At 44.7% G+C, this 144179-nt stretch overlaps 1 protein-coding gene across 1 annotated transcript; it reads left to right on the plus strand.

Annotated features, from left to right (window-relative positions):
* The first annotated feature begins 64753 nt into the window (after positions 1-64753).
* SEC24B (SEC24 homolog B, COPII coat complex component) lies at positions 64754-119962 on the plus strand. The gene is made up of 24 exons (XM_049786849.1): positions 64754-64826; positions 74278-74979; positions 77064-77213; positions 84516-84620; positions 91181-91261; positions 94754-94974; positions 95079-95263; positions 95768-95870; positions 96723-96849; positions 98131-98240; positions 102214-102326; positions 104595-104713; positions 105444-105499; positions 106181-106387; positions 108375-108498; positions 110067-110225; positions 111140-111313; positions 112284-112394; positions 112755-112930; positions 113727-113864; positions 115527-115631; positions 116905-116997; positions 118026-118129; positions 119041-119962. Exons 1-24 carry the CDS (start codon positions 64754-64756, stop codon positions 119153-119155), a joined length of 3651 nt encoding a protein of 1216 aa, XP_049642806.1. The 3' UTR covers positions 119156-119962.
* The last annotated feature ends 24217 nt before the right edge of the window (positions 119963-144179 follow it).

Below are 144179 nucleotides of genomic sequence, written 5' to 3' on the forward strand. Positions count from 1 at the left end.
TTGGCTGCCCTACCCATCATTTCTTTGTACTTGCTTTTGTTTGTTTCTACAGTAATAAGGATCAAACCCAGGCCCTATTTACATGATTTCTAACATGGAGCCAGATCTCAGCTCCTTAAGGCAGGTTTTAAAATAAGAAACACGAAGTCTTAGCCTTATGAAAAATAATGAATGATATATACGTTGAGTTAAGACCTTCTGTTTACTTCTATTTGTGTATTGAGGCCACTCCTGGCAGGACTCAGAGGGACTGTATTGGGTTCTGGGGATTAAACCCAGGTCAGTCACATGCAAGGTAAGAGCCCTACTCTCTGTACTATCTCAGGGCTATGGAAAAGACTTCAGGGTAAGGAAAACAAGGGCTGTGGCATTGGAGACCACAGGTACCTGGCATTGCCACTCTTACCCCCCTGATACTCACCAAATGCACCAAGTATGATATCCAGACTGTTACAGCCAGTAATAATAAAAATAATAAATACAAATAATAAAAATAAATAATAAAATGGAAAAGACAGAGAACCAAATAATGGTAGGGCTAGAGAGACAGTACAGCAGCCTTGCCTGCAGCCAACATGGGTTCAATCTCCAGTGCTCTATATAGTTTTCTGATCTCTAACAGGAGTAATCCCTGAGCACAGGGCCAAGAGTAAGCCCTAGGCATCACCAGGTGTGACCCCAAAATTTAAAAAAGAGGTGATGCTCAGATCATATATTCTAGGATCTTACTAGAGTATTAGATTGAAGGACTGTCTTTGATATCAGTAAAAAACAATTCCCCAGATCATTATATTTTAGGGCAATTCTAATTCTCACAGGACTATTGGTTGAGAATCTGACATGGGAGGAAAATAGTTGAGACAAGCTGTATAACAAGACTATTAAGTTAAATTAAAAAAATAAAATGAAGGGGCTAGAGAGATAGAATAACAGGTAGAGTGTTTGTTTGCCTTGCACACAGCCAATGTGGGTTCAATTCCCTGCATCCCCTGAGCAGTGGAAGGACTGATTTCTGAGTTCAGAGCCAGGAATAACCCCTGAGCATTGCTGAACCCAAATATTTGTGACCCAAATATTTTTAATAATTTAATTTAAAAAAAAACAGCCTAGGAGCAACTCATCAGTGGAGCATTGGCCTTGCATTTGTGAGTTCCTGGGCTTAATACCTGGCACCAAGAAAGCAAAACAAAAAATGCTGAGTCAACAGGGTATTGGAATAATCAAACCCACAGACCTAGAAATTACATATACACAGAAATCTGAAAGAAGTGAAAAGAGCATGAGTTGAGGCCAGAGCAACAGTACAGAGGGCATTTTCTCTGTACACGGCCAACCCAGGTTTGATCTCCAGCAATCCCATATGGTCCCCTGAGCCCACCAGGAATGATCTCTGAGTGCAGAGCCAGAAGTAACCCCTGAACATACCAAGTGTGACTCAAAACCAACAAAGAAAAGAGGATGAGTAACCTGAGGCTGCCAGCTACATTTTTCAGTACAAAAGATAGGCTTTGGGATGAGCCATGATGGGACTATTAGAAATGAGGCAATATGGCAGAAAATTTAACTTACTGAAAGGAAGTTCTAATTTTTAGGAAAAAATAATATAAAAATAAATAAAATAAATATAAAAATAATATAATATAAATATAAATATGTCATGTAAAACTTGTTGTCTACCAGCACAAGAGTGAAATTATACCTATAAGTAAACTTGGATTCCAAATAATCAAAATGGGGCCAGAGAAATAGCATGGAGGTAAGGTGTTTGCCTTGCATACAGCAGGTTGGTGGTTCAAATCCCGGCATCCCATATTGTCCCTCAGCCTGCCAGGAGCAGTTTCTGAGCATAGAGCCAGGAGTAACCCTTGAGCATTGCAAGGGTGTAACCCAAAAACAAAAACAAAACAAAAAAAGTAATCAAAGACTCGTCTATAATAATCTTTAGAAGAAACATCATAAATCTTTATGATCTTAGTTGGGGTAATACTAGCTCTTCTAATATCTATAAACTATTATTAAAAGCTACAGTGGGCATTGCTAAAAATGGAGAGCATTTTTCCTGGAGCAGAGTGGCCTCACATAGAATATCTGAGCTCTCACTGTTTACCATGTGACGTAATTCACAGGAGACTGAACTCATGGATAGCATGATGAGCACATTCTTAACTCTTATCACTAATGTGACTGTATTGAAGACACATGAGTAAGAAAATTCCTGAAGTTAGCACTAAAAGGAAATCTGGGGGCATTACATGGGATCTGGCTGGCTGCAGTTGACTGTAGGGCAGAGATCCAGGCGGACTATCTATTTTAGTCACTTCATTTACTACATTTTCCAGGCCACACATTATAAAGGCATCTGTTCTGCGTCTCACACCTGAATAGGAACTTTCTCTGACTTGGGAATTCAAGTCTTACAACAAGCATGATGGCGAGTCCAATTTTGTCAACACAGGTTGGTTACCCTTGTGTGATCATAGCAGAAAGTCCTATTGAGGAGACTGACACGCCCCATTTCAATCCAGTTCACTACAGCTACTAAGGTTTGAAGTTTTTTTTTTTAAAAAAAACTTGCTTTGAGGCCTCTGAGAGACTGGGAGCCAGGGGGAGACATATCTCACAGATATTTTCTCTCTCTCTCTCTTTTTCTCCCTCTGTCTTTCTCTCGCTCGCTCTCTCCTTTCTCTCTCTCAAAAGAATCAATTCTCTCTCTTTCTCCTTCTAAAACCCACAGCAAGGCCAGTCAGGAGCGTGTTTGGTTTGCATGCAACCAACCTGATTTTGATCCCTGGCTCCCCACTGGTTCCTCCAAGCCCATCAGGAGTCAGCTCTGAGCATAAAGCCAGGAGTTAACCCCTGAGTACCACCAAAAACTAATTCATTCATTCATTCATTAAATTCAACCCACATCATAGCTCAGCAGTTATGGTGAGCACACATTTAACTCTGCCCAGCAAAAGAGAAGGGACAGCTCAGCCAGCTTCCACTCCTTTGACAGGAAATCAGTTTCCTGGTTTGTAATTTCTTGCACACTTACTTTTCTCTCCAAGCAATGCCTCATTCTTTACTGTGGTCTTTGATGCTCCTATAAAACATTGGCCATTTATTTCACCCACATGTTTTTAGTTGTTTTTCAAGGATGAGCTGAATGTTATCTAGTTAACTATTACTGGGAGTGAGAATCCCCAGAATGCCTTTTCTGATATGTTTTAATCAACTTGCCCTTTGGTGAACAGGCCTCAAATAGATTTTCAAAGTTTCTTTGACAAGCTTTGAAAACACTTCCTTTAACCAGCCCCGGTTTAGGGTACTGGGAGAGTGGGAGAGTACTTGGCTTGCACATAGCCACTCAGATTTAATCTCTGACATCTCATATGATTCCAACACTGCCAGAAGTAATTCCTGAGCACAGATCCAGGAGTAAGCTCTGAGGACTGCTGGGCATTCCCTCCCTTAAAAGTAAAATACTCAACCGTGATTAGGCCACATTTAGGAATATTGTGTTATCTAATACACCACAGAACCCTACTGAAAAAGATGCAAGTGTTGATACCCAAGAATATATCCTCCCAGAGGAAAGCAACCAAGTGTGAAGCATAGCAAATAAGTGGGAGTTTGCAAGTAACAAACCTGGAGCTTACTTATAAATCGGAACAGAAATGTCATGTTTTGGAAGGACTATAAATCAAAGGTCTCAATATGGTAGGCCACAGACTGAATTCAGCCCACAAACGTGTTTGCGTTGGCCCACACCATGCTTTAAAATAAGAGATTTCCCATTTGTTAAAAATCTGGATTTCCATCCTCTACAAAGTCCAATCGGACTATTGTCCTCATGGCCAACTGGCAACCATCAGCTGGAGAAAACTAGCGGGAGCCTCCCTGGGTAAAACTGAGCCCCTCAGCCTTCTAGGGGCTGCCCCCAGAAGCTACCTCGTTCTTTGCACACCATTTCTTCTCCAGATCAAATGTAATACAGAAATGGAGAACTGAAATCTGATAACTAATTTAATTTTTGAAAATAATTTCTTTATTTAAGCACTGTGGTTACAAAAATTGTTTGTAGTTGAGTTTCTTTTTTTTTTTTTTTTTTGGTTTTTGGGCCTTCACCCGTTTGATGCTCAGGGGATACTCCTGGCTATGAGCTCAGAAATCGCCCCTGGCTTGGGGGGACCATATGGGATGCCGGGGGATCGAACCGCGGTCGGGTCCGTCCTACGCTAGCGCTTGCAAGGCAGACACCTTACCTCTAGCGCCACCTTCCCGGCCCCTGTAGTTGAGTTTCAAGCATCAAATTAACACCACCCTTCACCAGTATAATTTTTTCCACCACCAATGTTCCCCATTTTCTTCCTCCCCCACTTCATGCCTGTCTTCGGGACAGGTATTTTATATCTCTCTCACTATCATTGTCACAGTAGTTGCTGGTACAGTTATTTCTCTAACTGAACCTACCTCTCTGTGGTAAGCTTCATATCATGAACTAATCTTTCCAGCCCTCATCTATATTGTCTCTTAAATACCAGATGAGTGAGACTATTCTCTGTCTATCTGTCTCCATCTGAATCACTTCACTCAGCATAATAGTTTTCATGTCCATCCATGTATAGGCAAATTTTATAACTTCATTATACTAATAGTTGCATAGTATTCCATTGTTTATATGTACCACAGTTTCTTTAGCCACTCTTCTGTTGTCGGGCATCTGGGTTGTTTCAAGATCCTGGCTATTGTAAATAGGACTGCAATAAACACGGGCATGCAAATGGCATTTTTGTATTGTGCTTTTGTGTTCTTAAGGTATATTTCTAGGAGTAGTATTGTTGGATAATATGGGAGCTCAATGTCCAGTTTTTTGAGGAATATCCATATTGTTTTCCAGAAAGGTTGGTCTAGATGGCATTCCCACCAACAAGGAATTAGAGTCCCTTTCTCCCTACATCCACACCAGCACTGGTTGTTCTTGTCCTTCATGATGTGTGCCAATCTCTATGATGTGAGATGATAGATATCTCATTGTTGTAGAGGATTTTTTCATGTGCCTTTTGGCCATCTGTATTTCTTCTTTGAGGAAATATCTGTTGATTTCTTCTCCCCATTTATTGATGGGGTTAAATGGTTTTTTCTTGTTAAGTTCTGTCAGTACCTTGTATATCTCAGATGTTAGCCCCTTATCTGATGGATAAGTTTCATGGGTGACCTTTGTACCCTAGTCACTGTTTCCTTTGAAGTACAGAAGCTTCTCAGTTTAATGTAGTCCCATTTGTTTGTTCTACTTATTTGGACAGTGATGTTTCCTCCTTGAAGATGCCTTTGGTTTCAATGTCATGGAGTATTTTTCCTGTGTTTTCTTTTACGTATTTTATAGTTTGAGGTCTGATATCAAGATCTTTAATACACTTTAATTTGACCTTTGCAAATGGCGTTAGAGGTTTGAGTTCACTTTTTTGCAGGTGGCTGACCAGTTGTCCCAACACCATTCTTAAAGAGGTTCTTCTTACTTCATTTGCATTTCTTGCCCCTTTCTCAAAGTTTAATTGGTTGTATGTCTGGCGGACATTCTCTAAATACTCAACTCTGTTTCATTGATCTGTGGGTCTGTCTTTATTCCAATACCATATCTGTTCTAATTACTATTGCTTTGTAGTTCAATTTAAGTTGGGGAAAGTGAGGCCTCACATCTTTTTTTCCTAAGGATTGTTTTAGCTATTCATGGGCGTTTATTGTTCCAAATGAATTTCAGGAGTGTTTGATCCACTTCTTTGAAGAATGTCATGGGTATTCTTGGAGGACTGCATTAAATCTGTACAGTGCTTTGGGGAGTATTGCCATTTTAATCCTCCCAGTCCATGAGCAAGGTATACGTCTCTATTTCCTTGTGTCCTCTTTTATTTCTTGAAGCAGGGTTTTGTAATTTTTTTTGTATATGTTCTTCACTTTAGTTGACTCCAAGATATTTAAGTTTGTGTGACACTAATGTGAATAGGATTGTTTTTATAATGTCCATTTCTTCTCTATCATTATTGGTGTATCAGAAGGTCATTGATTTTTTTCATGTTAATTTTGTAGCCTGCCATTTTGCTATATGAATCTATTGTGGGTTTTGGGGGGGGCTTGTTTTTGTTTTTGTTTTGTTTTGGGGACACATCCAGTGACACTCAAGGGTTACTCCTGGCTATGCACTCAGAAATAATTCCTGGATTGGAGGACCATATGGGACATCAGGAGATCAAACCTCAGTTCATCCCAGGTTAGCCACATGCAAGGCAAATGCCTTACCACTGAGCCACCGCTTTGGCCCCTATATGAATCTATTGTTTCTTGGAGCTTTTTGGTAGAATCTTTAAGATTTTCTAAATATAGTATCATGTCATCTGCAACAGTGAGAGCTTGAATTCTTCCTTTCCTATCGAGATGCCCTTGATATCTTTTTATTGCCTAATTACTATGGCAGGTACATCCAGTACTATGTTGAATAGGAGTGACAAGAGGGAGCAGTTTTGTGTTGTGCCAGGTCTTAGAGAAAAGGATTTCAGTTTTTCTCCACTGAGTATAATATTTTTATGGGCTTGAAGTAAATGGCCTTGAGTATATTGAGAAAACTCTTTCCATTCCCAACTTGTTGAGAGTTTTTATCAGGAATAGGTGTTGGGCCTTTTCAAATACTTTATGCATCTAAATATATGAACATGTGGTTTTTATTTTTTCTTTTGTTAGTATGCTGTATTACGTTGACTGACTTGTGTCTGTTATACCATCCTTGTATCACCAGAATGAATCCAACCTGGTCATGGTACATGTTCTGTTGAAGAGGATGGATCCTATTGGATCCTATTTGGATCCATTGGATTCTATTTGCTATTTTTGTTCAGGATCTTCACTTCTGTATTCATTGGGATATATTGGTCTGTGGTTATCTTTTTTTTTTTTTTTTTTTTTTTTTTTGTGGCATCTCTGTCTGCTTTTGGTATCTTGGTGATGTTAGATCCATAAAACTATTTGGGAGTGTTTCTGTTTCTTCAATTTCCTGAAAGAGCCTGAAAAGGATTGGCAGTTGATTCTCTTGAAATGTTTGAAAGGATTTGTTAGTGAATCCATCTAGGCCTGGGCTTTTATTTTGGGGAAGACTTTTGATTACCATTTTAATTTTCTTTTTTTGTGTGTATGTGGTTTTTTTGGGTCACACCCAGTAGTGCTCAGGGGTTACTCCTGGCTCCATGCTCAGAAATTGCTCCTGGCAAGCACGGGGGGGGGGGGGGGGGGGGACCATATGGGATGCCAGGACTCGAACTAATAACCTTCTGCATGAAAGGCAAATGCCTTACCTCCATGCTATCTCTCCAGCCCCCATTTTAATTTTCTTAATAGTGATGGGTCTGTTCAGATATGCTAGATCATCTTGGTTCAACTTTGGGAAGTTATGAGTCCAAGAATCTATTCGTTTCTTCCAGGTTTTCTTGCTTTGTGACATAGAGTTTCTCAAAGTAGTCTCTGATTACCCTTTGAATTTCTTTTCTTTTTAATAAATTTTATTGTGATCAAAGTATAATTACAAGTCTTTTATAGTAATATTTAAGGTACATAGTGACAAAGAATTAGGGCATTTCTCACCACCAGTTTTGTCCTCCCTCCACCCCTGTTCTTAGCATGCAATCCATAACTCCACTCTTTGCCCCTTGGACTGCTATTGTGAGAGGTCTCCTTTGTGTATAGCTTGCTGTAGATTGGGTATCAATTCTGGTGTCATTGACTTTAGGTTAAGTCTTAAGTTAAGTCTTAAGTCTGTTCTTTATTTTTTTTTATTTCCACTCAATGTCATACCCTTTGAATTCCTGTAATATCTATAGTAATCTCTCCCTTTTAATTTCTAATTGGGTATACTAAGTTTCTCTTCTTTCCTTTCTTTGTGACTTTCACAAGTGGTTTATCAATCTTGATAATTCTTTTCAAAGAACCAACTTTTTTTTATATTTTTATTAAAACACCTTAATTATAGACATGATTGTAGTTGTGTATCAGTCATATAAAGAACATCCCCTTTCACCAGTGCAACAAACCCACCACTAATGCTCACCATTTTCATCCTCCCCTTTCCCAGCCTATATTTGAGACAGGCTTTCTCCATTTCTTTCTCATTGACATTGTTATGATAGGTGTCAGTGTAGTTATTTCTCTAACTACACTCACCGCTCTTTGTGGTGAGCTTCATATCATGAGCCAGTCCTACCAGCCCTCATTTCTATTGTTCTTGGGCATTATTACAATAATGTCTTTTATTTTTCTTAAAATCCATACTATTCCGTGTCTTTCTCTCTCCCTCTGATTTACTTCACTCAGCATAATAGATTCTATACATCCATGTATAGAAAAATTTCATGACTTCATCTCTTCTGACAGGTGAATAATATCCCATTATGTAAATGTAACACAGTTCCTTTAGCCATTCATCTGTTGAAGGGCATCTTGGTTGTTTCCAGAGTCTAGCTATTATAAATGGTGCTGCAATGAATATAAATGTGAGGAAGGCATTTTTGTATTGTGTTTTTGTTGTTCCTAGGGTATATCCCTAGGAGTGGTACAGCTGGATCATATGGGAACTCAATTTCCAGTTGTTGTTTTTTTCAGCCTACAGCACCCGGTATTCCCAGGCAGTCTCCCATCCAAGTACTAACTAGGCCCAACCCTGCTTAGCTTCTGAGAAATTGCCAGTTTTTTGAGGAATTTCCATATTGTTTTCCAGAAAGACTGGACTAGCCACCAGCAGTTAATGAGAGTTCCTTTCTCTCCACATCCCTGACAGCACTGATTGTTTTGTTGTTGTTATGTTTTTGATTTTTCATTTCACAATTCTGTACATTTATTTAGGCTTGACTGAATTTTAGTATATTTTGAGATACATACAAATAAAACCACAAAGAAGCAAAGATTTGGCATATTGGTGGCCTAAAGGTTTTTATTTATAAATAAAGGTTATTGTTTATTATAAACAAATTTTCTTTCCTTCTCATAAACTTATTGCTACACAATACAATTATTCAGCTACACCCACTTCACACAGGAAAACAAATAACAGGATGTCATTTTTTTTTTAAATTGGCCTAAAGATTTTTAAAGATTTTGGTCAGAACAATAACACAGCAAGTAGGATATTTGCCTTGCATGTGACTGACTGGGGTTTAATCCCCAGCATCCCACATGCTGGGGCTGGCAGAGGCTGCCAGGAGTGATCTCTGAGTGCAGAGCCAGGAATAACACACCACTGGGTGTGGCTCAAAAGCAAATAAGCAAAATTTTAGTTATAGTTTAGGTCACACATATACAATTGTGGACACTGATTGTTCTTGTTTTTTGTGATGTGTGCTAGTCTCTTTGGTATAAGATGGTACCTCATTGTTGTTTTGACTTGCATCTCCCTGATGATTAATGATGTGGAGCATTTTTTCATGTGCCTTTTGGTCATTTGTATTTCTTCTTTGTGAAATTGTCTGTTCATATCTTCTCCCAATTTTTTGATGGCGTTAGATTTTTTTTCTTGTAAGTTCTGTCAGTGTCTTGTATATTTTGGATATTAGCCCCTTATCTAATGGCTCTTGGGTGAATAGATTCTCCCATTCTGTGGGTGGCTCTTGTATCCTAGTAACTACTTTCTTTGAGGTACAGAAGCTTCTCAGTTTGATATAGTCCCATCTGTTTATCTCTGCTTCTACTTTTTTGAAGAGTGATGTTTCCTCCTTGAAGAATGCCTTTAGTCTCATGGTCTTGGAGTGCTTTACCTATGTGTGGTTTTATATACCTTGGGGTTTCAAGCCTGATATCAAGGTCTTTAATCCATTTGCATTTGACTTTTGTGCATGGTGTTAGATGGAGATCTGAGTTCACTTTTTTGCATGTGATTGACCAGTTATCCCAACACCACTTGTTGAATAGGCTTTTCTTGATTCACTTTGCATTTCTTGCTCCTTTATCAAATATCAATTGATTGTATGTCTGAGAAACATTCTCTGAATACTCGAGTCCATTCCACTAATCTGAGTGTCTGTCTTTATTCCAATACCATGCTGTTTTAATGACTATTGCTTTGTAATACAATTTAAAGCTGGGGAAAGTGATGCTTCCCATATTCCTTTTCCCAAGGGTTGCTCTAGCTATTCATAGGTGTTTATTGTTCCAAATAAATTTCAGGAGTGTTTGATCCATTTCTTTAAAGAGTGTCATGGGTATCCTTAGAAGAATTGCATTACATCTGTACAAAGACTTTGAAGTATTGCCATTTTAATGATATTATTCCTCCCAATATGAGCAAGGTATGTGTCTCTATTTTCATGTGTCTTCTTTTATTTCTTGAAGCAGAGCTTTGTAGTTTTCTTTGTATAAAAAGAACCAACTTCTGCTTTCATTGTTGTCCTAAATTGTTATTTGGGTGTCAAATTCATTAATCTCTGCTCTAAGCTTTATTATTTTTTCTGCCTGTTTATTTTTTGGTTCATTTTGTTGATCACTTTCCAATTTTATAAGCTATGCCATTAAGTTTTTTTATGTAGGCCCCTTATTCCTTCCTGATGAGTGCTTGCAAAGCTATAAATTTTCATTTTAGTACTACTTTTGCTTTGTCCCACAAATTCTGATAATGTGTGTCTCTGTTCTCCTTTATTTCCAGGAATCTTTTGATTTTGTCTCTGACTCACTGATTGTTCAGTAGTGAGCTGTTTAATTTCCAGGTATTAAATTTTTTGTCTGTGCCTGCTTGTTATTCATTTCAAATTTCTCTGCATTATGAGCTCAGAAATTAGTTTGTACAATTTCTATCCTCTTGATTTTATGGAGGTATGTTTTATGGCCCAGCATGTGATCTATCCTGGAGAATGACCCATGTGCAATGGAGAAGAATATTTATCCAATTTTCTGGGGTTGGAGAGCCCTATATATATCTACTGGGCCAATTTCTTCCATGTCTTCTTTCTGTGCTAATATATTTCTGTTAGGTTACAGCCTGGATGACCCTATGAAGTGGTGACAAGGTACTGTTGAAGTCTCCCACTATTATTTTGTTTCTATTAATGTTATTAATGTTGCTATTAAAGAAGCTTCAAATTTGTCAGCAGTTGTTTTAAATATTTTGCCAGCCCATCATTGAGTACATATATGTTTAGTAGTGTTGTTCTTCCTTTTGTATATATCCCTTGATTATTAAGAAATGTCCATCTTTTCCTTATAACTTTTTTGAAGTCTCAAGTCTGTGTCATCTGATATTAGTATGGCCATTCCAGCCTTTTTAAGGAAGTTGTTTGCCTGAATGATTGTCCTCCAACCTTTTTTTTTTTTTTTTTTGGTTTTTGGGTCACACCCGGCGGTGCTCAGGGGTTACTCTTGGCTGTCTGCTCAGAAATAGCTCCTGGCAGGCACAGGGGACCATATGGGACACCGGGATTCGAATCAACCACCTTTGGTCCTGGATTGGCTGCTTGCAAGGCAAACACCTCTGTGCTATATCTCTCCGGGCCCCGTCCTCCAACCTTTGACTTTGAGTCTATATTTGTTCTGACTCTTCAGATGTGTTTCTTGCTGGCGGCAAATTTTTGGATTCAGCTTTTTGATCCACTTCACCACTCTGTGTTTCTTAACTGATACATTTAGTTCACTGATGTTAAGAGAGATAATTATCATGGGATTTAGTGTTATCTTTTTTTTTTTTTTTTTTTAGTTTGGTGTGTCTGTTGATCTGTTTTGTCTTAAAGTTAACCTTGGAGTTTGTCCTTTAAGGCTAGTTTTGAGTCTGTAAAACTGCTAAATGAAGGACACTACATCTTGTAAGAGTAAGTTTTGAGCATCACTGAGTATGGCTTTCCAAAACCAAATAAACTTAGTTAAGAATTTCTCATGGTATCTGTGCTCTGAGATCACTCTTTTTTTGTTTGTTTGTTTTTTGTTTGTTTTTGGGTCACACCCACCAGCTCAGGGATTGCTCCTGGAGCTATGCTCAGAAATCACTCCTGGCAGGCTGGGGGACCACATGGGATGCGGGGATTTGAACCTCCGTCCTTATGCATGCAAGGCAAACACTTTACCTCCACGCTATCTCTCCAGCCCCTGAGATCACTCTTGATGAGATTTAGGGAGCCATACAAGATGTTGGAGATCAAACCCAGGTTGGCTCTGTGCAAGGTCAAAACCTGCTGTACTATCATCACTCTGGCCCCAACTAGGATTTCTTTAACTATTGTTTCTTCATCAAATTTGCCTTCGTGATCTGTTGATTCTTTATCTTTTTTTAACTTTACTTATTTTATTGGTTGACTGATTGATTGGTTTTGGGGTCACACCCAGCAGCGCTCAGGGATTACTCCTGGAACTGCACTAAAAATCACCGCTGGCAGGCTGGGGAACTATACAGGATGCCAGGAATTTAACTGGGTCCCTCCTGGGTCAGCTGCATGCAAGCAAATATCTTACCACTGCGCTATCTCTCCAGCCTGTTGATTCTTATATCTTGAGCTCATCTTGCACATGCTGTTCATTTCTTTTTAGATTTTTTCCATTTTCCATTGTTCTGTAGAGATTTCCTCCAGCAAACGATGTAGCTTCTCCCTCAGCTGCTATCATTCTGCTTGCTCTGAACATCTGAGGACATTTTTTATAATTCCACAGGTATTTTTCTCATTACAGCTCTCATGGTTTCTTGTGCTTTGCTGACTATCTGTGTCATTATTTCTGTGCCAATGATTTTAGTGATATTGTCCTCAACACGGTGTCACTGAAATAATTCTTTTTAGGATTTACAGAGTTAGTTGATGTTGGTGGTGGTTTTCAAGTTCATTCATTGAACCTAATGAGCTTTTGTAAGTTTTCCATTGGTTTTCTAATGTTCCTACTGTGTTGTGTGTGGGGGTAAGCTTTGTAGTTAGACCCGGAAAGATACTGAGGGATTAATCTGGGAGTTGCTCTTTTCCATCTGCTTAGCTGTACGGATGAACTTATAGCTAGCAGAGGTCCAGGAGCTTCAGGTGTGGGCCTGTTAATATGGCTGCAGCCAGGTCTGAAGACTGCTGGGTTTTAGACAGAGGGAGGGGCTATGCCTTTGGTTTCGAGCAGGATCTGTGATCTGAGCAGAGATTAATGTCACCTGAAGGAACAGAGCAGCAAACAGAGGTTCCACAAATATGTTTTTTAAAACCTTAAAAATGTATTAAAAAAACACAGTGAGGGTGAAGGGTAGAACAATATTCCAGAGTTAGTATTTTACAGCAATAAGTATGACTTCAGGACCTTAATATTGGAGAAAACACAGAGTGAAGGATTAAAGCTTAATTAAAGTACATGATATCAAGTCCCTCAAGATCTGCTTCTTATTAAATATACCCTAAAGAGAATTCATTCACATTCTTCTCCTAAATGTAGTTCCTTCTACTAGAAAAGAGACCACATAAATTCTGTGGTATTCAATTTCTTTTAAAAGCATTTTTCAATGCTAAGTTCAACTTTTTTCAAAAGCAGAGGACAAATAAAATATTTTGAAGAAAACAGTTTAGATAACTTTTTTTTCCAAATGCACTTTATGTTTCTATATTCTTCTTAAATACTTGTGCATCTATTAAATACACAGAATTTTTTCAGGGTAAAGTAGAGACTTAGAGCATGCCTGGTTGTAGCTAATATATATTTTATTTTAAAAAAAGGTAATCAGTGCTGGAGAGATAGTACAGAAGACAGCGTGCATGCTTGCCTTGCATGTGGTCAACCCCAGCTTGATTCACAGCACCCTATATAATCCCCAGAACCCTACTGGGAATGATGAAAACAGGGCCAGATGTAAGCCTTGAGTACCAAAGAGCATAGTACCAAAAACAAGAAAAAAGTTAAGTGGCACAAAATAAAACCAAAAAAAAAAAAATGTTTAATTAAAATAGGTAATAGTACTCCTAAAGAAAACTTTCATTTGTAAGCTCCAACTTTTCTCTTTAAACAAAAACATTCTATAGATAGTACAGCAAGTAGGACACTTGCTTTTCACACAGCCAGAATCCCTTCTGGTCCCTTGAGCACCACCAAGAGTAATTCCTGAGTTTAGAGCCAGGAGCATCACCAGGTGTGGCCTAAAAACCAAAATAGAAAAACATTCATAGTTTTCTGTCTCGTCTACATAAAGAACTTTATTGTTTTACTTCAACTACAGCAAGAAAATCTCAAATTAGTCTTCCAGAAACAATGCCTTCCTTGATCAAGAAATTTGCCTCGGGCCGGGCGGTGGCGCTGGAGGTAAGGTGCCTGCCTTGCCTGCGCTAGCCTAGGACGGACTGCGGTTCGATCCCCCGGTGTCCCATATGGTCCCCCAAGAAGCCAGGAGCAACTTCTGAGCGCATAGCCAGGAGTAACCCCTGAGCGGCACAGGGTGTGGCCCAAAAACCAAAAAAAAAAAAAAAAAAAAAAAAAAGAAATTTGCCTCTATAGTCTGTGTGCCATTACACATTATTTTAAATCTAGTTTGATTATGCTGTCTTTTATTGGTAAAGACCTATATTGTTTCTATGTAAATGAGTTTCTCTCCTCTATTTCACACTCTAGTTCTCTCTCACTTTCTCTCACTGTAAAAACTAGGAAAAATGGGCAGTGGACTTGAATTCCTTTTTATAACTCAATTTTCCAATTTGAATGCAAATTATAAATCTTTCACAAGGGGTCAGTTTTAACCATCTGGAATGCAAGTACATAGGCCTTCACTTCACATATGATTTTGACAGCTAAATTTCAGTTTATTTCCCCTTTGCTGTTTCTATAAGGTTTGTCTTAAGCAAAAGAAAAATACCATTGTCAAAAAATTAAATGCCTCACTTGCATATATCTGAAAGTCTATTTAGACTCCTAAATGACCATTTGTGGTTTTTTAATTGACTTTTTCTTGACTTCATTAAAGCACCTAAACACACAAGTTAGTCCATTCTCCCCTTGAGCCAGGCATTTAGGCCCTATTAACACTAATGGAATTTATATGTGTGCTTGCTGAGGGAGAATAAGCCCCTTAAACACCTTTTTAATGGAACAGTTTTGTTTCTTTCCGTTACTCTTCACACTTCTCTGTTTGGACATTTTCATACCAGTCTGTGCTTCCAAATGTCCTCTGATTTCTTTTTCAGCTTTTTTTCTGTATACTTGATTGAATTCCAGGGCTTAAAGTAGGACCTAACTTCCCTTCTTTTATTGATCATTCCTGGAAAAAGCAACATAACTCAAGCATTACTACTATGTTAGATTTTCTGGTCTCAGAGTGAAATTCAGATGTTGCTTTCATTCCAGCCCTGTAGTTCCCAGCAAACAGAATCAACCTACAGTCTATTTTCATTCTCCTGAAGACTTGACCAGCCAGAAGTCAATTAAGATAGTAAATATTTACCCAGGAGGCTAAAGATTTTTCCACCTTAACATGTTTTGATTTGTATTTATCCAGATAATTCTTGTTTGCTTGTCTTTTCATTTTCAAGTACCTATGACATAGGGTTTTTGTTGTTTTGTTTTTATTTTGTTTTGTTTTTATAAGAGACAGGGTCTCGCTATGTTGCCTAGGCTGGAGTGCAGTGGCTATTCACAGGCGCGATCCCACTACTGATCAGCACAGGAGCTTTGACCTGCTCCGTTTCCGACCTGGGCCGGTTTGCCCCTCCTTAGGCAACCTGGTGGTCCCCCGCTCCCTGGGGTTCACCATATTGATGCCGAACTTACTGCGGACAACCGATCAGCATAGCGCACTGCAGCCCAGAACTCCTGGACTCAAGCGATCCTCCGGCCTCAGCATCCTGAGTAGCTGGGACTACAGGCGCGCGCCATCACGCCCAGCGACATAGGGTTTTAACATGTTCAGATTTATACTAAGAAAAATAAATCTATGTAGACGCTAAATCTTTAGAAATTAAAAACTATACCTTTAATATATATTATATATATTAATTTTTTGTTTAACTCTTAGAAATGCATCACTTTTTATTGTTGTTAGAATCGCTTCATCTATGAGCATTGTGGGTGGCTTTGTTTGCTTTTTCATCTGTATTCAGAAAGCATGGAGAAGACATCGTTTTGATGAAGTTCCTAGGAGAGTTCCAGACACACCGTATTCATTTGAATCATATGAAATTGCCATCTTGAGCTATCAAAAACATTGGGGTAAGTGTTGAAAACATTGAAAACATCTGTTAAGAAATGAATGACTCAGTGAATTAATGAATAAAAGAAGTCAAGTCTAGAACTAGATTTTTCATGACTTTTTTAAGAAAAAAGAGTAATTAGTCTAAGGTAATAACAACATACAGTAAGTAATAGACTTTTCCATCACTTGATAAAATGAAATTCTCAGGGCCATCTCTGTTGCTTTTTCTTCCATAAAGCATCTAACACATCAAACCTGGTGTTTATTTATTGCCACTTGGATGGTAAACTTAAACTTAAAATTATGAAGAGATAATCATCTCCCAGAGTCGAGCATTTGGAAAATGAAAGTTTCATATGACAGATCTAATAGTTCATGTGGAAAGAATTGAAGATAAACATGAGTAAGTAAAAATTCATTTAAAAAAACATTATGCAAGAAAGTAACCCAAGTCATGATTCAATGAATGTTATTCTGACATCACAGTCTAACTCCCTTGATTTAGTCCCAAATATGAATGTCAGTACCAGCAGGAACTACTCAAAATGTTGTAGGAGATTATATCTGAGCAAAGGAACTAGGGTTCAATAGCGTGAGAGGAACTGTTGCCTTTAACAGTGAATTCTAGACATGTAAACAACACCCTTGATGACACACCATCGCATGAATTCCAATATAATGGAATAAATTGGCTATTGGGCCTGAGAGTGTCAACTGTGGAGCCATTTTTAATGGAGCCAGGACAGACATAGAAGAGTTAATTCATTTGGATGTGGCCAAGCTGCCAGCATTGCAAGATGTTAGAAAAAAACAAAAATGTCCTTATTTGAAAGACAGACAAAAGCAAAGTTTCATCTCCTTCTACCTAACCTTGTGACCTTTGACCTCTTCCACATAACCATTCTCTCATTCATCTGTCTTTTCCTATCTACACCTGACTCGTGTTCTTCCAAATAACATTTTTAATTTTCTGCTTAAATCTGTATAGCCCTCAAAAGAAAGAAAAATAAATAAATAAATAAAAAAAAAAATCTGTATAGCCCTCATTGTGATTCTTTACTTTCTCTCAAAGAAACCCATTTTGGCTTGCCTGCCAACCTTGCCATTCTCTCATTGAAGGTTATCTGCTCTCATGATCTGAGCTTAGGAGGCACCTAAATTGCACCGATACTGCAACCCCAAGTTAGAGTCAACTGATAGTCTGCTATGTGAATAGCATCTGTATATGCTATTCATATACATAAATATACACATAAACATTATCACATGTCTTTATAATATACATGTTAACTATGGACATATACCCATTTAGGAAAATATTTATATTGAACCTATTCAAATTTTACTCTTTTAAGAAATCAACTTCAAGTTGGAAGGTAAAAAGTTATAGACAAGAGGAGAAATTTGTCCCCTCCTATAGGTGTATTCAGAATTTGCCTTCTAAATTACTTTTCCTCTTTGATTGCTCAATATTTCCAGCCATCTTCTCACAACTAGGCAGCCTAATGTGGTAGACCATTGTAGGAGGTATGGATGGAATTACCGGAATAAAAATAAAAAATAAAAATAAAAATAAAACATACCGGGGCTGGAGAAATAGCACAACGATGTTTGCCTTGCAAGCAGCCGATCCAGGACCTAAGGTGGTTGGTTCAAATCCTGGTGTCCCATTTGGTCCTCCGTGCCTGCCAGGAGCTATTTCTGAGCAGATAGTCAGGAGTACTGAGCACCTCAAGGTGTGGCCCAAAAAACAAAAAACAAACAAACAAAAAAAGCCATACAAATTCCTAGGGCTCCTATTAAGAAGCCCCTTAGCAAACTCATTTTTCTGACATTAAATTTATGTTAATGTAATAAAATAAACTCTCCTTATTTTGTAGTGGAACAAAAAGTTTGAAAGGGTAATGGCATTCATAAAAAACTAAGACAGTGGGGGGCAGAGCCATAGTAGAGCAGTAGGGCATTTGCCTTGCACTCGACTGACCCAAGACAGACCCGAATTCAATTTCCAGCATCCTATAAGTCCCTAGAGCCAGCCAGGGGTGTTTCTGAGCAGAGTCAGGAGTAACCTCTGAGTACCACTGGTTGTGGCCCAACCCTCTCTCCCCCAAAAAAAACCTGTTAGTAAGTCCTGACTTTCAAGGATATATATATTTTTGGTTTTTGGGCCACACCCGGTGACGCTTAGGGGTTACTCCTGGCTATGAGCTCAGAAATCGCACCTGGGTTGGGGGACCATACAGGATGCCGGGGGATCGAACCTAGTTCCGTCCTAGGCTAGCGCAGGCAAGGCAGGCACCTTACCTCTAGCGCCACCACACCGGCCCCAAGGATATACATTTTTTTTATCTTTTATTTAAACCATTGTGTTTTACAAAGTTCATAGCTGGGTTTTATACATACAATTTTCCAGAATCAATCCCACCACCAGTGTCACCGGTGTCATGCTCTCTCAACCAAGTTCCCAAAATTTATCTCATGCCACCACCACCCACCCCAGCCTGCCAGCATAACAGGCACTTTTTTAAGTTTGGGTTTTATGATTTCATTGCTGTTAACTCTATGGCTTGAATAGTTAGTTCTGTCCTTTCTTAACATCACCTACGCATCTATCACCAATGCACCTAAGACCATCCATCATTTTATATTTGTCTTTTTCTTCCTCCATTCAATTTCTTTCCTTCTCACCATACTCTGGGGCCGAGTGTTCTTGAAGATCCTCATTTAAGCATTGCATATTTTCATGCAGTTATTTTCAATATCACATATTGTTAGCTCCAAATTAACGTTAGCTCCAAATTTGAGATCCATCTCGCAAAGACCACCAAGCAGAAGAACAGCACTGCAGGGGCTGGAGCGGTGGCATAAATGGTAGGGTGTTTGCCTTGTATAAGCTAACCTAGGACAGACTGCGGTTTGATCCCCCAGCATCGCATATGCTCCCCCAAGCCAGGAGCGATTTCTGAGCGTCACCAGGTGTGGCCCAAAAAAGAAAAAAAAGAAAAAAAAAAAAAAAGAGCAGCACTGCAATAATAAGTCATGGGAGTTTATTTACCAGCATGCTGGGTTCGCCCCTCATTAGGCAACAATCCCTTACTGAGTTCTCAAGCCCATTTTAATAGGGTTACAGAGGCTTTAAACCATCACAGTTAACCTTTAAGTTGATTGGCTATTATCAAAGGTGTTTCCTTTTATGGCTAGATATCAAGAGTGGAATAGGGCTTTTTTTAGGGCTTTGTGTTCTGCATCAGACGAAGTTGTAGAGGTGGAGGCTCAGGAGCCCACTGGGCACCCATAACCTTGTCTGCTCACAGACCTCCAGGTGTTGCTAGTTTATCTAACTGTTTTGGTACATGCCCTAGAAGTTCCTGAAATTGGCTGTTCTGGCCTAGTCCTTTCTGCCACATATCTAACAATATAAGTAACATCATCCTATATTTAAGACATCAAATTTTGAGTTGAGAATAAAAGATCTGTATAGTATCACATTAGTGCATTCTACATTATGTCTAATTTATGTAAAAGACTTAATTAGAATAATTATTCAGATTTTGTTAGGCCTCATTTGGCATAGTACTGTTGGGAGTCTGGCCATTGAAGAGGTGCATTATTTCATTGTTACAGTACTTGGTACTTTTTCCATAGAAAGACTTTTACATTTTGTCTGGGAGTTGAACTGACATTATGTCAGTTCTGAGCTTCACTCTGAGCCTAGAGTGCTCAGTCCTGGGGCACTGGCCCTTGATATTCTTCTATGAGCCAAATGCTGCTTCCAGAGAACATTTTTTTGATTGATTGATTGATTGATTAGTTGATTGGTTGAGCGGTGCTTGGGGTTACTTCTAGCTCTGCCCTCAGAAATCGTCCCTGGCAGGCTGGGGGGCCATATGAGATGCCAGGAATCGAACTGGGTCCCTCCCAGGTCAGCCGCATGCAAGGCAAAACCCCTATTGCTATGCTATCTCTACAGCCCCTCCAGAGCACATTCTGACTGCTGAATCTAATCCCTTTTCTAGGTGCCTTCTCAGGAGGGAATGTGGTACACATTCTGAGTGGCAAGCAAGAGTTCAGACTCCGGGTTCCTTTCTGCTTCACTAATCAACTCAGGAAATGCTTATGCCTCCTGGTGCTCCCCACCACCCCTGTTCTTTGCACAGAATGTAGAAAAAGATGATAAAGTGAAGCATTATAAACCCACCCCATATTCTCCTTGGCCTAAGCCTTTCATCTTTACTTGGTCTCTGCTGGAAATAGGGTGCATGGGAGTGGGGTGTGGAGGGGGAATGGCAGAAAACAGTTGCACAAAAGATGATGAGCCACTCTTACTTATGGGAGTGGAGTGTGACCTTGGCCCATTATCTCCCCATCTAGTTCTCAGCATCCTCATCTGTGGGGACAAGAGTACCTGCCCTTGGGAGAAGATGGGCTTTGAGTTCCTATCCCACATGATCCCCTGCAGGGCAGGACAGGCCTCAGCCCAGCACCCCTGAATCATCTTTTAATCCCTTACATCTGGAGGTAACATAAAAAAAACTAAGGGCTGGAGCAATAGCACACGGGGAATGTGTTTGCCTTGCATGTGGCAGGCCCAGGTTTGATCCCTGACATACCATATGGTCACCCAAGCTTGCCTGAGAGGAGTGATCCCTGAGTGCAGAGCCAAGTAACCCTTGAGCACTGCTGGGTGTGGCCCAAAAACTAAAAAAGGAAAAGAATATCTTAGCTTAGCTGACTCAGTCAAAAGGATTAGAAAACTGTATTCTTACTGTTTGGAGGGAGGCATCCTACACAGACTCAGGAGTTCTGAGCAGCCTCAGCAACTCTCTGCTAACAGCTCAGCAGTTAGGTGTATCCAAAGGCACAGTATACGAGTAACCTGCAGGTCGGGATTACCTGGCCACCTCATAAGTGCTCCGAGGTCTGGCCATGCACTGGGACCCTGTGGTACTAGGGATGCAAATCAGGGTCAGCCACCTACAAAGCAGGAGGTGCCTTATGAACTGCTGATATGTCTTGCAATTTCTCAAAAAAGAGATTTCTAGAACTCTCCCTTTCCCATTTCTCAGGCTCCCAACAGCATCAGAAGGAAAAGGAGGTGAACCACAGCAGCATGGACCACTCAGCCCCACAGTAATTATAGGGATGGCCGGCCACTTCCTGTTCTTGTCCAGGCCTCTGGACCACTTTGTCCTAGTAAGCAAAATGTCTACTAAGTTTGGGTTTTGCTTTTTTAACTTTAAACACCCATCTCCACCCCCAAACCACTAGACAATAGGTAAGCTCAATTAAGAAAATGGGGGAAAAGCTGGAAGTTACAGTTCACCTCAGGAAGCTCACCACAAAGAATGATGAGTTTAGTTAGAGAAATAACTACATTTTGAACTGTCCTAATAATGAGAATGTATGAGGGAAATGGAGAGCCTGTCTAGAGTACAGGCGGGGGTCGGGTGGGGAGGAGGGAGATTTGGGACATTGGTGATGGGAATGTTGCACTGGTGATGGGTGGTGTTCTTTACATGACTGAAACCCAAACACAATCATGTATGTAATCAAGGTGTTTAAATAAAATATATTAAAAATTAAAAAAAAAAGAAAATGGGAAAATTCTTTTGAAATATTCCTTTCTCCAAAGTCTTGGGTCATTCACATTGCTGGCGCCATCTTGTTTCAGCCTTTCTGGGCCTCTATCCTGGATACTGAAACTTGCCTGAGATGCAAGTTCATTCCTGATGGGCATTAAAGGAAACCAAGAGCTAGAAAAGGAAATAATTAAGAGGGGAGAAGGTAGAAGGGCCTCACCCCGAATCTACTCCCATCCGAGGCTTCTGCTTGTCTTTCTGTGTAATGTGATGGTAGAGGTTTGAGATGGTGGCAACAAAGAGATGGAGATAAAATTTCTGAAGACAGATTTTTTTTCCAAACAACACTAAGTATTTCCCATTAACTATAGCAAATCTTGACATCCTAACGTTATAGAAGGAAGGTTAGATCTAGAAACCCCAAGGATCAACCCTAGTGGTCAAAGGGAGGGCATCCAGTAAGTTTGGTTCAACTTCTAACAAGTCCCTCTACTGGCATCAGAACTCAGAAACCACAGCCATTTCCAGGATCAAGTATTGCCAAGATCAGAAGGAAATAAGGACCAGATGAAAAATAAAAAAATCCATCTCTTTTTTTATTTTTTATTTTTTGGTTTTTGGACCACACCCAGTGGTGCTCAGGGGTTACTCCCGGCTCTGCACTTAGAAATTGCTCCTGGCTCGGGGGACCATATGGGATGCTGGGGGGTGGAACCAAGGTCTGTCCTAGATCAGCCATGTGCAAGGCTACCACTGTGCTATTGGCCCCTCCATCTCTTTTTTAAATGTGCACTTGAAAAGTTAGACCATAGCCAGATTGGAAATGGTCCTGCTGAGGTCAGAAAGCACTAATTGGTGAGAAAGTTGGGGCCATAGGTTTATATGAGTGACTATAATCACCTTTGAACATTGAGCTGGGTTTGCTTTGGTCACCTTTCAGATTCTTCTGTTCTAAAACAGCAAGCAGGGCCTGATGGGAGTGAACTCGAGGATGACATTATGGGAGATATCCCACTTCCTTCTTGCTCAAAGCCCTCTTCCTCCAGCTGGTTCTATTCAGACAGTAGCTGCTGTCTTGAGTCAGCAATGAGATATCTCAGGCCAAGGGAGAAAAGCACAAATGGGCAAACAATCTGTGCCCAGGCCAAGTTACAGCAAGTTTGTAATGTGAGTTAGTTTTGTGATTGTTTCACTGTTTTCCTGTTCCTGCAACATGGGAGCCCATGTCTCTGTGCTGTAAGGCCTGGAACAGGATGTGGTCAGTCCTACAGGAGTGACCAAATGAATGAATATGGGTGGAGGTGCCCAGACATATAATAATGCTCTCCTTAAAGTTCTCCAGATAGAAAAAGCCTGAGGTAGTTTCCAGATGCCTCTAATTAGGAACTGTACTTTTTTTGTTTGTTTCTTTGCTTCAATCCTATGATATGATATGTATGATAAACTATTAATATAATGATAGTAATTGAAATGTACCAAGTATTTTTGTTCTTTTCAAAGCATATTAAGATGAATGCTAATATCATTTTATCTTGTTTTACATGTTAACTGAGAGTTTCCCTCTACTGAAGAGAAAAGCAACCTCTGGAGTTGACCTAAAACTTCTGTAATTCCCTCTCCTTATTACTCCTCATTGCTGTTTCCAGGGTTCAGTCCTGACATTGTGCTCAGGGACCACCCCTGGTGATGCTCAGGAGACCATTTGCAGTGAGAGAACAAACAAGAGTCAACCCCCTGCTGGGAAAGTGACTTATCCACTGTACTATCTCTTTGGTTTATTTCCATTCTTTTTAAAATTCACTTTTCTTTAGGGGGAAACACAGCAATAGGAAATGCAAATATACTCTATACCAATGCACAAACATATCCCAGTTTTAACAGCTGTTGGAGGGGCCGGAGAGATAGCATGGAGGTAAGGCGTTTGCCTTTCATGCAGGAGGTCATTGGTTCAAATCCCGGCGCCCCATATGGTCCTCTGTGCCTGCCAGGAGCAATTTCTGAGCCTGGAGCCAGAAATAACTCCTGAGCACTGCCGGGTGTGACCCAAAAACCACAAATAAAAAAAAATAAATAAAATAAAAAAAAACAGCTGTTGGAGAGGCAAAAAAAAAAAAAAAAAGCCAGATAGTGCAGCAGTTGGATATTTGCCTTACATGTGGCTGACCCAGGACAAACCTTGGTTCAATTTCATATGATCCCCCAAATCAGGAGCGATTTCTAAGTGCATAGCCAAGAGTAACCCCTGAGCATCACCAGATGTGCCCTCCCAAAAAAACCCAAAAGTAAAACAAATGGGACTATAAAATAAAAATACACGAGTTGTGAGATCCCCCCAGGACTGATCTTCCCAGGCACTATGTTTCTAACCCCAGGTAGATGGATCTAAAGAACAGGGTAGTAGCAAAGAAATAATAAGCCAAGCCAGTCAGGAGAATACCATGGAGCCAGTCTGCTCCTGGTAATATCTCTAAGCACTAAGCCAAAACTGACTTATTTTTATTATGCCAATACCCATGGGGGGGGGGGATTGAGAATGAGACAAAAGTACTATCCAGTGGGCTTTTACATATCAAAGAAAGAGGTTTAAGGAAGGAGGAAGTTTGGAGAACGCCTTTGTTTGGGGTTGATAGCTGTGTGTCATTTTACATGGGACAATATTAAATTAAAAAACTTCTTCACAGCAAAAGAAACACAAGTTAAAATAAAGAGACACTTCACTGAACGGGAGAAAATATATGCACACAATTTCAGACTAAATGACTAAAAGATATTGTGACATATTTACAAAGCTTGGGGCGAGTCGTAGTACAGCAGGTATGGTGCTTGCTTTGTATGTTGTCAACATGGATTCAATCCCTGGCATCCCATCTGGTTTTCTATAACCAGAGCCCTGGCTCCAAAACAAGGATCTGGTGAGACACAGGTCTGGAGCAAACACTGACAAAGGAAAATAATCCATACAGTGAAAAGGTACAAGAATGGGTTCAGGAAATCCAACACTCAAGTCAGGAATCCCACAACACAAGCCTTCCAATCCTAAGAAGGAAAGCAGATTAATGAAGGAAAACTGAAGAATGAGTGCCTGACTTCCTCAGACTCCAAGCCTGCCAGGAGTGATTTCTGAGCACAGTGTTGGGGTGAGAAGGGAACCCTGTTCGCTGTTGATAGGAATATCATCTTAGTTTAGTATCTAATAAATAAATATAGGAAATATTGGAAATATCTTCAATATAGGAAAGCAATATAGAGATCATGCCAAAAAGTTGGAAGAGAACCCCTGTACTACTCAGCAATAGGTACAATTCTTCGAATCTGTCCCCACAACACAAAAACATTCATTCATCCAAAAGGACACATGCACACTGATGTTCATTGCAGCACTTAACACAATATTATCCAAGATATGGAAACAACCCAAATGCCAAATATGGATGAATGGATTAAGATGTGATAGAGACACAGTGGAATACAATTCAACTGTAAGAAAGGATACATTGTGCAATTTACCATGGCATGGATGGTACAGGAGGCTACCATTCTGAGTGAACTCAGTCAAAAGAAAAGGGATAGACATAAAATGATATCTCCTCTATAGGACTTAAAAGATATACAACCTAACAAAGGATAAACAAGGTGCCAAAGGCAACAGAACTTGAGAGCTGATCTAGAAGACTCAGCTTGGGTGGTGAGAAATGGGGGAAACAAGAGAGAACATTTGGGACCTTGGTGGAATATAGTAGGTATCCTGACCAGTGGGTGTGGTATTGGAACCGTGGGTGCCTGAAACTACCGTTAACAGCATTGTAATTTGCAATACCCCAATATAGACTAACATCACTAAATAACTGGCCAGTGACCATACTCTGATCCACTCAGACTAAGCCAGTTCTGAGGAATAGAACTCAGGCCCAGGCCCATGAAAGCTTCCTGAAAAGCTTGCAAAATTTAAATGGCACGCTGTAACATGGGTTCCTTTTCAAACATTCACATACACAAAATTATCTTTGACTCTGCTGGTAACAAAGCTTCCTTTTTCTGCCTTCATTCTCACTGAAGGGCTTGTTCCACTGGAAAGAAACAGCCTCTGGCCATTCTTTACCCTCAGCACCTAGTGGTTGGCTTTTAACTAGGAAAACCAGGAATTGAACCAGGTAAATCTTGTGCCAGGTAAGTGCCTTCCCAGTGTGCTGTCTCCCTGGTCCAGCTGTTCTCAATTTAATGAGGTATTTAGAAACTCAGTCACCATATCTTTCTCCCTATCTGGCCAATCCCAAAGTTGGAGACTTTGAGATTTGGATGGAAAATACCATCCTTGGGCCCAGCTCAGTGGAACCTTAGCCCAAGGCCTGTGTTGTAGTTAGTTGAAGGCTCCACTCCAGGCCTGTTGCCTTCCTCCCTGCCCTGTGTGGCTGGCAAAGGCCAAAACCACCCAAGCCCTATGTTTGTCCTTCAAGGCTACGCTCTGAATTCTAGGCCCATAGAATCCCTTGTCCAAGCAATTCTCAACTCACTCCAGAGTTTCTAGTCCTGAAGGCACCAAAGGGTGAGCTCTCAGCTTGGATAAACCAAGCTGCAGTGTGAGTTGGGGTACCCCCTCGTGTGCATAGGGAGCCCCACACAGGGTAGGACGAACCATAATTGAAGAGGGGATGGAGCCATTAGAAGTGATAGTAGAGCAGAAGAGCACTTGTCATGCATGTGGCCAACCCAGGTTGGATCCTGGCGTTCCATATGGTCCCTCAAGCACCACCAGGAGTGATCCCTGAGCACTACCAGGTGTGGCCCAGAAACAAATAAACAAATTAACAAAGATATTTATCTTCAGAGATTAAAAAAAAAAACCACTTTGGCTTCTTTGCTAAGTATGAATATCCCATAAGGTGAAAGATGAGAGCCAGGGGGGATGCAGAGCACTCCACTGAGATCAAACAGTAGCTTCTCTCCCTGAGTGATGCGCTTTGTTGGGGGGCGCCCACGGACATTCTTTCCTCAGCCCCGAAAATTCCATCTGCACAGCAGCCGCCTCCAAGCCGCCAGCTGCCCCTAGGCCCTTGGAAGAATGCAAGAGAGGTTGAAAACGTGTCACTGAATTAGAGCCAAGATCCACCTGTCCCTCTTGTCACTCTCCTCCTGTCAAGGCCCCTGGAAGTTCAAGATGAAAGTCGCCCAAATGGGATTGGCCTGGTTCTTTCTAGAGCTTCCGCACAAGGCAGTTGCATTACAGGTCCCAAGAGGGATGTGGGTCTTTAAAACAGTGATGATTGAGTAAGAGCTGAACAACCCTGTGATAGCCATTGCACTCGAGCAGGAATTCTTTTCTTATTCAGTCATTAGTTGTGGGTTCTATTTTTCTTCCTTCCTAAGAAAAGGAAATCAAAAGAGAGAGAGAATAAAAGATGTTCTAATTTTGGGGGCTGGAGCAATAGTACATCTATAGGGCATTTACCTTGCACATGGCCAACTGGTACTGACCTGGGTTCGATCCCCGGTATCCCAGATGGTCCCCTAGTCTCCAGGAGTGTTTTCTGAGCTCAAAGCCAGGAATAATCCCTGAGCACTGCTGGATGTGGCCCAAAAACAAAAACAAACAAACAAAAAGATATTCTAATTTCATGTCTGTTTTAATTATTCATAATCATTTCTGCAGTTATAGCAAAAGGTGTTATAGCAAAAAAAAGTTATAGCAAAAGGTGACTATTATTATTATTTGTTTTAGGATATAGGCTTTATTTAAACATTTTTGTGGCAGTATGTGGCTTATTTACTTAGGGATAAATTAAAAAAAAACATGAAGTTAGGTTTTGCATATGCTGACTTTGCTAGTTGTCTTGTCCATGAATGCATTCACTACAGAACATTCTTTATTCTATCTTAGACTTGTTCATTTTCTGGTACACAAATGCCACAGTATACAGTGCATTTGGATAATTAATATAAGAGAATAAAAAAAGCCAAAAAGACTCAACTCAAGAGTTGTCATGGGAGGAAGCTTGCCACAAAGAACCGGGGAGGACAATTAGGGCAAAGAAGAGAACACTGTGATGAGGAGAGTTGGCAATGATCACTCTGGACAAGAACTGAGTGCTGGGAAAGTGACATACATAATACCATTTTAGTAACAATATTGCAAGCCACAGTGTCTAAAAGAAAAAGAAAAAGAAAAAAGAGATGAAGAGAGAAGGAGGAAGAGAAAGGGGAAGAGGAGGTCTTCTCTAGAGGCAGGCAGAGGAAAGGATAGAGGGAAACTGGGGACATTGGTAGTGGGAAACATGCACTGGTGAAGGAGCTTGGACATTGTATTACTGAAATTCAATCGAGAACAACTTTGTAACATGAAAAAAAAGAACAAAATTATTATGAGCAGCTTAATAGCCCTAGTGTTTAAATAAAGTAATTAAAAATATTTTTGAATGTTTTTACACACAGAACCTATTGTGATACAGAGTGAAGAAGAGAAACTCAAAAAGTGTAATCACCTACCTTCTCCCTTAGCTGGAATTTCTCAAGACAGTCCCAGGTTCCAGAGATGAGCTGAGAGGCAGCTCACAGGCCTAGAATTTGTATGGACATGGATTTAGTCCAGACTCCGCACAAATAAAGAAAAGAAAACAGAAGGTGTTCCATAGGACATGTCTAATTAACTAAAGAAAATGGCAAATAACAATCTGTTGTGTATGTAAACATTTTAATGGGATTATTATGTTTCTGTCCCTACCCTGATCAGTGATTGTGCCCTACCCTAGGGTGTAGCCTGGCATTCTGCTCCCACCCTAGGGTGGTACCTGATTCTACTCCCACCATTGGGTGGTATCTGATCCCACCGTTGGGTGGTACCTGATTCTGGGTAAAAGCAAGGGTCTGTGGAAGGCAAGGGGCTTTTTTCCTGTGGTCTATTCTTAGGCCTTTTGGCTTCGGCCTCTTCACAGAATAAAGAGCTGTTTTCTTCGGAAGCCTGACTGTCTGTTGGCTTTCTTCCTGCCACATTCACCTCAGAACCACCGACTGAACAGGGTAACAGACGCGTGGTCGGAGCTGGAGGAGAAAGGCCTCATCCTCCATCCCTCCATCAGTCAACCTCTTCAGGGGCTGACTTTCAACAACAATCTACTGTGAATATATTTATTTTTGGAAATCATTCTTTTGTTTTTACTTTCCCTTTTGGTTTTGGGGTCATACCCAGTTGTGCCCAGGACTTTCTCTTGGCTCTGTGCCCAGGGGATCAGTCTTGGCAGTTTACAGGGAACCCTACAGGATGCTGGGGACTGAACTCAATTGCATGCAAGGCAAACAGCTCACCTCCCATACTACCTCTCTGGCCCTTTGGAGATCTTTCTAATCCTGAGTTTGAGAAAAAGAAAGTCTGTCTTTTCTGCTGTAGCAATTAGACATGGACTTACAGAACCTCTTGAGTGTCACCTCTTATTCAACTGATCCAGATGTCATCAAAGAATCAGCAATCTCCACAGACTCCCCATAGCAAGAATCATCCCCAAAAGAGTTTATCGAGGAGAAAAGGGTCAGGATAGGCACTTTCTTCATTCTCATCATTTCAGTCACGGAGCATGACAGCAAAGCCAGAGGCTGGATTTTTTAGATGCTCTAATTGGCTTTTTCCACTGTTTCCTTTGGAGAAGAGAGAGCCACTGGAAGCCAGCAACTAAAGGTGAGTCACTTCCAGGGTCCCCCATTCTACCATCACCTGCCCAGCCACCAAGTTCTAATACCTGCCAGGCAGCCAGCAAAAGCTTCAGAGTCAGGGGCCGGGTGGTGGCGCTAAAGGTAAGGTGCCTGCCTTGCCTGCGCTAGCCTTGGACGGGCCACGGTTCGATCCCCCGGCGTCCCATATGGTCCCCCAAGCCAGGAGCAATTTCTGAGCGCATATCCAGGAGTAACCCCTGAGCATTGCCGTGTGTGGCCCAAAAACCAAAAAAAAAAAAAAAAAAAAAAGCTTCGGAGTCAAGCGGAGGCATAACAAAGCCTCAACCTGTTACAGCCCTTCTGAAATCACAACATGTAACCCCACCTGGCAAGGAGCCGCCTTCACTTGTAAATTCAACACTGGCTCCACAGTGCACGCCCTGGGTCCCACACGGATGCCTGAAATAGCAATAACTTCAACATTTGCTCCCCATGACCTCTGGGTATGTTCAAATAATACAGCCTACTAAAATTTCACGACACGTGTCCTTTTCTAACTAGTTCTACTGCACAGAAAGCTCATTTAGAGGTACAACTTAGCAGCCCGGGCACTATTTATTTATAAGATTATTTTCCAGTTGGTATGGAGAGCCAATTTACACACTTATAATGATCTCAATAAAAAAATTACTCATTTCCTTTCTGTCACAGTCTTCATTGTTAAGTTCTCATTGTATACAGTAAGACCATTTTTACTAATGTCATGTCACATGCATAAATGCCACATATGTGAATGGATAAAGGTATCAATCCACATCTATGGATGCAAATGGCAGCCATCCGTACGGTGCTTTCTGTGTACCAGTCAACATGCCATTCACCTTAATCATTCATCAAGCACTAAATGGGATACTGGTAGGAAGCAGCTAAAAAATATGAATATGTCCTAGCCTTCAGCAAGCTCATAGTCTAGTGGAGATGGTCATCAAATAAGGAAAGCTTTATGAGAAACAATAGCGACAAGAGCCAGGAGGAGCAGTCTGTGATAGGGGGCTTTCCACAAAGAGCGAGGAAGACAGTTAGGGCAGAGAAGAGACCACTAGGACAAGGACAGTTGGGAATGACCACTCTAGACAAGAACTGGATGGTGAATGAAGATAAAGTGAAATGCTTGATACCCCTTCAGTAACAAATTGGATACCATAGTGTCTAAGAGGAGAGAGAGAGACAGAGAGAGAGAGACAAAGAGAGAGAGACAGAGAGAGAGACAAAGAGAGAGAGACAGAGACAGACAGAGAGAGAGAGAGAGAGAGAGAGAGAGAGAGAGAGAGAGAGAGAGAGAGAGAGAGAGAGAAGGAAAATGTCTCAGAGGCAGGCAGGGGGAAGGCGGAAGAAAACTGAAATGTGCACTGGTTAAGGGTATCGGACATTGTATGACTGAAAATCATGAACAACTTTGTAACTGAAGAAAATAAAATAACTGTAACTGTGTTACAACCTTGCAACACAACATTTAAATAAAGTAATATTTTTATAAAAAAAAAAAAAAAAGAAAAACTTTATAACAAAGCATCTAACTGAGACTTGGCCTCTTTGACAAGTATATAAGCAGTATATAAGCAGACATCAAAATGATAACTCGGCAGCTAAAAAGTGGGCACAGAGTGGCCAACCCCAAGGAAGCAGTGTGTAGCCAGGCCCTGATAAAAACTGGCAGATGTAAAAGGAACTCCGGTGAAATGAAGTGGGTTAGTGAGACTCTGGAGATCTGAATCACAGCCAGGTCAGAAAGGGCCTATTATGCACATGAAAGAATTGGAACTTGACCCAGAAGGCTCTGAGAAGGCATCTGAGGGATTGTAAGCAGGTGCAGTATCATGGTCAGAGGGGCATTTTAGGGTGTTGTTTGCTTGGTTTTTCAGTCATACCCAGTAGTGATCAGAACTTACTCTCCCTCTGCACTCAGAGGATCTCTCCTAGCAGTGTTGGAGATCCAGTCCAGGGTGGCCAGGAGCAAGGCAAAGCACCTTAACTACTGTACTATTTCTCTGATCCTAGTCAGGTTTGCATTAGGGAAGATTTCTCACGGCTCAGTAAGGAGCAAGGACTAGATGCAGAGAGACCATCTGAAGATGCTTCAAGGAGGAAGGCTGGGATAACCAACACCTCAACTGAGGAGCAAAGGGAAGAGATACAAGACTGACCTGTGATAGCATCCCCAGCACATGAGACAGATGGAACCCAGAGCTCTGGTGGAGTGGAGTATTTAGATGGGGAAGGAGTCAACAGTAATTGGTGAGCAAGAATGTGGTAGAGAAAACCCAGATCCTTCTCCTCAGAGTCCAGTCAGGATTAACTTGTAGGCTTCATCTCAGCCATCCTAGTTCCCTATTTAGATGGTAAATACAATGACGAAGACCTAAATCACTTTCCTATTGCTAGAAAAGGCTTATTTCTTTTTTTTATCTTTATTTAAATACCGTGATTACAAACATGATTATAGTTGTATGATTACAGTCATGTAAAGAACACCCCCCTTCACCGGTGCAACATTCCCACCACCAATTTCCCAGAACTCCCTCCTCCCCACCCCCCTACACCTGTACTCGAGACAGGCTTTCTACTTCCCTCATTCATTCACATTATTATGATAGTTTTCAGTGTAGTCATCTCTGCAACTGCACTCATCACTCTGTGTGATGAGCTTCATGTCCTGAGCTGCACCTACCAGCCCTCATCTCTCTTGTCTCTGAGATACTGTTAAAAATGTCCTTCATTTTTCTTAAAGCCCATAGATGAGTGAAACCATGCTGCGTCTTTCTCTTTCCCTCTGACTTACTTCACTCAGCATAATAGATTCCATGTACATCCATGTATAGGAAAATTTCATGACTTCATCTCTCCTGATGGCTGCATAGTATTCCATTGTGTATATGTACCACAGTTTCTTCAGCCACTCATCTGTTGAAGGGCATCTTGGTTGTTTCCAGAGTCTGGCTATTGTAAATAGCGCTGCTATTGTAAATAGTGCTTATTTCACTGCACATGTAGGGATAAAAAGGCGCCTTATATAATAGAGAGGGCCTTCCCCTTGGCCTCTGCTAAACCTCATGCAATGACATAAACAGAAAGGCACGTCAAACTTCGAAATCAGCGCATCTTCATAATATGGTACTTCAGCCTACAAGTTATCTGGCTTTGCTACTCAGTCATGGTGGAGTTAAATGACTTATTACTCAGAATCAGAGAAGTCTGTGATTCAGAGACTCGACTGAGCAGACACCTACCAAGTGTTTAGTTGCCTAGTGATCATGCCCACAGCTTTGGACCATGCTGCTAATGTGGATGAGAATCAGACACCAACAGAGATCTCTGCTCCACTCATTTCCTGACAGTGCCTCAGGTCTGAAAAGTGGCTCTTCAGTGTCAACATGGAATTGGCATGAGGGGAAGGTTTGAAGCATATGTCTTAGGATGATAAAGTTCTACTCCAACTCTGAGAGTGTAATATGTCAGGTGAAGAGGAGAAAAGACAGAGTCACACATGAGCAGCCCCTTTTTTTCTGTAAAAATAGATGGATGAATGGTATCACATATTATGATGTTAAAAGACTAATTTTAGGGACCAAAGAGATAGTACAGGGGTTAAGGCACATGCCCTATACCAGCTGACCCAGGTTTAATTCCCAGCACTTTATTTACTAGGCTCCCTCAGTCTCACCAAGGGTGATCCCTGAGCAGAGACAGGACATTTGGTTTGTTTGGGGGCCAGAGTGATAACACAGAGGCAGGACATTTGCCTTGCATGGGCCAACCCAAGATAGACCTGGGTTTGATCTCTAGTATCCCATACGGTCCCCTGAGCCTGCCAGGAGTGATTTCTGGCTGTTGAGCCAGGAGTAACCCCCCTGAGTGCCACCAGGTGTAGCCCCAAAACAAAAAAAAAATGTTTTTTGTTTTTGTTTTGTTTTGTTGTTTTTTGGGTCACACCCAGTGATGCTCAGGAGTTACTCCTGGCTATGCACTCAGAAATTGCTCCAGGCTTGGGGAACCATATGGGTCTCTGGGATCAAACAGGTCCATCCTGAATCAGCCGCGTGCTAGTAGGCAAATGCCCTACTGCTGTGCTATCACTTAGGCCCCTGTTTTGTTTTTCTGTTTTTGTTTTTGGGGTGTGTGTGTGTGTGTGTGTGTGTGTGTGTGTGTGTGTGTGTGTGCAGGTTTACTCTCGGCAGGCCTCTGGGGACTAGATGGGGTGTTGGGATCAAACCCAGGTCAGATGCAAGCAGGGCAAATACCATACCTGCTCTACTATCACTCCAACCCTTATTTTTAATTTTGAAAGAAAAGAGTCAGCCCAGATATGAGAATGTATCAGAACAGTTCCAACGCCTGCTTGCCTTTGGTGACAGAGGAAGAGACACGTGGAATAGGACATCTGGATAGACACTATTTTTCTGTCCTACAGATAATTTCCCCCACAGAGTACAAAGCTGAGACTTCAATGACCAGGCAATGCCATCCAAATGGCACACACACCAGAAAGAAAAGAAATAATTGAAGCATATTCCAAGAGAACAATCCACAAAAATAGACTGTCCTAGAAAGAACTAAATGAACAAATATGAGTGTCACGCTTTGCTGACCACAGACTAGAATGTGGAATTAGCAAGTGGAAGGTTCTAGCGGAAATAGCCCCACTCCCACTGGGTGAATGGCTCGGGCCCTGAAACTCTGCTGAAACACCAGCCTCACTGACTTTGCCACAAAAATGTTTCACATTGTGCTGTGGTTTTGTTTGTTTTGTTTTGTTTTAATTTTGTTTTTTTACAAATGTGAGAAATATACTGATTTCTTGGGGGACCAACTCACGAAATATTGTTCCATTTCCCCAACAAAACCCCAGATTCTCTTCCCAGGTTCTTTATTCCAAGAGCAAGCACAGAAGTTCTGCCTCAGAGCAATGTCCAAAACATTCTTGACCTCAATGGGCGCCTTCCCCAAGGTTCTCCAGGTAACATGAATGAGAACAGAAAGTGTTAGGTGGGCTCCTGGAGCAGAAAGACGGACCATGAGAAAAGAAGAGTGAGACGAGAACTTGAAAAGAAAGAAGAAATCTGCTTCTCTCTCTGCCTCACTTGCAAACCCTGCTTTCTCCTTTCTAAGCAGTACAAATGCCCCAGTGGTCGTAGGTCTCACTCAGGAAAACCAGTCCAGCCACACAGACAGTGTCTTTGGGGTGAAGACGCAGGCAGCTTCTTGCCTTCTCCCTGCTGACAATGTCTCTGGGACCCAATCACTTTGTCCTCGACCTCTCTAGTTCTGAAGAGAAAGAACATGAGTTCTGGTGTTAACTGCATGTGCCCATTCGAATCCTGGTTCTGCCTGCTCTTAGCCATGTAGATGCAGAAATTACGACAAGCCTTCTGACCCTGTTGTCTACATCTGTGAGGCAGAAACCATCCCTCTAGGTGTAATGACCAGAAACACAAAGAAGGGTCTAAGACACCTAGTAAGTCCTGTGTGACACAAGCTCAGTGAGGGAAGCCAACATGATTGACTGGGACCTGGTGTATGTGAAGCAGTGAGGCTTCTTTGGAGTGAAGACAACAGGCCCCATCATGAGCTGAGCCCTTAGTGAGAGTTCCTTTGCCCTCAGCAGATCCAAAGCAGCTCAGGGACTGGCTCCCCATCCCTTGATTACCCCCCATTTATTTTTCTTATTCTACTTCTTTCCTTATCTGAATGCAGCAGTTGGTTGTCAAATATTTTTTGCATCTTTCTCTCACCCCTATTCCCTTCTTCACTTCATTGCTGTGAAGACCATAGTTGGTTGAGGTCAAGTACTGAGTGTCTCACACTTGGCTCTAACACTGAGAATCAGCTTGAATGGGCCTATGAGTTGGTGCTGGGGATCAAATTTGAAGTCTCACAATGTCATGATTGAAAGGCAAGCTTTGTCAATAAGTCCATAAAGGCTTTGCACTTCCTGTCCCCGTGCAAATTTCTCCTCCTTTGGTATTCCGGGCCCTGTGGAGAGAGTAAGTGTCCTGTTATGTGCAGGTCATAGGGCATCTTTTTGGCCCACCATCCCTGGATGTAAATCTACCCCTCTTCCAGGCTGATAGGAATTGGGGAGTTGGGGGATTAGGAAACCTAGGTCCTCTAAGGACCCTTGTCGCTAGTGAACAGAGAATCTCAGGGTCTGCAGGCAGCAAGGGGAAAACCTCAACTCTAGTTATGTTGTGTCATCAAAAAATCAGAGCTATCCCAGCAACCCAAAGCCAGCTAAAGATTCATTTGAAATTATTCACATTTTAGAAAATATAACCTAATAAACCATGGCTGGGAAACTCCAGGACTCGAATCCTAATCCCAGTTTTTCTATTAAAGTGCTACGAAGCATTTTGAAGACCTCTTGATGCCTCATTTTCTCTGTCTGTAAAAGAAAAAAACTCATCTATTATGTCCTGAGGTTGCAGGGAGGGACAATAAAATTGATTTGCAAAGTGTTTTATTGCCCTAAAGTGCTATGTTGAAAACAGTCTGTACTTAAAGGGCCTGATTTGTTGCCGTCTAGACTAAAGGGATGGACCAAATGTATTTTAAAGAAATACATGTTTTTATGTTTCCTTTCAATTATTCCTGTTGTAAAAAATTATTTGGAAGAATGGTATAGAATGCTCATTGAAGTCTTCAATCACACTGAAAAAAATTTGGCATTATAACAAAGTCTGATATATTTAATATTCCACAGTTGATTTCACAGATTTGCAGGTACCACAAAGTTCTCAGATTTGTGATTAAATGTATAGAACAAATTTTATGGATGGAGGAGCAAGTCTTCATGCTACCCAAGTTCTCCTGTGTTCCCAGCTTCCGCAGTGACATCTCATGGATACCCTGAACTGACCGGTAGGGAGTTTCTATAGCACAAAAACTGTGACTCCTATTTATGAGATCTTTTTCCTTTCTCTAAATTGCTAGTTGTTAACTATGACGAACTCACGAATGATACTTAGAATCAAAATACATACACATAAGGTGACAGTGTAATAGTACAGTGGGGAGCGTGTTGGCCACCCAGGCTCAATCCCCAGCATTTCACATGGTTCTCCAAACCTGCCAGAAGTGATTCCTGGGTGCAGAACCAGGAGTAACCCCTGACTGCCACTAGTGTAGCTAAAACAACAACAACAAAAACACACACAATGTAGCCACACATCATCATTACCAACAGCAGCAGCAAAAGTTGTCGTGATTAGAATAAGATGGAGATGATCTTTAAAGCAGAGTCATGATCTCAACACCACGTCAGTGGGAAATATTTGCCAGATCTAAATATTTGAATGGAGGCATTGCTTAACACCAATGCGGTATTTTCAATGCCCTCGGAACCAGAGAACTCAGCAAGACAAATCTCCAAGCTTCAATTCCTGAGCTTCGGAGTCAGACATCCAGGTGCACCCCTATAATTCACATTGTAACAAGTTCCCAGGTAATTCGAATGCTGTGGACTTCAGGCTTTGTGGGGTGATACAAAAACAGAAGAGTGTGTAGGAAGATTAGAGAACCTTGCTGATTAATATGGATGGGACCCAGGCAAATTTAGTGAGACATTCAGAATTGCCATGAGCCTAATATTCTCAGGGACAGAATTCAGTATGTTTTGTTGGCTGCCTTAAAGATGTCCCTATTTCTAAGTCTTCTTATAGTCATTGAGAAAACTAATGCTCTCTTTAACACGGGACTTTTGTCTCAGGATTTGTCCCACTTACCCCTCTAAATCACTTTGCTTCAGTAAACTTTAGATTCTAAGTTCATTATTTTTTAATTTTTAAAACTTGCTTTTTTTTTTTTTTTTTTTTTTTGGTTTTTGGTTTTTGGGCCACACCCGGCATTGCTCAGGGGTCACTCCTGACTGTCTGCTCAGAAATAGCTCCTGGCAGGCACGGGGGACCATATGGGACACCAGGATTTGAACCAACCACCTTAGGTCCTGGATCAGCTGCTTGCAAGGCAAACGCCACTGTGCTATCTCTCTGGGCCCAAAAATTGCTTTATTTATTTATTTTTTAATGACAAGACTTTCACAGTTATATTTAAGGTACATAGCGACAGCGAATTAGGGCAATTCCCACCACCAGTGTTGACCTCCCTTCGCCACTGTTCCCAGCATCATACCATACCTCCACTCTTAGCCCCCAGGACTGCTAGTGTAACAGGTTCCTTTTGTGTATATCTTATTGTGGTTTGGGTCTCTTGATTCTATTCTTGGTGTCTTGGGGTTGGGTATTTAGGTCTGATTTTTTTTTTCCACTCAATGCTCATGAGACTGCTTTGCCCCTAGTACCATTCACTTTTTTCTTCAAATTGTAGAAAGACATAGAAATATGAGGCAGAACAAGATAATTTATGTTCTATGGTTCTGTTAAAAACACACACAAACACATTTAAAAAAGAAGAAAAACAAAGCGGGCAGGAGCTTCTTTCTAGAAACTATAAATATAACTTTAAAAGAAGAAAAAAGAAAGATAAAGAAAAGAAAAAGGGGAGCTGGTGTGGCAAGGTTTTTTATTGTTGTTGTTGTTTTATTTGTTTGTTTTTGTATACACACAGTAAGTATTGGGGAAATTAGAAAGTAAATTCCCTTGGCCTGAGAGATACAGGATGTCTCCACCATTGAAGCATACTGTCAGGAGACAAACTACAGGCTCCAGACATGTTCATTGTTGAACCACAAGGTCTTTCTTTTTTTGTTTGTTTGTTTGTTGTTTTTGGCCATAGCCAGCGGTGCTCAGGGGTTACTCCTGGCTGTCTGCTCAGAAATAGCTCCTGGCAGGCACGGGGGACCCTATGGGACACCGGGATTCGAACCAACCACCTTTGGTCCTGGATCAGCTGCTTGCAAAGCAAATGCCGCTGTGCTATCTCTCCGGCCCTGCAAGGTCTTTCTTTATGGTGTCAGGAATGTTCTGCTCAGTTGTGGTTGTCAAAGTCAGTCCTCTGTACTTAGAGATCTTGGTTTTTACACACATTATAGGGCAAAGTCTAGGATAGAGTCTTTCTATATGGTTTCAGATGTTCTGTTCAGTCATGGTTGTTGATTGTTGTAGTCAGTCTTCTGTATTTAGTGATCTTGGTTTTTGCACAGATCAAAGGATGGAGGGTCTTCTGATTTCTTCTCACCCTTAGGTGGTGAGGTAGGGCAACCTGCCCTTAGATCAAGTTGTTGCTGCTTCCTTGTTGCCAGGATGTCATATAAACCTACCCTCAGCAAATTGGTACCAGAGTGGTATTAGGGACTTCCCAGGGGGAGTGGGGGTTTACTTCCTGGTGCTGCTGCAGGGAATGTTGTTTTTGTATTTTTGTTGTTGCTGTGGGTTTTGTTTATATTTTGTTTTTTTGTTTGTCTGTTTGTTTGGTGTGGTTTTTGGGCCACACCCGGCAGCGCTCTGGGGTTAATCCTGGCTCTGTACTCAGAAATCGATTCTGGCAGGCTCGGGAAACCATATGGATGCCAAGAATCGAAGGATGCCAAACAAAAACCCTACCGCTGGGGCTGGAGAGATAGCATGGAGTAGGGCATTTGCCTTGCATGCAGAAGGATGGTGGTTTGAATCCCGGTATCCCATATGATCTCCCGAGCCTGCCAGGAGCAATTTCTGAGCATAGAGCCAGGAGTAACCCCTGAGAGCTTCCATGTGTGAACCCAAAACCCCCCCCAAAAAAACAACCCTACCGCTGTGCTGTCTCTCCAGCTTTTTAAAATAACTTCTTTTTTTTTTTTTTTTTTGGTTTTTGGGCCACACCCGTTTGACGCTCAGGGGTTACTCCTGGCTATGTGCTCAGAAATCGCCCCTGGCTTGGGGGGACCATATGGGACACCGGGGGATCGAACCGCGGTCCGTCCAAGGCTAGCGCTTGCAAGGCAGACACCTTACCTCCAGCGCCACCTACCCGGCCCCTTAAAATAACTTCTTTTACTGAATCATGATGAGATACATAGTGACAAAGTTATTCATAAATGAATTTCAGTCATATTATATCCAACACCTTTCACCAGCACATATTTCCCACCACCAAGGCTCCAGTTTCCCTCCCACCCTCCCTTCTACCTGCCTCTGTGGCAGACAATTTTTTTCTTCTCTCTTTCTCTCCCGTTTTGTCCTTTTAGACACTGTGGTTTGCAATATTGTTACTGAAGGGTTACAAAGAATTTTTCACAAGTTTCCTTAATCCTTGCTTTAAGGTGATCATGATGATGATCGTAAAAAATTTGAAATCAGGGTGTCTATACAGACATAGACACATAGCACCCAGCAGCTTTCAGAGGGACTTTGGGGCCTCACTGGCCCTTTGGAATACAATGTAGCTGTGTATCCAATTTCCTTGCTGGTGTCCCATCACTGAAGGGTCCAGAGTCTATGGTCTCAAAGTACGTGACTTTGTCACTCACTGTCTCTGCTTCTCCTCCCACCGCTAAATGGCATAACTCACTCTTTCCTGTAATTTCTGCATTTCTGTGTGACTAATTTCCAGCTTTGCTCTTGTCTCTGTAAGGATCCTATCTGTATGCAAGGTCTACATAAGGATTCATCGACTTCTGCCTTACTCAGAGCAATTTTGTTTTTACAATGTCAAACAAAGTGTCTGACAGGCTATGAATTCTTAAGTATTTTTTAATGAATGAATTCATAAATGTCTCATTTATGCCAACTCATAAACTGGCCCTGTCAGCTCTGCTATCTTTATAACCACAAAAGTAAGATGACATACTATGAAACAGAAGCCATTGCACAAAAGAAATTTGAAAATTGGCTTTGCTTCACAAGATTGGCAGGCATTCATATAAATTAGAATATGCATATTTATTCATGGCTATCTACCTGAGCAAGTCCCTCACCCGCTTTGGGTCCAGCAAAGGAACAAAATATTGTTGGATTGATTAAGAAGGGTTCAGGAAATGGAAAGTAATTAATGTAATTACTTTGAACAACTGTTGATATTGTACCAATGACTAGTCTCACAGCTGAATTGTGATCCTAGATCACTAAGACTAGGATGTTAGTGATCCAATTTTCTACTAATAATACACATTAGACTCCCTCACAACAGATTAGAAGAGAATGGTTTGAGTTCTGCTTCCCCTGGGCATGATCCCACTAGGGGAACAGGAAAGTGAGCTTGGGAAAGAAGGCTTCCAATAAAGGTTTTTTAGATAGTACCTCGCTGGGGTCACCAGAGCCTAATGGATCTGGAGCATCTCTGAATAAAGTCTTTGCATCATTTCACTGCAGGGTATTTCCACACCAACTCTCACTGGACTCCCATTCACCTACTGGTGGGACTGTCAATAGGGAGGTTAGCAACTTCCCCTGGCATCTCCTGCCTACATGCAGGCATACAACCTTTGGAATTCAGACACAGGATTCTAGCCACGATGTGTGAGCAAAGAGGGGTGACAGGCCAGAACTGATCAGTTCTCTGTTAAGTGCAGACATTCAACAACAAACACAACCCTATTTGGTTCCTCAATTCTCTGCACCACAGCCCCCAGACCGAGCTGCAGGACCATCATTTGACCCTAAGTCCTCCATAAGTCTTAGTGGTCACACAGCTGCTTGGAGTCTCCTACAAGATCCAAAAATAGGAGATAAAGTCCATTATATAATTACCAGTACAATGTTCTAGTTACTTGCATTTCCATCTAACTCCATTTATCCCAGAAATTTGAGCTGACCTAGGGAAAAGCTTCTCCATAGAGCATGTTCATGGCCCCACTTTCTAGGACAGTGTCAGGCAGATAGTTGAGACACCCAATGGTTCTTGATAGAATTCATGCAATGAACATGTCTCTTTTGCATCTGTGGAATCAATCTCATATTAGAGTATCCCACAAGTTCTAGTCTGGTTAACTTAATTGCAGGACAGTATGTTCACTGCATGATTAGACTGCACTCTTTGCCAAATGTAGGCAGCAGTTTTCATACTTGAGAACATGGCCACCATCACTCCATCAAAGCCTTATTGTGCTTTTGCCTAATTATGTGTCATTGCTAAGAAAAGCAAGTAAAAACACTTCTAAAAAATCTTATTTCCTAAATACCCAAAACTATGCTCAAAGACTCAAATTTTTGTATATTTTTGAATTTTTGTTTGTATTTCCTCTATGTCTTTCACTAAATTATAGTCCCTAAGAGTTTACACTATTACATCTGACCTATGATTGTGTGTGTGTATGTGTGTGTGTGTGTATGTATGTGTGTGTGGTTCTTTAAGGTACCAGTAGAATATTTGGTGCATAAAAAGGATCATCAGTAAACCAGGGACTGGTTTTAATCACCTTTAATCCCTTTTAATCAGCCCTATGGGATGAAAGAATGCCAGGCACACTTTTCTGGTGAGAAACCTGAAAGACAGGCCACACCTGTGCTCAAAGCAACTAAACAATTTTTCCTGCAGCCACCCGTTTGTAGTAAAGGTACTTCTAGTAGGTTCAGGCATTGGCCAGAACGATACTATAATAGGTAGGACACATGCCTTTCATGCAGATAACCCGAGTTTAAACCCTGGCATCCCATAGGGTGCCTCGAGCCTGTCAGGAGTGATCCCTGAGTGCAGAGCCAGGAGTAACCCCAGAAAGCAGCCAATGTAGCACCCCCCCCAAAAAAAAAAAAAGAAACAAAAAGGCCTGGACATATAATCTAGGCATTGCACAGATAATTTACACGTTAAAGGTCCCAAGTTCCATCTCTGTGAACTACAAAATATAAAAATATTATGGAGGGGGCCAGAGTGATGGCACGAGCAGTAAAGCATCTGTCCCATATGGTCCTCCGAGCCAGGAGCGATTTCTGAGCACATAGTCAGGAGTAACCCTTGAGCGTCACCGGATCTGGCCCCAAAATCAAAATAAAATATTATGAAGCTTGTAGGGCATTTTCTTTACATGCTGCCTATCCGGGTTCAATCCCTGGTATCCCAAGTCTACCAGGACTAATTTCTAAGCACAGAGCCAGGAGTAACCCCTGAGCACCACCAGTGTGGTTCCAACCCCCCCAAAAATATATATATATGTAAATTATGAAGGTCATCTTCATAAGAAAGTCAATAAAACGGCATTGACTTTCAACTGTTATTGCTCTAGACCACTGGTAGAAGTAAACAGTCACCACACTACACTATTTTGTTTGGTTGGTTTTGGTTAACCAAACAATGCCTAGGGCTTACCTTTATCTGCACCCGAGTACCATTTCTGGTGATACTTCTGGGTACCTACCATATGGGATGCAGGTGATCAAACCTGGTGGGCCGCTTGCAAGGCAAGTGCCTTACCCACCGTGCCTCTTTTCTGAATCTTTATAATTGAATTTTTAAAACTGCCTTGCAGTTTCTGGTATTCATAGTGGTTCAATCAAATTGATTCTCCTGGCCAGAGGTGGGTGGGCACTCGAGCAGATAAAAAAAAAATCCTTGTTTGGAGTTAGCATAAGTTGAGGTATCAGTGCCAACTTTTTTCTGGGGGGAGCCACACCCAGGAGTGCTCAGGTCTTACTTCTGGTCTTGCACTCAGAGATCACTCCTGGTCGGCTTGAGAGACCAAATGGGTTGCTGGGCATCAAACCAGGTGGGTTGTGTGCGAGGCCAGAGCCCTCCCTGCTATATTATTGTTCTTGCCCCATCCGTAAGCAACTTCTGCTCTCAGGCTCTTAGCTTTCTCAGTCTTGTTCGATTGTCCTAGTTTCGATACCAAAAGCAAATACCAAGAGCAAATGTTGGAGTGAAATACAAATCGGACACTCAGAGATCCTCACAGGAGGACCAACCGGGTGCTGAGTCTGAGAAGGGCAGGCCCTGGGAGGAAAGATTCAATCTGCAGCAGATCTGAGCTAATCCTACACTGGGCCTTGTGCTTCTCACCTCGATGCGACACACAGCTGTTCCCCCTCAATCCTGCAGCTCACACAACACAGGACCTTGTGTAAATAAGCCCCTGAGCAGTACAAATCTTTGCCTGGGAGATTCCATTTCAGTCAGGGATCACCCAGGAGACTTCAAAGATTCAGTTAAAAAGTAGACTTCCCAAATATAAAACCCCCCGAAAAAAATAATTCTAGCTTCTAACAGGCCACCAAAAAAAGAAAAAAATCTCCTCACACATGAGGCCGGAAGGAGAGCACAGCAGGGAGCGTGTTTGCTGCCAGGACCGACCCGGGTTAGATCCCTAGCATCCCAGATGCCAGGAGTGATTCCTGAGCACAGAGCCAAAAGTAACCCCTGAGAACCACCACGTGTGCCCCAAAAACTCTGCTCTTGCTTTTTTATCCTTCAAAGTTCTATTTTCAGCTGCCATCGCTTTTTCTTTCTTTACTGGCAACTCTCTGAAGATCCCATAAGAGGCTTAGGATCTGCAGGTGATAGAGAATCCCTGGACTGAGGCACTTCTGGTTGTGGGGCCTCAGACCTTGTTATCGACTCCACAGTTAAAGAGCATTAATATTTCAAACGCTCTTTTCCAAAGTCATCTGACAGGAGGGATGGTGCTTGCCTTGCACGCGACTGACACAGGGTTAATTCTCAACACCCTAATAGTCTCCTGAGCCCCGCAGGAAGAGATCCCTGAGCACAGAGCCAGGGGTCAGCCCTGAGCAATGCCAGATGTGCCTTGATTTCCCCCTTAAAAAAAAGACTTGAAATAAAAATAATTTGAGAGGACTGGAAAGATAGTAACGGGGAGAAAATGCATTTGCTTTACAGGCGGCTAGTACCTGGTTAGATCTTGGCACCACACAGACTCTGGTCAAAACCCACCAGGAGTGATCCTGGAGCACAGAACTCAAAGTAAATCATGAGCACGGCTGGGTCAGTCCTTGTCTGCTCAGAAACAGTGAATGAAAGTCCAAAATTGACACCTCTGTACTGAATCTCTGGGCCTGGGTATCTGACTCAGAGGCAAGTGAGTCCCTGTTGTCAGCGGACCAAGGTCGAAAACCCTCTGGGCGTTAGATCTCTGAGCACAGTGCCAGCAGCACTCACTGCTGAGTTTGGGGTGCCTACAGTCACCACAAAAGTGACGTCTCCAGTGCACTGTCTGACCCCAGATATAAAAAATAGGACAAAGAGGAAGAACTACATTGGGGAGGCAGGGCAGAAAAAATGGTTTAAGGGGGTGGAAAAAAAAAAAGAAAGAAAAAATGGTTTAAGAAAATGAGTGGGTCAAGTTTTTGTTTGTTTTTGTTATTTTGTTTTTGGGTCACACCCAGCAGCACTCAGGAGTTCCTCCTGGCAGGCTTGGGAGAGCATATGGAATGCCAGGATTCAAATCGCCGTCCTTCTGCATGCAAGGCAAACGCCTTACCTCCATGCTAGCTCGCCGGCCCAGAGTCAAGTTTTTTAATAAATAAATTATTTAGAGTGTGTGTCTGTGTGTGGGTCTTGTTTTAGGCTTTGTTTTGTTGTTGTTGTTGTTTATTTGTTTTGAGGCCACACTCGGTTATGCTCAGGGGTTTCTTCTCGCTATGCGCTCAGAAATCACTCCTGGCTCGGAGGACCATATGAGACACCAGGGATTGAACCAGGTCCGCCTTACCACTGTGCTATTGCTCCAGCCCTTTGCTTTGTTTGTTTGTTGGTAATGTCAGAACTAAAACCTAAGCCCTCATATACAAGGCAAAGGCTATACTGCTGAAAAGAAATTATTTTTAGAACAACCATTCATTTAGCTGCAGAAGCGTTTCTATTGGCAAAATGAGTGCTAGAGATAGAAATGAGCTGCTAATTTGAGTAATATTCTTGAGACAGTAAGAACTTCCCTGATAGAACTGTGTGTTTGCTCATTTAATTGTGAGGTGAACCACATACAGTGGAAATCAGACATGGGTATTTGAGTTGAAGAGAGTAAGAAGATAGTCTGATGACCTAGGATAAAAACGATGGATCTGGGGGTTGGGAGCCTAATTTGGACTTTCTGCTGGCTGCCATGCATGGCCTGGTTTTTTAAGCTCAGCAAATCTTAACTTCCTGTTCTTTCAAATACACTCAGATCTAACTCCACCCAGCTATAAATCTATATGATATATTGAACATACCCATGGACTATCTAAAAGTTTTGGTTAACGACCACCTTTGAACAGTATTATTTTTTTAAATAAAAACACAAAAGAATGACTTGAAGAATTCATCACTGCCACTTTGATTACATCCACATGTTACAACATGTTCCAATAAGACCGCATTGTCAGCTTAAATCAGTGCACATTTGCACTCAAGCATTAGCCTCCAAAGCAAGGTATGATGGAAGGTAGGAACAAAACCACCTCAGGGTTCATGAGCTAATGGAGAGGCTCTCTCTGGAGCTTCAAATCATGCCAGTCTTTCTCCATCTCTCATATACCCAGCAGTTAAAATATGTATGTATATATATGCATATATATATATTTATATATATATATATATTGAGAGGCCAGAACTATAGCAAAATGGGTAGAGCATTCGCCATGCACACAGATGATCTGGATTCAATCCCCAGCATCCCAAATGGTCCCCTGAGCCTGTCACAAATGATTCCAGAGCGCAGAGCCAGGGTAACCCCTGAGCACTGTAGAGTGTGATTTCACACATACATGCATGCATGCATGCATAACCCAGAGTGATAGCACAGAGGGTAGGGCATTTGCCTTGCATGTGGCTAGCCTGGGTTCTATTCCTGGCATTCCATATGGTCCCCCACGCCTGCCACGAGTAATTTCTGAGCACAGAGCCAGGTAGAACCCCTAAGGGCTGCTGGGTGTGGCAAAAAAATGAATATATATATATATATATATATTTGAATCAAGATAGATAGATAGGTGAGAGATAGATAGATAGATAGATAGACAGACAGACAGACAGACAGACAGACAGACAGACAGACAGACAGACAGATAGATAGATAGATAGATAGATAGATAGATAGATAGATAGATAGATAGATAGATAGATAGATAGATAGATAGATAGAAGCAGGCCAAAGAGATAGCAAAATAGCACAGGGGGAACTTAATCCTGTACCTGGTTAGCAACTAGTTCAATCTCTTGAGATGCATGAAGTCCCCCAAACTTTGCCAGGGTTAACCCCTGAGCACAGAACTCACAAAGGAATAAGTTTTGAGCACTGCCCCAATATAATGCTTTATAAAATATGATATGAAATAAAACTATTCTATATAATGTATATATGTCATTGATATTGTTGTTATAAACTGAAGCACATATATGCTTCATAATCGAAGGACATCCTATAAAATACCTCATTTATAGTCATAAAAATACCAAGGTCAAAGGTGAAGAAACTTGCAAATTAAGACTAGAGACACTTAGGCTGGAAAAATAGTACAGAGTATCCCTACTCTTTAGTCTTTCTGTTTTGCAAGAAGTCAACCTGAATTCAAGTTCTGGCATTCCCTGTGGTCCCCAAGCCCTGCCAAGAATGAGCACCATTGGGTGTGGCCTTTCTTCCCAAATAATATATAATCGTTGGTAAATCAGAGAATTCTATTAAAGTCCCTCGTACCATTCTTGGAGTGTTTTCTGTACATTTGGATTTATTTTTTTAATTGAACTCAGAACCAGCCTTTTCTAGATCCTGCCCTCTCTTCCCTCTTGGGTAATGGCCATGTGGCTCGCTGGCCTCCTGGAGCTGCAGTTAGTACCTATCTCCTGCTCTGGCCACTGCATGGACACAGGATCGACTAACAGAGTCTCCACAACTTTTGCTCTGAGTTATAAAAGAAATCCAAGTCACTTGACTTTGACTCCAGCACAGCATCTTAAAATGAATCCCCACTCCCAACCTGGTGTAGAGGGGCTGGGTACCGGCCAAGGGATCAGGGGAAATTCTGAAGCAAAGAATTTGGGGACAAGATGATCCCTGGGATCCTAGTGACAGTATGGAGGAAAAGCGATCACACACTGAGAAGGAAGAAAGGGAAATTATTTTGTATGCCCTCAGCCTCTCACCCCTTCTTTGGTTGATGCTTTGGCCAGGTATATCTGCCTTCTGAGCCTGTGGACCTGATTCCCCACTGGCCCAGGCCAGCCCCTACCAGCGTTCTATGACATGAATCAAGTGACTGAGGTAAGAAGCCAGGACATAGGAGAGAATCATGTCCTGATTGTAAGTAACCTTGGCTCTGGGCCTGGGGAGCAAGTGTTTAGTGAACACATGGCCACTGGTGGTCATTGGGTCATCGACTGTGGCTCTAGTGTCTACTGTGCAGACAAGTCCTGTGTGTCAAGGTGAGGCAAAGGGAGTCACCTTGAAGAAGAAGAGAAACGGGAGACAGCAATGGAGCCTGGTCCCACCCTCAGCCAAATCAGGCCTGAATTTCTCTCCAGAGTAGAATATCTCTTTGCTTATTTTTAAAATAGGGGCCATTGGAAAATCTCCTCTGGTGTTTTCTTTGTTTATTCACCACAGCACATATCTCTGTACCACCTGAAGTCACCAGAACATCTTACTTGAGAACTAGGCGGGGAAGTATTCAATGATTTCTCGCTCCAGAAAGGACTTTACATTTTTTGAAAGACATGTTTGCTAGAAATAAATTTTATACCAACGGCAGAATTGTCAAGTGGGAGAAAAAGAAAAGGTGAAAGGAAGTGAAATACAATTTAGCTTAGAAAAACAACTTTAATTTATTGGGGGCAGGAAGCAAAAACATATTTATTTCCTGATTCTGAGAACACAGAAGATGGATGATTTTAATGTGCAGCTAAGTTGGGGGAAGAAAAATGGAAAGGAAGAACTATCAAGATAGATGCAATACACAGACACGCTGACTTTATAAACAGCCTATTCAGAAACATTCCCCAGAACACATTTCTCCTGAGATTGTAAAATTTGTGCTGCAAAACATATGTAAGAACAAATGGTCCAAAAATGAAGATCATGGTGTAATCACCATGACCAGTTTGTTGTCTGAACCCACATGGCGAGTAACTTTGAATGGATTGCTCCATCTCATTTCTTATTTCCTAGGATGATTATTTATGTAGGATGACTTGGTTTGTACAACATAGCTTAAAATAATTCTTAGCTCTATTAACAGTTTTTGTGAGATTTTTCAGAGATCAGTCACTTTCTTTCCTTTAAGTTTTCACCTACTCCCTCAGATTACGGCTGTTCATTCAAACAGGAAATAAAGAGACTGGAGAGATAGGACAGTGGTGCCGGCTTTTGCCCTGCATGTGGACAAACTGGGTTCACCTCCCGGCATCCCCTAAGTTCCCCTGAGCCCACCAGACGTGATCCCTAAGTCAGAGCCAGGAGTAAGTACTGAACACTACCAGTGTGGCCCCAAAACAAAATAAAAATGGAGAATAATACAGCAGGTAGGATACTTGGTCTCTGACACCCAAATGGTCCCCTGAACCTGCCAGGTGTGACCCTGAGCACAACACCGTAAGTAAGCCCTATGCACAGGGAGTGTGGCCCAAAAATAAAAAACAAAAAGGGCTAGGTTGGGCCACATTCTCCTATGCTCAGCACTTACTCCTAGTTCTGTGCATCTGGAGGTGTTTGTAGGACCATATTTAATGCTGGGTATCGAACTCAGGTCAGCCACGTGCAAGGCAAGTAGGCACTTGCTGTCGATTGTCCTACTGTGTTGTTGTCGTATTGTGTTGTCTCTCAAGCCTTCAAGTTAACTTTGAATAAATATTTCATTTTAGGGTCTACATGTGTATCTCAAATGAAGGCCATATTTTGCATTTATGAGGCTGGGTTCTGGCACTGTTCCTCCCAAGATAAATCATTTTATTTTAAAAGGTGGGGGGCAGAGTAGTGGCGCAAACCATAAGGTGTTTTCCTTGCATGCACTAGCCTAGGACGAACCACAGTTCGATCCCCTGGCATCCCATACGGTCCCCCCAACCCAGGAGCAATTTCTGAGCGCATAGCCAGGAGTAACCCCTGAGCATCACCGTGTGTGCCCTCCCCCCCCAAAAAAAAAGCATGCTAGCCAGAGCAATAGCACAGCAGGTAGGGCACTTGCCCTGAACAAGGCAGAGCTAGGTCCAATCCTCCCAGAACCCCATATGGTTCTCCGATCCCAACCAGGAGTTATCCCTGAGTGCAGAGCCAGGAATAAGCCTAAAACACTGCTGGGTTTGGGACAAAACATACAAAGACAAAAAGAAGAAAAAGAACACATCAGACTGAAGAAATAGTATGGGGTTTAAAATAGTTCCTTCATATGTGGTCAACCCAGGTCTGATCCTGAGCACCACCTGGTCTACAAATATTGTCTTCAAAGTACCACATGAACACCAAGGTATACTGGGTAAGCCCTGGCACTCCAGAGCCCAAGTGGCACCACATCTTCAGATCCTCACAGTGAACCATGCCAGGTGGACCAAGAATCTCTGGGAGGGTCTCTGAGTCTCCTGACCAGCCCCTACTTCCATAAACACAGACACACAGAAATACACACACACACACACACACACACACACACACGACTTAAATAAGGCAGGCACAGAGCCCTTCTAAAAATAACATTTTTTCTCACTGTCCAATGTTCTGAGATTGTATTAATATTGATATTTAATGAGTCCAAGAACAATTTGGGAATACATATAAGCTCGAGGCCTGGATGGAACAAGCTCAGTGAAAAGGAAGAAAGAGGGAGGAAGTGGGATGGAAGTGGGATGGAAGTAGGAAGGAGTGGGAAGGAAATAGAACGAAAGTGGGAAGAGAATGAGAAGGAAGCTGAACAAAAGCAGGAAAGAAGTAGAAAGGAAGTGGGATGGAAGCAAGATGAAAACAGGAAGGAAGTGGAATCACATCCATGCAGGAACCAGAAGTGCCCCTTTCCCCAGCATTCAGGCAACCTGTTACCCATTAACATAAACAAAGGAGAGACACTGCAGCTTTCAAGTCTAGGACACGCTGAGGGTCCTTGTGAACCCCATTAGGCCATGAAAGGAAAACACCAAAGAGCTGGTTCCAGCTCAAGAATCTGGAATGTCTGGGAGAGCAGGGGGTGCAGGTCTCAGAGAGAATGGGGTGCCACGTCCGGGAGAGAATGGGGTGTAGTATCTGGCCCTGCCCTGACAGAAGGGAAGGTCCTATTGCCCAGATATTCAGTAACTGTCTGACACATGGGGCCAGAAAAGCACCATCAAGTCATCCAACCCTGCAGAAAGGGCTAGAAAGTCCAAGTTGCTTGGTAAAAACATACCAGGAAGGATGCAGTGACCAAGGGAAGGAACCATGGAGGGACTTTACTGGGAGAGCCACAAGGGGTTCAGAACATACAGAGAAGAGCTAGTCCTCAGATGGGCAGATTTGACAGTGTACATTGTCCTGGGTTCATTGATTGTCATGCCATGTTGTAAAATTCTATGATCAGGAATAATTTCATATAAAGCTCTGATTCCAAAATTATGAGACAGAAGAAGAAAGAATGAAACTGAAATGTCCCGATTCCATTTCCCAGCACCATCTGAAACAAATAAAAAGGCTTGATCCAATCTTTTCCACACACCTTCAGAAATATATTATATGTTATAAAGTAATTAGGGAAGTCAGAGTGATAGTACAGTAGCTAGTACTGAACTATCAATCCCCTTACTGAACCCCAGTTGGTCTCCTGAGCCCTCCAGGAATGACCCCTGAATGCAGAGCCAGAAGTTCATCCTGAGTATTGCCAGGCATGACCCAAAAACAGTTTTTACTTGAGAGAGAAAGCAAATATGAATGAAATTAAACAGAATTAAACATATAAATGATATACTTATGTGACTTAAGTTTCCTGCCAAATGGCAAAGGATTCCAATATTTCAGTGCCCTTATGGTTGGCTTCCATACTTAAAATCCTTCTGAAGTACAACAGCAATGTTTGTTGCATATTACTAACAAGAACCAGAGAAAATAAAATTACTTTGGTCTTTCTGTGCATTCATTCATTTTGTTTAGGTTTTGTTTTGTTTTGGGGACACACCCAGGAGTGCTCAGGGTTGGCTTCTGGCTCTGAACTCACAGCTCACTCGTGGCTATGCCCAGGATCAAACCCAAATCAGCTTTGAACAAATCAAGTACCTCCTTGCTGTACTATTGATCTGACCCTGTGTATTTTTTAATTAAAAACAATTAACCCGGGCCGGGCGGTGGCGCTGGAGGTAAGGTGCCTGCCTTGCCTGCGCTAGCCTAGGACGGACCGCGGTTCGATCCCCCGGCGTCCCATATGGTCCCCCAAGAAGCCAGGAGCAACTTCTGAGCGCATAGCCAGGAGTAACCCCTGAGCGGCACAGGGTGTGGCCCAAAAACCAAAAAAAAAAAAAAAAAAAAAACAATTAACCCAGAACCAGATAGGTGAGACAAGAAGGACGGCACTCATCTTACTTGTAGTCACACTGCTGTGACCACTTCTCAACACCATCTGTGGCCCCTGAGCATCCCCGGGGTCACTCCTGAGCATGGAGCCAGGACTAGCCCTCACGCTGCCAGGCATGGCCCAAATCCTTCCCAAAGAAATAGCTAATTAACGACCTTGTAGATTATCACTTGCAACTCTAAATTACAATTTAGACAAATCCAGGCATGTTGGATAGCTAGCTGTAAGCAACATAAAATGACAGAACCTACAAGAGAAAAAAGTGAGGAACATTCACCATAATTTTCCTTGAAGTTTGAAAAAGAGGAAGAAAGGGGGGAAAAAACCTGGAGTTTGAGTTGAACAAAGCATCTGTTTGGGGAATTAATAGGCCGTGAGACCCCAATGAAAGTCACAAGTGAACCCCAAACCAGAAGGGTAAAAATAGCCAAGATGAAGCATATCATGTTCTTTCGCCCTTTTTGCTCTGGACATGAGTCAGACTGGTGACTGTGCCCAGAGCAGCAGAAATGCCCTCACTGTGGGCACTGTGGGCACATCCCAGAGAGAGCCTTCCCACAAGACACAATCATCAGAAGAAATGGTCCACCTCGTTTCCAACATAGCCTCTCTAGAGCGACTGTCAGGACTGAGTTCATATGCCTTTGCTTCTGAACCTTCTAGAACTTTCCATCACCAATGAATCCAAAGCATGAATGCTTACAAAACTCAAGTTTGTGTGCTGATGTTTGGGTCGCCACTGCTACCTCTGTGAAAGTGAAAGAAGCCTTAGATCTTGAACCAGATTCAAAGCAGCTTTTTACTTCAAGACTTAGCTGGTTGCTAAAGGATTTTGCCAAATTCACAATGTAAAAACAGCTGTATTAACAAAAGCAGTAGAGTTAAAAGTAAATTACCGTGTAAAATTTGCATATGTATGGGGCCGGAGAGGAGGTCTAGAGGCAAGGTGTGTCTGCCTTGCAAGCGCTAGCCAAGGAAGGACCGAGGTTCGATCCCCCGGCGTCCCATATGGTCCCCCCAAACCAGGGGCAATTTCTGAGCGCTTAGCCAGAAGTAACCCCTGAGCATCAAACGGGTGTGGCCCCCCCAAAAAAATCTGCATATGTAATTTTGTTGTTGTTGGGGCAATATCCAGCAGTGCTCAGGAGTTATTCCTGGCTCTGTACTCAGAAATTACTCCTGGCAGGTTCAGGGGACCAAATGGGGTGCCGGGGATCGAACCCAGGTTAGCCACATGCAAGGCAAACACTCTAACCACTGTGCATTGTGCTATATGTACTTGACCTCTGGTCTATCCCCTCAAATGTCTGTTCATACATGTTTCTTTTTATTTCTGTGTGTTTTAGGTTTTGTGATGCCAAAGGATCAAATCCAGGGTGTCACACAGGCAAGGCAAGCGATCTTCTGTTGAGCTATATATCCCAACCCTTATTTGGCTGTTTTATTAAAAATTAAAAGTCAGAGTCAACCCTGATTCGAGCCCCAGAACTGCTCATGGACCCATGAGTATGGCCAAGAGTGATCCCTGAACACTGCCGGGAATGACCCTATCCCAAATAAGACAAAAATGTGTATGAGGGTATGGCACACCCTTTAGGGACTGAGAGCTTAGGGACTGAGCCTTGTATGTGTGATGCCCTGAATTTTACCCCTATCTATACAAAAATCAATTTTATTTTTGACTATTTAGACTTTCTCCTAAGATGATTTCCTTTTATGAAACTAAAATTGCAAATTATATCACCTAAAAGACTAAGTAGAAATGTGTTCCTAATATTTCTTAAACAATTCTGGGCCCGGAGAGATAGCACAGCGGCGTTTGCCTTGCAAGCAGCCGATCCAGGACCAAAGGTGGTTGGTTCGAATCCCAGTGTCCCCTATGGTCCCCCATGCCTGCCAGGAGCTATTTCTGAGCAGACAGCCAGGAGTCACCCCTGAGCACCGCCCAAAAACCAAAAAAAAAAAAAAAAAAAAAAAAAAGCAATTCTGTTCCTAGTATTTTTCTTAAAGAAATAAATTCTTAAGGAATTTATTATTTGCTTTGTAGCTCCATTGACTAATTCAGTGTGCGGCTGCTCCACCTAGTGGACATGTTTTACGCCTACAAGACTCCCTACCTTTATCACTACATTGGCTTATAACAGATTCAATGGTATCGATTATTACTTAATTATATCTTTGATTATAGCGGCTGCTCCACCTTGTGGACATGTTTTACGCCTACAAGACTCCCTACCTTTATCACTACATTGGCTTATAACAGATTCAATGGTATCGATTATTACTTAATTATATCTTTGATTATAGCTCTGGTGATCAAAAGGTAAGTTTTTTTTTATTTAAACACCTTGATTACATACATGATTGTGTTTGGGTTTCAGTCATAAAAGGAACACCACCCATCACCAGTGCAACATTCCCATCACCCAAGTCCCAAATCTCCCTCCTCCCCACCCAACCCCCGCCTGTACCCTAAACAGGCTCTACATTTCCCTCATACATTCTCAATATTAGGACAGTTCAAAATGTAGTTAAAAGGTAAGTTTATGCTAACATAAAACCTGACATAAAGAGTATGGAGCAATAGCATAGTGGGGAGGGCGTTTGTTTTGTTCTTTTGTTTGTCTGTTTTTGGTTTTGGGGTCACACCCAGCAGCCCTCAGGGGTTCTTCCTGGCTCTATGCTCAGAAATCGCTCCTGGCAGGCTCAGGGGACCATATGGGATGCCAGGATTCGAACCAATGACCTACTGCATGCAAGGCAAACGCCCTACCTTTATGCTAGCTCTCTGACCCGGGGAAGGCTTTTGTCTTACACGATGTCAATGTCAGGTTTGATTCCTGGCATCCCATATGGTCCTCTGAGCACTGCCAAGAGTAATTACTGAGCTCAGAGCCAGGGGTAACCCCTGAGCACCTCCGTGTATGGGCCAAAAACAAGACAAAATAAAACTAAAACAAAGAGCCCAATCCTGACATAAATGATGGCAATCATTTCTCCATTATTGATATTTAAAGATAAGAATAGTTTATGGCTGGAGAGATAATACAGAGGTTATTAGCCTGGCATGCCATAGGCCCTGATTGGATCCTCAAATCCCATATGGTCCCCCAAACCCTGACAGCAGTGGCTCTGAGCACAGAGCCAAGAATAAGCCCTGAGCAGCACAGAGTTATTATTGACTATTTAGAGTTTCTCCTAAAATGTTTTCCTTTTACGAAACTAAAATCGCAAATTATACCACCTAAAAGACTAAATATAAATGTGTTCCAAATATTTCTTAAACAATTCTGCTCCTAATATTTTTATTAGGAGCAAACCAGGCCCAAAAATACTGTTTAAGAAGTGTTCCAACATTTCTAAAACAGACTTCATGTGGGGCACAGAAGCAGTATCCATGTTTATTCTAACACAAATCATGACCATCACCTGTACTCAGCTGTCTGTGTTCGATCATCCCAGGGTGTCTGTGCAAAGACTATTACCAGAGCTGAGAGGGGCCACAGACAAGAACACAGACAAGAAGCCTGATTTGCCATTTGTGAAGTGGCACACAGAAAGGTTGTAAACATCTCTTCTGAGGCCCGCTTTATATTTCGTTTCCTCGGTGCACCCCATATCAGGAATCCTAAGAAATGAACAGGTCTCCCCTTCCTTGGCTGCCAACCTGAATAAACCATCTCAAATAATCCATGTTGTTAGAATCTCCTGATTAACCCAGATCCTTATAGATTGTTCCATCCGTTAATCCCAGCTCCCGTAGGTTTTTCTTTTTTCTTTTCTTTTCTTTTCTTTTTTTTTTTTTTCTTTTTTTCTTTGACTTTTCCTAAATTATGAGGACCACGTTGAGGAGAGTTTTCTCTCTCCCTCCATTGTACAAGTCACTAATGAGGAAATCACAGTGTTCCCACAGTAGCTGAGGACAACGATGTGCTAGTCCCAAATGTTCTTGTTTGGTCCTACCATGGTGAGGTTGGGTTGGTCAGACAACAATGATTACCAGTGTGGCGGCAGGAAGGATTTTACTCCTTCACAGAGAAACAAATCACTGCTGGCCAAATGCAGTGACGCAGTTGCTCGAGTTCTTATTCCTTAGCCTCACTCCTGTGTCAGCTGCCTTGCTAGATGGGTCAGACACTGAAGGGAACGGGTGACAGGCAGGAAAGGAAAGCCAAGAAGCAGAGGTTTCCATAGTTTAGATTTTCCCATAGTTTAGGGTTTTAGGCCACACCTGGCAGTGTTCAGGAGTCACTCCTGGCAGAGCTCCGGGGGCCATGTGGGATGCTGGGAACTGAACATTTTGCCCTATCTCTCTCTTCAGCCCCTCCAGTTTTGACAGACATCATTGACTGAAAATTATCTTTTCAGGATACTTTTAAATTTCCCCAGGTTTGTACATACACATTAACATACAAATCCACTTACAATTAAACATACATTGGACTACACACGTGTACACTAACACACACACTTATATACATCTGTAGCTAACTATAAACTCACATATATGCACACAAAATAACTTAAATACACATTAGGAGCAGAGCAATAGCACAGCGGTTAGTTAGAGTGTTTGTTTTGCACAAGGTCAACCCAGTTCAATCCCCAGGATCCCATATGGTCCCCTGAGCCCTGCCAAGTGTGTATCCCCCAAACAAAATCCTTCACTACACACTCCCACATGCACTTATACACGTGTGTTGCCCCATTTGTTGGGTCCGGTTTACTCCTTTGTTGATTGTTTGTGAATCCGCAAAAAGCTCCCAGAATGAGAAATTGATTTCCATCCTCTTGTCCCCTTTTGGGGGAGATCTTGGTAATATTTATCCACAGCAAATAATCCACACAGACAGGAGGGTTAAGGGGTAAAAGGTTGGGCGAAGAGAGTCCTTTGTCAGCCTGCTGCTAGTTCCAAAACACACCTAGAGCCAGCCAGCCAACTCTGGCAAAAGTCCCTGAACACCTCGCTCCCAAACTATTTATTTGGCTCTCAACAGCGCCCCCATCTGGAAGCTCAAGGTGGGACAACAGGCAAATAATAATCTTATGGAAATATGTTCATATACAACACACGTGCACTGCAGTTTTACCAACTAAAGGCTCACCTTTGGTTCTCTTACTTGCTAAAGCCACTACTTGGAATAGTGAGTCTTCTTCAAAGCTGGTTTGGGGCCCTAGCCCGCAAGGAAAATGCAAGATGCAAGTTAGCATCTGCTTCTAGAAGTGTCCAACTTAAGAGCTAAGTGGAGGGGGCCGGGAAGGTGGCGCTAGAGATAAGGTGTCTGCCTTGTAAGCGCTAGCCAAGGAACGGACCGCGGTTCGATCCCCCGGCGTCCCATATGGTCCCCCCAAGCCAAGGGCAATTTCTGAGCACTTAGCCAGGAGTAACCACTGAGCGTCAAACGGGTGTGACCCAAAAACCAAAAAAAAAAAAAAAAGAGCTAAGTGGAATAGACAGCTCCAAGGACTGCTGCATCACCCAGAACTGCAGACACATCCCCTCAGCTCCATCACCTGGGAGCCCTAAAGTCATGTGCACTGATTCCTGGCGGACTCAGAGGACCATGTGGAATCCCAGGGATTGAACCTGTATCGGCCATGTACAAAGCAAATGCCCTCTCTGCTGTGCAATTGCTCCAGCCCTATTTTCTTTTTCTTTTTTCCTTGCATAATGGTGCATCCCAGTGTCACCCAAGTAGCCCAGGCTACTTGTAGTAGTCAAGCGCTAATGGACACACGCCTTCTCTGCCAGTCAGCTCCAGACCTCTCTTTTACTCCCTTGAAGAGCTGGAAGAGGCCTGGGCAGGTCTGGGCAACGCGAGGATTTAGTGGGGAGGATGAAGGGTTTGGAAAGAGATGAAAAGAGCGAAGCAAGGCAGTGCAGCATGGCTTGGGGGGTTCTATAGTCCCTGAGGTGCCTCTGAGCGGGCCTGAACCAAGCCCTAGAGCATTGTGGGAAGTGCTGGCCAGGTCACTGACCACATGCTGCAACACAGGCTTTGCATGCAGGATCACCGCACCCTACCAGTGCGTAAAGTTTAACTTGCACGCAGTCAAGCTTGGTTCAATCCACACAGGGTCCACCGATCCTGCCAGGAGTGATGGCTGAGTGCAGAGCCTAAGGTAAGCCCTGAGCAATGTCCAGTGTGACCCCTAAACAAAACAAAACCAACAAGGGGGCCAGAGTGATAGCACAGTGGGGAGGGCATTTGCCTTGTACACAGCTGACCTGGATTCGCTCTCCAGCATCCCATAAGGTCCCCTGAGCCTTCTAGGAGTAACACAGCGCCGCTGGGTGTGGCAAAAAAACAAAATCAAAAGAAACATAAAAATAAACAAAAAACAATAACAGTAGGAGTGACCCCAAGCCTTGAGCCAGGACGACACCCTGAGCACCATCAAGGGTGGCCCCTAAAATAGAACCAAAATGCTGTTGGGGAGGCATATTAGCAATGCATATATCATATATTGTGTATGGGTATGGCAAATCACTCCCACTTCAGGAGGAGATGAGGAAAGTTTCTCTGTCTGCTGGCCCAGGGGCTAGTTTCCATTTTTGCTGATGGCCAGCTAGTTGTGTGGCCTGGGGTATATCCAATCTGCTTTCAAGAGTTCCAGTATCTGTGGGGACTCAGGAGGTAGGTGGTCAGAGTCATCAATCCTAAGCCCCACTCTTAACTGTCCCTGACCCTTTGATCGGTCCTCACAGCTGGCAGCCCCCAAAACCCAGAGCAAGGATTTTTTCCAAGATCTCTGATGTCAGGTTGGGCCTGTACCGGGGCCAAGTCTTGTCGTTTGCGGGATTGACGCGAGACAAAAAATAACTGTGTGTCATCAGAAGGCAGAAATTTGGAAAAGACATTTTTCCTGAACTCAATTAAATCCTCCAGCTGAGAAATAATAAAATGCTAGAGAAAGAAATTATCAACACCGCCACAAATCACCGTCCCAGAAACAGCCCTCTCGGAAACATATGGATGAAGCGTCTCACAGCAAACAACCACCAGATCCGATGCTGGATTCCCCAGTCACTGATGTTTCTAACTACAAACGGACTTCCAAGGCCTTAGGAGGAATTTTATCTTGGCAAGGGCTGAGCGGCAATAGCTCCAGCTGTTTGCACTTGCTCACCAACAAGTGCCCGTTTGCACATGCTCACTGAAAAGGGGGTTGCAGTAGAGGGTCCCTACAGGAGGAGTAAGGAAGCTGATTATACAGGGCCCAGCCTTACATCAGAGCACCACTGTATTACCACCAATGGACTGCTTCCTGGGGAGCTGAGACTGCAGACAAATGTATACCAATATACACAAATAAATATAGATACACACACACAGTGGATGTGCATCCTCTGGGTTTGACTAGAAATCTCTGTGGCCTGAACAGAATGATTCCCAGGCGAGAGTACCTTTAAATCAGAACAGATGTTGGAAATGCTTTAGGAACTGGCAAGGAAGGAAGAAAAGAAGAACCATGTCTAGGACAAAGTGGCCAGGGGCAAGGGGATGCAGGAGGGGCGCTGGGCCACACACACATAAGCAAGATAATGCGGATCCTCCGATCTTCCCTGCAAAGACCTGGAAGGTTATTTCTGTCCTGCTGCTGAGACTTTTTTAAATTACTTTATGTTAACACCGTGGTTACAAGGTTATTCATAATATAGTTCTTTTTTTGACCAAGTTGTTCATGATTGAGTTTCAGTCATATAACGTCCAACTCCTTCACTATTGCACTTCCTGCCACCAATGGTCCCATAACCCAACCACTCTGTGAGAGACCTCTCTTTCTCTCTCTTTCTCTCTCTCATTGTCTTTCCTTCTCTTTCTCTTCCTTTATTTCCTTTTTGTCTTTTAATTATTTATTTAAAGAAAATGTATCACATTATTGACATAACTGATCATAATACATTTGTTCTTTATTTTCTTTTTGACGCTGTGGTTTGCAATATTATTATTGTTAGACTATCATACATATCACTTTATCTGAGTGAGGGAGAGGGATAGAATAACAACAATAATTTGTGGTATATACATATATAAGATAATATGGTAATAATACCCAGAGACAACAGAAATGAGGACAGGAAGGCCAGTCTATGGTAGGAAGCTTGCCACAAAGAGCAGTGGGTGCAGTTAGGGCAGAGAGGAGACCATAAGGACAATGAGTGTTGGGAATGGTTACTCTGGACGAGAGCTGGGTACTGAAAGGAGGGAGTGATATGCCAGATGCCCCTTCAATAGCAATATTGCTGCAGAGAGTTTTTAAAGCGACGAAGGCCTGTAGCAAAGGGAGAGGAAGAGGAGGGAGGCTCAGACCTCAGATGATGTAGTTATTTGCTTCATAGACTTGCTGCTTGGTGGAATTGGCTCTTTGGAACTTGGAAGGAAAAGTCTGTCCAGATACTTCTCTTGCTCTTGACAGGGTGAAGGAGGCGAGCTGCCAACAGGACACTCGGGCCTCCCATAGAAAGGCACTTTATTCAGATCATCTACAAGAATTCCAGGCTGTTGCCCCAGGTTCGAGCCCTGAAAGTGCTATCCCTGACGTCCCACTTCAGGGGGGGGGGGTGTGGAGAGCAAAAATCTGAAAAAATTTAAAGAATCCTCAGAAGAGAAGGAAAAACACATTTCTAGGTTCTGTCCCCATTCTGGCCTGCTCTTCCGAACAAAGCACCCTGCATTTTCATTTCACACTGGCTCCCTCAACCGTATTACGGGCTGAAGGATACCCCCTTTCTAATTACAAAAAAGAAACACTCCACACACGTTTAATCGGTCTCACTTTCCTTTGAAGATCAATTTCACAAATAACCAATTTATCAGTCTCCAGATCGCCTTCAGTGAGAGCGCTGCCAGCTTCTTCCAGCAGAGGGCAATAGAGGTCCATACACATTTTATGTCACAAGGGTAACAAATTTTTTTAAAAAGGAGCAAAAAAGGAGAGGAAAGAGAAGAGGAGAGGAAGGAGAGAGGAGACAGAGAGTGTGTGTGTATGTGTGAGAGTGTGTGTATGTGTGTGTGTGACTGTGTGTGAGACAGAGTGTATGTGTGTGTGTGAGAGAGAGGGGGGGAGGGAGAGAGAGAGAGACAGACAGAGACACAGAGAGACAGAGAGAGACAGAGACAGAGAGACAGAGACAGAGACCGAGAGAACCAGCAGGAATGATAGCAGGGAGGGTGTTTTTGCCTTGTTCACAGTGGATTGGATTTGATCCCCAGCAGCTCCAAAAGGAGTGATCCCTGAATATAGAGCCAGGAGTATGTGGCCTTAAAAAATCTAAAAAATTAAAAAGTAATAGTATCTCAATTCTGCCTGCTTCCAGAATTAAAGACTGTATGCAGTAATCTGAGTCCAGAGGATATCTCCCCATTCACCTCCTTCCTTCTTTCCTCCCTTCCTCCCTTCCTCCCTTCCTCCCTACCTCCCTTCCTTCCTTCCTTCCTTCCTTCCTTCCTTCCTTCCTTCCTTCCTTCCTTCCTTCCTTCTTCCTCTTCCTACTCCTCCCTTTCACTCTCCTCCTCCCCCTTCATCCTCTCCTTTGTAACTCACACACCTACTTCCTTTGTTTGCCTTATCTGTTGTGGTGCTTGCCAGGGGCATGTGGCAGCTGTGGGAGAAGCTGGGGTTCATGCTCTGAATTGGAGGTGCCTTTAAACTCACAATGGCCTGTCCTGGGTTTGACCCAGGGTCATCAACTGTCTGGCTGCCAGTACAGCCAGTCCTCACCTCAGAGGCCTCTGACCCGTCCTCCCAGCCCTTCAAATGTCTGCTTTCATGAATTTCATTCATGTTTGTCTTCGATGCCTCTTCTTACTGGGCTCATGAGGCCTGGGAAACAAGGGCATCTTTGTGGGGTGAATGCAAGGAGCAGCTGGCCTTACCCACCTTCTTCCCCAGTATCTCAGGAATTGTTTTATTTCTCATTGTCTCTAGGCTCATTTTGCTTGTCAATGAAATGATCTTTCACTTGTTTTCCTTATTTCTCTTAACACGAGGACCTCTGTTTGCAGTCGCACTGTCACAAAGGGAAGAATTTCACCTTAGTCTACCTGCCTGCCTGCTTTCTCCTTCCCTTCCTCCTTCCTTTCATCCTTCCTTCATTCCTTCTTTCCACTTCCTTCCTTCGTCCCTCCCATTCTTTGTAAAACTCATCTGTACTCAGGGATCATTCATGGCACTTCCGAGGATCCACATGGATGCCAAAATAGAACCAGGTTAGCCTTGTGCAAGACAGATGCCACTGTGCTATCACTCCGGCCACTGACACATGTTCTTGTATGTTCCTCAAGGTTCTCACCTGTGAGGATGGACTAGTCTATTCCCCTGGTACTGGGCAAGAAAGCAGCCTCCTCCCATCCCTCTCTTCTCTCTCGTACTGTGCCATTGGGGTGGCATGTGGCCCCAAGGATCTTGGCTCTGCACTGCACAGGATCTTTGGGGACAAATTAGAACAGAATCACCACTTTACAGGCCTCAACATCTGGCCTGCTAAAATCCCACAAATGTGTCACTAGATCAGAAAAGGAAGAAGAAACTTGTTTCCCTTCACATGGTTCTTGGGACCTCCCCAAGTAATAATCTTGGAGATCACTTTGGGGACACTCCCATAATAGTCAGTCAGCTGAGGGGGTCACCTTACAGTATCAGGGATCTGGTTTGACCTTGTGTTACCCCACCAGCACCTCATTATTTTGCCTATTTGGGACCATGCCTGACAGTGTTGGGGACTCTTCCTACTCCCTACTTTCTACTTCCCACTCCCTAATACCGGGGTGCTGAGGAGCAAATCTAGGCCCTCCATGCCCTCTGAACTACCCCCAGATCCTTTTTTTTTTAAACAATTGTTGGGGCCGGAGAGATAGCATGGGGGTGGGGCATTTGCCTTGCATGCAGAAGGACGGTGGTTCAAATCCCGGCATCCCATATGGTCCCGAGCCTGCCAGCAGCGATTTCTGAGCGTAGAGCCAGGAGTAGCCCCTGAGCGCAGCCAGGTGTGACACAAAAACCGAAAAATAAAAAATAAGAAATTGTTGTATGAAGCCAGAGTGATAGTACAGCGGGAGGGCATTTGCCTTGCATGTGGCTGACCAATGTTCAATCCCTTATGGTACCGCAAGCACCACCCGGAGTGATTCCTGAGCTCAGAACCAAGAGAAACCCCTAAGCATTGCAGGATATGGCCCCAAAATGTAACAAAAATTTTGTTGTAAGGGGCCAAGCAATTACACAAATGGGAAGGGTATTGGCCTTTGTACACAGCTGACCCAAGTTCGAGCCCCAGCATCCCATATGGTCCCCAAGCACTGCCACGAGTGATTCCTGAGTGCAGTGCCAGAAGTAACGCCTAAGCATGGCCAGGTGTGGCCCCAAAGAAAAGCCTAAGTCCCCTCGAATTGGCCCCTGCCTCCCAGAGCAGTTGCAGGCTTCATCTGTGCCCAAAACTTCTGGCTTCTGACCTCCAGAGACAGAGGGCCCTAATATGGGCCTTTTCTCACCGCAAGATGGGGTGCCCTGGACTGGACTGAGAGCAGGACAGTCGTGGATAGTCTGGGACCTTTTCCTGACTCACATTTCAGTCACTCCAAGAAGCACCAGAGCCTGAAATTGTGCTTGGCCCAATCTTGCCTGTGTGGCTCCCGGAGCCTAAAATGTTCCATTTGGGGGACCTTGCGGTGCTTCCCATCACCTGAGCACCAGCGTTTTGGGGCAACTGCTCAAGGGAGAATTTGCATCACACACACACACACACACACACACACAACTGGAGGGCCAAAAGTAACACCTGTGGGCCCGGAGAGATAGCACAGTGGCGTTTGCCTTGCAAGCAGCCGATCCAGGACCTAAGGTGGTTGGTTCGAATCCTGGAGTCCCATGTGGTCCCCCGTGCCTGCCAGGAGCTATTTCTCAGCAGACAGCCAGAAGTAACCCCTGAGCATCAAACAGGTGTGGCCTGAAAAACAAAAAAAAAAAAAAAAAAATAGGGCCCGGAGAGATAGCACAGCAGCGTTTGCCTTGCAAGCAGCCGATCCAGGACCAAAGGTGGTTGGTTCGAATCTCAGTGTCCCATATGGTCCCCTGTGCCTGCCAGGAGCTATTTCTGAGCAGACAGCCAGGAGGAACCCCTGAGCACCGCCGGGTGTGGGCCAATAAACCAAATAAAAAAATAAAAAATAAAAATAAAAACAACAACATCAAAATCAAAACATAAAATAAAATAAATAAATAAATAAATTATTTTGTGCTGTTTTCCCCTGCATAGGCACAGTAAATATTGGGGGCATTAGAAAGGGAATTCCCTTGGCCTAAGAGATACAGGGTTTCTCCACCCTTGAAGTATACTGTCATGGGAATAACCACAGATTCTTTGAATCCAACCATTGTTTTTAAAAAGAACAAAATAAAGGATCTGGGGGTAGTTCAAAGGGCACGGAGGGCTTAGATTTGCTCCTCAGCATCCTGGGAGGATGCAAAGTCTCCCTTGAGCACAGTTTCAGGCGTGGCCAGAATCGCTTGGAAGCAATCGGGGTCCATTAATGGTTTGGTAAATGCCTAGATCCATCCTCAAACGGTTGCTCCTGAGCATCTTCGGGTCTCGAACGCGAAGATGGTGGCGTGCGAGGCCATCCAAGGCGTGGGCCGATAAGTGCAGAAGGGCCAGGGCAGGCCGGGGAGGGCGGGACGGGCGCGGGGCCGCTGGCGCCCCCGACCACCGAACGGGCAGGTCCGCAGCGACCCGGGCGCGCGGCGGGGGCGCGGGGAGGCTCCCCGGAGGAGGTTCCGGGGCCGGGCGCACGGCAGGCGGCCCCTTCCTTTGTCCCGGCCGGAGGCTCCGGGCGCGGCCGCGTCGCCTGGACGATCGGGAGCGCCCCGGCCTGGGGGCGGCCCGGGGGGCCTTTGGCGACGCGGGGCGCGGGCGGTGACGCGGGGCGCTCCTTCCTCCCTTCCTCTCTTCTTCCCCTTCCCCTTCCTCTTCCTCTGCCGGCTCCGCCTTCGCCTCCGCCTCCGCCTCCGCCCGCCGCGCCGTCATGTCGGGCCCGGCCGCCCGCGCCTGCAGCCCCGCCGCGCCCGCCGGCCCGGCCCGGACGTCCCCTCGCAGCGGTGAGCGCCGACCGTTGGGCCGGGCCGGGGCGGCCGTTGGGGGCCGGGGCGCCGGGCGCGGGTCTCGAGGCCTCCGGGGGGACCCAGAGCCGGGAGGGGCGGCCAGGGGTCCGCGCCCAAGCGGGCGCAAGGGAGCGATCGGCGGGCCGGGCCGGGCTGGGCCGGCGGGATCGGGTTGCGCTGGGCGGGATGGGGTGGGCACCCCGGGGAGAGGGAGTTGGCACTCGAGTTGGCGGGCATAGGGCGCGGGAGTGTCGGGGGCTGTCACCCCGACCCCGTGTAGGAGGAACCCCCCCCCCAAAAAAAAAAAAACCCTGGCACACACACCCAGGGTGTGTGTGCGCCCCCGGCGCTTGCACGCCCAGCCAGCTGCCCTTTGGAAATGCACGGAGCCTGCCCGTGACAGGCCTGCCCAGCCCGCCTCGGCCTTGCCGGCAGGAAAGCAGACTGGCAGCCGCCGCATCCAGGCCCAGATCCCTGGAGCAGGCGTCCCGCGTGCTTCTGGTGAAAAGGAAACCCGGCCCTTCCCTCCTCCTCCAGCCCCCGGGTTGAGGACGTTGGAGCTCGGGGCGGGCGAGGGATGGGATGCGCCCAGGCTTCCCAGCTAGACTGCCTCGTGTGCCCCGGGAGAACTTTGGGAGAGCCGGGGCCTGGGTGCTAGAGGAAAATAAATGCCCCTTGCAGCCCTCGCGGCCTTGACCTTTCTGCAGCGTCTCTAGCTCCCTTGTTGTAGGAATGTAGAAATGGGCCCGGCCCATCGTCTCTCATGTTAGCTCTTCTGTTTTCCAGGCGCCAAGCTTAGCTGTGTCCTGACAGTCAGACTGGAGATTTTTTTTTCTTAAAGCCAAAAGTAGATGACTTGCGGCCGAAGGAGTGCGAGCACAGCTGGGAAGGCTCTTTCTTGCCTTGTACGTGGCTGACCTGAGTTCCATCCCTGGGATCTCTCTCTCCCCTGAGCACAGAGCCAAGAGTGATTTAACTCTCTGTCCCTCAGGATCATGCTGTCTGGCTTACCAGGGTGATACTCGACTTCCTCTGGTCATTGTTTACTGCCCTGGTTGTGGGGGGCACTTCCAGTGTTGCTTAGGGACCCAGAGGAACTGGGGACCTCATGATGCAGCTGTAGCCAGCTACCCTGCAACACCGCCTTACAGGCTGGTAGCATGGACCATCTCCCTGTGCCTAGCATGCAGTATTCTTTGACTGTTTCATGGCAGCTACTGCTGTTTTGTTTGTGTCTTTTGGGGTCACACCCAACCCCGCTTCCCCTAGCCCTTTGCTTGGCTTTGAATGGCTACTGTAAGGCAGGCACCTCACCCCCCAGAACTAGCTCTGTAGCCCATCTTGGATTTTTGAATATCACAAGTTTTGCACTCTTGTCCTGAATGAACTCAGACACTGCTTATGAGCAATGTTTGTTCTTGTTCAAGTTAGTATAAATTACTGCTCTGTTTCTTCAGATTGTTCTTGGTTGTATACAGCCTGGTGTTTGCGAATGAAGAAATTGAAATATGGTAATGGGAGAGCACCTGTTTTATGGTAGTGTTGTCAAATGACCTTATTTTGTGGTTGTAGTAGTTGTTGATTTAGGAGCCATGCCTGGTGGTACTCAAGGCTTGCTCCCTCGTTCTGTGCTCAGGGATCACTCTGGGAGAGGATCTGATACCGAATGGGATGCCAGGGATTGAACCTGAGTTTGCATTCATGCAAGGCAAATGCTGTTCCCATATTACTATCATTCACCTCTCCCCAAGCCACTTCTTTGTTTTTGTGTTGGGCCCACACCCAGTAATGCCCGAGCTTAGTTCTGCCTCGGTACCCAGAAATCACTCCTGGCAGTACTCAGGGATTAATTTGCTGTATCCAGATCAGCCTCTATACTATCTGTCTCTCCAGATTCTATAAGCTCAGGGGTTTTATTTGTTTGTGCCTGGTATGTCTACATTTTGGGGTTTGGGGTGCATTGCTCAAGAGGTTATTCCTGGTTCTGAGCTCAGGATTTACTCCTAGCTGGCTTGGGACCCTATGGGATGCCAGGAATCAAACCTGGGTTGGCCACATGCAAGCCAAGGGCCCTCCCCACTATGGTATCATGTTGACCCTAAACCCAGCTTTACAGTTGAGTTAAGGATCATTTTATTTGTGATAGAAGGCTGATAAAAATTTTTTCCAGGACCTAATGTTTTCCTTAAGCTGACACATTTTGTGACTGCTCAAGAAATCTGGGATGTAAACTCATAGTAACAAAACAGTGAATATTGGGGCTGGAGCTGTGGCGCCAAGTGGTAAGGCATTTGCCTTGCAAACTGCTAACCGAGGATGGACCGTGGTTCGATCCCCCAGTGTCCCATATGGTCCCCCAAGCCAGGAGTGATTTCTGAGAATATAGCCAGGAATAACCCCTGAATATCACTGGGTGTGGCCCAAAAATAAAACAATAAAAAAAGGTGAATACAGTTAGTTGGCATAGAAGCCAGGATCAGGGCAGCGATAGGGCGTTTGCCTTTCATGCGGCTGAAGCCAGGATGGACCTTGGTTTGATCCCCAGCATCCCATATTGTGTCCCCCAAGTCAGGAGCAATTTTTGACCACATAGCCTAGAGTAACCCCTGAGTGTCACAGATGTGGCCCAAAAACAAACAAAAAAAAAAGAAGTCCAGGATCGATTTGTTTGTTTTTTGGGGGGCCATACTCAGTGGCCCAAAACCTCAGGGGTTACTCCTGGCTATGCACTCAGAAATCACCCTTGACTTTGGGGGACCATATGGGATGTCATGGATCGAACCGAGGTCTGTAATAAGTCAGCCGTATGCAAGGCAAACGCCCTACTGCTGTGCTATTGCTCTGACCCCTCAATGACTTTATCCCTCTGACAGTCATTGCTGTTCTTCAGTTTGACCAGGTCACTTTGTTGGGGACTCATATTAGAGGTGAGGCTTCATCCTGTGTGCCTCAGAAGTTGACCAAGAAGTTGGTGTCTTGAGTCGGCTCCCATGTGGACTGTGATCCGGTGTTCAAGGTGGAGGGAGGCTGATCTAAGCAGCACTCTGCAGCCCGGGCCTTCAAATTCATTCCAACTCCTCCATTGGGTGGAACATCATGTCATCAGGGGCCAGTAGCAGGACAAATGGGGGAACACAGGAGCAAAAGAAAGTTGAAGGGGCCATGGTCAAAGTGACAGAGCTGGAGATTGGAGTGTGAATGCAAAGTCTGGGATTGTGGGTGCAGCCCCACAGAGGTAGGGTACTGTCAGCTGACTAGTGGGGGGACTACAGATCAGAGAACAAATACGAGCTGGTGCAGTAGAGAGGACCCCTGGCATTGTGTGCACCCCTTTCTCTGGACAGTCCTGGCCTGGGAACCCTATACCTGGTGGTCCTTAATTAAGCTGTGAGGATACAGTGTTCTCCCCCCAACTAACAAAAATGAAGAACTACTGAACTGAGAGAATGCACATCAGGAAGGGCTTTTGCCTTGTTCCATTCCCAGCATCCCATATGATCCCTAGACTAGAGTGATTCCAGATTCGCTCGAACCCAGGCCAGCCCATGCAAAGCAAGCACCCTCCCAATGTACTAATCACTGGCCTGGTTGTGAAGGAGGAATTTAATTTGGAAAGTAAAATAGAGGCTGGTCTTTGTTGTTGTTGTTCTTGTTTGGTTTGGTTTGGTTTGGTTTGGTTTGGTTTGGGGGGGTGAGATGGACTAATCTCAAAATTACTTCTCCTTCCTGGTGCTGGTGTCTGTAGGGCAAGGCTTAAGCCATTTTTCTGTAGTCTTACTAGTTGCTTTTGTGTTGTACCATCCCTCTAGAGTTGTAGGCAGGGTGGAAAAGAATCAGGTCAAAAGTCTGAGAATGGGGCATTGCATTAATGGGCAGAATTGCCCAACCGAAATGGGGCCTGGAGATCGATTCCTAGTAGCAGGTGTTTTTTAAAGATGAGTTAGCTTCTCTAAGGAAGGCTGTGAGTAGGGCCCTGAGAGGGGAGTCAGAATAAGAAAGATCAAGGGAGATAATATTCTGTACTATGTACTCAGGATGGTTCCCGGTAGGCTTGAAAGGATCTTTTGGGGGAACTTTGGAGGGAAGAGTCACCCACATTCAGCAATAAGTCACTGCCTTTTCCGGTTTGGTTTCCGGAGTGGGGAATCAGACTCAGAGCCTCCCATCTGCCGTCCAAGGCTGCCCTGCCACCCAGTTCCTCTGGGTCTGGGATGCTCGGCCTCATTCAGCCTGGCTTGGGGCCTCTGAGCTCGGAGATCACCCCAGCTCTGCTCAGGAACCAATGGAGTGGTGCCAGGGATTGGACTGGGTTTGTCCACGAGCAAGGCAGTTGTTTTCAACCCATGTACTGTTGCTTGGGTCCCAGACATCTGCCTTTTCATTCCTTTGGGGAGGGGGCACACCCAGTAGTGCTCCTGGCTCTGCACTCAGAAATTACTCCTGGTGGTGCTTGGGGGACCATATAGGATGCCAGGATCTATCCCAGGTCGTCACTGTCAGGACAAACGCCCTACCTGCTGTCCTGTCCTTCTGTCTCTCCCCCACCCTGATCCCCGGCTTTTGATTCTTTTAAGAAACAAATGGCACTCATTTATGTTCATTTTTCAGTCATATCCAGGCCACTTTGGCCACTGGTTAGGGGAACCAGGTGGTACTGGGAATCATACCTGGGACTCCCACATAAAAAACATTTACTCCAACCCTCTGAGCTACAACTCCAGCCCCAAAGTGCTTGTTTTTGTTTTGTTTTCAGATGAAAGTGTGTTTGTGGAACTGGATGGATAGCCCAGCAGGGTGGGTATTTATCTTGCACACAGCTGACCTGGGTTTGATCCCCAGCGTCCCATATGGTCCCCCAAGCCTGCTAGGAGTGATTCCTGAGCACAGAGCCAGCAGTAATCCCTGAGCACCACTGAGTGTGGCTCAAAAACCGAAAGAAAAAAAAGAAAAAGAAGGATTTTGCTGGTAGTGTTACTATTTTAATTGACAGAAAATTGTGGAGTAGTAAAATTAAAATTCCTGGTGGGACAAGAACAAAGCTTCCCTCTTACTCAGCGCTACTAGCGGCTTGGTTACCAGAAACCTTTGCCTTTGAGAACACATGCAACATTAAAGCAACTGTTGCTCTCCCTGGTGCTGCAGTGACTTTGTTTCATCAGCAGCATCTGCGTCTCCGATTTCTAGTCCCCTGGAGAGCTGATCGGATACCGTAGGTCCTCCCAGGATCTAGAGGGCCCTCCAGTGGAACCGGATGTGTCATTGCCATAAGTTGACTCCTGGCTCTCTGGAGCTTTTTTTTTTTTTTTTTTTGCCACACCCAGCGGTGCTTGGATTACTCGGGACTATATAGGATGTCAGGGATCGAACCTGGATCAGCTGTGTGCAAGGCAAAGGCCCTACTGCTATGCTATTGTTCCGGCCCTCTGGATCATTTTAAATATATAAGTACAAATTAGATTTTTCTATATGAAGTTTTTTAAGTATGCGTGGGTTTAGGTATTTGTGGATTTTTTGTTTGTTTTTTTTTTTTTTTTGTGGGGCCACACCTGTCTGTGCTCAGGGCTGACTCTGGGCTCTGTTCAGAAATCACTCCTAACTGGCCCTATAGGATGTTGGGATCAAACCTGAGTCAGCTACATGAAAAGCAAGTTCCCTTCTCGCTGTGCTATTGCTCTGGGCTCCAATGGTATCTTTTTATCCCTTACTCACTGTACCCTTCTGCTCAGGGCTCTCAGATTATCTTTGATTACAATACTGGGTTTTTTTTCAGACTCATTCGTGGATTACCCCTGGCCCTGGCGTTTTAGCTGAGCTCATCCTTGGAATTCATCCGGAATAAACCTGTAGTGCTCTGTGCATGACCCTGAACCCACAATAGATGTGCCTGGAAATGAGGGTGTCTTCCCAGCCCGAGTATCAGAGCAGATCAGGCATGGGCCGGGAAGACATGGTTCCCAGCGACCTGCGGCTGGCCTGAGATTGTCAGAGAAGTGTAACTGGTTCGAAGATTATAGGCTTTGAAAGTGCCCAGAGATTGGGGAAAGAAAATGACTTACTCTCGTGGGGCTCCCTAGCTAATAATACCTTCTGCGTTGGGTTGTGGCAAGTATTATATCCATTGAAGTTCTATTTTTAAAGTGATGCTTAGTACAATGAGAATACTGGTGAATAAGAGTCTCTTGTTTCTGTCTCTGTCAGGAGCCCCCCATGGAGCTTCTCTTAAGTGGAGGAATTATTGGATTTTTTTGCATCATGTTCCAAAGGTGGAGAGTCAGTGAACTTCACATTCCCTGAGATTCCTCGTGGGGTTGTCCTTAAAATCTGTGAACCAATCTCCATGTTCCTGTTGTATTCAGGACTCATCGAGGTCCCACTCATTATTTCTTTTTGGTGGTGGTTGTTTGGAGGCCCATACCCAACCAACAGTGCTCCGTCTCTGCACTCAGGAATCACTCCTAGTGGTGCTCGGGGGACTATATGAGATGCCCGAGATTGAACCCAGGTTGGCCACAGGAAAAGCAAATGCCCTCCCTGCTGTGCTATCACTCTGGCCCTTCTTATGTAAGACATGTCTTAGTGGAGCCAGGAAGGTGGCGCTAGAGGTAAGGTGTCTACCTTGCAAGCGCTAGCGTAGGATGGACAACGGTTTGATCCCCCGGTGTCCCATATGGTCCTCCCAAGCCAGGGGCGATTTCTGAGCGCATAGCCAGGAGCAACCCCAGAGCGTCAAACGGGTGTGGCCCAAAACCCCCCCCCAAAAAAAAAAAAAGAGAGAGAGATGTCTTAGTGGTGCTGGAGAGAGAGCACAGTGGTAGGGCATTTGTCTTGCACGCTGCCAACACAGGACAGACGGTGGTTCGAATCCTAGCATTCCATATGGTCCTCTGAGTGCATCTGGGTGTGACCCAAAATAAACCCTTCCCCCCCCAAAAAAAAGATGTCTTAGCAACGTTATTGAGATATTTCTTACAGGGTTATAATGTTCATGCATACCACAGGTACTGACTATCCTGGATTGCAGCATAACCCTGAACCCGATCTGTCGGGGCCAGACCGTCCAGTGTCTGACCCTGGGGGGCCAGTGTTTGGGCAGGGTGGTGGGGAGCAACATCGGTTGTTGAGAGACCCCATCCACCCACATGCCTGGGCATATTCCTGTTTTAGTCCAGGTGGTGGTGAAGACACTCTGAGCTGAGTATCGACCTATTTCCTGGCTGCCGGATGATGAATCGATCCTGTTCTTAGATCTGATCCGGCTTCACCACTTAAATCCTAACAAATCTCAGTGGGCTGGAGGAGCCGGGCCTGTGCTGGCCTTGACCTTTTAATTTTTAAGATAATGGAAACAGAGAGAGAGAGAGGGAAAGAGAAGAGAGAAGAGAGAGAGGGAAGGGGGGAGAGAGAGAAGAGAGAAAAGAGGAGGGAAAGAGAAAGGGAAGGGTGTGTGTGCAGCAGATGCCTTGAACCCCACAGTATGGTATGGTGGGGTTTGTGGTCATAGTGCTGGGGATCCTGCCCAACTCCCCATGACCTATTAGGGGGACCCCAAATCATCCTGCAGCTTTGAGTCCCTTCCCTGGCGCATTTAGAGGCCCAGGGATTAGGACATGCACATATGGGGATAGGGGAGAATTACTTGCTTCCCCATGTTTGATAAGCCACTTTAATAAATTGATTTCCCCTCCACCCCCCATATTAGAAGGTTTTATATAGAAAGTGACAGCTTGATTTGCTTTATAGGAAGTTGCCCTGGGTATATTTACTGTTCTCAGTTGTCTAGAAAATTGGAGCACGCAGTAAATATGGTCAGTAATTGTCGCCACTTTTCTCCCTCCCCCTTTTTTTTTCTGTTTTACTCTTTATTTTGGAGGCCACATCTGGCAATGCTCAGGGATTATTTTTGGCATGCTTGGGAACCTCATGGGATGCTGGGGATCGAACCTGGGTCGACTACATGCAAGGCAAACGGCCACCCCATTGTGCTATTGCTTTGGCCCCCTTATTACTTTTTTATTGTTTTGTTTTGGGGCCACACCCAGCAGTGCTCAGTGGTTCCTTCCGGCTCTGCACTTAGGAATTACTCCTGGCAGGCTCTAAGGACCAGTGGGATGTCAGGAATCAAACCAGGTTGGCTACATGCAAGGCAAATGCCCTGCCTGCTATACTATTGCTCCAGCTCCCTTATTGCTTTTTTTAGGACAGAAATCCGTGTATTAGGGGGCTAGAGGTGTCACTCAGTGGTGTAATTGCATTCAGTACACTCAGTAGTCCACTCACTTTGTTGCTATGAATCCTGCCTATAGCCAAGAACTCCAGTATACCCTGTGTGCAACAGGGATCCTCTGGCCTGAAGAAGAGGCCTGGAAACACCCTCTTGTGCTCCCTTCAGCAGCTCTGGTGACCTTTGATTCTCAGCCTCACCAGAAGAGGAAAAACAAAAAAAAAAAACAGACACACCCAACCATCACTGTTTTCCTCTCCATCCTTCCTCTTTTCCAGATCTTCCCTCAGACTGAAGCCTGCGCTCTTCTCTTTGGTTTCTGGTTTCTTCCACTCTGCCACATCCATCCCTGCTGTCTTCCCTGAATCCAAATCAGTATTTCCTTTGTCCCAGTGTAATGGGAACCTTCAAGCGCTGCTTTTTGCCTGCAAAGAGGCTCCTGATCACTTAGGAAACTAGTAGAGCCTGGCCCTGCAGTGCTAGGTGTGCCTTGAATGTCAGCCCCTCCTGGGCCCTGCACAGCTCCTACTATCACCTGGGATCAGGCCCTCAGGCTGGCTTCCTTGGGGGGGGGGGTGGTGGTAAACTGTCCCTGGGGGTTTGGGGCCCTAGAGTTGCAAGAAGCCCCCTGGGGCCTGGTAAACTTAAGCTTCCCACTGGCAGGGCAGGCAGGCGCCTTAGCCACTGATCCAACTCCAGGCTCCCTTGAGCCTCTTTTCAATCTGTATTTGATCTGTGATGCTCTTTGATGTGATTTTTACTTAAGATCTAAGCTAAGACCTGAGGTTCATTTCTTGGCACATGGACTATTTTACCGTTTTTATTTTTGTTTTGTTTTGTTTTCATTTGTTTGGGGCGTTCAGGAATTACTTCTGGCAGGGCTTAGGGAACCATATTGGATGCTAGGGATCAAACCTGGGTTGGCCACGTGCAAAGGCAAACTCCCTTCCTGCTGTGCTCTGGCCCCTGTTTAACTGTTTAGTTGTTTGTTCGTTTGTTTTTAAGAAAGTATCTTTCCTTAGATGAAGTTTATGTTGTGTTGGAATCTAGTTGTCTACAAATATGGAACATTTCTGTGGGTCTCTATTCTAGGCTGCCTAATCTCTAAATGTCTTCCTTTACTATGACCACAGGACCATGATGTCTTGATTATTGTAACCTATAAAGTCTTTTGTGTGTTTGTTGATGCTCTTACCCTGGCCTCTAATATCTGCTCTTGTCTCCTAGATCCAGCCCAGACACAGGTTCCGCCCGGGTTAAGCCCCCCTCCACCTCTGCCACCCTACGGTGTTCCTGTGGGGTACCACCATCCAGGCCCCGAGAAAATGGCCTCGTTGCCAGTGGACAGTCAGCACGGTGTTGGCTACTACTCTGGCCTCTACATGGGACCCGCACACAACATGGTGGCTGCCAGCCCTGCATATTCCCAGCCGGGGGCTCCTCAGGGGTACAGCCGGGGGCCCCTCATGCCCACCTCGTCGGCCCCCCACCTACCTGCGGCTGCCCCCCAGCCCTACTGCACGTCGGTGAATCACTTGAGTGGCCCAGCCGTGCCCTCTGCCAACTCCTCAGCTGCTTCTCAGGGACCTGCTGCCACCTCCGACCACTATGCGATGGCCCCGGGGGCCTCTCCGGCCCTGTATTCCGGGGTGCCGCAGGCCTCTCTACCCGCTGGGGATCCGTATGGGCCCCCAGTGTTTACCTCACCATGTGCGCCCACAAGCAGGACTCCCAGAGACTTGCCCTCGGCCACTCCGGGCCCAGCGCCTGGCCATCCAGCCCCGGCCCGGCATGCTCCCCAGCAGCAGAGTCCCCCAGGAACTACCCCGCACTCGTGGACAACGTCCAGCCCCGCTGTGGCCCACGACAGTCTCATCCGCAACCACACGAGCTCCCTGGGCCCGGCCCGCAGCAGCCCAGCCAGTACCGGTAGGTTCCAGTGGACACAAGGGACACTTGAGAGAAAGAGAGAGAGAAGAGACTGTTCGGGATTTTATTTTGGCGGACACAGTGGGCCTTGTATGATGGGACACCACCTTTTGGTTTGCTTCACTTACTAAGATATTTATTTTGCAACTTTCCCCTCTGTCTGTTTGCGTTCCTCACTGGGATTTGGATCAACCTGTATTTACCAAGCTCTTGGCACTAATGTGGGTTGGGATAGGCAGGATGCAAGTTTCGCTTTCGAGTGTGCTTTGTAAGTCTTTGCTTTTTCCCTTCTGTCTTTTTTTTTTAATTTGGTTTTTGGGTCATACCTAGCCAAATTCAGGGCTATCTCCTAGCCCTGAGCTCAGAAGTCACTCCTGCTGTTGCTCAGGGAACCCTATGGGATACTGGGGAGCAAATTCAGGTTGCTGCATGCTAGGCAAGAACCCTCCCCACTATGCTATCTTTCCAGCCCTTAATGCAGAATTCTTTTTTTTTTTGGGGGGGGGGTGTCTTTAGGCCACACCTGGCTGCATTCAGGTTACTCCTAGCTCTGTGTTCAGAAATTACTCTTGGTAGGCTCAGGGACCATATGGAATGCCAGTAATCAAACCCGGGTTGGTCACATGTAAGACAAATAAATGCCTCCCTACTGTGATATCACTTTGGCCAAGCATTACGTTTTTATTCACTCCTACAGTGGACACTGCACTTATAGTCAGTCTCTCAGCTCTCTGCAGATAGCTGCTTCTCCTCTGGACAGCATCCTGAGGCCTAATGCAGATCATATGCGCTTTCTTCCAGATTTCCAGCCCCTATTACCTTCAGGCCTGTCTTTGGTTATTGGCGGGTATGGCCTCATAATGGAGACAGCCATCAGAAAAACGGTAGTTTATAGTGCACAAGGAGATCTCAGCTAGTAATAGGATTATTTGTGGGATCTGTGAACTGCATCCCAAAGAAACAAGTCACTGCATCTTACCTTAAGTACTAGGGCACTAAGATTTGGGGTGGTTTGGGGCTTTGTTTGGTTTCGGTTTTGGATCACACCCAGCAGTGCTCAGGGGTTACTCCTGGCTATGTGCTCAGAAATTACTCCTGAGCGGCTCAGGGGTAGTACCATATGGAATGCTGGGATCCAACCTGAATGCAAGGCAAATGCCCTCCCTGCTGTGCTATCACTCAGACCCCTCATTAATGTTCTTGCTATTGCAATCAGTTGGTATTAGTGAATAACAATGGCTCTATTTCGACACAGCACAGGAGCTTATGAAATGCTACGGGGAAATGTCCTTAAGAGGAGTAAGAATAAGGACAGGGAGGCTGAGGGATGACAACAGCCCAGTGGCAAAGTCACCTTGAAGGTGTGGGGCTCTGGGGGTCGGGTCTCCAGCACTGCCTCAGATGCTGAGTGACTTCAGAAGAGGACACTGCAGCCTTATGTGCCACCACACAAGTGAGTGACCCCCACAATACCACAGCTGAGGGTCGCCTCCCCAGTACCACCAGGACAAGAGCGCTTCCCTGGAGCATGGCGCCAGGCGTGCACGGGCAACACAGCTGAGTCGAGCTCTGTGCGTTGACGGTGTGACTGACTAGGGCAAGCACAGCTTACTTCCCTGTTCATTATAAGGACAACATGGATGGAAAAAGAACCTTTTTAGAAGGGGGCAGAGCTGTAGCACAGTGGGGAGGGCATTTGCCCTGAATGTGGCCAACCAGGATCCGATTTCTGGCATATCATGTGGTCCCCTGAACCTGCCAGGAATGATTTCTGAGTGCAGATCCAGGAGTAACTCCTGAGCACTGCCAGGTATGACTCAAAAACTAAAAAGAAAAAAATAAACCTTTTTTGAATGAATGAAATATTTAGTGAACATTCCAGTTTTTCATTTGTTTTATATTTTGAGGAAACTTGCTTTTTTTTTTTGGCTCATAACTCTCCTGCTTTTCTGGGTCTAGAGACATTGTCTAAATATAGTCTCAGCTGGTTTTTCAACCAAACTTGACCTTTTGAGGGAGGCTGTGTCCAGAAACTATCAATTTTATTTTCTGGGATAAAAACAATTTCTTTTCTTCCCTTGCAGATTCTTTATCCTGCTCCAGTAGCACAAATACACAGCCCCCAAATGCCAGCCCTTCGGTGCCCACTGTGTTCTCAGGGGTGTCCTCCTCATGCGCACCTGCGGTCAGTGCCCCGGCCAGAATGTCGGAGGTAGCACAGCAGAAAGGAATTGGTGAGTTCCTAATCCTGTCCTGTGAAGGTTTGAGGAGGGTACCCTTATGTGCAGACACGCCAGAGGCCCCACACTGATTTCAAAAAGTCCCCCATCCAACTGGGACATAGAGAAAAATATTCAAAGAGCAATTTATGTCCCAGCTCAAATATTGTTTCTCTTCTAAACATTAACTTCCCATCCGTTTATGACTGTTTTTACTTGTCATTTTGGATTTTTTTCTTTCTATTTATTAAACTTTTTTTTTAAAAAAAGAACTGCCTCTTTTTATAGTAATGCATGTTATATATAGTCATAGCTATTCATTCTTCTTTGCCAATATGTTGGATATATTCAAGTATAAATATTTTTACTCATTGATCAATCCTTCTAGGGAACATTCTCATTTGTAGAAGTTAATTCTAGTATCTTTGAGGACAACTGACTCAATCAGGATTTCCTTATTGAGGGATTCTTCAAACATTATTAATTATGTCTGTGTAATTATTATTGACGTAAAGAAATGTGGTCCAATTTGGGGGGATTCACATTTTCTTTTATTCTTTTTTTTTCTTTGGTTTTTGAGCCATACCTGGTGACGCTCAGGGGTTACTCTTGGCTATGCAAGATATCACTCCTGGCTTGGGGCACCATATGGGATGCTGAGGGGTCGAACCATGATCTTTCTGGGTCAGCCACATCAAGGCAAACACCCTACTGCTGCACCACCGCTCCGGCCTCTTTTCTTTTATTCTTGAAAATATCCCATGTAGGGGCCAGTGAGGTGGCGCTAGAGGTAAGGTGTCTGCCTTGCAAGCAAGCCAAGGAAGGACCGTGGTTCGATCCCCAGCGTCCCATATGGTCCCCCCAAGCCAGGGGCAATTTCTGAGCGCTTAGCCAGGAGTAACCCCTGAGCATCAAACGGGTGTGGCCCAAAAAACCAAAAAAAATAAAACCAAAAAAAAAAAAAATACCTCATCTAGTTCTAAAAAGCAAATCTACAGATGTTTCCAGTTCATAAATAGATTTTTCATTTGAAAAGAGATAACCAAAATGTCTATCTGTGATTTGTATTTCCAGAGTAATAGTTTAGAAACAATTTAGAAACTGATATTAGCTCTTAACTTGGATCTGAAGACCTCTTTGATGTTCTGAAATTCAGAAGGAAAAAATATAATTTTTTTGAAAAATTCTTTAGCTGTACTACTTCTGTTCTTATTTTGAGATCAGATGCCACATATTTTCTTGTCTTTGATTTTTCCCAGGACTAGGGGACCACACCCCACAGTGTCTAGTGTCTGCTCCCAGCAATGTGCTCCAAACTGTGCTGGGAGGGAATCCTGGCCTTCTACAGGTACAGCCTGGCTTGTGCCTGCTGCCACTTGTCTGGCCTGTTCTGAATGTATTAGTGTTTGCCTTCAGATTGAAGACTGATAGGAGAGCTGTGCTCAGCACAAGAAGGCAAAACAGAAGAGCAAGCTGAAGTTGAAACCCTCTAATGGAATGAATGAAGTTTTTTTGGGGGGGAGGGTACACCCTGCTTGCTCAGGTGTTACTCCTGACTGTGCACTCAGAAATTACTCCTGGCAGGCTTGGAGGATCACATGGGATGCCAGGAATTGAACCCGGTTGGCTGCCTGAAAGGCAAATGCCCTACTTGCTGTGCTATTGCTCCAGCCCTAGAATAAATGAAGTCTTCCTCAAAACAAATGATATCTTCCCGGAAATAAATGAAGTCCTCCCCAAAATGAATGAAGTCTTCCCTTAGAATGAATGGTTCTTGGGTCTGTGCGCTGCAATTACTTCAGGCAGGCTCAAAGCACTGTATGAGATAGGATACCGGGGGATCAAACCTGGGGCAGCTGTGTGCAAGGCAAGTGCCCTCCGTGCTGTATACTCTCCCACCTGCCATATCGATTTTTATTTAAGTTTGATTCACTGTATTTACTCAATAAAACAGGATAGATCTCAAAAACATTTTACTTTGAAGAGAATTGCTTTTCAATTATGATTATATTAGGATACCACTTAGAAGCTCTTTTTTTCTTGTAATTTGTCCTTGTCCTAGGGATAACTGGTATGAAGTATTGACTTTCCGGCCAGAGTGATAGTACAGTGGTAGGGCATTTGCCTTGCACACTGCCAATCCGAGACAGACCCGAGTTCAATCCCTGGCATCCCATATGGTTCCCCGAGTCTGCCAGGAGCGATTTCAGAGTGCAGAGCCAGGAGTAACCCCTGAGCACTGCCAGGTGTGGCCCAAAAAACAAACAAACAAAAATACTACCTTTCATGAAATACACACGAAATGATAATATCAGATATTTAGGTATTTTTTTGTTTATTTGGGGCACCATTTTAAGCATTGAAATAGAATCATTGACTCCACACAAGGACTATTTGATGTTGTGATCCCACTTTACAGATACCAGCAATGTAATGGAGAGAGGTTAAATCCATTCAGAGTTTACACCTGTATGCTCCATGTCATATGGCTTCTCTCTTTGTTGTCTTCCTTTTTAATTTATTTTTGGGCCACACCAGTGATGCTCAGCCTGAATTCCTGACTCTGGGGGACTGGAGCGATAGCACAGCAGTAAAGCGTTTGCCTTGTATGCAGCTGACCCAGGACGGACCCGGGTTCGATCCTCAAGCCTGCCAGGAGTGATTTCTGGGTGCAGAGCCAGGAGTAACCCCTGAGTGATGTCAGGAATGGCCCCAAATCCCTCCTCCCCCAACATTTCTGACACTTTATTAAGGAATAACTCCTAGTGAGTGATTCTCAGGAGACCATTTGGGATGCTAGAAATCAAACCTGGGTTGGTTTAGTGCAAGCAAGCCCCCTCCCAGCTGTGTCCTATCGCTCCAGCTCCTCTGTACTGTTTCTTATTGTTGTTTTGGTTCCTCAGGAACTCAGTAAATAGTGGATCATTCAACAGTGCTGAAATAAATAGCACAGAATAGTTAAATTTGGGCCCGGAGAGATAGCACAGCGGCATTTGCCTTGCAAGCAGCCGATTAAGGACCTAAGGTTGTTGGTTCGAATCCCGGTGTCCCATATGGTCCCCCATGCCTGCTAGGAGCTATTTCTGAGCAGACAGCCAGGAGTAACCTCTGAGCACCGCCGGTGTGGCCCAAAAACCAAAAAAAAAAAAAAAAAAAAAAAAAAAAAGAATAGTTAAATTTATCTTTTCCCTACTACCCTACTTTTCCATTAATCCAAATTATGATTCCAGTGCAATCAACCCTCTTGTGAAAGAATACCTCTGGGCTTATACTGGCCTGGTTAATCTTCATCATTATTTTATTTTGGGCCACACCTGGTGGTGCTCAGAACTGACTCTGGCTCTGTGCTTGAGAATCTCATCTGGAGGGATTTGGGGTGCCGTATTTGGTAGCAAGGATCGACCCTGGGTCAGCTGTGTGCAATCAGGTTTATAACCCACTCTCCTATTTCTCCACACACACACCCCACACCACCCAGTTAATCATTTAAGGGGAAGGACAAGTGCACCTGAAAGACACACCATATGTTACAGTTGAACTTTGACTATATAGTAATTATAGTCAAATTTAAGATGAATGAAGAGACTCTGTTTCCTTTTCATAACAGGAAAAGCCTCTTCTTTACACAGGCACTTTTATCTATTGAGAAGCTTTTAAAAGAGGGCCAGAGTGATAGCACAGCAGGGTGTTTGCATTGCAAACAGTTTGCTGACTCAGGTTTAATTCCTGGCCTTTCATATGGTTCCCCAAGCCTACCAGGAGTGATTCCTGAGTGCAGAGCCAGAAGTAACCCCCGAATGCTGCCAGGTGTGGCCCAAAACCAAACACTAAACCAAAAAACGGAGTACTGTAGAAATGGAATACCTTGAAATCAATATTTGGTGGGAATCTTTGGAAAATCTTCTGGGTGTTTTTACCTAGTTTGAAGACCACTTAGGAAAAGAGAATCATATGTCAAATGTCTTGAATGTTAAAAATTCAACAAGCAAGTCCCCTAGGGGGATTTGTCCCCTAAAGACTTGTTCCCAGTGTCCCTGTATCTAGGGAACGGACCAGCTGCTCTTTTTATAAGCATCCCACAGGAACCAGTTTCCTGGAGAACTTTTCTTGAAAGTGCTTGAAAGGGGCCCCATTGATGATGCAGCTCTCTACCATGCCTGAGCAGAACTGCTGTCTGGCTTCTTGGTCCACTGTGTTTATACCCTGGAAGCTTGAACTGAGATGGAAGTTTAGGGCCTGGGTTTCTGCCTTGTGTGTAGTGCTTGTGTGGGAACCACTGTGAGGACATTGCTACTGTGTCCATCAGGCCGCACTCGGGAAGGCGTCGATCCTGCCACCTCCATGTGCTTAGCTTCTGGCTCCTAAAGAGGTCTGAACAGGGGCCCATGGAAGCTCCCCACTCAGCGCCAACCTTTTCTCTGGAAACCCCTCTTTGTTGTGATTTGTGTGTTCTATACTCAACTCAGCACAGGGCACTGAAAGATGGATTGATTATTTTGGAGTTCTTGCCATTTTTCTAAAGATTAATTAACAAAAATATCTTTGGCTTTGTTATGGTGGTCATTGTTTTCAGTTTCCAGGACACCCTTGGGGGTGCTCAGGACTTACTGCTGGCTCTGTGCTCAGGGCTTACTCCCTGCTCTGTGCTTGCTCAGGGCTTATGCCTGGCTCTCTGCTTGCAAAGGGTTTACTCCTGTTGCTTCTCAGGGACCCTGGCTGGGTGCTGAGATCGAGGTGTTGGCCTGGTTGGCCACATACAAAGCAAGTACCCCGCCTACTAAACTACCCTCCCTAGACCCCAAAACACCAGATTCTTACCCCCTTAGTGATTCCAAGCTTTTTACAGGGTTCTCAAGATTGAATTTTTTTGTTTTTGTTTTTGTTTTTGTTTTTGGGCCACACCCGGCGATGCTCAGGGGTTACTCCTGGCTGTCTGCTCAGAAACAGCTCCTGGCAGGCACGGGGGACCATATGGGACACCGGGATTTGAACCAACCACCTTTGGTCCTGGATCAGCTGCTTGCAAGGCAAACACCGCTGTGCTATCTCTCCGGGCCCTCAAGATTGAATTTTTAGTGTAATTAGAGGCCCGGTTAGGTGAAAAGTTTAGATCTTTCATTGACAATATTGTAGTTATTTTGGCTTTGACAGTGCTCAGGACCTGTTTTCAGCTTGATTCTTAGGAGATAAGCTGGCAGCATTTAGGAGACCAAATGTATCAGGGGTTAGACCAAGGCCTCCTGCCAACCAAATCCCACACTTGGCTCAAGAAGCTATTCCAAACCCTGTTGGCCCCATCACCACCATTTCTCAAAAAAAGTTGCAGCTTTTTCCAGTAAACTCAAGTCTTAATTATGTTGTGGCACGTAAATATGCTGTATTGATGAGTGTGGTTCGATTTAAGATGGTAATGGAATGTCTTTCCCTCTTTGTCTAAAGGTAAGGCAAAATTTCTGCCTTATAAATGCATATTTTGTTGCTCCGTACCTTGGCTCCTCTGATCACAGAACTGGCATTGTGAGAACTGCTTGTACTCCTGTCTTTGTCCTGCTTTTGGCTTTTCTCAGTTCTGCAGTGATGGAATTTCTCCATGTTTACTTTTTCTCTTCTTTGTCTGTTACATACATATATTGATGTCTGAAGAAATCCTTACACTGAATCTTTCTAATGACAATGAGTCACCATTTCCTTTTACTTCACTATGACATTTTGAGTCTGTCTAATGAGAGGATTAGTTGATTGGTCACATTTTCATTTGAGCTGTGCTTTTGTTGGAAGACCAAGCCGCACCAATTTTGGGCTTCCATGGTGTCAAATGTATTTCTTATATTGTTTTTCTTATATATCAACATTGAGTTTAACTTTTTTAGACGAGTCAGTGATAGCTATTATTTTACCGACGTTTGAAAGTTGTATTAAGATGCTATAGGAAGATGGGTGGGATTTCTTGGGCTTTGTTCAGTTGTGATGGAAGATGTTTCTTCCATCCACGCACCAGTCCAATATGGTTCTCTCTTCTAAGCTCTACTTTCACCGTTTAGTGAAAGTAAAAGACCCTCTAGTTTCTCTCTCTTCTCCCTCTCTCCTCTCCCCTCTCTCCCATCTGTCTGTCTGTCTCTCTCTCTCTTTCTCTCTCTGTGTCTCTCTCCCCCTTCCTCCCTCCTCTTCCTCTTCCTTCTCTTTCTCCTACCACCCCACAATACCTGGTGGTGCTTAGAGGTTACTCCTACCTCTGCACTCAAGAATCATTCCTGGCAGGCTCTGTGGACCCTATGGGACGCCCGCCCGGTCAAACCTGGGCCAGCCACATGCAAGGCAAGTGCCTCCCTGCTGTGCTATTGCTGCAGCCTCAGCCTTCCTCTCATTTGGGCGGAGTCCCCTACCAGTCAGTCACCCAGGTCAAGGGGCAGCACAAAAGGATGCCAGGCCACAGAGCGCTGCCATATCATTAGCTGGCCTGGGCACGTCAGGCTCCCACTTGTGAAATAGTCTTGATTTTTAATGAATAAAACTTTCTTGCCCCTCTTCAAATTGTTGTGGACATTTCCCCAGAGTCCCTGAATGATGAAAAATACCCAGCCAACTTGATAAGGAAGGGATGGGATTGTTCCCAGTTTGCTTTGCCTGTAGGATCTCCTTCCCCTTGGCCTGTCATTTCTCTCCTTCTCGCTCACACATTAACTGACTGAGCTAGAGGCCGTGGGCTGCTTGGAAAAGGCATTTTTATGTAATCACCACACTTTTGGGACCACAATGTATTGTGGTTGTTTTTTTTAAATTTTCCCCGGCTATGATGAGAGAATTATGCTGAATAAGTTCTTTTTCCCCTTAGCTATCATTCTTTTTTCGTTATGGGGAGTGGGTCACCAGCAAGGTGGCATTCGCCAAAGCACATACCAGCTCACTGTGCTGCACACTGTAGAAACTCATCTCCCTAGAGATGCTTGCAGCTCACCCAAGGATGCACAGCCCCAAAGGAAGTAAATCACCAAGGCCCGAGGAGCAAAAGAGGTAACTCTGGGTAGCACCCAGTTAAATGTGCAGCAACGACCCTCTGGCTGCCCAGATATTATCAGGGGAACACAGGGCACTTACCTCTCTTCTCCGGTCACTTGGTAGGAAAAAGAATTTCTAATAAACAAACTGCTTGGCCAACAAGCCTTTTGAACCTGGGTCACAAATTGGCTAGTAATGGGTTATACGCATGCTGGGATGTTGTTTGCAATGGGTTCTTTCTCACTTTTAACGCAATGCCGAAATGTGATGTCCCCACCTGCCCCGTGGCTGACTCTTGTCTTTGTGCTCTCCACTTCACAGGCTTGCAGTATGGTGACTATGTTAGTAACCGCGCTAGCTCCACAGCGACCCCCTTGTCATCAACTTCCGATGATGAGGAAGAGGAGGAGGAGGATGAGGAAGCAGGTCTGCTGTTAGCTTCACTCCGGGTTTTCCCGTTTCCTTCCCATCTTTTCCTTTTACATCCACCCTCTTTCTTAGCCTGTTTAAAAAATGTGTCTCTTGAGATTTTGCTCAATGAATTTGCTGGGTTCGGGCTCTGGAAGGTTGGGTCATTTGAGATCAGGAAATCTTGGTTTCTTTCACCCTTTTTTTTTAACTTGGTTTATGTGCCATCTAGCAGTACTCAGGGGTTACTCCTGGCTCTGTACTCAGGAGTGCAAGGCAAATAAGTGCCTTACCCACTGTGCTATCTCTCTCTCTCTCTCCCTGGCCTGTGTGTTTTGCTTTTCAGCTCTGAAACATGTTTACCCTTTCACAAGTAACTGACACTTTTCCATAACAGCCATGTTCACTTGCTTTCAAAAATGCATTTTCTGCTCTCATGTGAACAGAATGAGTCCTGACTGTTGCTTTGGTCTGAATCCTCTAGCAACCCTCTTAGATTAAGTATTTCTGGGAGGTGGTGTGTGTGTGTGTGTGTGTGTGTGTGTGTGTGTGTGTGTGTGTGTGTGTGTGTGTGTGTGTTGACTGACTGGTCCTTTGGGCTGACTCCTCTGGTAACCCTCTTAGCTTAAGTATTCGATTTTCTAGTGTGTTTGTGCATGCACCTCGGAGGATCATTAAAACCCAACACAGTAAGTGGGGGTCTTTTAAGTAGTTAGGGTTTGCTACCATGATTTTCCTATTTTCTCTTGAGTACTAAGGGGATGATTTTCTCCCACTAACTAAAAACAAATCTCTAGTTCCTGTCTTTTTTGTTTAAGATATTCAAACAAATAATGAAGCACATACCTAGCATGTGTGAGGCCTCAGAACCACAACAGTAGACGGAAAGCCAACACTTCGAGTGTCCCCTGTTTAAAATGTGCAAGTCCTGGGGCTGCAGTGGTAATACAGCAGAGGGGCCATTTGCCTCGCATGCAGCTGTCTCAGTCTTGATTCCTGGCATCCCATCTGGCCCTCCCAATCTTCGGGCTCCTTTTTTTATTTTATTATTGGGGAGGGGGGTTACACCCGGTGGCACTCAGGATTACTTCTGCCTCAGTGCTCAGAAATCAAGCCTGTCAGGCACGGGGGACCATATGGGATGCCGGGATTCAAACCACTGTCCATCCTGGATCAGCTGCTTGTAGGGCAAACACCCTACCACTGTGCTATATCTCAGGCCCGAGCATTTGGGCTCTTTGAGGTACTCAGGGGGCCGTATGGTTCCTGGAGATCAAACTGAGGTTGACTGTGTGCAAGGCAAGTACTCTGCCTGCTGCTGTGTTACTTCTCTAGCCCCCAGTTTGTTTTTGTCTTGAGGCCTCACCCAGTATGCTAAGGATTACTCCTGGCTCTATACTCAGGAATCACTCCTGGCAATGTTTGGGGGACCATGTGGGTGCCAGGGATCAAATCCAGGTCAGCCATGTGCTAGGCAAGTGCCCTCCTTGCTGTGCTACCCCTCAGGCCTACCAGGTTTGTCATTTTATTCTTAGAGTGAAATAAATAGTAAAGAAGAGTAAAAGAAATCCCATATTTTTTTACCAAGATAAATCATTTTACCATACTTGATTTCTATTTCTCTTTGACTTTTTTTCCCTACATCATTGAAAAAAGTAAGTTGGCAATTCTAACCTTTTTCCCTTAATCCTTTAGTATGTGTTTTGTGATTATTAGGGAAATGTTTTACATGACAGAGACACAAAAGTTATTAAAAGATTGAACACTGGGGTCGGAGAGATAGCATGGAGGGTAAGGAGTTTGTTTGCCTTTCATGCAGAAGGTCATCAGTTTGAATCCCGGCGTCCCATATGGTCCCCCGAGCCTGCCAGGAGCAATTTCTGAGCATAGAGCCAGGAGTAACCCATGAGCGATGCTGGGTGTGACCCAAAAACCAAAAAAAAAAGATTGAACACTGAGGACGTGCTGCCTTCTGCATCATCCATAGACAAATCTCACCAGTTGTCTTAATAAGATCCTATATTTTGGGGGCCAGAAAGCAATCATTCTCCATACATTTTGTGGCCCTTCCCTAGAGGAATCTTTTTTAGTTTTGTTTTAGTTGTTTAGGTCACACCCCCCAATGTTCAAGGCTTACTACTGACTTTGCACTCAAGGATCACCCCGACTTTGCCTCCTGCGGCTCTCAGGTAAATTGAGTTTGAGACCCCTGGGTTAATGTGTTTGCCTTGTACATGGCCAACCCAAGTTTGACCCTGACCCTGCCAAGAGTGATCCCTGAGCACCATTGATTATATAACCCAAGAGCAATTTTTAATAAAGCAAGCAAGAAAACATATATTCCATGGCTCAGGATCCAGTTCGGAGTCTTGTTGTATTTCTTTTTAGGCTCCTTTAATCTGGAGCAGTTCCCTAACTTTTGTTTTGTTTTTGTTTTAGGGCCACACCTAGTGGCACACAGGAGTTACTCCTGGCTCTACACTCAGAAATTACTCCTGGTAGTGTTGGGGGGGGACCATATGGTATGCTGAGGATCAAACCCAGGTCAGCCACATGCTAGGCAAACACCCTCCCCACTGTGCTATCTTTTAAGCCCCACTAACTTTCCTTACTTTGTTGACTTTTACATTTTTAAAGAATACAGGTCAGTTATTTTGTAGTCTGGCCTGTGATGAGATTCAAAGGATGCAGTTGAGGAGGCAGTTTATCTCAGTACATCCAGTCCTGGCTTCATGTTATTGGCTTATTTCTAGTTGATGACATAAAGTTTGTTCCTTGACTGAGTGCATGTTTGCTTGGGTTTATTTTCACTGTAAAAATTTCCCTCTGGGGGCCCGGAGAGATAGACAGCGGCGTTTGCCTTGCAAGCAGCCGATCCAAGACCAAAGGTGGTTGGTTCGAATCCCGGTGTCCCATATGGTCCCCCGTGCCTGCCAGGAGCTATTTCTGAGCAGACAGCCAGGAGGAACCCCTGAGCAACGCTGGGTGTGGCCCAAAAAAAACAAAAAAAAAATTTCCCTCTGGAAATTATTAAGTTTATCTGTGTGGAAATTCTACAGAGTTTTTTTCCTGTGCTTGGGTCTTTTACCTGGCTCTGCACTCAGGATTACTCCTGACAGACCATATGGGGTGCCCGGGGATGTAACCCAGGTTGGCCACATGCAAGGCAAGTACCCTCCGCACTGCTCAGGCCCCTCTTCCTAGATTTTAGAGGTTAGGTTAGGTAAATTGTTTGCAAGTCACTTTTCCTATATAATTTCCCACACTACAGGCTTTTTTACTTTCTTGGTGTTTCCTCTTGAACCACAAAAAGGTTTTCAATTTGATTAAGTCCAGTGTGCAAAAAGTTGATTTTGTTGTTTAATTGATGGATGCTGTGTCTAAGAATTCGTTGCCTAATCAGGTTCCCAAGTGTTTGTTGTTTTGCTTTTAAATTTCTAAGTGAATATAAATAAAACTTATTTTGCCTGTAATTCCTCCTGAGTTAGTTTTGGTGTGGAGTGAAAAAGGACTGAATTTTGTGTGTGTTAATTCTACTTTGTTTTGGTACCATTTGTTAAAAGAAAATAAGTGCATTGAGATGTCTCGGCATTTTGTTTCAAAGAAAATTTTACATAACGGACTGGACAACATCCTTATCTGATAAAGTTCTACTTCTCTCAGTAGATGGCCAGCCACTGACCACACACACATTCTTGTGAATTTATGCACAAGGTAGAACCAATCATCTCACCATCATCAGTAGGTATAAACTTGGAGCCCAAGCAGTAGCACAGCAGTAGGATGTTTGCTTTGCACGCGGCTGACTCAGGTTGGTCCTGGGTTTGATCCCCAGCATTCCATATGGTCCCCAAGCCAGGAGTGATTTCTGAGCGCATTGCCAGGAGTGAACCCTGAGTGTCACCAAGTGTGGCCCAAAAACCAAAATAAAAAAGCATACACTTGTTTTTTATTAAGTAGTCTAGTCCAGTGGTCAGCAAGCCGCAGCTCGCGAGCCACATGTGGCTCTTTGCACTTTTAATTTGGCTCTTCTGTGTGCTGGGCGGCCGCTCCAGGAGTCAGGACTCTGTCCTAGTCTCTGTCAGTGCGCGCCCTGTGTGGCTCTCAAAATAAATTTTAATCGTCGTTTTGGCGAGATTTGGCTCAGTTGAAAAAAAAGAAAAGAAAAGAAAAGTTGCCCACCACTGGTCTAGTCAATCACTTGCTATTTCCCAGATGTTCTCCTCAACCCCTGACAAATGGCCTTAGACTTTGTAGCTCAGTCTGTTTACCTGTTCGTACTGCTTACCTCACTGGATTCCTAGCATCTGTGGCCTCCTACTCTGCCTTCTTCCCCTTACATTTCAGGTGTCATTCATTCACTCTATATAATGTATCATTCACTCATTCCTTTTCTGAATAAAGATGGTATCGATCACTCTCTTTACCCATTATAGATCACATTTTGTTTGTTCATCCATCATGAAGAATTGGGGATTTGGTGCTATTTCTTTAACTTTTTTTTTTTTTTTGTGGGGGGGGGGGTCATACCCAGCAGTGCTCAGAAGTTACTCCTGGTTCTATGCTCTGAAATCACTCCTAGCAGGCTCAGGGGACCATATGGAATGCCGGGATTTGAACCATCAACCTTCTGCATGAGAGGCAAACGCCTTACCTCCATGCTATCTCTCCAGCCCCTTCTTTAACTTCTTTAAACCTCCTTTACCCTCCCAAATTTGGGAGTAGCAGGATTATGAGGCCATTGTTGTTGTTTCAGTGTTATATGCCCGATGATATATATTGGTAATTGTTTTCTTGTCATAAAGAATGATTTAGTGTTTGCGTCTCACCTTGTTTTTTCTTATATAGCCTTTATGTGTTGTAAATTTCTTCATGACTTTGTTTTGTTTAAGCCTTGTAGGAACATTAAAGGAACATTCAGGCATCTTTCTGTAGCTAAGAGGATTATCAATCAAAATTAGATGAGTAAATGGCAAGTTAGTCTAACAGTTGTCTGTTTTGCTTTTTGATTTCACTCTTGCTGATAAAATAATGTTACTCAGAAATGGCTTTCGCTCTTAGGTGCTGAATAAGTCTGCCTAATTCTTGTGGCTATCTTGAATTAGTCAGTGAGTTTTTTGTTGTTGTTTATTTTTGTTTTGTATTGTATTGGGGCCATATCCAGTGATGTTCAGGGTTACTCCTGACTCTCTGCTCAGAAATTACTTGGTGCAGCCTTGGGGACCATATGATATGCCAGGAATCAAACCCAAGTCAGCCACATGCAAGGCAAATACCTCCTCAGTGTGCTGTTGCTCTGGCCCCCACCCCACCCGCTTTTTCTTGTCTGTTGTAAAGCAAATCTTAAGCCTGCCCTCTCAAAAAATCTTGAGTGGAAAGAATGAATGAAATGCGTTGAATGTTCTACTGTTAGTGGCCTGTCACTACTTTTCATCATCACTTAAACACAGACAATGCTTCACAGCCTCTTACAGGAGTTAAATGTGCACAGAGTGAACAATTCTTGCAGTCTGACACTTCTGTCTGAATGTCATTCCTCAGCATGGCCTTGCTCGTATGCCAGGGACTGTCTCATCTGCTGTCTGCACATGAACCCAACCAACACAGGAAGCCCAGGACACACACTGCATATATTCAATGAAGTGTGCATACAGTTGTGTTAAAAGCATCTTTTTTTTTTTCTTCCATTTTTCTTTCCCTTTTTTTCTCTCTCTTCTTTCTTTTTTTTTGGTAGTTGTCACCAAATTTTTTTCTCCCTTTTTTCTTATCCTTTTTATCTCCAATGATGGTGGAATAGATGCTCAATCTACAACAAGCTGTAAAGTGGAAACCAGTTTCACTAGCATTCTGGGGGGGGGGGTAGAGGAGGGAGATATGGGATGCATACTGGGAATAGAGGCAGAGGGAGGACAGCACTGGTGGTGGGAATGCCCCTCATTCATTGTCACTATGTACCATAAATGATGCAGTGAAAGATTTATAATGCACTTTGGTCACAATAAAAATTAAAAAATATATAACTTAATGCTTAAAAAAAAAAGAAGAAGCATCTTTCAATTTCCTCCAAAAAATGCCTGAGTATTGATAAAGATGTTTCTTTATCCAACTTGAGGTCTCATGGAATCATAGTGTGGCTATGAACATTTCTCCTGAGCGTCTGGCTACTTTTGTTATGGAAACTGTGTCTGGCAGTTTGGGGAACATTTGGGAAGAAAGAGACTTGGAGAAACACTTGGTGTGGTGCTGGAAATCAAACCCAGGGCTGGGTATTTGCTCTGTCCCTTAGGCCGCATCCCTTGCCCCTTGTTTGTGTCTCTTTGCCTCATTCCCTTAGGCCTCGTCCCCTGGCCCCTTGTCTGTGTCTCTTTGCCTCATTCCATTCTGTTACCCTACTCTGTTCATTCCTGCAGCCTGGGAGAGATGGTTTGGCTTTGATTTTTCTCACTCTTTTTAAGCCTCCATCTTTTCACTGTTTCACTAGTCAGCCAGGGTCGTGGCCCTGCAGTCTACCTTGGCACGCTTCCTCGGGCCTGCCCTGTACTCCCATCTCTGACTCTGGTTATTCTGCTTCTCCACAGGAATCGCCAGCTCATCCACCACGAGCAGCGCCTCTCCTGTGCCCAACAGCTACGATGCCCTAGAAGGAGGCAACTACCCAGGTAATGGGGCGTGTGGCTATTAGCTATGTCTGAAAATCTTCCAGCCCTTGCCTTTAAACGTGCCTATTTTACATGTGTAGGAGCCTAAACTTGAACAGAAAAAGGGGGGAGGACCATGCTTTCCTGCTATTTCTCAATCTTCATATTGTCATAGAAGAGTCATGAATGTTATTTCTGGGAAATAACAAAAAGGAAAAAATTTTTTCTTGCTTTTGGGCCAAACCCAGCAGCGCTCAGGGGTTACTCCTGGCTCTGAGCTCAGGAATCACTCAGGGGACTATATGGGATGCTGGGGATTGAACCCAGTCAGGTGTGTGCAAGGCAAAAGCCTCTCCACTGTGCTATCACTCTGGTCCCTTTTATTCCTTTTTGTTACCTTGCACTTTACCTTTTTTCCCTTTCCTTAAAAACTTGTAGTAGGGGGCTGGTGAGGTAGCGCCAGAGGTAAGGTGTTTGCCTTGCAAGTGCAAGCCAAGGAAAGATCGAGACCACGGTTTGATCCCCCAGTGTCCCTTATGGTCCCCCCAAGCCAGGGGCAATTTCTGAGTGCTTAGTCAGGAGTAACCCCTGAGCATCAAATGGGTGTGGGCCCCTCCAAAAAAAAACTTGTAGTAGAAATTTTCCTCCTTCCCTTCTTTTGTATGCTTATAACTCCTTAAATACCTTCTGGGTTTCTGTCCTCTGTTGCTTGGATCCTTGAATTCCTTCCAAGTAAGCCTCTGAAATGATTTTGTCTGTGACTCTCCACTCCCACTATGGCTCCTGGTTACCTCCAGCAAGCAACTAGACTAACCAGCCAGGGGGCAGGTTTTGGAGGCATCAGAAATCACTTTGGTCTATGCATAGAAACAACAATGTTGGAGACAATGCAAGCTTAAAGAAGAAATGCAAACTCCACTTGTATAATTGTCATTTCTTCACGATATCTGGAACTGTGATTTTCCTTCTTAGTTTGTCACTAGCCAGCCATCTGACCCTCTCACATAATCTTCCTCCTTCTTGTCTTTGTTCTGATTATTTACTTGCTTTAAGACTAAGGGGAAAAAAAAAGACTAAGGGGATGAAATAATTCTGTCTTTTCTCTTTATCTTTATCTCTTGCTGGTAACACTCCAGGGTGAAACTTAACATCACTTGGCACTTCTAAGCCATCGTCTTTCTATCACTGTCCTGAGTCAGTAGAAATGTGCTATTTCTATAATGCTTGAAAAGGCAATTCAGCTGTGTGTGTGTGTGTGTGTGTGTGTGTGTGTGTGTGTGTGTGTGTGTGGGTGGGTGTGGGTGGGTGGGTGGGTGGGTGTGTGCGTGCGAGCGCGCTCAGAAACTTTTCTAGAAGCAATCATTTTTAGCAAAATATTTTCTGAACACTTAATCCATTGCTTAAAACAGAAATCCTTCAAGTATATCAGAGTCCACAAACTTCAGAGTCCTCCAAACAGCAGGCCTCAGTGTTGTGGCTGAAACCAGCAGGGCTGTCGTGACCCACTGGATCCACTCAAGTTTCTTGGCTTCTGAGAGTCCTTTAATCAAAATATCTTAGGAGCTTGCTGTCATACAAGTGGCATTACACAAGTTTTCTAGCTCGTCATCCTGCACCCAAAATTCAGGTGCAAAAGATCTTTTCCAGTAAGATAAGGTAAAATTGGAAGCTTATTATAGGCCAGACCCAAGGGTGGACCTCGGAAGGATAAAAACCCACAATACCAAAGAAAGGGGATCGACATCTCTCTCCCTCACCCTCTTTCTTTCCCTCTCCCTCTCCCTTTCCCTTTCTTACTTCTTCCCTCCCTCCCTCCCTGAAATCTCTTGTCCTATGTCTGGGGAACTACTTCCATTGCTGATGAGACAGCACAGGGTGTTGGGAAGAATGCCTAGGAGCAAACATTTCCACTTGGAACCACTGAAGAAAGCAGCTATTCTTAAGAAAACCTCAAGATTAATTGTTAATTGTCAGATACTTTTAACCGTTTTTTTTGTTTTTGTAGTCTCTTGCCAGTAAAATTAAAGATAAAACTGATAAAACGCATATAGATTATAGGCTTGACTTTAGAGTCACAGTATATTGCAACACTAATACTGGTCAGGTGTCGTGAATTAACTTATGCAGACTTCTTCCTCTAGTCCCATTCATAGTTTTTTTTTTTTTTTTTGGTTTTTGGGCCACACCCAGTAACGCTCAGGGGTTACTCCTGGCTATGTGCTCAGAAGTTGCTCCTGGCTTGGGGGACCATATGGGACACCGGGGGATCGAACCGCGGTCCGTCCAAGGTTAGCGCAGGCAAGGCAGGCACCTTACCTTTAGCGCCACCGCCCGGCCCCCCCATTCATAGTTTTAACTGAATGTCAGTTTGGGTTTTTAGTTTCAAGGAAGAGCTACCATTCATTTGTCTATGTGTCATCTGTAACATAGCAAACACTACTTTAGGAACTGGGTACGGGTCTAAAGCCTTTCACACTTTTCATGGAGCAAATAAATAATACACACGTATAGGGGATTAGTGGAAATAAGCCACTTTTCCCTTGAACTTTAAAAAATTCTTTTTAAACACCATGGTTACAAAGTTGTTCATGATTGAGTTTCAGTTATACAATGTACAACATCCTTCACCAGTGCATGTTTCCTGCCACCAATGTTCCCACTTTCCCTCCTGCCCTTCCCCCACTGCCTGCCAGACATTTTACTTCTCTCCCCCTCCCCCAACTCACTCATCTCCCTTTTTTCCTTTCAGACACTATGTTTTGCACTATTGTTACTGAGGGGTAGCATGCCTATCACTTTCCCTCCTTTCATCACCCAGTTCTTGTCCAGAGTGATCCTTTCCAACTCTCATTGCCCTAGTGGTCCTTTCTAACTGCACTCATCCACTCTTTGTGGCAAGTGTCCTACCATGGAGCTATGAACTTTCTTAATAGAAGCAAGGACCAGATAGACAAAAGCAGGCTGGAACAGGAAATAATCAACAGCACTTTCCTTACTTCGCTTTGCTTCTTTTTCTATGACTTAGCCCCCGTCTCTGCTGAGAAGAGAGGGAGAGAGCAGCTCTACCCCTGCGCTTATGTGAAGGGATAGGAAATACTCTGGGTGGAGATTTGGGCAAGGATGGCAAGGTGAGGGAACCAAGGTTGCTGTGAGATTAGCACTGATTGTAGTCAGGGATCACAGCTCTGGGGTTCTTGGCTCTGTTCTCTCTGCTCCTGTTTACATTCTAATTCTCATAATCAAACATTTCTTCAAAGGAGGGGGGTTTTTTAAAGGAGAGGTCGGAGTGGTAGCAGATCGGGGAGGACATTTGTCTACATTTGTCTTGCCTCAGCCAACTTGGTTTCAATCCTCTGCATGCCATATGTACCCATGAGCCTGCCAGGAGAAATCCCTGAGCACCACCAATGTGGCCCCAAAAATAAAATTAAGAGTTCCTGACTCTGCATTGCCTGGGCTCCTTCCTGCAGACCTCAGTGCTCACCACCCCCCCTCCCCCATCTTCCTTTCTAGAATTGCTTTCTTCCCCAGCCAGCAGCCCTGTTCCCGACCCTAACCCAGACCCGGAACCGCTGCTGGACACAGCCCCCATGACTTCCCAGCCTTCCAAAATGGCCAAGCCTTTCGGGTACGTGTACCCGACTCTGCAGCCTGGCTATCAGAATGCCCAAGCGCCCATGGGCCCTGGAATTCGGCCCAGCAACCCTGCGTACCCCAGCTTCCAGTATGCCCAGGTACCTCTCTTGCTTTTTTGGCCCATTATCTTAACAGAGATGAGCACATGCGTTCTTGTCATGCCCTTTAACTGTCATTCTCTTGTCCTGAACTGTGTCTGCAGCAGTATCCGGGCCTGACCCAGCTCTCCTCTGGCCTGGGTGGTTTGAGCTTGCACAATTCCCCCCCACCGGAAAGCCTGCGGCCTGTGAACCTCACCCAGGAGAGGGACATCTTGCCCAGCACGCCCATCTGGGCTCCTGTGCCCAACTTGAATCTCGAGCTGAAGAAATTAAACTGTAGCCCCGAGTAGGTGTCTGCTTCCTGATTGTTATTGGTGGAATACCACTCGATATTTTATGATCATCTATGGTAGTGGGGAACTAGAGGTTTTAGAGACCATTGTTGTCTTTGGGGAGTTATATTTTGGATTTTTGGGCCACACCTGTGGGAACCTGTCCATACAGAGAAGTCTTGACTGAGCATTGGTTGAGTGGGTGGGAAGGGCAGGAGAACATCAGTCTGGGGCCATCCAGGATCCATTCAAACCTGCTATGGAGGGGCCCAGAATTGCTGTCACTGGTGGTTTCTGCTCCTTCTCAAAGTCAATATCACATTCCCCAGAGTCATTTTCCTGTGTGAAAAGGCTGAGTTCTTCCTTCCTCCTGTGGGCCTAAGTTGTGTATTTATATCTGAAATGACCGAGGACGTTCCTACTTCTAGCCATTTCACCGCAGCACTATCTCCTTGACTAATTTTTTGTTCATGTTGTTGTTTTTTGGTTTTACTTTTTTTTTTTTTTTTTTTTTGCAGTTCATTTCGATGCACTTTGACAAATATTCCACAGACCCAGGCTTTACTGAATAAAGCGAAGCTTCCACTAGGACTGTTGTTACATCCCTTCAGAGACTTAACGGTAAAGGGACAGGAGGAGAATGTTGCCGGTGTTGGTTTTATGTGCTTTTGTGCCAAAAGATAAGTTTCCTGAGATGTTTTTCAGTTTTCAACTACACCTGTGCCCTGATTTATGTATTTATTTTCTAATTAAACACCATGGTTACAAAAATGTTCATAGCATAGTTAAGCTTCTTTTTTCTTTCCAATTGCGAAGTTGTTCATGATTGAGTTTCAATCATACAATATACATCACCGTTTAATCATTAATTATAAGTTAAAGGTTTTATTTGTTTGTTTCGTTTTGGGAGCCCCACCCAGCAGTGCTCAGGGCTTTCTTACTCCTGGCTCTGTACTCAGAAATCACTCCTGTTGGTGCTCAGGGGACCATATAGAACAAGGCCTGAGTGCATGCAAGGCAAATGCTTACCCCTGGACTGTCCCTCTGGCTCCTGGATGGGAAGTTCACAGGCCCTGCTGACTGCCTGTGCGGCCTTGCTCCTGGCACTGCGTGAAGTGCCAGCTGCTGAGCAGAATCAAATGTTTAGGAAGCAGGAGCCTGGGAAGGCCTAGGCATTGCCTCTGGGTCGCATCTCCCAGTGTAACATCTTTCTTCTTGCTGATGGGGCTGCTTGACTTTACCAGCTTTTCTTGTTGACCAGTAAGTTCCATTACATTTGTTACAACTCTGATACAGAAGCATCTTCTTGCTTGTGACAAATGAGAAGAGCAGGACTGGGTGTGACTTCCTGTTAAAACTTCCCATCCCCAAAGTAGTCCCATTTTCTGTACTAAGTCAGGAGAAGAGCTGCATGTCCTATTTTTGTTCTTGCAGCACCTTTTCTACCAATAACATCTTCCCTTTTCGTCCTAGCAATTACCTGTGATAACGTCCAATACCATTGTGAGGTGTCGCTCTTGTCGAACATACATCAACCCTTTTGTGTCCTTCATCGACCAGCGAAGGTGGAAATGCAATTTGTGCTATAGGGTCAACGACGGTGAGTTTTAGGTCCCTGGAAAGCATGTGTAATTAATGTTTTAGCTGTGTTCACATTTGTCTTCTGTCACTGCTCATTGCTCTAAAAACCTCTAGGCCATTTTCTTTGGTTCTTGTTGAGGTAAGGTAGTTCCCAACCATTCCATGCTCCTGTTTTCTACTTGCAGTGCCTGAGGGTGCCAGTAACCCTCTGCCACAGGCCTGCACCTTCCACTTCTGCCCTTTGGCGCCTTGGCTCATTTTACTGTTGGGAGAATTTTTGGATTTCTTATACTGGGGATTGTCTGAAACCTTGATTTTTTTTTTTTTTCTTATCGTCCCCATATAAGCAAGATTCTCTGCTATTTATCTTTTTTTTTTTTTTTCTTCCCCCACAGCCAGTGGCACTCTGGCATTACTCCTGGCTCTGCACTCAGAAATTACTTCTGGCAGGCCCAGAGGACCATATGGGATGTCAGAATTTAACCAATATCAGCCACATATAAGGCAAATGCCCTCTCCTCTGTGCTATCACTTTGGCCTTCTGTTATTTTCTTCTTTTTGGGGGACACACCCGGTGACACTCAGGTTACTTTTGACTATGCGCTCAGAAATTGCTCCTGGCTTGGGGGACCATCTGGGACGCCAGGGGATCACTCTGGTCCTCTGTCTTTTTCTTCTTTTGACTCACTTCACTTGGTGTGCTTTAGATCCTCTATTCTGTTGAAAACTTGGACCATTTTTATATTTTATTTATTTTTTGGAGTGGGGGAGGTCTACACCCAGCAATGTAAGCCACATATAAGGCAAATACCCTCCCTACTGTGCTATTGCTCTGCTCATTAGTTTTGTGAGCATCTGATAGTAAAAATTAATTCCTTAAAAGCTCTCTTTAAATAATACCTTACCAGTAAGGTAAAGTAATAATAATTATGTGCCCCAAGAGCAAAATTTAAAAAAATATATAAAATATATTAAAAAATAGGGGCTGGAATGGTGGCACAGCAGTAAGGGATATGCCTTGCAAGCGGCTGACCTAGGACGGGCTGCGGTTCGATCCCTTGGCTTCTCATATGGTCCCCCAAGCCAGAAGTGATTTCTGAGCCCATAGCCAGGGTAAACCCTGAGCATCACTGGGTGTGGCCCAAAAAACCTCTAAACATAAATATCAATATAAAAACGCACTGTTTTATAGCCATATTCAAATAACACTGATAGTAGAGGTGTGTCTTTATAGGAGTAGGAGTATATGGGAAAGCTGTGTCTGTTACTGACTTTGTGCCCGATTCCTAACCCTTTCTAGTGCCTGAAGAATTCATGTATAACCCCCTCACCCGATCTTACGGAGAGCCTCAGAAACGCCCAGAAGTTCAGAATGCAACAGTGGAGTTCATTGCTTCTTCTGATTACATGGTAATTGTTCAGTGCTCAACTAGTTGTAGAATATAATACAAACTGTAGGTGTCTGTATTTTTTTAACTTGATTGATTGGTTGCTTGGTTTTTGGGCCACACCCAGCAAATCTCAGGGGTCACTCCTGGTTCTGCACTCAGAAATCGCTGCTGGCAGGATGAGAGACACCATGTGGATGCCGGGAGTAGATCCCGAACCCTCCCTGGTTGGCTGGATCCAAAGCAAATGCCCTATCGCTGTCCTGTCTCTCCAGCCCTGTATTTTGTCTTTTTTTTTTTTTTTTTTTTGAAAAATTTTTTTTTTATTTAAACACCTTAATTACATACATGATTGTGTTTGGGTTTCAGTCATGTAAAGAACACCACCCATCACCAGTGCAACATTCCCATCACCAATATCCCAAGTCTCCCTTCTCCCCACCCGACCCCCGCCTGTACTCTAGACAGGCTCTCCATTTTCCTCATACATTCTGTATTTTGTCTTAAGTGAATTCTTTTTTTTTTTTTTTTTTTTTGGTTTTTGGGCCACACCCGGTAACGCTCAGGGGTTACTCCTGGCTATGCGTTCAGAAGTTGCTCCTGGCTTGGGGGACCATATGGGACGCTGGGGGATCGAACCGTGGTCCGTCCAAGGCTAGCGCAGGCAAGGCAGGCACCTTACCTCTTGCGCCACCACCCGGCCCCTTAAGTGAATTCTTGTAGTAATTTGAAAGTTTTACATCACATGACTTAAAAAAATTCAAAGCTGGGCCCGGAGAGATAGCACAGCGGCGTTTGCCTTGCAAGCAGCCGATCCAGGACCAAAGGTGGTTGGTTCGAATCCCGGTGTCCCATATGGTCCCCCGTGCCTGCCAGGAGCTATTTCTGAGCAGACAGCCAGGAGTAACCCCTGAGCGGCGCCGGGTGTGGCCCAAAAACCAAAAAAAAAAAAAAAAAAAAAATTCAAAGCTGAAAATGAACATGTAGAAAACTCTTAATATTAGTTTATTTCCTAGAAAAATTGAATTCTGCCCCTAATTAGTAGGATGAGATGTATCCCTGAGGTAATAATGTTTGCCTTGCAAACTCTATAGGCTTGGATCAATATTTGGCACCAAATAGATAAATTTTTTTTGATGAACTCCATTTCAACTTGTTACCATTTCATCTAATTACTTCCATGGAATGGTTATGAACTTTTTTTTAAGCATTTAATTTTTTTTTTTTTTTTTTTTTAGTTTTTGGGTCACACCCGGCAGCGCTCAGGGGCTCCATGCTCAGAAATCACTTCTGGCAGGCTCAGGGGACCATATGGGATGCCAAGATTTGAACCACTGACCACACAAGGCAAATGCCTTACCTCCATGCTATCTCTCCGGCCCCAGCATTTAATATTTTTAAGACCCTCAAACAAAGGAGGTTATGTTTGGCCGAAGACTGCAGTTTTAAACTCTCAGAGATTTACTGTCTTACAGCTTCAGTTAGGGCCAAGATGCTGGTAGATGAATATTGACCTCACACTTACTCTCTCCTCTTTTCATTTCAGCCACAAAACTCCACATGTTCTTTAATTGCATTAACTTCAGATCACATCCTTTATCTTCTTTTCCAACAGTAGAACTTCGGCCTTAAATTATGTTCATCTTTCACCTTATATTAACTATTTTGTTTTTGTTTCTTGGGGACACACCTGGTGGCACGTAGTAGTTACTTCTGGCTCTGGGCTCAGAAATCGCTCTTGGCTTGGGGGACCATATGGGACGCCCGGGGGGGTCAAACCATGATCCGTCCTAGGTTAGTGTGTGTGTGCAAGGCAAGACACCTTACTGCTTGAACCACCGCTCCAGCCCCATATTAACGCATTTTTACATATATTTATAAACTCATTTTTCTTTTATATCTCCTTTAAAGCGGGAAAAAGGGTGACTCATGTAAATCTCTAGCAGTGAGCCTATTCCTTCATTTTTTTTAATTTTTTTTTTTTTTTTTTTTTTTTTTTGGGCCACACTCAGTGATGCTCAGCGATTAATCCTGACAGTGCTTAGGGGTCCACTTAAAGTGCTGAGTCACAGCATGCAAGGCAAACACACTACCCACTGTACTATTATTATTCCAGCCCAATTTTTTTTGTCATTTTTAAGACCCCTTGTATCAATTTAATGTATGCCCACTTCTATTTTCTTTTTTTTTTGGGGGGGGGGGTCTCACCCAGCAGCACTCAGGGATTACTCCTGGCTCTATGCTCAGAAATCTCTCCTGGCAGGCTCAGGGGACCATATGGGATGCTGGGATTCCAACCACCAACCTTCTGCATGCAAGCCAAACACCTTACCTCCATGCTGTCTCTCCAGCCACTCACTTCTATTTTCTTTTCTTATCCCTTTGCATCTTAACTATTGTTATTTTTACTTTCAACTTGTTGTTTTCTGTTCAACTAACTTGGGTTCCTAACTATTCTGGCTTTTGCCCTAACACCTCAGTAATATTTCATTGGCATGTTTTGTTTTATTTAGGGGCTACATCTGGCAATGCTCAGGGGCTTCTTGTAGCTGTGCAGTTAGGGATCACTCCTAGCGGTTCTGGGGGACCATATGTGATGCCGGAGATTGAACCCAGTTGGCCACATTGCAATATGAATGTCCTACCTGCTGTATTACTGACCAAGCCTCTTGTTGGCGTGTTTTAAAGACTTTTTGTGTCCCTTTCTTCTTAATCAAATATCTTTGAAATAGGGAGAATCGTTGTATATTGAACCCTTATTTACCTTTCACTAAACTTGAGTTGTCAACAGTCTGCTAAATATTTTTTATCTCTCTCCACTCTATCCCAGTCCTCCTGCTCTTGTGACCCCCAGCACCTCAAAGTTTACCAGGTGCATCACAGCATCTTAACATAGAAAATGCAGCCTGAGTAGAAAAGGACCCAGCTAACCTCTGTAATCTGCAATCCCAAGTCTTTCTCACACTTTAATTTAGCTACTAGAGTTCAGATACCATTCGGTAGCCCAAAGGCGAGGACTAAATATCATGCTTTTTAAAAAAACAAAGTAGGGGCCAGTGAGGTGGCGTTAGAGGTAAGATGTCTGCCTTGCAAGCGCTAGCCAAGGAAGGACCACAATTCAATCCCCCAGCATTGCATATGATTCCCCCAAGCCAGGGGCAATTTCTGAGCGCTTAGCCAGGAGTAACCCCTGAGCATCAAATGCTTGTGACCCAAAAAAACCAAAACAAACAAACAAAAAACAAAGTAAATGTGCCTTTGAGATCTGGTAATGTAGGGGCCAGAAAGATAGCATGGAGGTAAGGCATTTGCCTTGCCTGCAGAATGTCGATGGTTTGAATCCCGGCGTCTCATATGGTCCCCTGAGCCTGCCAGGAGCAATTTCTGAGCTTAGAGCCAGGAGGAACCCCTGAGTGCTGCTGGGTATGACCCAAAAACAACAACAACAAAAAAAGATCTGATAATGTAGCACAGGCTGTGGGACTCACACCTGAGGCCTTGTGTTTCATCCCTGGCACAGTGGGAACCCCTTAAGGACACAGTCACCTCTGAGTGCTGCCCCCCCAAAAAAGATATGTTAATAAAGCAAAGGTGCTCATAGGAGTAGGGAGGAGAATATAGTATATTCAGCAGCACTCAGATGTTGTTCCTGACTGTGGACTCAGAAATTACTCCTGGCAGACTCCAGGAACCATACGGGATGCTGGGAATCGAACTCTGGTCAACCGCATGCAAGGCAAACACCCTTCCTGCTGTGCTATCATTCCAGCCCCAACCTCACCCTTAGTGCTTCATGCGTCATCCACAACCAAATGGGTGTGAATAAAAGTCACAGAAAAGTTTTCCTCATGAGCCTATGAGACCTGAAGACATGATAATCTCATTTGTGGTTCTCTGCCAGTGTGTTTGGGCAAGTATCCAGTGGTTCAGAATGACGTAGGTAGGAAGAATGTGTAGTGCTGTGAGATAAATTACTTTATTTCTGTTCCTTTCAGCTCCGTCCTCCTCAGCCTGCCGTTTACTTGTTTGTTTTAGATGTTTCTCACAATGCGGTGGACGCTGGATATTTAACTGTTTTGTGCCAGTCGCTATTAGAAAATCTAGACAAGTAAGTTTTTCTTAAGTTTTATTACTTGCTTTGTGTAGGGTTTGTGCGTGTTAATTTTGGTGTGCAAATATCAAGTATTTATCAGCAGTGGAAAGTTCATTTACCTCTTAGCTAGAAGTATTTCCTGTTCTGTTCTTAATAGAGATCTCGATGTTTGGATTGTTATGACACACGTCTGGGCATCTGAAGCACTTCAATTCAGATGGCTGGGGGGTGGGTGGGGATAGCTCATTTAAACAGCCTTGGATGTGGTAATGGGATGGGGGGAAAGGTAAGGGAGGGAGAGAGGAGAGAGACAGAGACAGAGACAGAGACAGACTACGTGTAGAACAGGCCTTACCAAGGTGTTTCTAGAGATGGCTCTAAAATGCACTCACGGGGCCAGCGAGGTGGCGCTAGAGGTAAGGTATCTAACTTGCAAGCACTAGCCAAGGAAAGGACCATGGTTCGATCCCCCGGCGTCCCATATGGTCCCCCCAAGCCAGGGGCAATTTCTGAGTGCGTAGCCAGTAGTAACCCCTGAGCATCAAATGGGTGTGGCCTGAAAAACCAAAATAAATAAAATAAAATGCACTCACAGGGAAGGACAAGAAGCTTAATTAATGGGTACATAGGAATTGGGTGACTGCTGAATACTTGAGAAACAGGAAACTGAGCTCCAAGGAATGAGCTGTGCATATTAGCCATGAAGATGACTCTCAACTGCCTTAGAAACTGGCTTCTCGATTGTGCTGGGGGGCAGAGGATAGGACTTTTGTTTTGCTTGTGACCAACCTCACTTCAAGTCCCTAAGCACTTACAGATGTGGCCCCCAGAATAGAACAAAAAGAACCTTTCTGCAAAGAAAAAGAAAAGTATACATTTCTTTTACTCTCACACCCATGAGAGAAGGCTAAACCAGGTGGTGTTGGGATGACACTGAGACTTATACCTGAGCTATACCTGAGCTGGTCAGGTGCTCTGAGGATTGCAGAAGGTTCTCTCCATCTCCAGGAGTGCACACCTCGTCTCTGTTGTCTGCATATTGCTCATCCTTATCTAAGAATAAAAAGCATCCAGTGACAGTAAAGGTTGGCCTTCATTTCTGGGAGTAATAGAGTTTTCAGATGTGTTACTCGATTCAAACATTTGCCCCTTTTTATAGACATGGTTGGATTTTGTTGTTGTTACTGTTTTGGGGCCACACCCAGTGCTCGAGTAGCACTGCATCTTAAAACACCTAAAAACACCTCTTGTTAGGGAGCCCTAAGCATATAGATGTCTATGTTTTTGGTTTTTCGTTTTCGGGTCACACCCGGCATTGCTCAGGGGTTACTCCTGGCTGTCTGCTCAGAAATAGCTCCTGGCAGGCACAGGGGACCATATGGAACACCGGGATTTGAACCAACCACCTTTGGTCCTGGATCGGCTGCTTGCAAGGCAAACGCCGCTGTGCTATCTCTCCGGGACCAATGTCTATGTTTTAAACAGATTATACTATATGTTGTCATATTGAAATGAAAATATGAGTCTCTTTATTTCTTTTTTGGGGGGCCACATTCATCAATATTCAGGTCTTACTCCTGGCTGTGTGCTCAGGAATCACTCCTGGCAGGCTCAGGGGACAATATGGGATCCTGGAATCAAACCTGGGTTGGCCATGAGCAAGGCAAACACCCTACCTGCTGTGCTATCACTCCAGCCATACCCCCTTTCTTAACAGAATGGTGAAGTCGCAGGTTATACACCCTGGTAATACACAAACTCACATATAAACACATACAGATATAAGGGGCTTCAAAGAAAAGTTAGCAAGAGATGTTCCTTTTTTTCACTGTTCTTTTAAATTTTGGCTTTTAAAAAATATATAGTTTCGGGGCCGGGCGGTGGTGCTAGTGGTAAGGTGCCTGCCTTGCCTGCGCTAGCCTAGGACGGACCGCGGTTCGATCCCCCGGCGTCCCATATGGTCCCCCAAGCCAGGAGCGACTTCTGAGCGCATAGCCAGGAGTAACCCCTGAGCATCACCAGGTGTGGCCCAAAAACCAAAAAAAAAAAAAAAATATATATATATATATTTTTATATATATATATATATATATATAGTTTCATTCTCTGCAGGGTGAATTTTAGCAGGCCTGTGATTTCTCTGCCATGTTCCGTCTTTGCTCTTCTCTGACATATAATGGCTCAGATAGGAAAATCTTTCCTCTCCAAAAGAAGCAGGTGTAATTATTAGACTTAGACTTATTTTGATGTTTCAAAGCTGAAATTTGTCTTTTTCATTTGTAGGCTTCCCGGGGACTCAAGGACCCGGATAGGATTTATGACGTTTGATAGTACTATTCACTTTTACAATCTACAGGAAGGACTGTCACAGCCACAAATGTTGATCGTCTCTGACTTAGAAGGTAAGCTGGACGTCTCCTGAGCCTCTGTGTACAAGTTTCACAACTGACACGACTTCATTTTATACTACAACTTGCCAAAAGGCTGTCGTGACAACTGGGGTACTTGCTTGCTTTGAAATACTTGTTTTGGGGACTGGAGAGAGTGCTCTCGGGAGGAGAATGCATGCTTTGTTCATGGGATTCTGGGCTGGATTCCCCAGGACCCTACGATCTGTTGGAGCACCAGCAGAGGACCCCTGAGCTCTTGGTCAGCACTATGTGTATGGTTCAAAAGCAGAAAATTATTTTCCTGGAAAGTACATATATGTTGTGTGTTTGGGGGATGCCATCTGGTGGAGCCCAGAACTTACTTCCACCTCAGTGATCAGGATTCATTTCTGGAAGTGCTCAGGGGACCATGCGGTACTAGGAATCAAACCTCAGGTTTGATTGTGCTCCAGCCAGTATTTGATAAAGCAATATTATGCAACCCATTACTTATATTGCTTGACAAATACTTGAGGGTTTGGGGGGTTTTGGGGGGTTAATAGGGGGCCCACACCTGGCGGTGCTCAGGAGTTACTTAAGCTCTCCTGTTATTCTCAGGGATCTAAACACAGGCCTGTTGCAAGAAGGCAAATGCCTCAGCTGCTGTGCTTTCCAGCCACCCACCACCCCTCAAAAAACCCCTAAGATTTAAAAATATGTATTCTTTTGACTCAATTTTGATTAAAACATATTCTTCCCATAGATGTTTTTCTACCTACTCCAGATAGCTTACTCGTGAATCTTTGTGAAAGCAAAGAGGTAAGAATTTTCCTTCCTTCCTTTCATCCTTCTTTCCTTCCCTCCTCCCTTCTTTCCGTCTTTCCTTTCTTCTTTCCCTCCTTCCTTCCTTCTTTCCTTCCTTCCGTCCTTTTCATTTTTGTTATCCAAACTGGACACTAAAATATCAGCTTGCACCCATGAATCTTTGTGAAAGTGAAGGGGTGATTTTATTTTTGCCTCATGCATTTATTTTTATTAAGCCAACCAGACATGACAATCGAGCATTGCTTACGTGGAACCTTCCCAGACCACGATGTATTAGGCACATAGATTGCCATATCACTTTATAACCTAGATAACTAGATATATATATCTATATAAATCTATATAACTATATAGATATCTATATAACTAGATAGATAGATAGAGAGAGAGAGAGAGATATTGTTATCTGCTAGAGCCAAAATTTTAAACTGTGAGAGTCAGAGAGCCACACCACTCAGTGACCTGCCAAAACAGACAAACACTCACACAAAAGCATATAAATTTAACAATAATATATTAAGCACGTTGCATTTTGCCATTTTGAGTGAGGGTAAAAATCCTGTTCGCCACCCCAGATCTAGTGGTACACACTGCGCCCTGGGATATGTTTTACAAATGAGCTCTGTCTAGCCTTGCCTCGGTGCTAATTCAATATTGCAATTTTTGTTTCCTCAGCTTATAAAGGACTTATTAAACGTGTTACCGACCATGTTCACTAACACACGAGAGACACACAGCGCACTGGGTCCTGCACTCCAGGCCGCCTGTAAGCTGATGTCTGCCACAGGTGGCCGCGTGTCCGTGTTCCAGACCCAGCTGCCCTCGCTGGGGGCGGGCCTGCTGCATTCCCGGGAGGACCCTAACCAGCGGTCCAGTACCAAGGTACTGTGTCCAGCCTGGTTGTGCTGTAGCTGCAGACTGACTGGGTTACTCAGTTTCTCTGCTTTATTCTCTTCATGTCAAGTAAGAGCAGGCACAGGAACTGAATTTAGCCTGAGTTCTTTTCCTATTTGGATGTTGTAGAGTCTTCTTTTTAGTACTTTGCATCTTGGACCTTTAAAAGTCATTTATTCCAGGGCTTTCATTTTACAGACAAGGAAACAGTGACGTTCTTCTGTCAGGGATTAAATACCTCTTTAGTGGGGATCAGAGCACTAGCACAGCAGATAAAGCATTTGCCTTTGCACATGGCCAACCTGGTTTTGATTTGATTCCTGCTTTCCAAATGGATACCTCAGCACTACCAGGAATGATTCCTGAGCTCAGCCAGGAGTAATCCCCTAGGTGTGGCCAAAAAACAAAACCAGAAATGTCTTTTCTGAATCCTTCATTATTATAGATGGTGCTGCATTGTTAACCCCTTGCAGTCAGCTATTGAAGAATTGAACTGCATGAGTCGCTGGATTCTTTAAAATACAGTTTTTGTTTTTCTGATCTGATTTCCAGAAATATTTTTCTGTCTGCCTAGGGCTCAAAAGCTCCAATAAGGGGCCGGAGCAGTGGCGCTAGAGGTAAGGTGTCTGCCTTGCAAGCGCTAGCCTAGGTTTGATCCTCCGGCATCCCATATTGTCCCCCAAGCCAGGAGTGATTTCTGAGCCCATAGCCAGGAGTGACCCCTGACCGTCAAACGAGTGTGGCCCAAACACCCAAAAAAAAAAAAGCTTCGTTAAGTGAATACCTATTCTAGGTTTAGCATGTGCTTATAGATCTGCGTTAAACCCAAGTTGAATAATCAAACAGTATAATTAACCCAATTGAAGACATTTGTTGCCCAGTTTAGTGCAGAGATAATGGACTTGGAGCTTGACTCCTGCCTTTTGTCATTGCTGTTTTGTGCACTGTGTATGTGGCTCTAGGATTAAATCCAGTGGTCATACCTGGAGATCATCTACCCAGACCCACATGCCTGGTCCTGACACTTGGTTGCAAGGGTCGAGAGGGACAGTTGAGCCACACTGGCAGTGCTTAGCCGATGTTCCTGGTTTCCTGCACAGGAGTGGCCTAAAGGTCCTTTAAACACCATATGCTCCTGTGCACAACTGGGGGTTAAAGAAGAGGGAGCTCATATTTTTTAACTCTTTCCAGTGCCACCTTCCCAAGTTAGATGTCCTCATATGACAGGACTTTCCCTAAAGTGACCCTCTATTATAGTTAGGTGCCATCACCTCTAATTCTGGTGAACACCCCTTGATCTGCAGGCTGGACTCTAGGGTTCTTTTTTTTTTTTTTTGGTTTTTGGGTCACACCTGGCAGCACTCAGGATTCAAACCACCGTCCTTCTGCATTTTCAAGGCAAACGCCCTACTTTCTTGCTGTCTCTCCGGCCCCTTCAGGGTTTCTTTTTCAGCATCCACCATTCAGTTGATAATCCATAACATCTTCATCATTTTGAGTGTTTCCTCATTAGTACAGTGTAGATAGCTCACAACATTGGGGCTATGACAAGAGTGAGTAGTTCGTTATAAAATATCTCAAGCAGTGATGATAGAGAAATGCTTTATGATTGTCTTTGTCCTTTTTTGTATTGTATTTGTCTTTTTTTAATTTTTATTAATATCTTTATTTAAACACCATGATTACAAATATGATTGTAGTTGGGTTTCAGTCATGTAAAGAACACCCCCTTTACCAGTGAAGTATTTATCTTAACTCCATGCCAACTCCATGCCATATGCCTAGACATCAAAAAAAGAAAGAGAGGGCCAGAGAGAGAGCATGGAGGTAGGGAGAAAACTCTTTAGTTTGCTATCAGGGATAAGAGGGTACCTCTTCTTGATTGAGAGATTACATTGATGTAACTCTCCAAGAGATGGAGACACGTGCATAATTCAAGGTTTCTGGCTCTTTCTTTTCTGACTTGTCTTGTTAGGTGGTTCAACATCTGGGTCCTGCGACTGATTTTTACAAGAAACTCGCTCTCGATTGCTCGGGGCAGCAGACAGCAGTGGATCTGTTCCTTTTAAGTTCACAGTATTCAGATCTGGCTTCTCTAGGTAAGTACTGGCTGTGTTTGACTGTTTACATGGCCTTTTTTTTTAGCACCTAGTTCTTATCTAAACTCTTTTTAGGGGTCTGAGCAATAGTACAGCGGGAGAGTATTTGCCTTGCATGCAGCCAACCTGGGTTCGATTCCCGGCATTCCATATGGTCCGGGAACCTGCCAGGGGTGATTTCTGAGTGCAGAGCCAGAAGTAACCCCTGAGTATTGCCAGATATAGCCCCCCCCAAAAAAATAAATAAAAATCAACAAGAGGATTAATTTGCATGCTTGGCATGCTGAAGGCCCAGGTTCTGAATAATAATAATTCAAGCCCTGGCACTGAGTAATCTACCATGGACCACCATGCATCACCCTATGTGACCCTAAACTCCAAAAAGTGCACACAAGAATGAAATAAATTAAATCTCTCTTTAAAATAAACAAAAAATAAACTCTTCTTGGGGCTGGAAAGATAGCATTGCGGTAGGGCTTTTGCCTTGCATGCTGACGAACAGTGGTTTGAATCCCGGCATCCCATATGGTCCCCTGAGCCTGCCGGGGGCAATTTCTGAGCATAGAGCCAGGAGTAGCCCCTGAGTGCTGCCAGGGTGACCCAAAAACCAAAATAAAATAAAATAAACTATTCTTTTTTTTTTTTTTTTGGATTTTGAGCCATACTCGGCGTTACTCAGGGCTTACTCCTGGCTGTCTGCTCAGAAATAGCTCCTGGCAGGCACAGGGGACCGTATGGGACACTGGGATTCGAACCAACCACCTTAGGTCCTGGATCGACTGCTTGCAAGGCTAGCACCACTGTGCTATCTCTCCGAGCCCAAATAAACTATTCTTAAAGAGTTTTCAGTATTACAGCAATGAATTAGATTATATCTAAGAATAACCAGTAAATACTAAAGCTCTGTACAGAGACAGAATTGTTCTTTTTGCTCCTAAAATACAGTTCCTTGCCATTCTGCCCACCATCGAGTTTTTTTAACATTATACTTTACAAATGTCTAATATTTCTCAGATTTACATACTATCTTTATTTCAAAAGATTTTTTTTTTTTTTTTTTGGGCCGGGCGGTGGCGCTAAAGGTAAGGTGCCTGCCTTGCCTGCGCTAGCTTTGGACCGCGGTTCGATCCCCCGGTGTCCCATATGGTCCCCCAAGCCAGGAGCAATTTCTGAGCACATAGCCAGGAGTAACCCCTGAGCGTTACCGGGTGTGGCCCAAAAACCAAAAAAAAAAAAAAAAAAAAAAAAAAAAAAAAAAAAAGATTTTTTTACTGTAACTTTGATTTTTTCAAAATAGAGCATATCGGGGCAGGAGAGATAGTATGGAGGTAGGGCCTTTGCATTGCATGCAGAAGACCGGTGGTTCAAATCCCGGCATCCCATATGGTCCCCAAGCCTGCCAGGAGCGATTTCTGACCAGAGCCAGGAGTAACCCCTGAATGCTGCCAGATGTGACCCAAAAACCAAAAAAAGAAAAAAGAAGTAAAAACCATAATTGAGCATCATTGCACGGTTGTTGAACAGCATTTAACAATTTTCATTTCTTTCTCTCTTGTCTCTCTCTCAAGCCTGCATGTCCAAGTATTCTGCAGGGTGTCTCTACTATTACCCTTCTTTCCACTGCACTCACAATCCTCCACAAGCGGAAAAGTTACAGAAAGACCTAAAGCGATATCTCACTAGGAAAATTGGATTTGAAGCTGTCATGAGAATAAGGTGCACAAAAGGTAGGAAGTGGTCAAAGTGGTGCTTCTTCCTGTTACATTCTAAGTCAGAGTTGATAAATACTCACCTGTAAGCCACCAGGCTCCCCTACTGATATCGATCCACAGAAAGCACTGTCCATATCTCGTTTTGAAAGTACGTTGTTGTTTAATAAGCATTGCTTAAAATTTTTGAGTAAGTGGACAAAGCTAATATTTTATTTTGGTGTGAGGAACCTAAGAAAAAGCTTATATTGGGGTGGTTTTAGAACAGGAGTAAACTACAGAAAAGATAAGTTTGTATGTGTGTGTTTTAGGGGGGAAATAGGACAGGAAAGATAAGGGGGGTGGGGGTATGTGTTTAGGAGGTAAATAGAAGAAGAGGAAAGATAGACGGTGTGTAAGTGTGTGTTTGGGGCCACATCAGGAAGTTTTCAGGTCTTAATCCAGCCTCTGTGAGCCTGTGCCCAGACATCACTCCTGGCAGTGTCAGGGGTCCATAAGGGGTACCAGGAGTTAAACCCAGGTCAGCTGTGTGCAGACCTATTTAAATAAATGTCCTACCCACTGTGATATCACTCTGACCCTGAATTGCGTTTTCATTTTTTTCCTGAATTGGTATTTTAGAGTATTTATTGACGCACCAAACCTGCTCTTCACTTAGTTGTCTCTTTGGTTTAAAGTCAGTCATCTTCTGCATTAAAATAGTGTCACTACTTGAGCGATAGCATAGCAGGCAGGGCGTTTGCCTTGCATGTGACCAGTTTGAGTTTGATCTCCCACAGACCATATGGTCCCCCAAGACTGCCGGGAATAATTTTTGAGTGTAGAGCCAGAAGTAACCACTGAGACCTCTGGGTATGGCCCAGAAACAAGCCAATCCAAGGTCAGCGTGCGGTTATTACTTCACCTCTTCTAACAACCTTTCTCTCCTTTAGGCCTTTCCATGCACACTTTCCATGGAAACTTCTTTGTCCGTTCTACCGACTTGTTATCCCTTGCCAACATCAACCCTGATGCTGGGTTTGCAGTCCAGCTGTCAATCGAAGAGAGCCTGACAGATACTTCCCTGGTGTGTTTCCAGACTGCCTTGTTGTACACATCAAGCAGAGGTACCGTTCTCCACGGGAAACAGGCCTATAGCTTAGTTCCCTGCCTCTGCTTTCATGTGCTGGGGAAAGAGTAGTATTGCATAAGTTAATAAGGCGGATGTTTATTCTTTTCTCACTCTTCATTTTTTGGTGGTTTGGTGGTGGTTGTTTCTTTGTTTTTTGCATTGTTCATCATTAAATAGTTCTTTTCTGATTGGTGGGAGACCTAAATGCCTGAGGTTGTATGTTTCTGATTTAAAAACTCATGTTAAGGGGCTGGAGTGATAGTACAGCAGAGAGGGCATTTGCCTTGCATGCAGTTGGCTGAGTTTCATCTTCAGCACCCAGTATGGTCTCCCAAGTCTGCCGGGAGTGATTTCTGAACACAAAGCCAGAAGTAACCCCTGAGCGCCACTGGGTGTGACCCTAAAACCAAAACAAACAAAAAAAGAAACAAAAAAATTTATGCAAAGCCCATCTTTTTTTGAAGGGGTTTGTACACCCAGTGTACAGAGTAATGGAGTTACTCCTAGCTCTGTGCTCAGGAATTATTCCTGACAGTGCTCAAAGGCCCATATAGGACACCAGAGATCAAACCTGGGTCTGTGGTGTGTGGAGCAAACACCCTCCCCACTGCCTCATCCACTTCACCTTAATTCCTATTTCTTGCCCCACTTAATTCTCCAGTCCTGACTTTTCTGACGTTTTCCCATGTAGAGCACCACATGAATGAATGACCCTTATTTAAACGAAAACCAGAACTTTATAGGCAGTTCTCAGCAGAATGTAGCTTCTGTTCAAGCTCTGTCTTCTGATAAGGTGTCTTTTTATTTGAAATGCTTTAACTGTAGAACTTTGGGTTTTAGCATTCAAAACATTGTTGATTCGCTACCAAAACAGTAATTCAAGTACCATTGTAACCTGTTGGTTTTCTTTCTTTTTTGACCTGGTGAGTGCATTTAGCGACAACTTTCATTTTCACTTCCTTTAGGAGAGCGAAGAATTCGTGTGCACACCCTGTGTGTGCCTGTGGTGAGCTCCCTGGCAGATGTGTATGCTGGGGTGGATGTACAAGCCTCTGTCTGCCTGCTGGCAAATATGGGTGAGAAGACGGGACGGGCCTGGGGGGCTAGAGCAATAGCACAGCAGGGAGGGCATTTGCCTTGCATGCCAATCACTTTTATTTGATCCCTGGCACCCAATAGGGCATCCCAAGCCTACCAGGAGTGATCCCTCAGTGCAGAGCCAGGAGTAACTCCTGAGCACCACTAGGTGTCGCCCCTCCCAATTATTTTAATAAATATAAATAAAAATAACAGGACAAGTTAAGTATCTTTCTATCCTAAAAGTGGCACTTTGTCAGTCCCTTGAGAGTCTACATTTTCTCTCTTGGCATTTTCGGAACCCTCACCCCTCTCTCCTCCCTCCCCACCCCCACCCCCACCCCCCCGTGGCTCTGCAGCTGTGGACCGCTCAGTGTCGTCGAGCCTGTCAGATGCCAGAGATGCCTTGGTGAACGCCGTGGTGGACTCGCTGGCAGCCTATGGTAGCACCACCTCGCACCTGCCTCGCACAACCCTCATGGCCCCTGGCTCCCTCAAACTCTTCCCACTCTACATTCTGGCCCTCCTCAAACAGGTGGGTCTAGGGGCATTCCAGAGCAGCCTGTAAGCATCCTGGGAGACACAGGTGGAGAAACATGGTCTAAGTTTGGGGGAGGAGGGTGGCAGGGAGGGGTTCTGTATCTGAGCATGGGTAGAGACGGAACCACTGGGACAGGCAGTGAAGAGTGAAGATGTCTGGGTGCCACAGGACACTCATTCTCATCCATGAGGCAGCTTTGAACATGGTATGTCTGCTGTACCCCAATCCCGGGAGATGCCTCTGGGATGAGACAGGACAGTGTCATGGGACAGAATCACCAGGATCCAGAGTCACTGTGAAACAGTCAAAATCATCACTCACCAAATACCTGCCCTAATTTTGTGCACTGTATTCAGCCCTGTGGGCACGTTACACCACTGAATCCACACCCCACCATGAGCAGTAGTATTTCCCCTGTATTCCTGAGGAAAGCAATAGCTATAGTTACCATAGATATAATAACAAAATATAATAAAACATTATCCCAGGTGTGGTCTGAGACCTAAATCCAGGCCATATTGTTTCCAGGATCTGGTAGTAGTAGATCCAGGTTTTAACTTTTCCCATTTTGTTTGTTTTTTGTTATTGTGTCACACCCGGCAGCTCTCAGGGGTTACTCCTGGCTCCATGCTCAGAAATCACTCCTGGCAGGCTCGGGGGACCATATGGGATGCCGGGATTTGAACCAATGACCTTCTGCATGAAAGGCAAACTCCTTACCTCCATGCTATCTCTCCGGCCCCAACTTTCCCCATTTAGGCTGCAAAATGTTTCTCCTTTTCCCTTGTAGAAAGCATTTAGGACTGGTACGAGCACACGTCTGGATGATCGAGTGTATGCCATGTGTCAGATCAAGTGCCAGCCTCTGGTCCATCTCATGAAGATGATTCACCCCAATCTGTACAGGATAGACAGACTGACTGACGAGGTATGGGGCCCCGGGACATGTGTGAAAATTTTCAGCATCAATGTGTTGAGGAGTTTGACTGTGCAACTAAGGTTTGGGGCTGTCTTAGTCACTGTGTTTGCATTCATTTCCCCCCCCCCCCCCCCCCCCCGTGTTAAATAGAGAAGGACACTTGCTGAATTTGATAGGCTCGTGGGACTTCCGGGCATTTACTTACACAGTGAGCAAGTTTCCTCTGGATTTCTGGTAGTTTCTTTGTTCTATGTAGAAGGCCCAATCTGAATTTGAGTCCCAGCACCACCTTCAAACCATAAGTTTCATATGGAAAGGAATACTTTTCCTGTGTTTGTCATTCATGACAAAGCCAAATGGCAGAACACTTTCCCATCTCTTTTTTAATAGTTTGGCTGCTCCTGATGTAGTTACAGTGCAGTTGTGATTCTAGCATAAAATCAAATTTGCTGCCACGGATTTTTTGTGATTGTGTGACCAGAACAATAGTCCAACCAGGGAGAGTTGGGGGTGGGAAGGGGCTTGCATGAGGCTGACTTGGTTTTAGTCCTCAGCATCCTATATGGTTCCCCAAGTTTTGTCACGAGTGACTCCTGAGTACAGAGCCAGGAAGAACTTTTTTTGTTTGTTTGTTTTTGGTTTTTGGGCCACACCCGGCGTTGCTCAGGGGTTCCTCCTGGCTGTCTGCTCAGAAATAGCTCCTGGCAGGCACGGGGGACCATATGGGACACCGGGATTCGAACCAACCACCTTTGGTCCTGGATCGGCTGTTTGCAAGGCAAACGCCGCTGTGCTATTTCTCCGGGCCCCAGGAATAACTTCTGAGCACTGCCATGTATGACCCAGAAAACAAAAATAGAATAAAGAAAGAGGGACCCGGAGAGAGCACAGCAATAGGGCATTGCCTAGCATGCAGCCAACCCAGGTGGTTTGATTTCCAGCATTCCATATGGTCCCCCAAGCCTGCCAGGGGTGATTTCTGAGCATTGAGCCAGGAGTAACCCCTGAGCACCGCCTGGTGTGACTCCCCCCACACACACACAAAAAAAAAAAAAGTGAAAAAAGAATTTTTGCTGTTGTATTGGTTTGGTTTCTGTACCTTACCACAGTGCATAGGGGTTGCTCCCGGCAGATCTTGGGCAACCAGGGGATGCCAGGAATTGAAATCAGGGTTCCATAGGTAGAAAATATATTCAACCTTTTCAACAGTCTCCCTTGCATCTACAGTGTACAACTGTGTACTGTTTACTCTCTTCCTTCTGTTATGACTTCCCTTCTCAGAATTATGTTTTTATCATATTCTGAGAAATATTTTTTTAAAATAGCCCTACTTCAATGTATCCTGATTTCAGAAGAGCAGATAAATGATGAATCTTTCTTTTCTCATTTTATGTTTTCTCTTTGTAACTGTAAAACATTCCAATGTCGGGGTCAAAGCACAGCAGGGAGGGCGTTTTCCCTTGCACGTGGCTAACCCAGGTTTGAACCCGGCATTGTTCCCAGAGCACCGCCGGGTATGGTCCATAACCCAGAGACAAACAAAAATAAAACATTGCAGTCTGAAGTATTGCCCCATTGTCTTGATTCAGTCTCCCATGAAGAGGTAGCTGGAAGTGGGGTTCCTGTGTCCGGCCCCGAAAGTTTACTCACTGTCCGTCACTTACTTTCTAGGGCGCAGTGCACGTCAATGACAGGGTCGTGCCTCAGCCACCTCTTCAAAAACTGTCTGCAGAGAGACTGTCAAGAGAAGGGGCCTTCCTCATGGACTGTGGCTCTGTAAGCACATCTCCCTGCTGCCAAGCACCCTCAGGCCAGAAAGAAAGGCAGGATGGACGCTATTGATTGACGCAGAAGCTTTTTATTCACACTTGACCTGTTGTTGGGCATCATTCTATTGCCAGGGCTCAGTTGGCTTTATTATCAGAGTGTTAACCACTGTGCATTATTATTATGACTATGTTTGTGACCAAGGAAAGAAGGAATTAACTGCAAAGTCCAAGGAATTTGCCTTCTGTCATGGAGAAATTTTAAAAGAACCTCAAGGGTTTGTCTAGTTGCACTTGTCCGCATGGCTAAAGATGGCATGAGTGGCCTGGTGCTCAGGCAGGGTGGTGTTAAAGAGGTGTCCCTCGCCAAGTGGGCTTTGTGAAGGTCCCCAATGGGCAAGCACAGAACATGGAGAGCTACAGGAAGGAAGGAGGAAGCGTGTATTCATGGAAACAGAGACAACATTTCGTAGAGTGGTTGAAAATACCGCAAATCTGTTGTCACGATAAAAGTGTTACGTTCCTGTTGGGATAAAAGCATAGTTAAGGAAAAAATATATTTTATGTAAAACTAAGATACTGAGAAACTTAGATATTTAGATACTATAGCAAAGTCATCTCTTCAGTCCTATTTTTAACCTTTTTTCATCATAAATTGTACCTTCCTGACTAGGAGACCTAAATGCCTGAGGTCATATGTTTTTTTATTTAAAAATTCATGTTAAGGGCCCAGTGCAATAGCACAGTGGGTAGAATATTTGCCTCGCATGCAGCTGACCTGAGCTCAATCCCTGACATCCTATATGATCCCACCCTCACCCCAGCCTGCCTGCCAGGAATAATTTCTGAGCAAAGAATCAGGAGGAATCCCTAAGCATCTCTGGGTTTAGCCCAGAAACAAATGAACAAAAAAACACTTAGATACTGAAGCAAAGCAGAGAAGAGCCAGTTTAGATTTTGACTGTATAAAGGTACCAGTTATGGGGCCAGAGCTAGAGCACAGCGTGGGGGACATTTGCCTGACGCACAGCTGGCCCAGGTCTAATCCTCAGCATCCCTGAGCACCTCTAGGAGTGATTCTTGAGTTCAGAGCCAGGAGTAAACCTCAAGTATCACCGGGTGTGGCCAAAAACAAACAGAAATCAAAGTTACCACTTATGGGTCATCTTTTTTCCCCACCTTTTTTGGCTGTTATACATTCCCGCTCCTTTGCATGGTCGGTCTGAGAATAGTTTGGTGGGTTGCTGGCAGGGTCAGTTAAATGTGGACCTTCTCCTCCCAAGGCGTTCTACATTTGGATTGGGAAAGGCTGTGACTCTCACTTCATCCAGGATGTGCTCGGCTGTACAAACTTTGCGTCTATCCCACAGAACATGGTGAGTGTATTTGACACTGGCATGCTTCATTTAACTTTCTTCATTAGTCTGCTTGCAAAATGGGCACAGAACACCGGGCTGAACCTGGGCTTCACAAGCTAGTTAGTTGCCCTAGGTCCCTTCCCTGGTGCCATCTGTCCCTCTGCACCTCCAGGAATATGCTAGGTGTGACCCCCCCAAGACAAATAAGTAGCTATACAATTAGACATTTACTAATAAATCATATATTTTAAAAGCAGAAAACTTTCTGTTAAGACAGAGTCTGGGGGCCAGAGCAGTGGCGCAAGCCATAAGACATCTATCTGCCTTGCCCGCACTAGCCTAGTACGGACCGCGGTTTGATCCCCCAGCGTCCCATATGGTCCCCCAAGCCAGGAGCAATTTCTGAATGCATAGCCAAAAGTAATCCCTGAACATCACCGGGTGTGGCCCAAAAACCAAAAAAGGACAGTCTGCAGGAGAGTCCCCATTTTAAAACACACAGTTCATTACTTTTGAATATATTCATGAGGTTGTAAACCATATAATATTTTTATGTACCTAATTTCAGAGCATCCTCATCAACCTGCCAAGAGACCTGCACCCCCTCCTCTCCCTCCCTCCTCTTCTCCCTCTTCTCTTTCCTCTTTTCTTATTCTCTCTTTCTACCCCCTCTTTCTCACTTTTTCTTCCCTCCTCTTTCTCCTCTCTCTCTTTCTCTCCCTCCCTCCCTCTTCCTCCCCTCACCACCCCTTCTCTTTCTCTCCCTGTCCTTGACACATCATATAAGTGAAATCTAAGTTCACCTACTCTACTGTGTACTTAGGAGATCAATTTGGGGTTGACCATTGGAACGTTTTCTTTGGGAGGAAGGTAGAGGCACAGCATGATGGGTCTGACCTGTTTCCCTCATTGTGCATGTGAAGTGCCTGCCCTGTGTAGTCGCAGCCACGAGTCTGGAACCAAATGCTTTGGCTAGTTGGAGGCTGTGGAATGCACAGGTGGGATTATGGTTGCCAGTTGTTTCCTGATCCCCTTTCTTCCCACAGACAGATCTCCCGGAGCTGGATACACTGCCGTCCGAGAGGGCTAGGTCGTTCCTAGCTTGGCTCAGAGAGAACAGACCCCTCAGCCCGATCCTGCACGTGGTTAAGTAAGTAAAGTCCTGCGACTTCACTAAGAAATTATCTTCAGGGCCGTAGAGATAGCATGGAGGTAAGGTGTTTGCCTTTCATGCAAAAGGTCATCGGTTCGAATCCTGGCATCCCATATGGTCCAATTTCTGAGCATGAAGCCAGGAGTAACCCCTGAGCACTGCCGGGTGTGACCCAAAAAACACAAAAGAAAACAAAAGAAATTACCTTCTAGGGCCAGAGTCATAGAACAGTGGGGAGGGTGTTTGCCTTGCACGTGACAGACCCACATTTAATCCCCAGCATCCCATAGGGTCCCCAAAGTCTGCCAGGAGTAATTTCTGAGTGCAGAGCCAGGAGTAACCCCTGAGCACCACCAGGTGTGGCCCCAAAACCAAAACAACAACAATAAAGTCCTCAATGTGTGATCAAAAATAAAAAAAGGGGCCGGGAAGGTGGCGCTAGAGGTAAGGTGTCTGCCTTGCAAGCACTGTCGTAGGACGGACCGTGGTTCGATCCGCCCGGCATCCCATATGGTCCTCCCAAGCCAGGAGCGACTTCTGAGCGCATAGCCAGGAGTAACCCCTGAGCGTCACCAGGTGTGGCCCCAAAACCAAAAATAATAAATAAATAAATAAATAAATAAATAAATAAGAAAAAAAGTCTTCAGCCAGGAGAGATTTTGCCTTGCAAGCAGCCGATCCAGGACAAAGGTGGTTGGTTCGAATCCTTGTGTCCCATATGGTCCCCCGTGCCTGCCAGGAGCTATTTCTGAGCAGACAGCCAGGAGTAACTCCTGAGCACCTCCGGGTGTGACCCAAAAACAAACAAAAAAAAAGTCCTCAATGTGGCAAAGATTTTTCCATGTCTAGTTGTTTTTTAACAACATTCCTGTTGCAATTAATGGTATTTTCCCCCTCCTATTTTTAAGAGATGAGAGCCCCGCCAAAACAGAAATCTTCCAGCATCTGATTGAAGACCGGACCGAAGCTGCCTTCTCTTACCATGAGTTTCTGCTGCATGTTCAGCAGCAGATTTGCAAGTGAAGCGGAACAGGACAGATTCTGGAGATAAAGTTCCATCCATTGCCTCTAGGTAGAGCATAATCAGCCAAGAAACCTGCCCAGGAAATGGGGACAACAGGTGTTTGGCTCCGAACCTAAAGGGGTGGTGGGGCACACCCAGTCTAGGGCTCTGGTGAGTGGGAAAGTGGAGGCAGAAGGGGCTAGGTGCTCCCCAGCCTGGATGAAGGCCACGGCCACCCTGCAGCTTCCCCTGCCCAGCCCTGAAGTGTCACCCCATTCCCGCCTGCACAGCCACACATGCCCCCTTTCTGCCACAGCGGGCACAGACTGGTGCCATGCCATGCAGGAGGGTGCAACCTTTTTTTCTTAGAATTTATAGAATATCTCTGAACTTGAGCTCTTACAAGAGATGCCAAAAGGCAGTGGGACTGTGTTCATCTGTTTACAGGAACCACTTTTTAACCAGGGAGTGATTCTTACTGGTCAAATGAAGTCACTATTTTCCCTGTATCAAAACACACACACATACACACACACTTATGCGCGTGCGTGCGTGTGAACAGAATTTCAGAAAGTACAGGACCTAAAGAAAAAAGAAATGTATACATATATATAGTGTACATAAATGTTACATTTGTAAAGACTGTATAAAAATGTAACTCTACAGTGTGCGCCCAGCTGACAACTTGGTTGCAGTTAGAGAATGAGGTCGACTAATAGTGATGAGTACACAAAAGAGGAAACCCCACACTCTTTGTAATTGCTAAATCTTTTATGTGGATTTATTTATGATCAGCCTACTAATTAAAAATATTTTGCTTGACATTGTTTTGGTGGGGGCTTTATTTGGGGGGTATTGAGAGTTGGTAGCTTTTGTTGTTTTTATGTTTTTACATATGGCATCCTTGAACTTACTAGAATTACAGCTTCAGAAGATACTGCTTTTCATCAGGAAGCTTCCCACTAGACGGCCATCATTAAAGAGTTCTTATAAGGAGGGTCTTCTAAAAGCATGCTAGTTTCAAAACACATAATTTGTTGACCCAGCATAAGTTTCATTTAAATCACACATTTTCACCCCTGTACAATTATAGCAAGAAAATTTTCATGACCTGACTGTATGTATGGCTTCAAGGTTACCATCTTAAATTTTGAAATCCAGTGTGTGTGGGGAAAGAACCTCTCATTTGCCAGCAGGTTATTTTATGATAAAAGCTGTTGTGACCTATTCAGTTCCAAATGCAATTTTGTATCATATCTCCTGAAAAGTAGGACTGTTGAATTTGAAAAGAGAAAGCTGGTTGGTGAGGTAAGATGAGTGATCTTTACTGTGATTGGATGATTTCTTCTCTCAGGATGAAAATGAGAGCCCCACCCCACATGTCTCACCCTGAATGATATGCTAATAGTTAGTGAGGAGCTAAAAGTGGAAATACCTCTCCCCCCAGGATTGCCTCTCCCAGGAGATTTCACAGCCAAAGTATCAAACTAGGGCCCCAAATGATAGTAAAGTTGGAAGGTACTTGCCTTGCACTTGGCCAACATGAGTTTATCCCAAATGGTCCCCTGAGCACAGCAAGGTGTGGCCTAAACCTTCGCCCAAAAAAATAATTTGTCATTTTGTGGACTTGGTTTATTCGGGGGAGTGTATGGGGAAGTTTGCCTTTTCCTTCTTACCTTTACCATTTCCTTACCTTACCAGTTGCTTCCCTTAAGTTTATTTGTGCCATGTTTTTCTATCCTCTTGGATCAGAAACTTGATTTATTTTTAAACACTTGTCCAATTAGTACATTTAAGGCTAGATTATTTTCTTGGGTAATGAAGGTTTTCCTATTTAGTGCTGTGATTGGTATTCAGCTTTGATTCATTCACTAAAATACCTTGCAGATTTAGCAAATAAAAATACGAATGTTGGGCCCAGAGAGATAACACTGCAGCATTTGCCTTGCAAGCAGCCGATCCAGGACCAAAGGTGGTTGGTTCAAATCCCGGTGTCCCATATGGTTCCCTGTGCCTGCCAGGAGCTATTTCTGAGCAGACAGCCAGGAGGAACCCCTGAGCACAGCCGGGTGTGGCCCAAAACCAAAACAAAAAAAAAAACAACGAATGTTCCGAGCTGAATCAACCACAGTTCACTAGAAGTACATCCGTGTACTTTTGAAGCAACTGTGCGAGCCAAGCTACTTAGGGACTGGGCCAATAGTACACTGGGGAGGGCACTTGCCTTGCTCATAGGGGACCCAGATTTGATCCTTGCCATCCCATATGGTCCCCTGAGCTCGCTAGGGGTGATCCCAGACCTCAAAGAAAGTAAGTAAGCCCTGAACACGCAGTGTGACCCAAAATCAAACCAAAACAGAAAACCATTTTGCTGTCCAACTATTTAACTATGTTCCACACCTGATCTTGGCCGGCTCTTCTTAGGAAACGCTTCGAGATGCTGAGTTAGATGACGTTTTGTTTCCGAGCATCTTCCACACTACCTACCTTTGAAAAGAAAAGTCAACTGGCCCGGGGCCTGGACGGTAATGGAAAGCTGCAGGTGGGCCCGAGCCTGGGGCCGGCACGGAGCTGCCCTGGCCACTGGGCTGGCCTGCAGACCAGGGCGCTGCGAGCCACGCTCCACGGAGACCCCCAGCTGCTGCATCTGCCGCAGGTGCTTCCAGGGCCAGAGCACCGGCCCTGGGCTAGCACCAGCCCCAGAGCCCCTGGGTGCTGGACTCAGGCTGCAAGCACCTTTGGCTTCAGAGGAAGGAAACAACGCCCCGTGCTGCAGGAAAGGCCGAGACCTCCTCTCCCCTCGGTTGCACGACCCAGGCTGCTGCTTTTATTTTCCACTTTTATTTATTTTGGGGTTTTATTTAAAAAGAAAAAAAAAAAAACTGAACACAGGGGCCAGAGATATAGCACAGCGTCGGGCGTTTGTCTTGCATGCTGCTGATCCAGGACAGCCGAGGGTTCGAATCCCGGTATCCTAGATGGTCCCCTGTATCTGCCAGGAGCAATTTCTGAACGCTGCTGGGTATGACCCCAAAACAAAACAAAACAAAAAGAAAACTGAACACAGTATTCTAATCTAAGTTAAATGTTTACACTCAAGCTATTGGGTGTATCAAACAAGCCAACAAAAACAACAATAAAAAATAGACCTTGAATTGGAAATACATAAATGAAGAATGGAAATGAACTAAAACATCAAAATGAAATAAAAGTTAATTTAAATGTTTAGAAAATATAGAAAAATGAAATGGGAAAAGATAAATACCAGTTAACAAGGAAAATAGATGCAAGCTGATAGATATCCCAATATATTAAATTTTCCATTACATGTAAACAAATATTAAAAGCCAAGTTTGAAGGAATGGGTTAAAAGAAAAACACAAGGGCCAGAGTGGTGGCGCAAGCGGTAGGGTGTCTGTCTTGATGGACCTCCTTTCGATCCCCCGGCGTCCCATATAGTCCCTCCAGGCTGGAGCTATTTCTGCGTGCATTGTCAGGAGCAACCCGAGTGTCATAGGGTGTGCCACCCCCCCAAAAAAAAAAAAAAACACTAGCCAATGATACCTATAAGGAACTCACTTCAAATATAATTATATTGGTCAGTAAAGAAAAATGTGAGAAGAGAAGCCACGTAGGAAGATGAACCACGAAGGCTAAAGGACGGGCAGAAGGCTTCAGGGTCAGAAACCAAATTGCACGGCCTTTTGATCATTTTTTCCCTTTTATTCGAACACAGTGGCTCTGCAGTTATTCGTGACTGCGTTTCATTTTACAATGGACGCCCTTACAATGGTCTTGCAAAAGCTGGAGGGAGAAAACAGCCCCGCACAAGTGCAGGCAAACTGCAGAGAAGGCCCCACCTGGCAGAGGCCACCCCGCAACAGGCCTCGCCCCTCTGCACCCCCCGCCGGCGACCCGGTCCGGTCCACCCTGGGGGGCGCGACCCAGAAATGCTGCTTTGGGTTTAGAGAAGAAAACAACCCCAAGGGGCCGGAGAGATAGCTAGCACAGTGGGTAGGGCATGTGCCTTGCACGCAGCCGACCCAGGCTCAATCCCGGCATAATGTAGTCCTTCGAAAATGCTTCACTTACTGCCTCAGTCCCAACCCTTACTTCCCCCATCTTCCCATGTAGGTGCAGCTAATGACATGAAGCTCACCACATAGAGTGATAAGTGCAGTTAGAGAAATAACTACACTGAAAACTATCATAACAATGTGAATGAATGAGGGTAAACGAAAGCCTGTCTCGAGTACAGGTGTGGTTGGGGTGGGGAATAGGTAGATCTGGAAAATTGGTGGTGGAAATCCTGCACTGGTGAAGGGGGGTGTTCTTTACATGACTGTAATCATACAACTACAATTATATTTGTAATCACGGTGTTTAAATAAAGATAATTAAAAAGATTTTTAAAAAATGCTCCACATCATGATCATCAGGGAGATGCAAACCAAAACAACCGTGAAGTACCACCTCACGCCAAAGATTGGCGCACATCACAAAGAAGGAGACCAAGCAGTGCTGGCTGGATGTGGAGAGAGAGGGACTCTCACTCACTCACTGCTGTGCTCATTCAGTGCTGCCTAGTTTGACCTTTCTGGAAAGTGCTATGGACATTCCTCCAAAAGCTGGAAATTGAGCTTCCATACGATCCAGCTATACCACTGCTGGGGATATATCCTAGGAATACAAATACGATACAAAAATCCCTTCCTCACACCTATATTCATTGCAGCATATTTACCATAGCCAGACTCTGGAAACGACCAAGATGCCCTTCAACAGAGGAATGGCTAAAGAAACTGGTACATATACACAGTGGAATATTATGCAGCTGTCAGGAGAGATGAAGTCATGAAATTCTCCTATACACGGAATCTATTATGTTGAGTGAAATAAGTCAGAGGGAGAGAGAGAGAAAGACGCAGAATGGTCTGCCTCATCTATGGTTTTTTTTTGTTTGTTTGTTTTTGTTTTTGTTTTGGGCCACACCCAGCGGTGCTCAGGGGTTACTCCTGGCTGGCTGCTCAGAAATAGCTCCTGCAGGCACGGGGGACCATATGGGACACCGGGATTCGAACCAACCACCTTTGGTCCTGGATCGGCTGCTTGCAAGGCAAATGCCGCTATGCTATCTCTCCGGGCCATCTATGGGTTTTAAGAAAAAAGACATTTTTGCAATAATTCTCAGAGACTAAAGAGAGGAGGGCTGGAAGTTCCAGCTCACTTCATGAAACTCACCAGTTAGTGAGTGCAGTTAGAGAAATAAGTACATTGAGAACTGTCCTAACCATGTGAAGGAAGGAAGGAAGCAGAAAGCTGTCTCGAGTGCAGGCGTGGGGGGGGTGGGGCTGGGGCTGGGAATGTGGCACTGGTGAAGGGGGCTGTTCTTTGCATAACTGAAACCCAAGTACAATCGTATTTGTAATCTAGCTGTTTAAATAAAGATATTTTAAATATATTTTTTATTTAAACAGCTTGATTACATACATGGTTGTGTTTGGGTTTCAGTCATGTAAAGAACACCACCCATCACCAGTGCCACGTTCCCATCACCAATGTCCCAAATGTCCCTCCTCCCCACCCGACCCCCGCCTGTACTCTAGACAGGCTCTCCATTTACCTCGTACATTCTCATTATTAGGACAGTTCAAAACGTAGTTATTTAACTAAACTCATCCCTGTTTGTGGTGAGCTTCCTGAGGTGAGCTGGAACTTCCAGCTCTTTTCTCTTTTGTGTCTGAAAATTATTATTGCAAGAAGTCTAAATAAAGATATTTTAAAAAGCCTGCCAGGAGCGACTTGTGAGTCCGAGGCCGCTAGGTGTGGCCCAAGAACGGAAAAGAAGAAGAAACAGAAGCCAGCCAGCCCAGGTGCGGCGGGGAAGCCACGCCCACCGAGGCCACGCCCCTCGTCGCGTCCCCGTGGCTGCTTGTTTATTAGTCGAAGGGCGAAAATCCCGCTCCGAGAGGCGGGGCCCCGGCGTGTGCCGAGACGGCCACGCCCACACCCACAAAGGCCACGCCCCTTCGCGTCCTGCCCCGGGGTTGCCCGCCCAGGTCGCCGCTTTATGCGTCGGAGAGCGAAGTTCCCGCGCGAGGGCGGGGCGCGTGCGGAGGCAGCCCCGCCCACCGAGGCCACGCCCGCTCCCCCGAGGCCACGCCCCCGCCGGCGGCCCGTCCCGGGACGCCCGCGAAGATGCTCGGCGGCGGCCTCGCAGCCCGGCGCCTCCTGGCGCGCCGCACCCCGGGCTGGGCGCCGCTGCAGCGGCAGGTAAGGGGGCTCGGCGCGGGCGGGAACCGGGCGCGGGGACGAGCCGCGAGCCGGCGGGAGGGGCGGGGCGGGGCGGGCTGCGGCGGCGCCCGACAGGTGGGCGCCCCGGGGGCGGCGGCCGCAGTGGTCCCGCGGCCCGAGCCCAGCACGCTCCGGGCGCTTCGGAGCCTCGCTGCTTCCCGCGGCGCGTGGGGCCACACCCGGCGCCCGGGACACTCCGCAGGGCCCGGGGCCCGCCCGCCCCGTCGCCCGCCCCGTCGCCCGCCCGCCCGCTCTCTGCACTTGGTTTGCCAGCGGGAGCCGTTCCTCGCTGCTGGAGGAAAGCAGACCCGAGGCTCGGAACGAAAGCCGCTGCCACTGCCCGGGAGGAGGCTCCGGTGGTTGTTTGGGCTCTGGGGTCGCCCCCTCCGGCTGACTCACCGGGGCGTGCCACGAGTCAGCGCCCCTTGGGCAGGGCGAACGAAAGCGGAGCGAGCAGCGGGGCCCACGCGAAGCGGAGCGGCGTCTGCAGGCCGGGGAAACGGAGAAGAGCGCGGGCGGGCGGGAGAGGAGATCTCTGGCTCCTGCGCTCAGCGAGGGGCCTGCCGTCAAGTCGCCAGCAAAAAGCACACAGCTGCGTCGGAAAGGGGCCAAGAGGGCCCGCACACAGAGCACGCAGGTAGAGTGCCTTTGCCTTGCAAGGTGCGGAAGGACGGGGCTGCGAACCCCAAGACAGAAGTGGGCAGAAGAGGAAAGGTTTCTGAAACGATGCTGTCTGTCTTCGGAGCAAACAGACCCAAACACTCCCCACCACGACGGATATTGGGATTTCAGTGGAGCCTGTGGTGCCATACTTCGATTTGAATTGATCTGAAACGGTATCCCTAAAATATAGTCTGGTAAACAAATGTTCCTTCTGTTAAAAAAATAATAGGCACGACATTTCCAAAGTGCACGGATGACAAATGAACTTGTTCCCCACATGTTTGAAAGAGAATGAGGAAAGGTGTCATGTTACTATATATCTGGAAGATGGGCAGATTCCTTAAATGTCCAATAGTAGTCGGTGGAGAGGCTTTTTGGAAAAGAGAACCTAGAGTCGAAAAGTTAACAGCAGGAAGACGGCCCTCTGCAAGAAGCCTCTTCAGAACACCAAGCAAAACATCTGTGATGGATTTAGTCATTTTCTGTTCTATCCGGTTCACATGTGAGTGAGGGAGTGCCTTCTGGGGATGCGAGTGCAGGCTGGAGGGAGGGGTCTGTCTGTAATGTTATGCAGTTGAGCTGAAAACTTCCTAGCAGAGTCTTCAAAGGGAGTCTTTTACCTTAGACTAGGGAGTCAATTTTCTGGGCCAGCCTTTTCACAACTGCCAAGTATCAGCTCATTAGACTTTACACCTGAAACCTTACATGCTCTGTGAATTATACCTCCATTCAAAATTGTTTCTGAAGTAGAAAATATCACCGGACTTAAAAGGGCAGACTAGGCTATTAGTACTTTTCTTTTGGATTATCATCTTTTAATTTTTTTAGTTATTTTTTTTTAGTTCTTGGGCCATACCCAGCGGTGCTCAGGGCTTACTCCTGGCTCTGCACTCAGAAATTGCCCCTGGCTGGCTCGGAGGAACCATATGGGATGCCAGGCTTGAACCTGGGTCCTTCCTGCCCTACCACTCTGCTATTGCTGTGGTCTCTGATTATCATCTTAAGGCAGTTTCTAACTTGCACATTTTCCGTTGAAGTTTTTCCTCTTCATGCTGTTTAAGTTCATTTACCAAACTTCAGAAATGCCAGTGTTTGTCATTTTGCTTGTCTCAGCCAAGAGCTCCTAGTTTCTTCTTTACATGCCACTTTGTCATGTCTCTTTTTTTCTCTGTTGTGTTTCTTATGGTTCACTGTTCTTTTCTCTATTTTTTAATTAAGAAATTAAAAAAAAAAAAAAAAGGACCAGAGCCATAGCACAGCAAAGTGCACATGGCAGAACCTGGTTCAATTCTTGGCATCCCACATGGTCCCCCAAGCCTGCCAGGAGTGATTTCTGAGCGCAGAGCCAGGAGTAACCCCTGAGAGCTGCTAGGTGTGGCCCAAAAGCAAAACAAAAACAACAACAACAGCAAAAAACCTGAGGTTGGAGCCATAGCAGTGGGAAGGTGCTTGCCTGGTTTCATCCTCAGCATCCAGTATGATTCCCCCAAGTCTGCCAGGAGTAATTTCTGATCGCAGAGTCAGGAGTAACCCCTGAGCACCACGGGATGTGGCCCAAAAGACCAAAAAAAAAAAAAAAAAAAGTAAATAAAAATAACTAAACTAAACTAATCGGGCCAGAGAGTTAGAAGGGCGTTTGTCTTGCATGCAGCCGAATCCTGGCATCCCATATGGTCCCCCATCTAGTTCCCTGAGCCTGCCAGGAGTGATTTCCAAGCACCTCTGGGTGTGACCCAAAAACCAAAAATTAAAAAAAAAAAATACCTAAACTCATAACTCAAAGAAAGTGAAAAAAGAAATGAACATAGCCTGGCCAATTAGGTTTAGCTGAGATGACTGTGATCAGCAAATCAGATTAACTAGAGAAATTTTCCTGTATGCCTATCTTGTGGTTGTTTGATTTGCAAAATGAACGCTGTGGCTCCAGGCAAGTACTTGTATAGATTTTATCAGAGACCTTTATACTCCTGGAAGCCTATGAAAGCAACAGGAGGAGAAAACCCACACCAAAATAACCCCAGAATCTAAAACAAAAGAACCAGTGATAGTAGAGACTTGACAGCTTATTACTACCAAAAAAAAAAGTTAAAAGGGGCCGGTGTGGTGATGCTAGAGGTAAGGTATCTGCCTTGCAAGCGCTAGCCAAGGAAGGACCACAGTTCAATCCCTCCCCCCCCCCCCCCCCCCCGCATCCCATATGGTCCCCCCAAGCCAGGGGCAATTTCTGAGTGCTTAGCCAGGAGTAACCCCTGAGCATCAAACAGGTGTGGCCCGAAAAAAAAACAACTATATTGCTTGCAAGGACTTGTAGCAGAATGAGCACCCCCAATTACATAAGTATCCCCAGATCATTGGGGAATTTTCTGAAAAGAGGAGCAAGCCTTTGTAGCAGCCCTATGTAATTTTGAGAAATAAGCATTTTCCAGCCTTTGGCCAGGTGAGTAATGAGGCCTGCAGATGTCTGAAGGTAGAAAAAGTGTGTCCACTTGTCTGTAGTTGAGCAAACCTGCATTCTGCAGCACACCTGAAGCGTCTGCCAGCCCACCCCCAGAGCACTAACACCAGCCACTCCAGGGCCTGGTGTCCCTGGGGAGGTCGGCTGTAGTGGCCACCTGCAAGCTCTGCTGGTCAGCGCTCTGGCTGGTTGTCGGGTGAACCCAGGCTCCTTCAGCCTCTCTGTACTCCAGAACAGAGTTTTGAAGTCACTAGTGAATTCTCTCTTCAGGAAATCTGCCAGGTTGTGCCTCATTTAAATGCTTTTCTACAGCACAGTTTGAATTCCCGGTGTGATTTAGGCTCCCCTAGGACACTAATTATGTTTAAAACTGGAAAACCGGGCCGGGCGGTGGCGCTGGAGGTAAGGTGCCTGCCTTGCCTGCGCTAGCCTAGGACGGACCGTGGTTCGATCCCCCGGTGTCCCATATGGTCCCCCAAGCCAGGAGCGACTTCTGAGCACATAGCCAGGAGTAACCCCTGAGCGTCACCGGGTGTGGCCCAAAAACCAAAAAAATAAATAAATAAATAAATAAATAAAACTGGAAAACCAGGGGCCAAAGCAATAACACAGTGGGAAGGGTGTTTGTCTTGCACAGTGCTGACCTGAGTCAATCCCAGGCATCCCATATAGTTCCGGAACCTGCCAGGAGTAACCTCTGAGTGCAGCCAGGTGTGGCTCTAAAACCAAAATATAAAAGCTAAAACTGGAAAACCAAAGCCACTGTACTTTCTAGAAGAGAAGAGTTTTCGTATCCCCCCCTCCCCCGTAACTTCTAGAAACTCAGCATAAAAGAAATGCTTTCAGGGCCAAAGTTGGCCCAGGTTCGATCCCTGGCACGCATATGGTGCCCCAAAGTTGCCAGGAATGATTTCTGAATGCAGAGACTGGAGTAACCCCTGAGCACCACCGGGTGTGGCCCCAAAACAAAAGACCGCTTTGATATCATCAAAAGTTAGATTAGAGGCTGTGTGTGTGAAATTAGCAAATGCTGCATTCTTGTTTAACGCTCAGCTGCCGCTCCCTGCTCCTCTGGAGTTCTGTGACCTGAGCACTGTGCACTCAGCCACCTGGCAAGGAGAGACCTCAGGCTGCTCACAGATTTGCATTCTAAAGGCATCTGTGTCTCACCCAGGCGTGGTCCAGAGCAATCAGTCTTTTGAGTAGTGAGCACTGTTACTATTCTCTCTGTCCCAAGCCCTTCGGTAACACCGTTTTAAAGATCTGATTTTAAGGGGTTGCAGTCCAGAAGTATTCATGTTACTGCACAGCACACGTAAGTTAGGAAATAATTTTGTTTGGCAAGTAATATGCTTGTTCTCTTTTTTGCCCCTTTTTGCTGTTTTTGAGCCCCTGCCTGAGGTCTCAGGGTTTCCAGCTGTGCTGAAGTATTACTCTTTGAGGTGCTCAGGGCATAATATATGATGCAGAGGAATGAACCCGAGTGCACCAGAAGCAAGGCAAATTCAGTACTGGCATACGGTGGTATCTCTGCCACCATGCGCTCATCTTTTAATGAGATGCATGGTCAAGGTTTTCAGAAATGTTAAAGGCAAGTAAAGTCTGGGCCGAAGTGATATAGCACAGTAGAGAGGACATTTGCCTTGCACACGGCCAGCCTGGGTTCGTTTCTCAACATCCCCCAGCTTGCCAGAAATAAATTGTGAGCTCAGAGCTAGAAGTAAGCCCTGAGCACTGCTGGCTGTGACCTAAACAGCTCCCCAAAATATATTTATTAACTATAATTTACTGAGTGATTGGTGACGAGTGTTAACAGGTATTCACTATTCCAACTCCAGGCCCCCAGTCCAGCTCAGCATCCTTATGTGATCCCCAAAGATCCCACCCCACCCAAGTGGAAGTAGAATTTAGTCCGGTGGTATCCTGGGTCTCTGGGCGGTGCTTGAACTGGTGGCGCACCCCAGACAGGCCCCTCCCTGCCTTCTCATCCCCCTTTTTAATGAGTTACTCTGGGCACAGCGGTAATCTGATTAGATCTGATTAATCTAATCTGGAAAGCTCCGTTACTTTGATTTATTTTGATGCAGAACAAAGCTTTACTCCCAGCACAGTTTTCAGCCCTAAAAATAAATCAGCCTGTTTTCAACCTTAAACATAAACAACCCATCATCACCAGTTCCCTAATGCTAGCTGGAGGGAGCCTGAAGGCATCGCTCTTTAGGAAAATCTTTGTGATTTTTCTCTGTGTGTTTGTTTGCATAACACTTGTCCAGCGTGTGGTTGTGGTAAATGATCTTACTCGGAGACTAAGTGGGACCTTGGAGAAGGGGACTTGAAAGTATTGAATAAACAGCAGCTATACAGCGAGGACATATTTTCCTGGGTGATCATGGACGATAAGGCCATAAACCCTGAAAAAGAATTTTTTGATTTTGTTTTTTTGGGTCACACCTGGCGCACTTGGTTTACTCCTGGCTCTACGCTCAGAAATCTCTCCTGGCATGCTTAAATGCTCGAGCCACTGGGTATCAATTCGGCCCCCCCAAAATAATTTTTGTTCTAGGGGTTGGAAAGATAGATAGTACAGCAAGGAGGGCGTTTGCCTTGCTCACAGCCAAAATGGGTTCAATCCCTGGTACCCCATAGAGTCCCCGAGCACCCTCAGGAGTAATTCCTGAGTGCAGAGCCAGGAGTAAGCCCTGAGCACTGCTCTGTAGGGTCCAAAATAGAAAAAAAGATAGAAGAAAAAAAGAATTTTTGTTTTAGAAGTGTTTTTTTGCAAACAGTAATATAGCACATTGTCTAAACTAATTAGAGGGTTTTGGTTGTGGCAGTTGAGAGCTACAATGTGTCAGGTAGAAATAAGGAGATATCCACACTACCTTGAACAATGAAATTGCATTAAAATATTCAGTCTTTGTAATTGTACATGGGTTCTATTTTATTTTTCTTTTTTTTTTTTTTTTTTTTTTGTGGTTTTTGGGTCATACCCGGCAGTGCTCAGGGGTTACTCCTGGCTCCATGCTCAGAAATTGCTCCTGGCAGGCACAGGGGACCATATGGGACGCCGGGATTCGAACCGATGACCTTCTGCATGAAAGGCAAACACCTTACCTCCATGCTATCTCTCCGGCCCCCTATTTTATTTTTCTTAATGTTCTTTGGCTGAAAGTTCAAAATTAAGGTATCAAAGGGGTTTTCTTCTAAGAATTCTGTTTTTGGGTGATTGTCCTTCCATTGTAACTTTACCTTTTTCTCTTTCTTTGCATCTTTATTCTCATAATTAAAAATAAAAAAATAAATTCTAAAAAAAATATTCAAACTTTGAAATGATTCTGCCCAGTGGGGAGGTGAGAAGAAGAAATAAGGAGAGATAGTCTAATGGGTAAAGCCATTAGGCATCCCATGTGGTCTCCCATGCACCACCAGACATAACTCCCGAGTGCAGAGCCATGAGCATCACTTGGATGTGGCCCCAAAGTGGGAGAAGAAATAATAAGCGATTTCTCCAGAAAGGCGAAAAATTTACCTTGTAAATACTGTGTCAGGTTGGGTTCCCAATGAAAATAAGGCACGGGAGCTTTGAGACATTCTTTACAGTTGATCTGGAGTTCCTCCGGGTTCCTCGCCACGCAGGACATCAAGTGTCCTGAGATTGCATCATCACATTCCCCCTGAGTTCTCCTGTCCCCCCATGAGTTCCATGGTCTTTTCCTTTCTCTTTCCTCTCTCAGGGCCCCCAGGCAGGTGGGCACTGGGGGAATCCTCGCCTGCCCTTTTGGCTAGGCCCATGAGACCGACCCTCCTGGGTTCTCTCGGCAATTTATGCTCAGAACTTTCTGCTGGTCTCTCATGGCCTCTCCTGCCCTGGGGAGATGCATGATAAATGCACTGCCGGCAAAGAAAGTAGAATTCCTTGTCTGGTGTCTCTAGATCTTTTTATTTCTTTGGTTTTGGGGCTAACTGGTGTTATTTCTGGTTCTGCACTCAGAAATTGCTCCTGGAAGGCTCAGTGAACCATATAGGATGCTAGGAATCGAACTTTTGTGGCCGTGTGCAAGGCAAACACCCTCCTCTCTGCTGTCGTCCAGCCTCAATGGACCTTAGTTTCTAAACTTGTGCCCCTCACTTAGCATCTAGCAGGGGGATGCTTGAATTTTTTTCTATTTTATTTTACTTTTGTTTTTTTTTTTGGGGGGGGGGGCACACCCAGCACTGCTCAGGGCTTCTGACTGCTCTCATGAATCACTTCTGGTGGGGGAGACCATATGCCATATGGGGTCCCAGCGATGGAAACCAGGTAGGCCACAAGCAAGACAAAAAAAACACCCTTCTGGGCCCGGAGAGATAGCACAGCGGTGTTTGCCTTGCAAGCAGCCGATCCAGGACCTAAGGTGGTTGGTTCGAATCCCGGTGTCCCATATGGTCCCCCGTGCCTGCCAGGAACTATTTCTGAGCAGACAGCCAGGAGTAACCCCTGAGCACCGCCGGGTGTGGCCCAAAAACAAAACAAAACAACAACGAAAAGAAAGATTTTTTTCATATACTTCATATATTCAGAATATTCCTTATTCTTATGTTTTGCGTATATAGAATGTTCATTTTGTATTCTGCCCTTTCCCACACCCCTACAAAGCTGTTTTTTACGCCTTAACTCTCTAACCCACTTTCAAACATCACTAACCTACATTACTCTTTTTAACTTCCATAGTGTACAATCCTAATCACAGTTCACAGCTGTGCATTGTGTGTGACAACCCCAAACTGTTTCAAGATACATAAAATGGACACGTATTTCTTTAGAAAATTTTGTGTTTTTTCTCTGACAGCTATAATTCTTACTAAATGTTGTCTTATACAGTGATGATTCTAACCACTTTTCATCTTCTCTTTTTGAGCTGTTTAACAAGGAATTTTGGTGGAAGAGTCCCCCAGTTTAATGCTTATGATTGAACCATGTCAGGGCAATCATTGGAATTGTTCTTATGGCCCCCATATGCGCCAATAACACCACGTGGCATTGCTTCTTATTTGCATAGGCACATTAAAATGGGAAAATACTATACATACAAATAAGATCCTATCTAATAGAGATTGGAACACACAAATCTTGTAGTGCAAGGGGACCTTACACCCTGAACATTGACATAACGACCTGGCACAGACCTCAGAAGAAAGGGCATAATCCATTCTCTCCTGAACCAGGGAAGCCATCCACGAAACATCCAGGCTGGTCTATAACATCACCTGGAAGCAATCCTCTACCACAGAAGACCTACACTGCTCAGACATCGACCTGCTCAAAAGAGACTTCCCTTAACACTGAGAAGACTTAACAACAACAACGACCTGCTTACAGGACAGGGCTCCCTGCATTGCCCTTTGATTGTGAGGTGAAAGGAGAGGATGCTGCACATCCTGACTTCAATGTAAGATATGCAGATTCCAGGATCTTTAATACAGAAACATGATACCAACAACAGAGACTGTGTGAAAAATAAAAGTGTGTTGGCACTACAGACAATGTCTTGGATTGGACGATCTAGCTTGCCTGGAGCCTAGCCTTGGTCTTGTGCCAGGAATCTTCAGGGGTCTGGTCTCTTTGTACTTAGGCCAAGGTTATTTCTTTCCATGTCCCTCATATTTTGGTGGGCCTATGCAAACAACAATTGCCACTCTAACACCATTTTACTGTGCTCCTTTGACTCTAATTCTTAAAAAGAACTCACTTAAAATTTGAGGTTAACTTAAGCTAATATGCATGTATATGGAAATGTAAGAAAATACTATGCCTGTAATGTTTAAGGAGTTACGTAAGTTTTATGGCTTTAGATTGCCTTGTGTACTGTTAAGAAATATTATAATGTGTTACAATCTGGGGACTTGAGGGACAAAGTAATTGTACATGGATTCTGTCTTATTTATCTTAATGTTCTTTGGCTGAAATTTCAAAGTTAAGATATCAGCAAGGGTATGGGTGATTGTCCTTCCACTGTAACTTTACCTTGTCCTCTTTCTTTGCACCCTTGTTCTCATAATTAATAATAAAAATTAAAAAAAAAAACACCCTTCTAGCACTGTTCTAGCACTCCAGCCCAGTTCCTAAATTCTTTTCTTTTTTTTTTTTTTTTGTTTTGGTTTTTGGTTTGGGGGCCACACCCAGCAGCACTTGGCTTACTCTTGGCTCTGTGCTCAGGAATCACTCCTGGCAGGCTCAGGGGACCCTGTGGGATGCCTGGGATCGAATTTGCATTGGCCATATACAAGGCAAACTATCCACTGTACTATCACTCCAGCCCCCTGAACCCTGAATTCTTGCCTCTGTTCTGATTTGATTATTTGGGCAGGCTTGGGGACTCCTGAGTGTTGCTCAGGGCTGACCCTGGTCCTAGCTCAGGGATCACTCCTCCTAGTGCTCAGGGAGGTTCTCTGTGGTGCTGGGAGCGGAACCTTCATTGGCTGCTTTTAAGGCAAGAACATTAATCGCTTTCCCATCTCTTTGGCCCCACTCCCTAGGATTCTGTAATCAGAAGAACTATGAGTAATTGAAAACCTCTAGATATTCCTCTCTATATGTGCTGTATTTTCTGTCAAACAGCGGGTAGTCTGGAATCCAATTTGGGTCCCTTTTCAGCTTTGCTTTCACCATCAGGGCTTTTTAAATGATGTGATTAGCGTAACTTGATGAAACTTGGATTGCCAGCAGGGCCAGCCAGCCGCCAGCCAGTATTTTCTTGGCTGTCCTTAAACTCTCTTGATTCATGATTGTTTCCATAAGGGCTGGCACAGCTTTTCTCCACAGACTAAGACTTTCCAAAATGGGAGGTGCAAAATATTAGATCCATGTCAGTTTTGTGGAATTTGGGGGATTGCCAAGAATTACTAGTATCAGTACTAAAAGCTTCATCATGAAAATGTAAGCAATTTACAGCATTAAAATTCAATGACAATGTTTGCTTGGGGCTGAGGAGCTGGCTGCCTTAGAGGATGAAAGAATTTGAACCTGCAGGGGCCCAGGTTCCGTCCTTCCACCTCATAATCCCCTGGGCACCTCATAGTGTGGTCCCCAAAATAAAGAAAAATGTTTTGCTTGTAAGACACAATTTCTGGGGCAAATATTAGCATTTTGGAAAATAAACTCCCACCGAAAAGAATCCTTCCTGAGGCCGGAGTGTGGTGCAGTGGTAGGGTGTTTGCCTTGCACGTGGCTGACCTAGGATGGACCATGGTTCAATCCCTCAGTGTCCCATATGGTCCCCCAAGCCAGGAGCGATTTCTGAGTGCATAATCAAGAGAGTAACCCCTGATTTTGGATGTGGCCAAATAACAACAACAACAAAAAAAAAATGCTTTCTTCCCTCCCTCCTTCCTTTATCTCCTTCCTTCCTATCTCAGGAGAGCAGGCCACACTCAGCAGTGCTCTGACCTTAGGAAGAAAAAATGGGGGAAGAATAAAAGAGACCATATGGGATGCCAGGGATTGAACCGTGGTCAGCCAAGTGCAAAGCAAACACCCTCCCTGCTGTGATATTGCTCTGTTCCAGCATCCCTGTAGTTAAGGTCCCTGGCTCTGTGGCTCAGTTTCCAGTGGTGAACCAACTTGTCCACAAGCCCTAAGTGGAGGAGACTCAAGCTCTCAGCAGAACTCTCTGGTCTGCTTTGCCCAGCCCCTGGGGTCTAAGCTGAGTTGAGTTTGGAGAGGGGTTGCTTTCAAAGACAAAAGCACTGAGATGGTTTTGCTCTTTTTTTTTTTTTTTTCCTTTTGGGCTACACCCCTTGATGCTTAGGGGTTACTCCTGGCTCTGCCCTCAGATATTGCTCCTGGCTTGGGGGACTGTATGGGACGTGGGGGGGGGGGGGGAGGAGGCAGGGGTGGGGGTGGGAATCAGACCGTGATCTGTTAGGTTAGTGAGTGCAAGGCAAATGACCTACCACTATCACCACCGTTCTGACCCCCATGGTTTCGCTCTTGTAAGGTGCTAGGTGAGCAGTTAAGCACCTCTGTGCCCAATATTTGCCCCTTTTATTTTTCATCCTGGTTTTGTTTTGGGATCCAACTCCTGGACTCATTCTCAGTGGTGCTGGGGAACCAAGCTGTGCCTGGACCTAAACCCCGGTAGAGCTCAGCTGTCTCACTGCTGCTGTGAGGCAGGACCTGGCAAGGCCTGGATCCCCCTGGAACTGGCTCACTGGTTGGGGCAGGGAGAGGGTGTCCCTGCATCCCCTGCATCTTGTCTGCCATGGGCCTGGGACAGGAGCAAAACAGTTTTGTTTTGTTTTGTTTTAGTGTCACACCTGGCTGTGCTCAAGGGACACTCCTGGCCCTGCTCTCAGGAATCACTCCTGGCAGGATCAAACCCAGGTCATTGGCAATATGCAAGGGAAATAACCTACCAGTTGTGCTGTTGTTCCTGTTTTGCTTATTTATGCATTAGTACATTTACAGGGATTAATTTCTGCCTGGAGAACTTGAAAATAACTAAAGGAAACAGTGGAAGTGAAATGTTTTGTGCTTCCCCCCCCCCCAAAATCTGGCAGAAGCAGGAATATTTGACACCCAGTGGCTCATTAAAAGCTGCCCCAGGGCTGTAAAGTAATAGGCAAGCAAGGGCTATAATATTTGGAATTTATAGCCATTTACAGCCACAACTCCAGATTCTATAAAGAGAGCAGAAAGGAGCATGGGATGCTGGAGGGAAGACATGACAGGATCACATTTCAAGGAAGCTCTGACTTTGGAGGCATGAGATGGTTAAAGATCAGGTCTCATTTGTATCTAATTATACATCTGGTGCCATTTGTAGGCTAATTTAATTATGCTTGTGGGAGAAAAATGGGGGGATATGAATAGATAGTAAGGAGGGTTGGAAAGTGCTGTGTTTTAAAAGAAAAGTGACTTAGTGTATCATGTACTCCTGAGACAAATACACTTTAGGACATATTAAGAAAAACGTGGACTAATACAACATTGTATAAAGCATGTTTACCCCACCATGTTTTTTTTTTGTTTGTTTGTTTTGTTTTTTGATTTTGGGCCACACTCAATGACACTCCTGGCTTTGTGCTCAAAAATTACTCCTGGGGGCCGGCGAGGTGGCGCTAGAGGTAAGGTGTCTGCCTTGCAAGCGCTAGCCAAGGAAAGGACCACGGTTCGATCCCCCAGTGTCCCATATGGTCCCCCAAGCCAGTGGCAATTTCTGAGCGTGTAGCCAGGAGTAACCCCTGAGCATCTAACGGGTGTGGCCCGAAAAACCAAAAAAAAAAAAAAAAATTACTCCTGGCTTGGGGGACCATATAGGACACCGGGGGCAGGGGATTGAACCAAGGCCCATCTTGGGTCAGCTTCGTAAAAGGCAAATGCTACCACTGTGCCATCGCTCCGGCCCCTTACTCCATCATGTTTTTGTTTTGTTTTGTTTCTTGCTTAATTACATCTTTTTGGTATTTACAAATGCTTTTGGGAGTGGTACATGCAGCAGTGTTTGGGGTTACTTCTGAGTCTATACTGAGGAATTATTCCTGGCAGCCTCGGGGGAACCATATGGGACCAAGGGATTGAACCTGGGTCAGCCAAGTGTGCAAGGCAAGTACTCTCTCCACTGTACTATTACTCTGACCCCTCTACATATGCTGTGATTCATTCCACTACTGATTAGACTTAAGTGCATAACTTTGAGTAGCTTTGAGAGGTTAGAGATGTTTTCCTTTCCCATTTGTCATTTATTCAGAATTATCCTTTTATATCATGATTTGGCTAGATTGGCATACATCCATGTATACATATATTTCTTGAGCTTGGACACTTGCTTGTATAATATTGAGGCTTCAATGAAACTGTTGTCTTGGAGTGATCATAAAATATATGGTATTGCAAAACATACCATATATAAACCCCATTACTGTAGAAACTGATTTCGATATTGTGCACTGGGCTAGCCCAGCAGGCCAAGAAGTGAAAGGTCCTGTGGGGTCCCTACAGATGTCATTTCTGTCACCCAAACCAAAGGTGAACCTGGACTGATCATCAAACCAACCACTGCCTTGGTGAGGGGGCCCGGCGGTATAATGGAAGAAGAAATGGCACAGATGTTATTTGGTTGCTGGGATCTGGAGGTATCAGCTCAACTACCATGCCCACAGCCTTTCCCAACAGGTCTCTGGACAGATCCAAACACGGCAGTGCTCATTAAATCACATCCATGTGTGAGCCATGGATGGTATGCATGGTGCCAACCCGCTGAGTGTTTGGGCCCCAGCAAGAGGAGGAAAGTCTGGTGGGGAGCAAAGTTTCTGCAGCTGTCCCTGCATGAAGAGAAGCGGTGAAAGGAGGAGGTTTATGAGGCCTTGCTCCTGAGCTAGGTAGAATCAGTGTGAAAAACTTGGCATCTGGATTCTGGCTGTTTGCCAATGGATGGGTGATTTTCAGGTTTAGGGGGTATTTTAGGGGCCATGCCCAGAGGGCTCTTAGAAGGGATTCTGCAGTCCCCAGAGGAGCTGAACAGAGAAGCTGCAACACCCCAGCTTTACATACTTGAGGAGGAGCCAGCAAAGCCTTTTCCTGGTCCCCAGAGCCCCTCCTGAAAGTGCCCATAAGGAAAGGCATGAAATGACCACCAAGAGGGACCGGCCCATCTCTGTGCTGAACAATAACTGCCTGAGGGACAGGGCCAGCTCTGCTGTTCAGTGGCCACCAGGAGGGACAAGCCCAGCTCTGTGTTGTTTGATGTGGCTCAGGCCACGGGTGACCGAGGCCCAAGGGTGCAGTTGCGTAATAGGACGAACAGATTATTTTTTTGAAAGAGGGAAGTGAGCTTTGACACTTTGGAGAAGTGAAATGATTAGGAAGGCCAGGGTTGGGCTTGTGGGGAGTCTGGAAGGAACCATGAGCAAGGAGTGGACAGGCTCTGAGTCACTCCGGCGCCACTGCCTTGTCCCCCCCACCCCTATCCCTGTTGTCTCTTGTGTTCTGTGCCCCACCCCCATGCAGTGGCAGCTGCTCCAAATTAGGAAGACAGTTGTTTCTGTGATACAAATAATTAATCATTGCCTATGAAACCCAGTCAAACATACAAGAATTGATGAGATCTCGTAAGAGAAGTGCCTAGATTGATTTTCAGAACAGGAAATGAAAAAATGCCTAATATATAAATAGTAAAGTCAATGAGAGACAATGACGTGCAAAATACTGGTTTCCTTTTTGTTGTTGTTTTGGGGCCACTATGAATTGTGCTCAGGGCTGACTCCTGGCTCTGTGCTCAAGAATCACTCCTGGTGGGGCCTGGGGGCCATATCGGATACTGGGGATTGAATCCAGTTTGGGCAATGCAAGGCAAGCACCTTATCCACTGTGCTATCTCCAGACCCTACTTTTTTTTTTCCCCCCTTTAAAAAAATGTGACAGGATAGTGGATAGGGCGTTTGCCTTGCACCTGGCCAACCAGAGTTCTATCCTCAGCATTCCATGTTTCCCTGAGCTCACCAGGAGTAACTCCTGAGCACTACTGGGTGTGGCCCACAAACTAAAACGGAACAAACCGAAAGTTGCATGTAACCAGCCTGTCAATTTGACAAAGAAACTCCAAGTTAACCCCAGGACATGAAGCGTGTCCTGATGTGGGAGTTTTACAATGAAAGTGAAAAGTGTTTAATTCTGTGCAGTTAGCTGGCAACCTTCTCAGGTAAGGGTGTTTAGGGGACCAACAGTGACCTGGGGCTGGTGGATCTTGAGTTCAGCACCCACTTCCCTATTATAGCACACCCTACTTTTATTAAAAGCAAAGGCATTCCCCAACATCTTTCCTTTTCACCTACTCTTCTGATATGTAAATATTCACCTATTCACCTAGACTAGAGTAGCTTGATATAGGTACTTTGTCACTCACTCCTCCTCCTTCTGGCCCCTCTTTCTTTCCTTTTTTTTTTTTTTTTTGGTTTTTGGGGCCACACCTGTTTGATGCTCAGGGGTTACTCCTGGCTAAGCACTCAGAAATTGCCCCTGGCTTGGGGGGACCATATGGGATGTGGGGTGAACCGTGGTCCTTCCTTGGCTAGCACTTGCAAGGCAGACACCTTACCTCTAGCGCCACCTCACCAGCTCTCCCTTTCTTTCTTTCTTTCTTTCTTTCTTTCTTTCTTTCTTTCTTTCTTTCTTTCTTTCTTTCTTTGTTTCTTTCTTTCTTTGTCTCTTTCTCTCTTTCTTTTTTTTTTTTTTTTTTTTTTTTTTTGGTTTTTGGGTCACACCTGGCAGTGCTCAGGGGTTATTCCTGGCTCCAGGCTCAGAAATTGCTCCTGGCAGGCACAGGGGACCATATGGGGCGCCGGGATTCGAACCGATGACCTCCTGCATGAAAGGCAAACGCCTTACCTCCATGCTATCTCTCCGGCCCTCTTTCTCTCTTTCTTTCTCTCTTTCTTTCTCTCTTTCTTCCTTCCTCCTTCCTTCCTTTCCTTCCTTCCTTTCTTCCTTCCTTCCTTCCTTCCTTCCTTCCTTCCTTCCTTCCTTCCTTCCTTCCTTCCTTCCTTCCTTCCTTCCTTCCTTTTTTTCTTTTTTGTTCCACACCTGGTGTTACTCAGGGTTTACTTCTGGCAATGCACTCATAAATCGCTCCTAAACTCTCCAAACAAGTGGAAGCAGAAATAAACAGATGAAAGGATATTAAGTTGAGAAGCTTCTGCACCTCAAAGGAAATACTGCCTAGGATACAAGAGCCACCCACTGAAGGGAAGAAATTATTCACCCAATACTCATCAGATAAGGGGCCAAAATATACAAGGCACTGACAGAACTTTACAAGAAAAAAAAAAAAACATTAATCCCATCAAAAAATGGGGAGAAGAAATGAACAGACACTTTGTCAAAGGAGAAATACAAATGGCTGAAACAAACATGAAATAATGCTCCACGACACTAATCAGGGAGATACAAATCAAAACAACTATGAGGTACCATCTCACGCCACAGAGATTGGCACACATCACAAAGAATGAGAACAGCAGTGCTGGTGGGAATATGGAGAGAAAGGAACTCTTATTTACTACTGGTGGGAATGCCATCTAGTTCAACCTTTGCGGAAAGCGATATGGAGATTCCTCCAAAAGCTGGAAGTTGAGCTCCACTATGATCCAGCTATACCACTCCTAGGGATATACCCTAGAAACACAAAAATACAATTCAGAGATCCCTTCCTCACACCTTTATTCGTTGTAATCTGTTACAAAGCCAGACTTTGGAAACAACCAAGATGCCCTTCAACAGATGAATGGCTCAAGAAACTGTGGTACGTATACACAATGGAATATTATGCAGCCATTAGGAGAGATGAAGTCATGAAATTTTCCTATACACGGATGTAGATAGAATCTATTATGCTGAGTCAAATAAGTCAGAGGAAGAGAGATAGACACAGAATAGTCTCACTCATCTATGGATTTTAATAAAAAGTAAAGACGGGGCCGGAGAGATAGCATGGAGGTAAGGCATTCGCCTTGCATGCAGAAGGACGGTGGTTTGAATCTCGACATCCCATGTGGTCCGTGCCTGACAGGAGCGATTTCTGAGCGTGGAGCCAGGAGTGATCCCTGAGCGCTGCCAGGTGTGACCCAAAAACCAAAAAAAAAAAGTAATAAGAAAAAGGGGAAGAAAGGGAAAGAAAGGAAGAAAAGGGGGACTGGAGCGGTGGTACAAGTGATAGGACATTTGCCTTGCACACGCTAACCTAGGATGGACCTCGGTTTGATCCCCTGGGGTCCCATATGATCCCCCAAGTCAGGAGCAATTTCTTTTCTTTCCTTTTTTGATAAAATCTTTATTTAAGCACCATAACTACTTGCATGATTGTAGTTGGGTTTCAGTCATAAACAGAACCCCGCTCCACCAGTGCAGCATTCCCACCAGCAGATGCCCCTGATCTCCCTCCTCCCTCGCCCCTGCATTCTACTTTTCTCATACATTAACATTGTCATGCTAGTTGTTAGTGTAGTTATTTCCCTAACAGCATTCACCCCTCTTTGTAGTGAGCTTCATATTGTGAGCCAGTCCTACTGGCCCTTAACTCTATTGTCTCTGGAATTATTACAATAATGTCTTTACTTTTTTTTTTTTGGGGGGGGGGGTCACACCGGCAGTGCTCAGGGGTCACTCCTGGCTCCACACTCAGAAATCACTCCTGTCAGGCACGGACCATATGGGATGTCGAGATTCGAACCACCGTCCTTCTGCATGCAAGGCAAATGCCTTACCTCCATGCTATCTCTCCGGCCACCTTATTACTTTCTTTAAACACCTTGGTTACAAGAGTGTTAAGAATACTGCAACATTTTTTTTTTGTTTTGGGACCACACCCAACAGGTTTCTTCCCTTTTCCAGGGGTCCAGCCCCGAACCCAGCTCTTTGTGCCACTTGCAGAAGCTTTGCTGCTGCATTGTTGAGCTCTTTCTTTGTGGGGGTGGGGGGGAGAATGATAGAAGTGACCCTGTAAGTTTTGCTGTTCAGTGCTTAAATTAAAGAAGAATTCATAGATGACTGAAATATGTCTCCTGGGCTGAAATATATCCGTGAACTCCATAAGAGCTTGGAGATGAAAGTTGAAAGCTCCCTGCTGCAAAAATAACCCGCTGCTGATGGGCTGGAGAGATAGCACGGTGGTAGGGCGTTTGCCTTGCACATATCCAACCCAGGACAGGTAGTGGTTCGAATCCCAGCATCCCATATGGTCCCCGAGCCTGGCCTGCCAGGGGCGATTTCTGCGCACAGAATCAGGAATAGCCCGAGTGACCCAAAAACCAAACATATATATATATATATATATATATATATATATATATATATATATATATATATATATATATATATATGACCTGCTGCACCAGTTCTATGTGGAAACTGTTTGTGATGTCTAGGTTTTTTTTTTTTTTTTTTTTTTTTTTTTTTGGTTTTTGGGCCACACCCGGTGACGCTCAGGGGTTACTCCTGGCTATGCGCTCAGAAGTCGCTCCTGGCTTGGGGGACCATATGGGACGCCGGGGGATCGAACCGCGGTCCGTCCTAGGTTAGCGCAGGCAAGGCAGGCACCTTACCTCCAGCGCCACTGCCCGGCCCCCTGATGTCTAGGTTTATGGTAGCATAGAGGTAGGGCATTTGTCTTTCATGTAGAAGGATGGTGATTAGAATCCCAGCATCCCACATGGTCCCCCGAGCCTGCCAGGAGCGATTTCTGAGCTTAGAGCCAGAAATAACACCTGAGGGCTGCCAGGGTGTGACTCAAAAAACAAACAAACAAAAAAGTAGAGTTGGGCCAGAGCAATATCACAGCAGGTAGAATGTTTGCCTTGTATGTGGCCTGCTTGGATTCGATCCCTAGCATTCCATATGATCTCCCAAACCTGCCAGGAATAACTCTTGAGCATTGACAGGTATGACCCCAAAATTAAAAAAAAAAACTTTTAACAAAAAATTTAAAAAGTAGAATCAGAGATTGTCCACTTTTTCTCATGACCTCTATTGGTCTCTCTCATGACCTGCTTCTCACCACCAGCTGCCATCACAGAAAACACACAGATAAATGACTTAGAGTTTTCATTCCGCTGTGTTCATCTGAGGGGGAAAGGGGCATCATCAGGATATTCTCAGAGTA

Source organism: Suncus etruscus, chromosome 14, assembly GCF_024139225.1.
Source record: "Suncus etruscus isolate mSunEtr1 chromosome 14, mSunEtr1.pri.cur, whole genome shotgun sequence".
Taxonomy (NCBI): Eukaryota; Metazoa; Chordata; class Mammalia; order Eulipotyphla; family Soricidae; genus Suncus; species Suncus etruscus.

Coding starts and splice junctions, on each gene's coding strand:
- SEC24B (XM_049786849.1), top strand. CDS start 64,754: ATGTCGGGCCCGGCCGCCCGCGCCTGCAGCCCCGCCGCGCCCGCCGGC. Junction 112,395..112,754: donor CTGCCTGCTGGCAAATATGG/GTGAGAAGACGG, acceptor GTGGCTCTGCAG/CTGTGGACCGCTCAGTGTCG. Junction 113,865..115,526: donor TAGACAGACTGACTGACGAG/GTATGGGGCCCC, acceptor CTTACTTTCTAG/GGCGCAGTGCACGTCAATGA.